Genomic DNA, 144179 nt, shown 5'->3' on the forward strand with positions numbered 1-144179 from the left:
AATGAGATAAGGCAATTCTTGGCAAAATATGCCTCTGAAAAAAAACTTGACTATCATCTTGTCCTAGATTATCAACTGGGTCATCTTCCTTTCATCTCACTGTCCAGTCACACCCAATCCTACCTCAGAGGCCAAACTAGACCCAGCTGTTCTGTCAAAAGTATATTAGGGCCTTCCCTGGTGATCCAGTGATTGAGACTCCACCTGCCAATCAAACCAGGACATGGGTTTGATCCCTGATAGGGGAGGATCCCATGTGCCATGAAGCAACTAAGCCTATGTGCCATAGCTACTGAGCCTGCACCCTAGAACCCACCTGCAACTACTGAGCCCACACACTACAACTACTGAAGTCCAGGTACCTTAGAGCCCGTGCTCCATAAGAAGAGAGGACACCATACTGAGAAGCCCACCCCCCACAACTAGAGAATAGCCAGCCCCACTCACGGCAACTAGAGAAAGGCCATGTGTAGCAAGGAAGACCCAGCACAGCCATAAATAAATAAATTAATTAAACACACTTGTGAACATCAACTATTTCCTTCTTTTTTCCGTTATTTAACCATTTGTTTCTACATTGTGTATATGTTTGAAGATATATCATTGTTTTCACGCTTTATGTCAAATTCTTATGTTTATTTCATATGCATGTGATTTATATATATATATATATATATATATATATATATATATATATATATAGTTTGATCAATCAATTTACTAAGCTGAAACCAGGAAATTTAGCAGTACAATATTTAGAGAAGCACCAAAGTAATAAATGCACAATGAAAACACCCTGTGTTCAATACAATAGGGCTGAGAATATAGTGCTATGGAAACATATAGAAAAAGATCTTTGTGAAAGTTGTTCCTTACTATCTTTTTGAGGGTCGGTGAAAAAAGACTGAAGTGTGAGATAATGATTTTGAAAGAATATATTTTTCCCTTACTACCATATTTATTACATCCACCTCCAATTTTGAAATTCTTATATTTCCAGGTAATGGAGCTTTCTTGAGCCTTTTTTAATGAGCAATGACTCTGTTCTGAGTCATATATATATATATATATGTATGTATGTATATATATATAAGTATTTTAGCTTTATTTCAGCCCCATGAGATAGTTGCTAATAGTATCTTCAATTTAAAGATGATACTGATGCACAAATGTTGAATGACTTGTACATGGCCATATTCTAAAGATATGATGGAGTCCCAATTGGAAACCAGTCAGTCAGACACCAGAGGCTGCCTCATAATGTCTACATATCTTTCCTATTCTTCTTTTACTTTGCTTGCTATGTTTCATTGCTCTGGGTGCGTAGCATAGATTTCTGTTTCCATTTATCAATGGTAAGCTTATCCCATGTTGTACAACTTCACTTCTGGGGGAACTTATTCATGAGTGATTCTACCCTCAGCATTTCCTACCGACTTGCCTTACAATGTTATTACTTTGAATTCCAAATGAGCTGGAGAAGCTAAAGACGGAATGCAGAGAATGGGGTATAAATCACCATTCTGGGTCAGGAAATTCTATCACACTTTTTCCAGTCACTCAGGCTAACATGTTCCCTAAATCTCTAGCTAATAATATTCTGTTAATAACTCACTATCAATTTTCTTTCCTATTTTGTATCCTTTCTTATTGTCAACAGTTTTACTCAGGTCATTCTAAGTTTTTTTGTTACATTAGACTTTTTCCTAAAGGAAAACTGATGCAGCATCACTTTTTACACTGTACTTAAAGTATACTTATCTTTTTAAATTTGTGTATCTTTAAATTGGAAATGTGTACCTTTTGACCACCTTCATCATATTTTCCCTCCCTCCATCCCCTGCCTGCGGTACCCTGAAATCTCTTATCTCTTTTCTATCAGTTTGTTTGTTTTTGAAGTGTAGTTGACCTGCAAAACAATGTTAGTTCCTATGGAGTTGGTGATGGACAGGGAGGCCTGACATGCTGCCTCTTGGGGTTGCAAGAGTCAGACATGACTGAGCAACTGAACTGAACTGAACTGATTACAAAATATTGTGATTTGATATATTTCTATGCACTTCAAAATGGCTACCATAATAAGTCTAGATATCATCTTTAACCAATTACTGGTTTACTTTTCCAAAATAGCAGTCTTGAATAATACAAATATATCAGTCTTTTTATAATATTTCAAGTTTCAAATTTCCTAAAAATCAATCCTGATAGCCTTAGTCTGAAAAGATGCCTCCTTATGTGCTGAATTAGTTCTGCATTATTACTGACCAACACCTTGCTTTGAGGGACATCCTGGGTGGCGCAATGGTAAAGAATCTGCCTGTCAGTGCAGGAGACACAAGTGACACAGAAACAACCCCTGGGTGGGGAAGATCCCCTGGAGTAGGAAATGTCAACGCACTCCAGTATTCTTGCCTGGAAAAATCCGTGGTCAGAGAATCCTGGAGGGTTACAGTCCATGGGATCACAAAGAGTTGGACACGACTGAATGCAACCCAGCACAGAACAGCACACGCCTTTATATCTACGTGTGTTACCCACACACCTGTCCAGAAATTTCAAGTTCACTCTACCATTCACTTTTACTCATACAGTGTCCTCTCTCTGGAAAGCTAGGTTCTATTCTCTCCCCTCACTGACTTACTTTCTAAACAATGCCCTTGGATCATTATAAAACCTAAAATGACGGTACACAGTCATCTTCTTTCTAAAGTCTTGAGTCACTTTGTCCAGTTTTTTATCAGTCATCATGGAATACTGTTTTGCTCCCCCCACCCCCGCCATCTTTGTCCTACCACAAGCAGTACATTTTATTTTTGTAATTTTATAATACATATAAAATTAGGTATTTGTAGCTCCATTGTCTAGCAAAGAGCTTTTAAAATAGTAGTTTCTCAAATAGGAAATCACTGATACAGAGTATTTCAGAAAATCCAGTTGGAAAATATAAGTAACTATAAACATACTCACTAAGAATGCTTGAAATTATTTCTAATTAATGTATTTCAAATAGTATTTCAAACAAATAAATAGCTAGATATATAAATTTCTTGAAGGTGACATTAAAATGCTGATTTTAAGATGTGATTATCTTGCAAGAAAATTTTGCTGTTCCCAAGTTTTTATCCACAACTAATAAACCATAAATATATATTTTAAGTGTGTTAAGTGAATCAACTAAAAGAAGAAAATATAAAAAGAAGATGCCTCACAAAGCATGATCTCAGGGGGGAAAAATGCCAACGATTTTCTTTTCCAAGGTGATTTAAAACGGGGTTGAATAGGGTTTTTCATATTAACATTTATTTTTAAAATTCGTTAGTTTTTCATTTTTTGAAAACTCAAACAGTTTGGTCATTCTGTGGGTGAAACTAGTACTGTTTTATGGACTATACTTTCAGAATATTTAAATAAACATTTTTAACAAAGCAAAATATTTAATAATGAAAATTCCACTTTAATAAAATCTGACTACTAGAAAGGCAATACTTTTCTACAGATTGTCTTGCATGTGTTATAAGATACTAATATTAAATGAACATGGATCTTTCAATTACAGCACCAGAGTTTGAATTCTTGCTCTTTACTCACTTTATCGAACTTTGATCTATCATGTAACCTATCTGAAGCTCAGTTTTGTAAACTACATTGTCAAAATTTGGTTATTGACATTTTGGGGTTATGGGTAGAAATAACAGAGATAATGAATGTAAAAACATAGTTGCTGCCCCTGCTAAGTCGCTTCATTTGTGTCTGACTCTGCGACCCCATAGATGGCAGCCCACCAGGCGTCTCTGTCCACGGGATTCTCTAGGCAAAAACACTGGAGTGGGTTGCCATTTCCTTCTTCAAAAACACAGAATACCTGGCAAAATACTTATCAACAAACACCAATTGAATCTGAATTTTAAAAAGCAAAGGATTTAATTAAGATACTTCACTATACATTTAGTTTATTCTTCTATGTGTTCTAACTCTATCATCCAAAAAATTAGTTATAATTGAAATGAGATATTGATCCTCTGATAGAGTAAATCCATGAAACACAGAAGAGTTAAGATTTTTAATACAAATGATGGCATGGTGGACTTGTCATGGAACATTTTTATTAATGTGTTAATAAATGGTTTGTCAGATAATAAAAAAGATTATTGTTGTAAAAAAAAGATCAATGCTTAAATACAGTATCTACCAAAACTCGCTATGCAAAATTTAAAACATATAAGTTTATTTCCCTACGTCAGATGGCATGACAGGGGACTATTCTTCTTAACTTTACATGATCAATATGGAAAGTACTTTATTGAAATAAATAAAACATGTTAAAACCTAATAAAGCATGTTTTTACAAAGGTTGCATGTGGTCAATGCAACTATCATATATATATATATACGGTATGTTGTTGTTGTTTAGTCCCTAGGTTGTCTCCAACTCTTTTGGAAGCCCGTGGACTGTAGTCTGTCCAGATCCTATGAGATCCTATGTCTATGGGACCTCCCAGAGGAGAATATTGGAGGGGGTTGCCACTTGGCTCAGTGGTAAAGAATCTGCCTGTAATGCAGGAGATGCAGGGGACAGGGGTTCCATCCCTGGGTCTGGAAGATCCCCTGGAGAAGGAAATGGCAACCCACTCCAATATTCTTGCCTGGAGAATCCCATGGACTGAGGAGTCTGATGGGCTAGAGGCCACAGGGTTGCAAAGACTCAGACATGACTGATGCAACTGAGCATACATATTTATATGCATACATTAGAAATAAAAAGATATCGGTATGTATAAAGAAATAATATATATAATAAAGATATCCATATGTATGTCTAACACACAAATTACACCCTAAAACACACTATGTATTTTTTCCAGAAGAATTATAAATTATGAGACATTGAGCACCATATTTCCAAAGCTCAAAATCATTCCTTCAAGTAAGTTTATGCACAAAGTAATCAAAATGTATGTTAAAATTGAAATACATTGGTCCTAAATTTCCTCTATCCACAAATCTATAATGCCATAAATCCCAATAATTAAATTCTAGTCCATATATCTTACAATATCTTCCACTAACTTCTTCAAATTATATTAGATTAATAAATAATGAGAATTCAGGCATACGTTGACATAGAATTTTCTTTTGGTTCCAATCAACTACACATTATATATAGTTACATTAAGCTTGCTTTTACCAACAGTAAAGGAATCTAATTTAACATATGACCTAATCAATAGACATGGGGTTTCCCTGATGGCTCAGTGGTAAAAAATCCACCTGTCAATGTAGGACACACAGGTTTGCTCCCTGGGTTGGGAAGATCCCCTGGAGAAAGATTGGCAACCCCTTCCAGTATTCTTGCCTGGAAAATCCCATGGACAGAGGGACTACAGTCTACGGGGTTACAAAAAGAGTCAAACTGGACTTGACTAAACAAAAACAATATCAATCAATAGACATCAATGGAACAATTACCAATATGGAAAATCTGTCTGGAAAATATCAGGACAATACAGAAACACTTCTATTGGCTTGTATAGGAGTATTAAGCAGCTTTCTTTATTTAAGGCCTAAAATGTCTAAATTCACTCATATATTCCACTGTTGGTCTAAAAGTGTGACTCTCAGATGAGGTTAGACTGATGAGTATGCAGCTAGGATTCTGAAGACTGTTCAACAAACAAAGTTTCCTCAATCTATATGATCCAGGATATGTGTAGCTTCTGAAGCTAGGGGATCAGTTAGGGGATTATTAATATGTCAAGCCATTATGGTATAAATCATGGTATTAATTTATGATTAATATACTGTACTTGATATAATACCTTGCTGCTACCATCTTGAAATCTTAACAGCTTTTTAACAGGGCCTACATTTTTATCCTGAAATGTCCCACTTGAATTATATATGCTTCCCTGCTTCTTAATTTTGTAGCTCAAAAGTAAAATCCTATATTTGGCACAGCTTTAATTTTTAGGGCTGGCTTGAGATAACGATTAATTTATAATCTTCCTTCAAGAAAAATATACTGGTGGAAAGTTGTGAAATATTAATCATTAATTAGTTTTGTACCATAGGTCTTATGGAACAAAAATAATTAGTGACTAATCCATCAGATACTACAATGTATATGGGAAGTAATTTCAAGTGCAGGATCTCAAGAACTTATGCATATTTTGATTTTACTAAAGCTCAAAAACATTCATTTTAGGAAAGAATAAATGAGGCTGTATGTATAGAGATAGCCACTTCACAAAATGCAAGCCTTTTTTCTTTTTCTTTTTTTAACCACAGGGAGAATTTTATAATGGCGCATTGTTCCAAATTTTGTATCTTGTAATACTGAAGGCATTTCCTACTCTGTGTCTTTCTTACACCAAATAGTGCTCACACCATGCACATCTTTTTATGTCCAAATTAAAGCTATACTCTAGAGGAAGAAAATGACTGGAAACTCTTCTTTTACAGAGGCAGAGCCTATAAAGCAAAATGCTTGGATAAAATGGAAATACTGAAAATGCACATAACAATGCTCTGCTAGTCTTAAGCAAATAGATCTTAAAAATTTAGGAAGAATGGCAGTATTTATTTTATCCATATTTTTTTAGTACCAGGAAAAGACAACACCAACTTTAAAAATCCGAAGGCTATGTTTGCATGAATTCTGCCCAGGACTTTCTTCTTTTGTGTTTTTGCCATGTGCATTTCATTTAGAAGCACTGATTGCCATATGTTTTTGATTCATTTACACTCAGCTCATAAAAGTATTGTGTTTTAGGAGGTATTTGATGTCCACAGAATTTCTGAACATCTTTATAAGCCATTTTATTTAAACTAGGAAGTTATATTTTGCTAGCATGCAAAATGAAATATCAAATGGTTCATATTTGAAAAATCTCATAAATCTCTGAATGTATCTCACACACACACACATATATATATAGCAGAAGGACGTTGTAAATATATTTACTTTCTTTTGTCTGTGAATTTGTTTACGTATTCCTAGTGAAGTAGAGAATTGAAGAAGTTGTTTACAAAGTTCAAGTTTAAGGCTTAGTTTTTTGTTTTATTTTTTAACTGAATTATTCATTTATATAACTATAACAGTAAATTAATTTCTTTTTTCTGTGTGTTTATTTTATATTTAACCCAAATTTCATCTAGATTCTATTCAAGTTGTGTGTAAATAGTCTTCTATTTTTATAGCATAATTTATGTTTTTGAAAATAAGAAATGAATGTAAACTTTTAAATTCACATTGATTGGTTTTGTGATAAATGAAAACCCCAGAAAACTAAAGCACGTGCTTATGTGTGCATGTGCTTAATCGGTCAGTCATGTTTGACTCTTTGTGAAACCGTGGACTGTAGCCTACCAGGTTCCTCTGTCCATGGAATTTTCCAGGCAAGTATACTGGAGTGGCTTACCATTTCCTCCTCCAGGGGATCTTCCTGTCCCAGGAATTGAACTTGTATCTCTTGGGTCCTCTGCATAGGTAAGCAGATTCTTTACCACCGTGCCACCTGGAACCTAAAGCATGTGCCTTAGGAAATATTACATGCATTTGAGGATACCTTTTTCCATTCATTATTTCTTCCAAATTGTTTTACCAAGTGACTTGTCTGATTCATCATTGAGTTTTAATTATCTCGTTTAGATAAGCAATTCAGAATGCTTCATAAACAAATGTACACCTGGATATTTACCCTGCAGTTTCAGGTAATCAATTAAGAACCCAAAGTACACTGGTTTCCACTTGCCAGAAAAAAACATAAACACAAAGTAACTGGGATAAATGATATTGGGAACTGTTTGTTTTTTGTCATATTCATTTCTCAAATAGTAAAGGATACACTTATTTTGCTTTTTTTTTTTTTTACTTTTTGCTCCAAGATCAATTCATTCTAATCCCTCAAGTCTTTGATTGTTTTCTTTTATGACTTAACAAAATCAATAGTTCTCTGAATAGTAGGATTCAGTGATGGCATAAAATTAATACAAATTATCAAATATACCTCTTATAGCCTCCTTACCTTTGGGTAGATAGAGTATTTTTCTGAATAGTTATACAGTTATTCAAAAGCAACTAATTGGAGAGAATGTACATTAACGCAAAAGAGAAAAAAGTTTTTCTTAAAGGATTATTTCTGGGTAATATATATTATCTATATTACACTTATAATATTAAGATCCTCACATGCATATCAGAAGTCCATCATCCCATGTATTATGGGATGATAAAATCGCCTTCCAAGTAATTTACCTTATTTTCCCTGATTGTGTCTAGGGTTTTACCTTTATATATATATATATATATATATATATATATATTTTTTTTTTTTTTTCAAGTTTGTCAATAAGGTTTCTAGATTGTTGTTATCTATACAAATTCTGCTTGGGTTTGATCTGCTTGAATTTATTTTACAGTTTATATTTTTTATTAAATTTATGACATCCCATTCATTAGTCATTCATATACATATATGTATTTATTAAAATTACACACACATATCGTTTTCTCTTTTGGGGACTCCAGTTACATAATTGTTACCCCTCTTGATAATTTCCCTACAGTTCATTATCTTTTTTTTCTGCTCTCTTTTCTTCAGTTGGGTTATTCATTTTGCTATCTGTTCAAAGACATTGATTATTTCTTATGCAGTCTCCAGTTTCTGTTAATTTTTACTTTGTGCAATTTTCATATCAGATATTGTATGTTGAGTTCTATAGTTTATACTTGGTTTCTATTTTATACAATGAATTTCCTTAGTTTCAATTTAGACCAACTTTTTGCTTTAAATTAATGAGTAAATTGACAAAAGCTATTATGATGATCTTGTCTGCTATTTCCTAAATTTGGTTCATAGTGAGGTCTTTTCCACTCGAAAAAATAATACATATTTTTCTCCTAGGGATGTCTACTAATTCTTTAATTTATGCTGTGTAATAGAGGTAATAAGCCTCCCATCTGGCTCAGTAGTAAATAATCCACCTGCTAATGCAGGAGACTCAGGTTCTATCCCTGGGTCAGGAAGATCCCCTGCAGTGGAAATGGCAACCCACTTCACTATTCTTGCTGGGATAATCCCAGGGACAGAGAGTCTGGAGGGTTAAAGTTCATGGGGTCACAAAAGAGTGGGACATGACTTAGAGACTAAATAACAACAGGAATGATACATTGTAAAAAAAAAAATCTTAATTATATTGTTCTTTAAAAGTTGCTGAGTTTGACTTCTAGACAGTCAAATTACCAACAGAGCTTGATTTTGATAGCAAGATGATGCTACAGGGTACATTGAAAATATCCTCTAACATAAATTTTTGGTGAATTCACAATCCCAGGTTTTGTCTTTCACTCAAAAACTACAGATGATGTTTATCAGGCTGACTTCACAGTAATGCGGGAAGTTGCTCTTTTGCTACCGTTACTCTTTGTGGTATAGCTTTTATTTCTGCTGCTATTTTTATTCTTTAAATAATGCAAAAATTGATATACATACATTATTTCTTAGAGATATGTGCTTATTTAATTACATAACATTTTCACTGAAGTGGATTTTTATGCATTTCACTAATCTGAGAAACGCTTAAAACATAAAACATGAAAAAATTTGCTTTTTCAAAAACAGTAACATTCCTTTTAGGGTATTATTTTATTAAAAATAAACAAGAATTAAAATAACACATATCAAAAATACAATATTGCTTTTATCATGAGTTTTGCCTCCATAGACCACATACTTAAAAAAAAATAAATTGCACACTGCAATCTTTCAAAACTATAGTCATATTTTATAATATTTTGCTGTTATTAGAGACATGAGCTCATTAACTTTTAAATTAGTTTATGATTCAAAATAAAATGTGTGCTTTTTTTGAAGAAATGGAAGTTCAGTAATTTAATGGAAACAAAGACATGTCATGATGTAACTACATATTAGATATAGAAAAATTTTAGAGACGTGGATCCTTTATGCTTCAAGAAAAAGTTTAATTATTAAAACAGATACTTAAAGGAATTAATTTTAGGATTTTTAAATGTATATTGATTGCAAATAGTTTAATAACTCTAAATTTTTGTTTTTGATTTCCATATTTATGTGAAATGTTGGCCTTAGTTTCTGATCTTATTCTGTATACAGGCTTCTAAGAATTAAAAAAACTGAGAAAAATCCAGTTTACTTGTTCACATACATAAATTTTCAGAGATGCTGACAATTTTTTAAATTAAATATCATTTTCTAGCTAAAATGTCATACATGGAACAAAAAACAAGGACAAACTCTATCCTCAAAAAAAGTATTCTATCCAAGTGCATTGGAAAAAATGTTCATCACAGAAGTTTTGAGTTCTCATAGATCAATCTTTCTCTCCTGGAGTGCAATCAACTGTATATGAAATTCGGGCCCATCTATTTTTCTTTCATCAGACACAGGGGACAAGGGAAACTGATGTGAATATGATATTCATGCTTTTGGCTGGACTATAATAATTCTTCATGTCTACCTCAGGAGTTTCTGTCTTCTGCCAGCATCCATGAAACTGTGGCAAGTTAACTTGTTTGGTTTTAGGAAGGAAAAAAAAAAAAATATATATATATATATATATGTATACACATATATTTCACCTGTCACAGTTCTGGACAATATATAGTAAGCACTTGCTTTTTAATGTGAAATATGTTATATACTGAAAAATATGTTATGAATATGTTACAACTATCACAGTCCAGTAAGTTGAGTAAAGAAAAAAAAAAAAGAGAGAGCCATTAACTAAAGAGCCTCTTGATGAAAGTGAAAGAGGAGAGTGAAAAAGTTGGTTTAAAACTCAACATTCAGAAAACTAAGATCATGGCATCCGGTCCCATTACATCATGGCAAATAGATTGGGAAACAGTGACAGGCTTTACTTTTTTGGGCTCCAAAAATCACTGCAGATGGTGACTGCAGCCATGAAATTAAAAGATGCTTACTCCTTGGAAGGAAAGTTATGACTAACCTAGACAGCATATTCAAAAGTAGAGACATTACTTTGCCAACAAAAGTCTGTTTAGTCGAGGCTATGGTTTTTCCAGTAGACATGTATGGATGTGAGAGTTGGACTATAAAAAAGCTGAGCACCGAAGAATTGATGCTTTTGAACTGTGGTGTTGGAGAAGACTCTTGGGAGTCTCTTGGACTGCAAGGAGATCCAACCAGTCCATCCTAAAGGAGATCAGTCCTGGGTGTTCATTGGAAGGACTGATGTTGAAGCTGAAAGTTCAATACTTTGGCCACCTGATGCGAAGAGCTGACCTATTTGAAAAGACCCTGATGCTGGGAAAGATTGAGGGCAGGAGGAGAAGGGGATGAAAGGAAAAGGTGGTTGGATGGCATCACCGACTCAATGGACAAGAGTTTGGGTAAACTCTGGGAGTTGGTGATGGACAGGGAGGCCTGGTGTGCCAAAGTCCATGGGGTCGCAAAGAGTCGGACACGACTGAGCGACTGAACTGAACTGAAAAATGCATTGTTATTAATGCTATGAATGAAGCAAGAAAAATTCTGAGACAGAAAATCAGGGCATATTTGGGGATGAGAGCTTATGAAATATTGTCAGGGATGACTCTCTAAGAAACAGACTTGGAAGGTCAAAAGATGAATTTTAAAAAGAACCTAGTCATCTGAAGAGTGGATTGAGAGCAACACAAGAGGAATTATCACATGTATTATTTCAAATGGAATCACTGCTGTATGCTATAGAAGCATATAGATAGCAGTCTAGATATAATAGAGGAGGAAAAAAAAGTGGGACACGCATTGACTGGATGGAGGTGTTAAAGAAAAAATAATTCTCTCATTTTGTAAAAATGGTAAGAAAGACTTTTTAAAAGACTTTTGCAATAGAAATATTGCAAAACCTCTAAGAGATTGCATTCAACTCTCAGTATGTTAATGGCAACTGACGGTTTATAGCCAAGGAGCAGAGTGAGGTAGTCAGTGGATGGAAAATCATTAAGAGAACAAATCAGGGGTAGGAGAATTCTTGCTAAGCTCACCTAATGCCTAATGAGAGTATTGATATAAAATACCAAGAAGATGAGGAACTTGATCAGATAAAGGTAAAGGACATTTTCACTAAAGTCGCTTAGCAGAGTTATTGCTCAAGTTAAGCTAGGTGGATGGAAGACAAGATGCATGGAGAGAAGGTATTCAGAGATCAGGCGTAGTACATAAGAGACCTCAGAAGAACAAAACTGAAATTCAGTCAAGGGGAGAATCTGTCAGTGGGGCAGGTTTTGTGGATCATGCAGAAACTTTTAGGCCACAGAGAATAATTTACACTCTACTCAAAATATGAATGGTAGCCATTGATACATCTTTAGCAAAAGAAGTACAAGATCAATGTTTTGTTTTGTTTTTTAAGTGTACTTATTTATTTTTGGTTGTGCTGGGTCTTTGATGCTGCGTATTGGCTTTCTGCAGTTTGTGTGTGTGGGCTTCTCCTTGTGGTGCTTCTCTTGTTTTGGAGTACAGGCCCTAGAGCAAATGGGCTTCAGTAATTGTGTGTGGGGTTCAGTAGTTGCAGCTCGCAGGCTCTAGAGCATGGACTTAGTAGTTGTGGTGAATGAGCTTAGTTGCTCTACAGAACATGGGATCTTCCCAGACCAGGGATCAAACCCATGTCCCCTGAATTGGCAGGTGGATTCTTAACTGGAACACCAGGAAAGTTGCAAGATCATCTTTATTCAAGGGGATGACTTGTGCTCTATGTAAAATGGCAGGACTTAATGTAGGTGATATTTAGACCTAATTATCAAAGTATCAAACTAAACTATCAAAACTTAACTATTTTTATGATTTTTTTATAGAAGTTACACCACTGTATACCTTTCCTATTTCTTTTTTATAAAAGTTAAAATATAAAGTGGAAACTATATTGAATATCTATCATCTAAGTGTTCATGTTTATACCTTTCCATTATGTCACAGAAATATGTCTTTTGATTTTGAATGTTGTAAAATAAGTGACTGACATTACTATATATTTAGTTTAAAATAGGAAAAAAAAAGAAATTACCCAAATATAATTCAGAAAGTCATATTGTTAAACAAATTTGTATGGACATCTATTAAGTGCCCCAGTAAATTTATGTACTGTCATTTTTGGTAGAGCAAAATGAATTCAAGTAAAATAACTATCCTAATTATGTAATCTAATTAGCATGATGATGAAATTGAAAATTCCTCACTGACATATTGTGTATATAAATAATGATCTTGCTTTAGGGTAATAGAAGTAGCCAGACACTAGATATATGACCTGTGTGATGGAATAGACTCTAAGAAGCAATACCATACAATTTCATAATAGTACAATTACTACTACATCAATATAGGCATAAGAAATGATTTTTCTCTTCGTTGAATTTATTCAAAAACCTTGAGATAAATGTATGATTTAATTCAAAAATTTCAAATGTATTTGAAGGCAGGAGAAATCCTATTTCATTATTCAGTTACCTTGAAACACTGAAGGAGTTTGATGAGTAAGGAGAGGAATAAGTAATATTACCATAACATGACATGCCATAGAATTGTTCTTTTAAGCATCAGAATTATTAACAGAATTTATAGTGAAACATCTACACCAGCAGGGATACATTACAAGTAAACAAAAGAGAAGGTATGAAATTCAATTTTCCTGTCTAATTTGTTTTATGTATAAATTGATGTTGATTTTGACTATTTTTTTTTTAATATTCCAGCACTCAGGGGATGGAAAGCATTGGATTGGGAAGAGTGTTTTTTTTTTTTAACCATTCAAAACACATGAAGTTTACTACTTCGTCCTTATTTGGAATCACTCACCTTGAGACTCACAAACTTGGAAACAGTTGTCTCACAATTTCAGCAAACATAATTTCCTCAAGGAACGCTGCTAAGGAAATAGCTTCACCTATGGTTTTGGCTCAGACGGTAATGCGTCTGCCTACAATGCAGGAGACCCGGGTTCAATCTCAGGGTTGGGAAGATCTCCCGGAGAAGGAAATGGCAACCCACTCCAGTATTCTTGCCTGGAAAATCCCATTGATGGAGGAACCTGGTAGGTTATAGCCCATATGGTCGCAAAGAGTTGGACATGACTGAGCGACTTCACTTTCTTTATGGTTGTGTAGAAAAAGAAAGCACATGACAAATTATTAATCTCTTGAACTGTAAAGTTATCTACAAGAAAGGAAATGGAAAAGATACGAAGCCTTTCCTTAAGAAAAAACAAAGAATGCCCATGTTCTATTCTCTCTGTATATACTTAGCTGGCCAGGAAGGGTTATTGGGATCTTTATATACTTGGCTTCTGTCAGACATTTGATAGAATTTTTAAGTTATGTAGAAATCTACAATTCTTAAAGTAAGTCAATTTAATATGAAGCCAATTCAAAGCAAATCCTTTTTTTTTTTTTTTGCAAAGATAATTGACAGGAGAAGCATAAAGAAAGGACTCTGCACTGGAAATGTCAGGAAAATGTTTTGACCATGGCATATTAAAGGGAACCCAAGAAAGAGACATTAGGAAAAAAAGAAGAGACGAGGCACAGCACTATAAAATGAGTAGGAGGAAACTCCCACAAATAGAAGGACATGAAAATTATTATGTGTGAGTACATAGAAGAATTTTCCTTAGTGATTCAAAAATATGTGAACATCCTACCATGATGGTTAGTTCAATGAGAATCCAGAAATGACCTAAAATATTATTCACTTTTACATACATCTTGTTTCAAAGCAGGATTTTCTGCATTTTAACAAATTAAGTACATTTTTACACACATATATTGAGCATCTAGTATTTGAAAGACCTTATTCTAGAAATTGTGAATTTAGAAAAAAAATATACTCTCCTGTTATCAAATAGTGCAAGGGAAAACACTGTATTATTTATACATAATGATTTTTAAATGTATGATTATAAATCATAGGGTAGACTATATTATAATAGTATAAAAGAACTATAAAGTAAAATGACAATGATGTTTATTCAAATAGATTGTAAAAAGACTCAGGCACAGTGTGAAATCAAAGAGTGTATTAGAATAAGAACTACTAATATTCCACACAAACACTGGGGAACTGACTAACCCATATAGAATACAGAACATTTTCAAAGCTCAAGTGTGTATAGGGTAAAAGTAGTGCTTTAGGATCTAGAAATAATTTATCAAGATGAATGTTTAAATTATTATGAAGGACAAGATGAGAGATACATATAGCAAATCCAGATCAGGGAAATCTACAATGTACAGCTGAGTTTTTAACTGCCTTTTTATTGACAGTAAAAATAAATGAGACTTGGTCTTACTTGTAAGGTAGGGAAAAACTTTATTTCATAACTGTAAAGATTATTTAAAGACAGTTGTAATACAAATGAATCAAAATGGGCCAAATTATTTTGATTTACAGTCCAAGAAAACAGAACGTTTAATGTTTTCTACAAGTTTTTAATGAAGATTCATAAACCTGTGGTCCATCAACAGCAAAAATGAAAAACGTCCATTAAATGTTTTTAAAGAGGCCTTTTCAATCACAGACAATACAATTTTTTCCTTCAAAAGCTCAAAAGAAACTTTTCAATTCTTTGATATATATTTTAATAACTTTCCATATAACATGTAAAAGTGAAGGCTAAGATTGATACTTCTGTTTATAGCAATCTACTACAAAAAAGAAATTTTAAAAATGATTGCTTTCTTTAGTACTCATTCATAGGCACAAACACAAATTTATTGCCACCAATGCAAATATGTCCAGATGTTTACAGAATGATGTGGCTTTCAACATGTACCTTAATCATAAAAAAATCTTGGGATATAAAACCATGTTTACTATAGGATTGGGAAGCAGTGGCAGAATTTTATAAAATATAATTTTTTATAAAATATGTGCTTAGTACACAAGTGCTTTCTTTTTTGTTTTGATATTCTTTACCTTCTAAAATACTTGGAAGGACATGCAAATCCCTTCTTTTTTAACAAACTAAAGAAAATTCTATAAATATTTTAATCTGTTTCACATTAGGGTATTTATCAGTGTTTTAATGAGGCAAGAGGCAAAAATAAATTCCATTTAAACCCCACAGCCCTGATTCTTCAGATATGGAAAGTAGATTGAGTCATCAGACCATTTCTTTCTATTCTCCTTTATATATTCCTTTAATGTAAAACAGGAGAGAAAGGAGATGTTTCCTGAATAAAAGCTAAATATCATTCCAGCATATTTTAAAAGATATTTATATCAAAGAGAAGGGAAATAAGAACAGAGGAGAGGGAGTAAGAAAGAGAGGAGAGAAAAGAGGAAGGGAAGGAGGAAAGAAGGAAGGAATGAAGGAAACGTAGAAGAGAGAAGAGAGGGACATAGGGACAGAAAGAACTAGCAGCTATGTTAGATATTATTATGCTCAAATATAATAAATTCCAAGTAGAGTGGTTCTCAGTGTGTGCTATTATTACAAAATGTTCACTAAGGACAACTTTGTGTATATGAAAACTAAAAGTACATAGGAGATAAAGTTAACAAAAAGAGTTTGGAGATAGCAAATGAGGTTTAAAGATCAACTGTTTATTGGAATCAGAGAAGTCTAGAAAACAAAAAAGAACCATAAGTAATGATTGTTTACTTTTATTGTAAGTTGTGGATAGAGAGGAGAGAACAAAAAGGAATGCTCCTCAGCTATTTCTGCTGAAAAACAGGACTTTCTCCTTGCTGACAACATCTGTATATTTTCAGCCTTTAAGTAATGGAAACCTGGCAGCATAGATGAAGTGATGATGATAGAAGAAATAAAAGGAATAAAATTAGAAAGATCAAATAAAGATTTGATTGCTGAAGAATAGGAACATTTACCGGTTGTAGCAATATTGATAAAATAAGTTAAACCTTGTGAGGTGATAGTACAATTAATATTCTTTGAAAATAAAGGGGAAATTAAAAGTATCAGTAACATAACCTAGAATAACTTTTCAACCTGGGTTATTCCAAATTTCACTTTTATTATTATTATCTTATTATTTTTAACATTAGTAATAAGGCAACATGGAGGGAATATATGTAAACCACCTAAAACTAGATCGATGGACACACAAAATTCTATAGATTTTAGTTTTTATCCTTTTTTTTCTTCCCAAAGGTTTGAATAGGTCTCTATTGCTATTTTTTTCTGAACTTCTTTTTTTATTGTCTAATTTTTCAGCTTTACAGAATTGTGTTTGTTTCTGCCAACATCAACATGAATCAGTCATAGGTACACATATGCCCCCATCTACTTGAACCTCCCTTCACCTTCCTCCCCATCCCACCCCACTAGGGTTACAGAGCCCCAGTTTGAAATCCCTGAGGCGTACAGAATATTCCACTGGCTATCTATTTAGTTGTTGTTGTTGGTTAGTCACTCAGTTGTGTCCAACTCATGGACTACAGCATGCCGAACTTCCCTGTCCTTCACCATCTCCTGGAGCTTGCTCAAAGTCATGTCCGTTGAGTCAGTGATGCCATTCAGTCATCTTGTCCTCTGTCGTTCCCCTCTCCTCCTGCATACAAACTTTCCCAGCATCAGGGTCTTTTCTAATGAGTCTTGTCTTCGCATCAGGTGGCCAAAGTATTGGAGCGTCAGCTTCAATATCAGTCCTTCCAATGAATATTCAGCATTGATTTCTTTTAGGATTGACCGGTTTGATCTCCTTGCAGTCCAAGGGACTCAAGAGTCTTCTCCAACACCACAGTTCAAAAGCATCAGTTCTTCAGCGCTCAGCCTTCTTTATGGTACAACTCTCACATCCATGCACGACTACTGTAAAAATCACAACTTTGACTCTGTGGACCTTTGTTGGAAAATTAATGTCTCTGCTTTTTAATCATGCTGTCTAAGTTTGTCATGGCTTGTGTTAATGAAAGTTTCAGGCTTCCCTAGTGTCTCAGTTGATAAAGAACCTGCCTGCAATTTGGGAGACCCAGGTTCAATCCCTGGGTGGGGAAGATTCCCTGAGGGAGAGCATGGTAACCCACTCCAGCATTCTTGCCTGGAGAAGCCCAGGGACAGAGGAACCTGTGGGACTGCGGTCCAAAGGGTCACAAAGAACCAGACATAACAGGTGACTTATCATGCACCCAGGCAAAAGCACTGACAACGGCAACAATAGCAACCACAGCAAGAAGCACTGTACTTGACTCTGGTATGTCTCCTTTAAGAAAAAAAGGTTAAAATGCCTGTCAATTAATTCTTCTCTTCCTGTTATTTTTTAATACATATGAAATAAATTTTTGTGAAGTACTTATTTGAGAAGTATTTTTTTCCTAGTCTAGTTTTTATTTATTTATTTTCCTATTCTAGGTTTTTTTTTTTTTTTTGACCATGCCACATGACTTATGGGGTCTTAATTCCCAGACCAGGAATTGAACTTTGTCTCCCTGCAGTGGAAGTGCAGAGTACTAACCACCAGGGTCGACCAGGGAATTTCCTCCTATTATTCTTAATAAAATTTTGAATTGTTGGTTGATTTAGTTTTTGCTTCTGTCCATGTAGAGATGGACAGTTTCTCATTAAATACAATTTTATTTTGTTTTTCCCCACCAATTAGCTATATTCTTGTTCAAGAATGATAACTTTTTATTGCTTTCTTTGTTGCTATTTTAGAATTTTTCAACATGTAATTATGAAAAAAATCTTGTAGTTTTATGCCATAGTGTAAACTTAAATGTCTTAACCGAACTTCTTCATTCTTTTTGGGCTTAAATTATATGACACTTTTCTTTGGAAATGTTAGTGTCAGATACTACACATCTTACGTTCATTTTAAAACATTTTTCATCCTGAAAATGATTGACATTTAACTTTCTCTAATTGCTTCCCTTCTGCAATTGCAATAGAGGAAGATAATGCTTGAAGTTAGTATAAGGTAAAATATGTTCAAGAATGAAAACAAGAATGCAAAATTATTGAAAAATTTTTACAAATATAGATAGAAGGTAAGTGAAATAACTATATCCTAAGTCCTTACTAAGTTATGAACTAGAAATAGTATCCTAAAGATCTACATTCTTTTAGGAAGAGTGAAAAAGAAATACCTTAAGAAAATGCTTAATTAAGCTACTTGGGATTTACTGATTATTTTCTTTATTTTTTTTCAACCTTTTAAAAATTGAAGTATAGTTAATTTATAAAGTTGTGTTAGAATAGTTTGGAAGTGCCTTTTAAAAAGTATATAGCTTGGGGTTTACTTTTAATATTTCTCTAAATATTTCATTTTAAAAATATGGTTTGTATGCATTCAGCATATCATCAGTAATTAATGGGTTAAAAAATCTTGGAACGCAAATTTGATTCTTTAAGTTTATACTATCTCAAAATGCTTTATAAAATGACAATGTTTAAAATTTTTTAATAAATAAAAACAAAATCACATGAATATTACAGGGTCATTCCTGAGACTGGAAATATGTGATCAGAGAATCCAAAGCTTCAGATAATAGCATGAGTAGCGAAAGTTATACACATGATTTTTGTATATGCACTTTATAATCCATGTTATACTATAGGATGTAATGTATATCTCTTAATAAGGAATGTTTTTCTTAAATCAAGATTGTATAAGGATTTCTGCATAAAAAAATCTAGGTTTATTTATACTTAGCTGTGTGATAACATTTAAATCAAAGAAAAGGATGTGCTGTTACATCACTAAAAGTATTATTACTGCCATTTATTAAAGTGAAAGTCACTCAATTGTGTCCGACTCTTTGCGATCCCATGGACTATACAGTTCATGGAATGCTCCAGGCCAGAATACTGGAGTGGGTAGCCTTTCCCTTCTCCAGGGGATCTTCGCCACCCAGGGATCGAATCCAGGTATCCCACATTAGAGGTGGATTATTTACCAGCTGAGCCACCAGGGAAGCCCACCATTTATTAAAAATCTATGTATATGATCAAGCTGAGTATTACTCAGTATTGAGAGTGGTAAGAAAATGTCCATGTCTTCTGGAAATATGTTCATTTTAGGAAATATCATTGTTACTAAGTAAATGAACAAAGAAAATAACAATATAAATGACAAAACTGTTTTCTAGGATAATTAATTTTTAAAATTTCACATTTTTTATTAAGCCTTATACCTAATAAGGGAAAGGAACAAAAAGTAACTGTACAAAAAGCATTTATACATAATAATGTTTCTGGGGATAATAAAAGTGATTCAAACACAGCCTTGTAGCCATAACTTACAGCTATCAATTTAGAAAATCTACTTCAGTAATTGTTCTGGCTAAGTTCTTTCATTACAGAAACTCATTTCCCATTTTCTTGATTGTTCTATTGAGAAAGCTGAATGCTTGTTTCCTTGCTAGTCTTGGCATTCAGATCATCCGATATCAACTAAGTTCAAACTTTAAATCAAATATTAAACTCCAGGATTTTCTGTATAATATCCACAAATAATCAGAAGAAATATTCTATTGATGGGAATATACTGATTTGTGAATTTTCCTGGATGTTTATAATTTATTCAGGTAAAAGAAAACACCTATCATCATGTTCATTACATCCTTTAAAGAAAATAGGTAGGTGAGTTATAGTGAGGTGTGAAAACTTGTCAAAGTTAAAACTAATAAAGTTTAAGCCAGATATGTTAGTAGTTTGCCCAGTCTGTACTGCCATTCTGTATCCCAAACAGAACACTCTCACAATCTTTTGAAATCTAAACTGAGATGCCATCCAGCTGAAGAGGATGAATGGGGACTGCAGGGGCCTCGGGGGAGGGCCTCCACAAGGGTGAGGCAGGTAAGCAGAGGCCAAGATCAGAAACCCAGTGCTGTTTAGGTAGTGGAGAGAAGCTGTAATGTATCAGGTAAAGTGATTTTACTAAATTCAGAAGGATCAGTGTCCTCAGTCATTCAGTTCTGTTTGAACATTTGACTCCAGCCAACCTGTCCCCACTTTACCTTGTTTTCCTGTAGTCTTAACAATTTTTGGATAAGTGTTTCCTGAACCATTATGTCAGACACTAAAAATAGACTCACAGCCCTAGCATTAAAGCAAAACATCTGTTGCAAAGAATGAAGTTGTTTCTTTTTTGTTTTTTGAAGTTTTTTTTTTTTTTTTTGAAGTTGTTTCTTTTTGCCCCACAAATAGAGTTAAGATCTGTAGTAAGAGGATCTTAGAAGTTGTTGCTGTTTTTTTGTCTTTCTGTTTTTTTCATGAAAGAAAACAGTAATAATATCCTAATTGGGTAAACTGTATATGTACCTATAAATAACAAATCAATGGATTATATAAAATTAGATCTTAAATGGTGCCCATATTTTAAATTAATATATGGATTATTTGAAGATTTTATTAAATAGCACCTAGAAAAATGTCTGGCAATGACTAATAAAGTTTGAATGTATCCACTTAACAGCCCACTTACTCCTAATTTCTCAAGGAAAGGCCTATTCCTGACATAAATTATACCTCTTAGAAAGATATTAAAGAAGTCTGTCTTTCTAGCCTAGAAACTAACATGAATGTAGGTGGGAAAAATCAATTCACATATATGATATATAACATCCGCAAGAATCCATAAACCTCAGATTTTTAAAAGGTACTGCTTTAGAACAATTAGCATTGGGGCTTCCCTGTTGGTCCAGTGGCCAAGACTACACTCCCAGTGCAGAAGGCCTGGGTTCAATCCCTGGTCAGGGAACTAGATCCCACATGCCACAACTAAGACCTGGTTCAGTCAAATAAATAATTTTTTAAATTAGCATTAATTCCTGAGTCTGAACATTTTCCCCAATCTTTCCTACTGGCTATAATAATCTGACTTCTTAAAATGTAAATTCAACCAATTCATTCATTTTCAAAATGATTTCAAAGTTATTTACTCTGGATAAATGAATCAGTCCCAGTACAGTTCAAACATTGTGCCTTAGTCTTTCTTTAGGCTTCTCCACTTTGTAAACTAGAAAATACAATTTCTGTACATCAGTGCACCAGGAGGGAGGTGATAGTCTCTTCATGAATAGCCACATATATATAGTGAGTAGGCACATATTATTAGTGTTAGAAGAAGAGACTGCAACTGGTCCAGTGTCTCCTCTCTGCTTCCCTGTTGGTTCCTGATGTTGACATGGAAGCTCTCCAAACCTTCCAGCACAGGAAAGACTTGCATATGAGGACTGGTTGAGACCTCCATGGTCTCATGAAGCAAACCTTCACGGTATTGCTGACTCCTCTCAGATTTTAAGGGTGCTGCTCATCACCCGAGATCATTAGTCTCTTTCCAAATAATATATTGGCAGGGAGACGTGTATGTCTTCTTATTTAGAAAAATATACACCTATGCATTTAATTTGCAACATAATTATTGAGATAATATGTTATGTCATATTGTTTTAAGACTGGGATATAGTAGGGAACACAAGATAGTCAGGGAACTATAGGTAGTTTTCAATAAACAGAGAGAGAATATAAGCAAAACTATACCAATGTACAAGTAAAAAACTGATGAGTGCTATGCTGAGTAATAAAAGCACTAATTTCATGCAGATAATGTGTTTCAGTTATGGCTGACTCTTTGCAATTCCATGGACTGTATTTCATGAGGCTCCTCTGTCCATGGGATTTCCCAGGCATGAATACTGGAGTGGACTGCCATTTCCTTCTCCAGGGGATATTTCCAACCCAAGGATTGAACTGGCATCTCCTGATTGGCAGGCAGATTCTTTGCTGTTGATCCATTGGGGAAGACCTCATACAGATAAGGTGTATACTTATATTAAGAGGCAAGAGGGTACTTTCTTAAACAGAAATTTCAGTATAAATGAAAATCTACTCATCTGGCAGTCGAGACAAACATTCTAAGCACAAGGACCAGTGATCACAGAGAACAAACTTGTTGAAGTGTTTTAGCACCGCTGAGAAACCAAAATGTCCAGGGAAGCTGAAACATTACAAGTGCATCACACAACTCTTGTATCACTCTCCCATTTGTTCACATGGCCCTCCTTTTTTAAAGAGACAATTTTGTGGCTTTGCACAGCCTTCTCCATTTCTCAGCCTTCTGCCTTGGCTCCACCAACAGCTCTAGCTTTCTTTTCAAGGGTATTTTGATAAAGTTGTATTGGACCCCTGCAGAAAATGTTGGTCTTCATGCACATGCATGTGCACCAGAGAACTGAAATTCCGAGGAAGGAAAGCACTGTACTTTACTTGTTGTCTTTAATCACTGAAAAAAAAAAAAAAAAAAGAAAGAAAGAAAGAAAAAGAAAGGTAAAGAAAAGAAAATTCTCTTCTCATCTCTCTTTCTACTTCTATTCCCCTTTTTCTCTAACCTTTAACTCATCCCAGACACTGGAAAGAAAAACAGATTCTGTGATTTAAAAATATGTCTTAGTCCTTTTTTAAAAAAATACTTGATGCTATGTCATAAAATAATTACTTTAGAACTTGATAAGGTTTCCTCACCATTCAAGTTTAGGATGTCATATGAAAGGAAAAGTCAACATGCCCTTCATATTACAAGTTAGTTGCCGATCTCAGATTCATAATCTACATTTTTTCCTGCCTGAATGGGGTAGATATGGTAGACATACTCTGCCATGAGTATAGACTGTAAAGGTGTTCCTGTCATTGCCATCTCTCATCATCAGGGACTTGGATCCCAGCATAGAAAGTGCATAAGGAGGAGGGGCTGAGGTCCAGGACAGTAGGAGTAAAACTACAAAAGAATTCAGATAGCTGGAAGATCCTATTAGATGATAAGTAGTGATATTTTACTTTTGAGAATTTAGGAAATTCTTGGGATTTCACTTGCTCTGGGAAACACAGGACTCTTCTTAAATTTTGTACCTGATTTGGAATTGTCTAACAGAATGTTTCAACCAATAGGTTAAGCAGTATATATGCATTATATATAAGGAGTTCCCTGAGGGCTCATATGGTAAAGAATGTGCCTGCAATGCAGGAGACCTGTGTTTGATCCCTGGGTTGGGAAGAATCCCAGGAGAAACGAATGCAACACACTCCAGTACTCTTGCCTGGAGAATTCCATGGACAGAGGAGCCTGGCAGGCTACAGTCCATGGGGTCACAGAGTCGGACCTACTCATACCCTTTCATTTCCATGTGTTATATACTTTATCCTACTCTCTACAATTTTAACACTATTATTTTCTGTATTTACACTTGATGAACATGAGAATGAATTGTTCCATATCCTAAATCAATAAAGAGTAAAACATTTGAAGGCAGGGCAGAGTAATGTGACACCTTTGCCTTTAAGTTCAGGAATGTGAGAGAGGGAAGCTTTGGGTGTTCTTTTACATTGTCCTATTCTGTTCATCCTTATAAAGAAAATGGAATGAGGAAGAAGATCTTTCAAGAATAAAGACTATAGTTTGATAAGAAAATCTCTTGCTACCTATATTTCAATAAACTAAATATAATGAAGCAGATACTGGAAGTCTAGCGTCCCCAATACTTGTTACAGTTTAAGACATGAAGAGTAGTTAAGGATGGTTATCACTTTATCATTCTAATTTTATATAGGCTGATGTATTTTTAGCACAAATCAGATAAAGATTTATAAAAAAGATTAGAAGTGGAATACATCAGATATAGAACAGAATATTGCATTAAAGATATATCTTACCTTAGATTATATTATTAGTTGATCAGTGCTCTATTATTAACCTGATGTCACATGGTATTTCTTCCTCATCCTTTTGAAACAACGGATGTGTAGAAGAAAAAAAAAATTTCCTAAAGTCATGGGTTTCATTATAAAGGACAACATAGAAGAGCCAGAAGTTGAGATTAAAGTATTATGGTAGGATATCATATGCATAATTTAAATTCTTCAATCCAATTTTGGGTAGGCTTTTCTAGCATTATGTTTGAACAGTATCTAATGTATAGATGTGTTGTTTAATAGCTCAGTTGCATGTGTCTCTTTGTGACCCCATGTGACCCCAAAGGAGCACATTAGGCTCCTTTGTCTGTGGAATTTATCAGGCAATACTGGAGTGGGTTGCCATTTTCTACTCCAGGGGATCTTTCTGACCCAAGGGTCGAACCCAGGTCTCTTGCATCTCCTGCATTAGCAGGCAGGTTCTTTATTACCGGGCTACCTGGGCAGACTCATTGTAGATAGATCATTACAGAAAAGGGACTGGCATTCACTTGCGGGTGAGTACTATGGGTAGCTTATTACATCGGTTAATTTCAACGAGCCATCATTAGCTTTGCTCTTAAAAGTGAACCTATCAGAAACTTCACTTTCCCCAAACTATCCAACCAAGATATTCTAATCATAATCCTTTATTTCAAGAAATGGCAGTAATATGACAAGCCAGGCATCCATCACCACCCCGGTGGGTCTTTATGTGGATAAAACTTGCCTTTAAGCTGCAGCTAGCTCTTTAATCTATAATGGTTCAGAATTGTACATCTTTACTCTGTTTTTAGACTTTTCACTAGAAGAGGTATCCACCCTGAGTGCCTTATTTTATTAACCTATTTGGCCAGATAGATCAAAGCTTTAGAAATAATAAGACCAGGGTTTCTATTACTTTATATAATGACATGATTCTCCTACAGCTCTTGTGATTTCCTACAGAGATTAGAACACTTGTATTTCACAGTTGGCATTGTGCAAGTTTAAAGCACAGTGTTACCCTATTATGAAATTTGAGAAATAAATTCTTAAAAATAAATAATACTGTATCCATAAATCTAATTTTCTATAAATACTGCAAACAAATAACATCACTGATTATACTTTTTAAATAAAATCTAAGTTTTCAGTAACTACTTATCTTTATTACCATTTTTTTTTTTCCCTGCAATCATCCCAGAGTCTCACAATTGAGTCACATCTCAGGGCCTTTTACTTCATTATTTTTTCTCTCCTTTTTCTGTTTCTTTTATTAAGACAGCAGAGGTCTGTTTGGAGACCCCCTGCCTGGCACTGCTGCAGGGATTTAAACTTTGTAAAGTTCAAAGAAAACAAGTATTATAAGGAGAAGCCTTGGATTTATATAGATTCTTTTGAAGAGCTCAATGTACAAGAAACCTCTCGCATAGTCAGGGTTAAGGTTACAAAGTATAAAACATGCAATCTCTATATTCTTGTCAGCCTCTCATTTTTCTGGACAATTCCAAAAACACCTTATTGAAAATGGTAGGTGCAATTATCAGCCACAGTTCCACCAGAAAGGAAACAGATTTCCACATAGATTTTGTTTTTCAAGAGTCCATAACAAAAAAATATTTACAGAAATAAAAGGTAGTTAAGGGAAATAATAACAAGGGGTATTGAGTTCCTCAGATATTGATATGCCTTTACTGGCCTTACACCAAAACAAAACAAAACAAAACAACAGCAAAAAAAAACCAAAAAAACAAAACTCGCAGGAGTAAATCATGCTACTGAAGCCCACTGAGAGAATCAGAGGCGTCAACCAAGCGATGCTATAAGGTGAATGGACGCTGCCATAACCCAAGAACACTGCCCACAGCAAGGAGGGCAGGTGAGAGCTGCCCCTCCTCCTTCCCTCGCATCTCTCCTAAGGCCTCTTGTTTACCCCAGCTAACTGGAAGATAGCCCATACCTGCATGAGTGACGCAGTCACAGAGGTCGACCTCTTGGGCACAAAGAAAGGTAGAAAACAAATGTGGAAGAGTGCAAAGGACTCAACTGTGACTTTTGCCACTTAGGTTTTTATTGTTTTCCTTTTCTCAAATTAAGAATATTTAGCAGAAGGCAAACATAATTTTAATGTTATTACATCACCATGAGATGATGTAAATTAAGTCATAAGGCCACCTTTAAAATATAAAATGTAAGATTAGCCAGCTCCAGAATGCTTCATACCAAGCAAGAGAGAACTGGTGAGAGAGTACTGAATGAAGCAGTGAAATAATAAATATAAGATATTTATTACATGGTATATGATATGCCTAGCTGTTGCTATATGAGCAGTTATACAACAAATGAAACATAGAAATTCAGGTATAAATGAAGAAACTATAGTCCTTTCATTTCATTTAATTGAATTTACAATTTTTTATGTTCAGTTATTTACTTATTTGAAATTGGAATTCATCTACACCATCCAAAGGAATGTTTGCAGTTTCTGAGAATGCTGCATGTATGGAGTTGGTGAGAACATTCATTCCAGTTTTTTTATAAGATTTTATGGAAAAATTCTGAATGAATGTTTTGGCCAATCCAATAATAAAACCATTTCAATACACTGTTTTCCCAAACCTTCAGACTCCTTCTGTACTGGTATTACCCCTCAACCTCATTGATCATAGGCCAGTGTTCAATCTAGATTTCAATTAACCAATGAAGCCAAGTGGTTAATCCAAAAACTCATGCTTCCATATTAAATTCCAAATACACAACTTAATAGATTCGACTTTCTCCAACCTTATCTTGTCTTTCTTTGTATAATTCTTTTAGAATCCATTTCTACTATTACTTCCTAAGATTACCTGATACAACAAGTTAGAAAGATCTATCAGATCTTTCAGTGTAGACATGTCTTCTTTGGAAGCCAAATTTAAAATTCTCACTCTGGATCACATTGGAGCTTAAATCTTGTTAAACTACCTGGACCCAGTAATGAGAAAGAAAAGTCATTCTTAAAGAGAATAATATTCTTGCAAGTAAATTGATCATGATAAAATCATTTAAAGTCTTTATTGAAAGGAAGAATGGACTTGGGATTCAGATATTAAGCTTCTACAATATCCTCTATGTCAAGGTCCTTTCTCCCCTCCCTACTTTGTGAGACTTGTTCTCCAGGTGGCGCACTGGTAAAGAATCCAATTGCCATTGAAGGAAATGCAAGAGACATGGGTTTGATCCCTGGGTTGGGAAGATACTCTGGAGTAGGAATTGGCAACCCCCTCCAGTATTCTTGCTTGGAGATTTCCATGGATAGAGGAGCCTGACAGGCTACAGTCCATAGGGTTGCAAAGAGTCACACATATATTTGTTGGAAAATTGTAAGCCTGTCTCTAATTTGTTAAAATCCATCCTCCATACTTTCAGGCCTGCTGAAGGGATATTCCAAAGTCTGTTCTTTTAAAATCAGAGACTCTGATATTGAAATTTTTGCTGAAATCATGTTTGCCATTTGAGTACACAAACAAAAATAAATGCCTGAATGAATTCTCTTATTTGTAGGCATAATTCTCCAAGATACTTGTGGCATAAAAGCAATCTTTCTTCTTAATAGTCAGAATTAATTATATCAGCTAACAGAATAAATTCAAAAAGTGACCAGACAGTAGGATAAACCTCCAGCTCAGTGGGACCTTCACTGTGTCCCTTGGAAAGTGATTTGAGTCTCTGGAAATGAAAGTCTCCAAATCAAGAAAAGTATAAGTTTGTGGGGACAGAAAGCACAGATAATACAGGTGAATCATGTAAGTGATAGAATAATTCTATCCTCCTTTTAGATAGTATATTCTAGCTACTAAGTAAATAGTGTCTCTGGACTACCTTGGCATAGTTTGATTCCTATGCCATATCCTAGAAGACAGCACTCAAGTCTCAAAGTATAGACCTCTCTAGTTGCCATCTTAGCTGAGCCTTCAGTGAGCTATTACACCATTCTATCAGGCCATTTGCCACTTTGTTTGGGGGAACAAAGGGAGATCAGTGATTTCTGTGATCAAGAGCTCATTGTCTTACTGACTTTGAAATGCAATCAGTGACTCAGACTGAGCATATCTGTTGAATAAAATATCTACGTATCAGGCATTTTGTGAATAATAATGACGCTTACTAATAGAAACATTTCAAACAAGGAAGAAAAAATTCTATAGAAGGAACATGCATTAATTTCTATAAGAATATACTGTTTTCACTTCCAGTGTGGAAAAGTGGTTAATGTAATAAACCAGACACTAGGAAGCTAGATGGTATCACCAAAAGATTATATGAAATTGAGTACTTGTATTTATCTTAATATTGATGGGGTTGACAGATTTAACACATCAGAATGTAGAGTACCCAGTCAAATTTGAATTGCAGACATGCACCACATATATTTTTAGTATAAATATGTCCAATGTAATATCTGGAATATATTTATACTGAGAAATGTTGTTTATTTAAAACTCAAATTTAAATCACCATCTTATATTTACCTGAGAACTCTAACTGCTATATGATCGTATATTCTAAAGTTCCTAGAAGAAAGATCAGCACTGGTGATAGGGTACTGGCTTCAGAGACCATTAACAGCACCTACCAGTGTCAAAATGGACATTATATTAGTGAGGCCCTTGGGATAAATACCAGAATTACATATGATAGAGAGTAGTTGTCATCTATGGGCAGGTCATCCTGTTTGAGATTGGTGACATAATTCATGGGACCTACTTAAAAAAAAATGAGTACTTAGATACTCTAGATAGTCTCAAAAGAACTTTAAACCAAGTGTAGATCCTTCTGAATGCAGGGCTGATGTGGCTATATGGGTATCACATATAATGAAGCTGGTGCCGTTCCTGCCTACATGGCTTTAAAGATTTTCTGTTAAGAGTGAATGTTCTTGGTCCATCATTAATGTGAGACAAAATAATCTGTACATTTCATTCCCATTTCCATATGTCCATCCACCTAGTCCTTACTCAGAGCTTCTTTGGTCAGATCTCCCAGTATTTTTCTCTACTGTCTTCTAAGCAAGCTGGTCAGGCTACTTGTCACTGCCTGACAGTCAATATACCCCCTAGTCATGGAGATGCCAAGAATTGAACCCATGGCCTCATATATGCAAAGCATGTGCTCTACCACTGAACTACATCCCCAATCTGTCCTATCTCTTACTTCATATTAATTTCATGAGTAAGTATACTACTCCTAGTTCTCTCCATGGAAGGACTTCTCTTTACCACTGCCCTTTAGTGCCAACCATGAAAGAAGCTATAAAATGGCAGTTGTTCTTTTCAGCTAATGCCTACTTATTACACTAACCTGCCGCTTAACCAACACCAAGGACTTTTAGACTACGCCTGTTGGTCATAAGAAATCCTCAATGAGACACAGAATTTGAGCTAAAGAAGAGGAACAGAGGCAAGTGACAGGGGAGTCCATCATGTATATTCATATATAATTTACTAGGACTTCAAAATATTTTTTATCCTGGGTCCTTATGGACACTTACATCATACAATAGGTTGCAGTTGGCTCTGCCAAACGTGAAGAACTGGTAGATGCGCAGCTTGAGTTTCAGTCACTTACTGTCTTTATGACCATATAACAGCATAACAGGTTTATCGAAGAGAAGAGCTCTTGGCTATAAAAGTCATTACCTTGCTCTAGAACTCTAAGATTTCATACTGTGATTCTCCTTTCATGCATTTCCAATGGCTCTACTGCATCTTGTCTGTTATGCATGCTTCCAGTACCATCAAATACACTGGGCCATATAATCCAAGTGACAAATCTGCTTTCCCTACAGCCTTGATACACTACAGAGATTCTGATTCTCACTCAAATCAACTACTTTCAGAGTTATCCATTAAATGAGTCTTGGTTTCAGTCACAAATGGGGTATGCTCCTTCTGCAAACTCCAAAGAGCTTCACCAAGTATTGTGCCTTGTTCTGGGACACTGGAACTGAGAAGTGCAAAAAAAATTGCCATTTATCATAAAAAGCATATTCTAGCACAGCACAACCCCTGGACTCCTAAAGACTTCATCATTGCAAATGGCCATTAAATCTCTGCTAAGTTTATCTGCCAACTTCTGACACACGTTCATCTGATAACTTAGAAGATTTGACACTTCCCACTCCCTGCATTCAATTAACATGATGTGATCAATATGTTAGACTAATGAAAAATCCTGTGAAATGCCAAGATGATCAAACTCCCTGCAAACCAAGCTGTAATAGAGAATAAAGGAATTAACAATCTTGGGGCAAGACAATGAATGTGTACCACAGCCCATTCGAGGTAACCATTAATTGTCTTTGATTCTTCCTCCTGATGCATACCAAGAAGTAGTTATTCACTAATTCACTACTAACATACCAGAGTTTGTTAGTAACAGGAGTTTTACTGCTACACTCCAGTAAAAGTTGCCATACCTCAAACAGCAGCTGCCGTTGCAGCTAATGTTTGATTAGGTTTAGAAAAATCCTTCTGGCTTGTGCAGAGAACATACTGGCAATTGAAGAGGAGGAGTGGCGGGCAGTTATACTAGTAAATGTCAAGTGTTTGTCAGTGTTACTAATCACTGTAAATCTCATGGGTTGGTATTGCTGCTGATTTGCTAGGTTGATGAAGCAAAGAGAAATGTATTAGGCTCTTATGTAGCCCTTTATTACCCTAATACATCTTACTCTACACAATAGGGGTCCAAGAGGGCTCCAGATGGCGCGAGTGGTAAACAATCTACCTGCTAATACAGGAGTCACTAGAGACATGGGTTCAATCCTTGGGTGGGGAAGGTCCCTTAGAGAAGAAGATGGCAACCCAGTCCAGTATTCTTGCTGGGTGAATCCCATGGACAGAGGAGCCTGGGGGTTATAGTCGATAGGGTTGCAAAGAGTTGGACAAGACTGAGCACACACACGCACAGGGTTTTAGAAGTTGCAAAAAGATAAATTTCAAGGAATTAAATTTCAGCCCAGGGGAAATAACAAAAGTTGTATTGGTGGCCCCTTTGGCCCAATTGTAAAAATAAATAAGGCAAAATCTTTATCAAGTGTTCTTCTTGAGCTTCCACTCTAACTGGAGAATTGTGATTGTGTTTCTTGTTCCTTGGTACTAGTGTGAGCAAAAGCTATCAAACACATCATTGAAAGCCTTGGCATTTTTCTTTCTCTATAGTGATATGCTATAAATGCCTGCATGTTCCCTGGTATAAGAAGACTCTTCCTCAAGGGGACCTGGCATCAACTTCAAACAATAGGCTATGAATTTTTGAACAGATTTAGTTTTAAGGACTATTGTTCTTTGGAAGGAAAGCTTTGACAAACCTAGACAGCATATTAAAAAGCACAGACATCAAATTGCCAACAAAGGTCAGCATAGACAAAAGTATGATTTTTCCAGTAGTCATGTGTGAATGTGTGAGTTGGACCATATAGAAGGTTGAGTGCCGAAGAACTGATGCTTTCAAATCATGGTGCTGGAGAAGTCCCTTGAATTGAAAGATCAAACCAATCAATTCTAAAGGAAATAAACCTTGAATATTCATTGGGAGGACTTATGTTGAAGCTGAAGCTCCAATACTTTGGCCACCTGATGTGAAGAGTCAACTCATTGGAAAAGACCCTGATGCTGGGAAAGACTGAAGGCAAAGGAGAAGGAGGTGGGAGAGGATGAGATGTTGAGATAGCATCATTGTCTCAATGGTCATGAATTTCAGCAAATTCTAGGAGGCTGTGTATAGGACAGAGGACTTGTGTTCTGCAGCCTGTGGGGTCACAAAAAGTCAGACACAGCATAGTGAATGAAAGACAACAATAAGATCTGGAGACTGGGGTAACGACCACTATTTTCCAATGCCATAACTGCTCACCAGCTCTTGAGCTGTTTATACAAATCAAGATGCACCATAGTTGGCTTTCTCTCTCTTCTAGGAAAACCATGCTCTATTTAGTCATCAGAATCCAGAAGATCGAGTTATTCTGACAGACACTCAGGTCATGCTACCCAATATACATATTCGCTTTGCTGCCACCCAGTCCCTGTCAGTTCAGAATCTCACCTTACCATGGATTATTAAGTGGTACATTATACCCCTACTGACAACCACAACATGCAGGGAACAGCCACCATCAAGGTTCTCAGAGATGCGGGTATGTCCTTTTTCAACTGATTTCTTACTGCCTTAAATAGTATTTTGTAGACACTTAAAGAGGACATAATTGGAGGGTAGGTTATCTGGTCTTGCATAATATATGTATTCTAGCATTCCCATCTTATCCTGTTTGAGACATTTTTCTCTAAATTGTGTCCATTTTCTTCACTTACTGGAAACATTCATTGGACCCAGTACAGATATCACATATGGCTACTAGCTCTGTCCAAGACTAAAGGAACAAACTTTTTATAGATTTGGGCTCAAGAAAATATCAGTAGTCTAGCATCTTTTTTCCAAAAATTTTATGGCAAACTAAACTTTCAATTTTCAGTCAGAAAACTATCCAGAGAGATCTAGTTTAAAAGGTTGGATATGAAAATTTGTTTGAGTTTTGGGAATATATAGCAAGTGAGGTTATGTTGATGTGGTTCAGGAAATAATTCCAGCAGAGTCTCAGTCAGCTGTCTGTATGAGAAGGGGAAAGGAAAAAAATGGCAAAATAAGTTTCCAAGGAAGAAACTGACTAAATAAATCCTCATGTCAAATATCTAACCACGTGAACATGAGTTTAAGGCAATATTCCAAGCTATACAAAGACACAGATTGTTAATCAGAAAAGCTAATCAAAGCCATGTTATAACAGTGATGCAAAGCAGCAAAGGAACACAGGTTTTTATCATGAGTATCCAACTAACAATGGCTTATAAATTTAATCTAGAACAAAAATCAGAGATGTGGTTATGTCCAGCTTCAATGGATTTCATACTGCCTTAAATAGTGTTTTATAAACATTTAAAGAGAACATAAATGGAGGATAGGTTACCTGATCTTACATAATATATTAATTATTACAAACAAAAATAACATTTTCTGGACACTACATGTTGCTGATAATTAAAAATCTAAAGCCAAGCTATTTCAGCAACTAAGTTGACAATTATAAGGCAAGTCTAACATATTTTTGCATATCTAAGAAAGTTAGAAACTACCAAAATACTTCCTGATTTTTAATTGTACCTTTACATGCATTTCTCTAAAAGAAACTTAAGCAAAAATACTATCAAATTGTCATTTCTTTCCAAAATTATGATATATACATTTTTCTAAGAGTTATATTGATATTTAGTTGGTATATGGATACATGCTAAGCTATTAAAGAAAAAAAAAGTCTCACTAAATTTCAGCTCTACTATTTTCCACTGTCTATGAAGGAAAAGTCTTTCACTGTTTCCATTGTATCCCCACCTATTTGCCATGAAGGGATGGGACCAGATGCCATGATCTTTGTTTTCTGACTGCTGAATTTTAAACCAGCTTTTTCACTCTCTTCTTTCACTTCTATCAAGAGGTTCTTCTTCGCTTTCTGCCATAAGGGTGGTGTCATCTGCATATCTGAGGTTTTTGATATTTCTCCTGGAAATCTTGATTCCAGCTGTGCTTCATCCAGCCTGGCATTTCACATGATGTACTCTGTGTATAAGTTAGATAAACAGGGTGAAAATACACAGCCTTGATGTATGAAACTCAACATTCAAAAAACTAAGATCATGGCATCCAGTCCCATGACTTCATGGCAAATAGATGGGAAACAATGGAAACAGTGAGAGACTATTTTTTGGGCTCCCAAATCACTACAGATGGTGACTGCAACCATGAAATTAAAAGACGCTTGCTCCTTGGGAAAAAAACCTATGACCAACCTAGACAGCATACTAAAAAGCAGACATTACTTTGCCAATAAAGGTCCATCTAGTCAAAGCTATGGTGTTTCTAGTAGTCATGTAGGGATTTGAGAGTTGGAATATAAAGAAAGCTGAGCGCCAAAGAATTTATGCTTTTGAACTGTGGTGTTGGAGAAGACTTGTGAGAGTCCCTTGGACAGCAAGGAGATCCGACTAGTCCATCCTAAATAGAATCAGTCCTGAATACTCACTGGAAGGACTGATGATGAATTTGAAAATACAATATTTTGCCCATCTGATGCGAAAAACTGACTCATTTGAAAAGACCTTGATGCTGTGAAAGATCAAAGGCAGAAGAAGAAGGGGATGACAGAGGATGAGATGGTTGGATGTCATCACCGACTCAGTGGACATGCATTTGAGTAAGCTCTGGGAGTTGGTGATGGACAGGGAAGCCTGGCATGCTGCAGTCCATGGTGTTGCACAGACTGAGTGACTGAACTGAACTGATGAAGGAAAAAAAAAAAAAAATATATATATATATATAATTAACCTAATTGGAGAAGGCAATGGCACCCCACTCCAGTACTCTTGCCTGGAAAATTCCATGGAAGGAGGAGCCTGGTGGGCTGCCATCAATGGGGTCGCACAGAGTCGGACACAACTGAAGCGACTTAGCAGCAATTAACTTAATTCTCAATTTTAATAAATGGTTAAATGTATACTACACTAACAAATACCAATAGCATTACTTAGTTTCTAGAAGATTTAAGGAAAATAGCAAGATAATATGGGAATTTGTTAATCATCATAAATTTTGTAAAGATATTAACAAATAATATTTGTAATTTGAGTTTTCAATATCTCTTTTATTTTGAGATATGTTTTCATGCATAATTAGTTTTAAAAAATGGTTTTCATTTTCATCAACATTAAAAACCTAAAGCCTAGAAATTTAAATTTCTAATTAAAAACTATAAATATTTAAGTTAAATATTTAAGATGATCAATTCTTATGTCTTAATGTAGACAGCATATGTAACTGCTTTTTGGTCTTAGTGAGAGTGTTTTTGTAGACTGGTATGTTTCTGAATATTTTATTATAGTTTTTTTTCTGTTACTTACATATCAAGTGTGGCATTCTGAGCAAAGTTGAGAACTAGGCTATATCAGGTAACTATCACATGCATATTGATTGGTAGACTTAAATAATGTGGGCACTTGAGGAAAATATTTACATATTTCATCACTTAACTTCATTTCACTTCATGCATTCTGGATAATTTTCATTGATCTATCTTTTTAATTAGTTATTCAGCTTTATCTAATTTTCTGTTGAAATGTTCCTCAGCATTATTTAAATTCCAAAGATGATATTTTCATTTCTATGAACTCTCCTGGGATCTTTTACTGGTCTGTTCTTAAGTGTCTGATTCTTTGCTAATTTTTAAAAGTCTGTAAATATATTTCATCACTATATGTGAAGCATACACATACACACACACACACGTACTTAAAAATCTTACCCAATACTCTATTATATAAAGCCCTTCTGATCTGTTCCTTCTTGTCAGTTATGTCTTTTGCCTTATTTCATTTTATGATAGATTGCTCAATGAAAAATAGATTATACACTGATTGCTCATGTACCTGAGTTTTCAGGTAGAATTGACAGGGGTCTGGAAGAGGAAGGTGTCAGGAATAATTCTTATGATTCTAGCTTGACTCATTTTTTACAAGAGACAGTGCCATTTACTATGATAAGGAAGAAGTAGGTATTAGGGTCACTGCGTAATAAGGATATCAAAATTTCAATTTTTGGATAAATTATGAAAAACTTAAAATTATTATTATTATTATTCAGAGTATTTAATTTATTTTAATTGGAGGATGATTACAATATTGTGATGGTTTTTGCCATATATCAACATGAATCAGCCACAGGTATACATGTGCAATCTTGGACCTCCCTCCCACCTCCCTCCCCTGCCTATCCCTCTGGATTGTCCCAGAGCACTTGCTTTGGGCGCCCTGCTTCATGCACTGAATTTGCACTGGTCATCTATTTTATGTATGGTAATGTATATGTTTCAATACCATTGTCTCAAATGATTCCACCCTTGCCTTCTCCCATATAGTCCAAAAGTCTGATCTTTACATCTGTGTCTTCTTTGCTGCCCTGCATGTAGGATCATCAGTACCAGCTTTCTAAATTCTATATATATGCATTAATATACAGTATTTGTCTTTCTTTCTCTGACTTACTTCACATTGTATAATAGGCTCCAGGTTCATCCACCTAAGTGGCTCAAATGTGTTCCTTTTTGTAGTTGAGTAATATTCCATAGTGTATTTGTACCACAACTTCCTATCCATTCATCTGCTGATGAACATCTTAAGCAATTCTGTGTACAGATTTGAGCTCACGTGAATGTTTGTCTTGAGACTAGTTTTTTTGATACTGAATGAATTACCTTTATTTCAAATTCTTACAAGGAACCTGCACTAATTGAAGTGATTTACACATGCTGTGGTCCTTGTGACTTAAAAGAAACTAATGTCTGTACTTGAAGTAGGGAATGAATATAAAATAGATTATTCTTTGTGAGCGTGTGTTTCTAGCAGGAGTATAATAGTCAGATATAAATTTTGATGTATGCTTTGGAGTTAGGTAAGACTAGTGTTTTGACAAGTGTTTTAACAGTCTGAAATGCATTTTAAAGGTCAGGATGAGGGCTACTTATATGAGTAAAAATCTATGAAAAGCATTTAAAAATAAAACAGTAAAATAACTGAGAGATATTGAGGGATGAAGTCTTTTATCTTTTCAACAGCTGGGAAATCTCACTGTACTTAAACTAGCTAGAGTGGATTATGTTCTCTGCAACTGAACCCAAAAGGTCACAACCCTCAAAGTGGAAATTCATGTAATAAAATGCTTATGTTCAGGAAAGTGGTTGTAACTGGAAATCTGTTGTCATTAAGTTATATACAAGAAGGATTTGAAGCCAGGGGACATAAGGAAGGGTACATGGTGCCTGAGAACAACCCTGCATTAGTCAGGGTTCTCCAGAAGATAAGAACCAATAGGCTACAAAGAATTGAATAAAAGGAAATATGGATTTTCCTGGTGGCTCAGATGGTAAGGAATCTGCCTGCAATGCAGGACACCCAGGCTGATCCCTGGATCAGGAACATCCCCTGGAGAAGGGAATAGAAGCCTACTCCAGTATCCTTGCCTCGCGAATCCCATGGACTGAAGAGCCTGGCTGGCTGCAGTCTATGGTGTCGCATGGACTGACCGACTAAAGGACATGCAAGAGGAGATCATGGAAACTCACGCATGTGACTGCGGAGGACAAATCCCACTATTTATCCTCTACAAGATGGGGAATCAGACAAACTGGTGGTATGATTCAGTCCAAGTGCAAAGGGCTGAGAATTTGGGAAGGGGAAAGCTCTAGTGTAAATCCAAAGGACAAAGAAATCCAGAGATCCAAGAACCAGGAGCACAGAAGTCAGTGGGTAGGAGACCATGCCCTGCCCCAGCTCAAGAAGAAAGATAACTGGCCCTTCCTCTACCTTTAAATTCTGCTAGGGACCTCAAAGGATTGGTGAGGGTGGATCTATTTACTCAGTCTACTAATTCAAATACTAGTCTCCCACACAGACACACCCAGAAATAATGTTTTACCAGTTATCTGGGGCACCCCTTAGCCTATATAAAAGCAACCATCATACCACTTGAATACAGAAATTATATAAGAAGAGGTATAAAAAATATAACAAGAATTCATTTTTATAAGCAGAGGAAAATAAAATGTTGCAAATGCTCATGGCAGCAACAGCGACTTAGAGAACAGGAAAATCAAACTGGATGAATGTCAGCCGTGAACATTTTGTGTGCATGAGAGACTTGTTCCTGTGCAGAAGGACAGTGAGCAGGAGCACCACGTTAAGCACAGGGAGATAAACTCTAAGTGAACTTAAGTAAGCTGTTGATATTCCTCCCACCTTAAAGGTTTCAATTGTATGCTAGGATACACTTTGAAAGAACCTGAGGTAAAAGGCAGATGTGAGAGCCAGTAAAAATCAGAAGTATGGTGCAATTCCAGGGAAGAACCATGGGAAAAAAAGAAAAGATAGACAGGTCTTTTAATACAAGCTTAGCTTTCTGTAAAGTTTACAAATTTGTATCTTTAAATTGTGAAGTAAATTCCACACAAATCTTCATCTGCTGTGAGATTTCTTACTATATTGATTACTTATTTATGAAGTAAAAAAAAAATAGAGAACTAGAACTTTCACATTACTTGGGTTAAGAGATAAACCATTTATTAAACAAAGTTTGTACATGATGAACCCTCTTTTGAATACCTTCAGTTAGGAATTGTTCAGAATATACAACTCAGCGAATATGACATGATATTTAAGCTCGAGTTTGCCAAGTCACTCAGCCATAAAGGAGAGTGGCTAATGATTTCTTGCCTAAACATGCAGTAAAATTACTAGGGATGTGAAACTCAAAGACAACAAATAAAAACATTTCCTGACAGCAAAATAAATGACTAATGCACTTGAAAATAAATACATACTTATTTAATTTGCTCTAGATTTAGCTGTGTTGCACTCAGTAGCAAGTTTTCACAGAGCAATGAAGTTGCAGTGCACACAGATGGCCCAACTTCTTGGAGGCACAGACATGTGTATCCATGAGTGGAAACGGATCAGCACTTTCTTCTAATTGCTTTCATGGAATTTCTGAGTTTGTTATTTTCCATCTAGAAAAGTAATATGTATTCATATTTTTCTTAAACTTCTATGATTGTATTATTTGGATTATTATGAATCATAATTATTTTCCCAGGAGACAGTAAAATCACTTTAATATTATATAGCCTATTTAATCTTTTATACTGCAAGGTAGCTATGAAAATTTTATTTTATATATACAGATATATTAGCCAATCAAACCAGAAAAATCAAATAAATTACTTAATATTTAACTCATAAGTTGTTAACCAAAAATTCAAAATCAAAGTTTTGATTAGAAGTTATGCTGTGTTTTTCTACTAAACCTGTCATGAATATATTAGTTACTATTTTTCTTGTTGTTCATCCACATTTTTCCCCTCAAGTATTTTTGTAAACAAAGGACAACCACAAACATATTCCAATGGCCCCATTCTATCATTATTTCACTGCTTTCATATAGCAATGCCACTTCCACAGTCTATGCTCTATCTGAACTACAATAAATATTTTGCAGTTTGCATATTTTCAGGTGTCTCTGCTCATGTTTTGGGAGATAATGAATATCTTTCAAACGTTTTACATCTATTAGAAATTCTTCCCGATAAGAAACTAATGCTTGTACTATCTTCTGGGCTTTCAACATTGTAATTAGTTCTTAAAAAATAATAATAACAATAAAATAACAACAATAACAATAATACAGCATTAATACTATGAAGAGTTATAATAATATGTATTGAATATTTAATGTATTTTGGAACTGGGTTAGACCCTCTTACATAGCCCACTTTATATAATTGTATCATTAAGTCAATGTTATAACACACTTTATAGAGGTGGTAAAACTTAATTTTGTCTGGATTAAGCGTTTTTGTTAGGAGTCACAAAGCATGTAAGTGATGCAGATATTTTCTTTCTTAATTTTAGAACTTAATTTTAATTAGTTTTAATTTAACTTTAAATTTAAATTTTAATTGGAGATTCTAATTTTAGAACAAACTTCTAAGCACCATACTACACAGATTTCCATATTTCTGGACACCTCTTAATCACAAGTATTTTCTGAAACATTTTATTTGCTGCATATTCATTTGTATAGGGCAAATCAGGAGGTAATTGCTTATTTGTATTATTTTCAAACTTTTTTTAAAAAGATCATGTAATCTTCAATAGCTATTTAAAAATCTGAAGTGAACTGAAGAAAGTCCTTCAAGAGCAGAGATTTCTGTCTCATGGAGTGCATCAAAGTCACATCACCACACCACAATGTCATCAACACCAGACCCATCATAGCTATCATCACCACTGCTCCCATCATATTTTTAATCAACTATACTCCCAATATAAAATAACTTTTTTTTAGATGAAGTTCATGGTTACTTTTTATCCATACTCTTGACAATAAACCTTGAATTTCTAAATTGATGATTTACAGAGCTATGTTCTTAATAAAATTTGTTGCCTACATGTTTTGTGAGGAAGGAGAAAGAAAATAATGTTTCAGGGAGAAAAAAAAAAAGTATTTTCAAAAATCAAAAGGTAGTTTGACTTTTGTCTTCATTACCATTTGATTCTGAGAAATATCTTAGAAAAATATATTCATTTCTCTTTTGGAGCCTAGGAGAAGCAAGACATGAAGGAAAAATAATAGAAAAGACAGAAAAATTCTTTATTTTTTTTATTATAATGGCTAAACATAATGGGAAAGCATCATTTTTGGAAAGACAATTTCATTAAGATAATCCCACTTAAATGAATGAATTGATATAGTTAACAATAATTTATTGCCTCAGAGTTAACCTGCACAAGTGTTATTCTCATAATTAAACACTGCATCTTTATTCTATACTTTGAATTCATGATTTCCTTGTGTAGTAAATGTATGTAAATAGATAAACAGTAAAATCCAAAGACCTGTAACTGTATTGCCTCTCCGTTTCTATCCTCCCATGCTCTTTCCAATGTCTCACCTTCTTTGCTGATAGGTTTCATGTACTGGTCATGGAATAAACATCTGCTGCTTAGGTCACAGGTGGCCATGTGTGACAGGGTTCTGCAGAAAACCTTTCTTTACTGACAGAGGAGTGGAGCTTTGGTGATAGCAGTGGACTATAACCACATCTGATGGTGCTCTATTGACACAGAGTCCTGGAAACAGAGGACATGGTGTAGCAAGGAGGTGAAGACAGAGATCAGAATTATTTTTTAATTGTAGTTAATTTACAATGTTGTGTTAATTTCTGCTTTATAGCAAAGTGACTCACTTATACATCTATTTGCATTATTTTTTAAATTATTTTCTATTATGGTTTATCACAGGATAGTGAATATATCTCACTGTGCTATACAGTGGGACATTGTTGTTTACCCATACTATATATAATAGTGTGCATCTACTAATCCCAAACTCCCAATCCACCCCCCACCCCCATCTCCCACTTGGCAACCACAAGTGGTGTTCTCTGTGTCAGAGTAATAGATTCACTTGTGTCATATTTTATAAGCTATACCATACCGCATTTGTCTTTCTGACTTACTTCATTTAGGATGATAATCCCCAGGTCCATGTATTACTGCACATGGCATTATTTCTCTTTTTTTTTTATGTCTAAATAGTAATCCATGTATATATGTAGCATATTTTCTTTATCCAGTCATCTGTCAAGGGACATTTAGTTTGTTTCCATGTCTTGGCTGTTTTGAATAGTGCTGCTATGAACACAGAGGTGCATGTTTCTTCTTTAGTTTTATCTGGATATATGCCCTCAAATATGGAACATTTCATGAATTTTTGTTATCTTTGTTCAGGGACCATGCTAATCTTCTCTGTATCACTCCAATTTTGGCATATATGTGCTGTTGAAGTGAGCATGAGAATTGGAATTAAAGAAGTGCTTTACCATAGACTCCAAAATAACTAAGCTCACTGCGGTTAAATAAAAGATGAGTGGTTCATAATTAATAATTAATATGAGTATGACTATAAATAACAGTGATGGCTGAGTCACTCTTGTTAATACTCTCTAACTAACTAAACAATTACAAGAATTTGGAAAATATTGTAAGCAAGGTGGAAATTGTAGTAGATAATCGACACTCATTAAACACTAGATCTTCCAGCTTCCCATTTTTCAGTGTAAAATAATAGCCTTCAATAGCATCAACAACTACAAAATTACAAAGTATCATGTTTGTCACTAGAAACTTATTCATAGAAGCTTGTGAAGCAGTCAGAGATACAAGGCAGACTCACAGATCTGAAAGTCTTTACATTTGGGAATGCAAAATGACTATATGCCACAAATGTCTATTGAAAAGAATTTGTATTGATATATGGTGCTTCCCAGGTGTTGCTAGTGGTAAACAACCCACCTGCCAATGCAGGAGACTTAAGAGACGCTGGTTTAACCCTGGGTTGAGAAGACCCCCTGGAGAAGGGAATGGCTACCCACTCCAGTATACTTGCCTGGAGAATCCCATGGACAGAGAAGCCTGGTGGGCTGCAGTCCATGGGGTCACAAAAGTCGGACATGACTAAAGCGACTTAGTATGCATGCATGGATACATGATCTTTACCTAGAGATCTTTAGATCCTTAAATTGTCAGCAAAGTAAATGATTAGATTAAAACTTTTATTTTAAGAAATATCTCATCACTTATTTTAAAAGTTTCTATGTACACTATTTATAGGAAGTCATGTTGTTAAGATAATGCTTCATTTCAAAAAATACTGGAGCCCCATGGGCCTTTATATGACATGTTTAAGGAATGTATAATTTTCATCATCCCCACACTATAATGTGCAACATTATTTGCCTTTGAGAAGAATTAATGAAAACATAACTTGACATTATGATTATGGACATCTGTCTTTGTTTATATTCATCTCAGCTTAATGCAGAAAATGTCAAAGAAAGTATGTAGGGTGAATACTGTGTATGTTTCAGTTTTACTTTCATTGCTCAGCACAAAGACATGAAAAAGGCATTGTGCTTCTTGTGTGGTAGGAATTTAGCTAATGGATATATAAAGCAAACAAAGCTGGAAGGAAAAGTTTTATTGCTCCATTCTGGACCATATGGATTTTTGTGGCTTTTGTTTTTACTATAATGGATGTTGTTGTTGTTGTTGTTGTTTAAAGGATGCTTAATTTGAAAGGTCTGGAACCTCACCAAAATTTGGATTCCTACCAACACAAAACTTTTTCTTAAAACTTACTAAAACTTTCCTTATTCTCTTGCCAAGAAAAAGAAGTCACACATGTTTGGATATCTCTGTAGAAATCCAAAGGACTGACAATAAGGAGAAAAATATTTTCTGCTTAAGCTATTGCATTTTTTATCCCCTTCACTTCTGCTGCTGCTGCTAAGTCACTTTAGTCGTGTCCAATTCTGTGCGACTCCATAGACGGCAGCCCAACAGGCTCCTCTGTCCCTGGGATTCTCCAGGCAAGAACACCTGAGTGGGTTGCCATTTCCTTGTCCAATGCATGAAAGTGAAAAGTGAAAGTGAAGTCGCTCAGTCGTGTCTCTTAGCGACCTCATGGACTGCAGCCCACCAGGCTCCTCCATCCACGGGATTTTCCAGGCAAGAGTACTGGAATGGGGTGCCAATTGCCTTCTCCGTTTTTCCCCTTTACAATAGGAAAAAAAAGAAAATATTTGATGATAAACATGACTACATAATATTAACTATTTTTACTAATATTTAAAAGATAATACTGTTTTAATCAAGGCTACTAATGATATTAATATCCCAGGATTCACATTTTGTTTTAATCAGACTTAACTGCCCAGTAGTTGTTTTCATGATATATGGATTTATAGAATCAAATTGCCTTTTTACTGGCTCCTTTTATTCCAGGTAAATCTAAAATGCAGAATGTTATTTATACTAGTTTATATTAGTGGCAGGACTTCCCAGGTGTCACTAGTGGTAAAGAACCACCTAACAATGCAGGACGCAAAAGAGACTCAGGTTCTATCTATGGGATGGGAAGATCCCCTGGAGGAGGGCATGGCAACCCACTCCAGTATTCTTGCCTGGAGAATCCATTGGAAAGAGGAGCCTGGTGGTCTACAGCCCATAGGGTTGCAAAGAGTCAGACATGACTGAAGTGACTTAGCAAGCATGCATGCCCATTATTAGAGACATTTCAATCTAGAATATGCAATCAAAGTGTATTTATATGAACCAGCAATTCTTTCTCTTTTACAGATATTAATGATATAAATTTTCTGTTTAACCAATAATTGTGACAAGAATGTGATGGAGGCAACTTTTTGGACTCCTATATTAAAATTTAAATAAACTCTTTAAGGTGGCTGCATTTCATGTAATATTTATTCTTAATATATACAATATTTATAGTTAGAAAAAGCTTATTAAGATAATAATCAATATTATTATCTGTGCAAAATAAGGTATTAGCTTCCTTGCATCATATCTAAGCATGCACCTTTCTTCTATTTACCCTACCAATATTTTATTTGCCACAGAATTTAGTTGCTTCATGTTTATGTTTCTATCTATGGACATATGGTTAATGGCTGAGATATGTTAATCAATCCTAAAAGCAGAAAGGAAGCATTAGCCTCATCTGGCAGCCTCGCCGTTGAATTATTAGGTCCACGGTTTATCCCTAGAATTTGAATCAGTCAACATTTTAACAAAATTTCCCTGGTGTACTTCTGAAGATTCTGACTCCATAAATCTTTAGTGAGACTACAGACATTTTGCTTCTAAACATATTTCAAATGATATCAGTGCGGCTGGCCCTCCAAAGACCCTTTGTAGCACGATGTCTGGAATCATGGTTAGCAAGCTCTGGGAGCAGGAGTTGGTAGTGGACAGGGAAGCCTTGTGTGCTGAAGTCCATGGGGTCACAGAGTCAGGCACGACTGAGCAACAGAACTGAACTGAACTTCATTCATTGTATATATATTTATTCCTACAGTTAACACTAACTCCTTTTTTAAAAATAAATATCTATCATTTATTCAGTGCTTCACTTTCTGACAGGACTTAGCATTCTCTTTATAGTCAAACACAGCAAATAATAGATGTCCCTTTTTCTTTGTATGTCCTAATAGTTTATTTTTGTTTAGAAAGCAGAAAATATTTCATCGTGATATACATAGTTACATGCTATTATTTTTGGTCTCAAATAGAACAAAAAAAAGTAACAAAATCATATGTCATATATAAAACATATATGTATAGATAAATATTTCAAACAAGCTCAGTTTGTGATACACAACATAACGGCTATATATATGTATATATATATATATATTTACTTTGGGAAATATAATTTGGTTACTTCTCCATTTATCAAATCTCAGATGCTATCAATCGCACATGCTAGATGATTTACATTCAGTTAAGTTCAGTCACTCAGTCGTGTCCAACTCTTTGCGACCCCATGAACTGCAGCATGCCAGGATTCCCTATCCATCACCAATACCTGGAGCTTGCTCAAATTCATGTCCATTGAGTCTGTGATGCCATCCAACTACCTCATCCTCTGTTGTCCCCTTCACTTCCTGCCTTCAATCTTTCCCAGCATCAGGGGTTTTTTCCAATGAGTCCATTCTTTGCATTAGGTGCCCAAAGTATTGGAGCTTCAGGTTCAGCATCAGTCTTTCCAATGAATATTCACAACTGATTTCCTTTAGGATGGACTAGTTGGATCTCCTTGCAGTCCAAGGGACTCTCAAGAGTCTTCTCCAACACCACAGTTCGAAAGTATCAATTTTTCAGCACTCAGCTTTCTTTAGAGTACAAATCTCACATCCATATATGACTACTGGAAAAATCGTAGCTTTGACTAGACTGATCTTTGTCAGTAAAGTAATATCTCTGCTTTTCAATATGCTGTCTAGGTTTGTCATAGCTTTCCTTTCAAGGAGCAAGCATCTTTTATTTCATGGCTGCAGTCACCATCTGCAATGATTTTGGAGCCCAGGGAAATAAAGTCTCTCACTGTTTCCATTGTTTTCCTATATAGTTGTCATGTAGTGATCGGCCTGGATGCCATGATCTTAGTTTTCTGAATACTGAGTTTTAAGCTAACTTTTTCATCCTCTCTTTCACTTTCATCAAGAGGCTCTTTAGTTCTTCTTCACTTTCTGCCATAAGAGTGGTGTCATCTGCGTATCTGAGGTTATTGATATTTCTGGCAATATCTTGATTGTGCTTCATCCAGCCTGGCAGTTTGCATGATGTACCCTACATATAAGTTAAATAAACAGGGTGACAATATACAACCTTGAGGGACTCCTATCCCAGTTTGGAACCAGTCTATTGTTTCATATTCAGTTCTAACTGTTGCTTCTTTATCTGCATACAGATATCTTAGGAAGCAAGTCAGGTGGTCTGGTATTTCCATCTCTTGAAGAATTTTTCACAGTTTGTTGGAATCCACACAGTTAAAGACTTTGTAGTAATCAATAAAGCAGAAGTAGATGTTTTTCTGGGATTCTCTTGCTTTCTCAATGTTCCAACGGATGTTGGCAATTTGAAAATCTGGTTCCTTTGCCTTTTCTAAATCCAGGTTGAACATCTGGTAGTTCATGGTTTATACTGTTGAAGCCTAGCTTGGAGAATTTTGAGCATTATTTTGCTAGCATGTGAGATGAGTGCAATTGTGTGGTAGTTTGAACATTCTTTGGCATTGCTCTTCTTTTGGATTAGAATGAAAACTGATTGTTTCCTGTCCTGTGGCCACTGCTGAGTTTGCCAAATTTGCTGGTATAGTGAGTGTAGCACTTTTACAACATCATCATTTAGGACTTGAAATAGCTCAGCTGGAATTTCATCACCTCCACTAGCTTTGTTCGTAGTGATGCTTCCTAAGGCCCTCTGGACTTCTCATTCCAGGATGTCTGACTCTAGTGAGTGATTACACCAATGTGGTTATCTAGGTCATGAAGATCTTTTTGTACAGTTCTTCTGTGTATTCTTGCCACCTCTTCTTAGTATCTCCTGCTTTGGTTAGGTCCATACCATTTCTGTCCTTTATTGTGATCTTTGCATGAAATGTTCCCTTGCTATCTCTAAGTTTCTTGAAGAGATCTCTAGTCTTTCCCATTCCTTTGTTTTCCTCTATTTCTTTGCATTGATCACTGAGGAAGGCTTTCTTATCTCTCCTTGTTTTTCTTTGGAACTCTACATTCAAATGGGTATATTTTTCTTTTTCTCCTTTACCTTTAACTTCTCTTCTTTCCTCAGTTATTTGTAAGGCCTCCTTAGACAACCATTTTGCCTTTTTGCATTTCTTTTTCTTGGAGATGGTTTTGATCACTGCCTCTTATACAAAGTCATTCAGGCACTCTGTCTATCAGATCTAATCCCTTGAATCTATTTGTCACTTCCACTGTATAATCATAAGGGATTTTATTTAGGTCATACCTGAATGGTCTAGTGGTTTTCCCTACTTTCTTCAATTTAAGTCGGAATTTTACAATAAGGAGTTCATGATTTGAGCCACAGTCAGCTCTCCATCTTGTTTTGCTGATTATATAGAGCTTCTCCATCTTTGGCTGCAAAGAATATAATCAATCTGATTTCAGTATTGACCATCTGGTGATGTCCATGTGTAGAGTTTTCTCTTGTGTTCTTGGATGAGTGTGTTTTCTATGACCAGTGTGTTTTCTTGGTAAAACTTTGTTGGCCTTTGCCCTGCTTCATTGTGCTCCAAGACCAAATTTTCCTGTTACTCCAGGTATCTCTTGACTTCTAACTTTTGCATTCCAGTCCTGTATGATGAAAAGGACATCTTTTATGGGTGTTTGGTCTAGAAGGTCTTATAGGTCTTCATAGAACCATTCAACTTCAGCTTCTTCAACATTCCTGGTTAGGGCATAGACTTGAATTAGTGTGATATTGAATGATTTCCCTTGGAAACGAGCAGAGATCATTCTGTCGTTTTTGAGATTGCACCTAAGTACTTCATTTCGGACTCTTGTTGACTATTAGAGCTATTCCATTTCTTGTAAGGAATTCTTGCCTACAGTAGTAGGTACAATGGTCATTTGAATTAAATTCACCCATTCCAATCCATTTTAGTTCACTGATTTCTAAAATGTATATGTTCACTCTTGTTATCTCCTGTTCGACCACTTCTAATTTTCCTTGATTCATGGACCTAACATCCCAGGTTCCTATGAAATGTTGCTCTTTATAGAATTGGACTCTATTTTCCATCACTAGTCACATCCACAACTGGGTGTTTTCTCTTCATTCTTTCTAGAGTTATTTCTCCATTAATCTCCAGTAATTTATTGGGCACCTACGAACCTGGGGAGTTCATCTTTCAGTGTCATATCTTTGCCTTTTCATACTGTTCTTGGGCTTCTCAGGCAAGAATACTGAAGTGGTTTTCCATTTCTTTTTCCAGTGAACGAAGTTTTGTCAGAACTCTCCACCATGACCTGTCTGTCTTGGGTGGCCTGTAGCACATGGCTCATAGTTTCATTGAATTAGACAAGGCTGTGGTTCATGTGATCAGTTTTATTAGTTTTCTGTGATTATGGTTTTCATTCTATCTGAAGAATAAGGATAAGAGGGTTATGGAAGCTTCCTGATGGGAGAGACTGACTGTGGGGAAACTTGGTCTTGTTCTGATGGGTGGGACCATGCTCAGTAAATCTTTAATCCAATTTTCTTTTGATGGGTGGGGCTGTGTTCCCTCCCTGTCCTTTGACCTGAGGCCAAACTATGATGGAGGTAATGAAGATAATTACCTACTTCAAAGGTCCCATGCGCCAACTGCCTCACTCAGTGCCCCTGACCTGGCAGCAGGCCACCACCAATCCACGCCTCTGCTGATTAGTTACATTAGTGAACTTTGTAATCTTAATGATAATTCAATTTTCTTAATTTAAAATGAGAATAATAATATTTTGTTTTTTGTTGTGTGGTGTTGGAGAAGACTCTTCAGAGTCCCTTGGACAGCAAGGAGATCCAACCAGTCCATCTTAAAGGAAATCAGTCCTGAATATTCATTGGAAGGACTGATGCTGAAGCTGAAACTTCTATACTTTGGCCACTTGATGGGAAGAACTGACTCATTGGAAAAGACCCCAATTTGGGAAAAGATTGAAGGTGGGAGGAGAAGGTGATGACAGAGGATGAGATGGTTGGGTGGCATCACCAACTCAATGGACATGAGTTTGAGTAAATTCCGGGAGTTGGTGATGGACAGGGAAGCCTGGCATGCTGCAGTCTATGGGATCACAAAGAGTCGGACAGAACTGAGAGACTGAACTGAACTGATTATATATTATTAAGGCAATAAAAAAATCCATACTTAAAAGGAGTGCTTGACAGATTAATAACACTTGGACGGTCTAAAGAATATTAAGAAGTTGCAAAGTATAGACTCTCCTTAATATTTTTCAGAAGAATGGGATTTTTGGTATGTTTTATTTAATTTTTAAATTTTTTAATGGAATATAGTTGATTTATAGTATATTGTGTTAGTTTCTGCTATACAGCAAAGTGAATCTGTTATGCATACACATATACCACAGATTTTAAAGATTTTTTTCCCCTTATAGGTTATTACAGAGCATTGAATAAAGTTTACTGTGCTATACATTGTGTGTGCATGTGTGTGTGTGTGTGTGTGTGTGTGTGTGTGTTCAGTCATGTCCAACTCTTTGCAAACACATAGACTATAGTGCACCAGGCTCCTCTGTCCATGGGATTCTCCAGGAAAGAATACTGGACTGGGTAGCTATTCCCTTTTCCAGGGGTCCTCCAGACCCAAGAAATGAACCCGTCTCCTTCACCACGGGCAAATTCTTTACCATCTGAGCCGTAAGGAAGCACATGCTATACAGTTGTAGGTCCTTTTTAGTTAACTATTTTTATACATGAAAGTGAAAGTGAAGGCGCTCAGTCATGTCCGACTCTTTGCGATCCCATGGACTGTAGCCCACCAGGCTCCTCCATCCATGGCATTTTCTAGGCAAGAGTACTGGCATGGGTTGCCATTTCCTTCTCCAGGGGATCTTCCCAACCTAGGGATCGAACCTGGGTCTCCCGCATTGTAGGCAGATACTTTACAGTCTGAGCCACCAGGGAATGCCTATGTCAATCCCAATCACCTAATTTGTCTCTCTCCCTTTCCCCCCCTTGGTATCCATAAGTTTGTTCTCTACATCTTTTACTCTATTCTTGTTTTATATTTCCACTTGTACCTTTTTTCCCCCCTAGATTCCACATACTATCAATATCATATGGTTTTGTCTTTCTCTGTCAGACTTTACTCAATATAATATCTCTATGTTCATCCATGTCACTGCAAATGGCATTGTTTCATTCTTTTTTATGGCTCAGCAATAATCCATTGTATATATGCACCACATCTTCTTTATCCATTCCTCTGTCAATGGACATTTAGGCTTCTTCCACATCTTGGCTATTGTAGACAGTGCTATAATGAACACTGGGGTGCAAGTATCTTTTTGGATTATTGAATTCTTCATATATATGCCTAGGAGTGGTATTGTTGGATTATATGGTAGTTCTATATTTATTTTTTTAAGGAACTTTTATGTTGTTCTGCATAACAGCTGCACCAATTTATTACCCGCCTACAGTGTAGGAAGGTTCCATTTTCTCCACACACTCTGCACAATTTATTGTGTGTAGACTTTTTGATGATGGGCATTTTACCTCGCAGCAGCTTGATTTACATTTCTCTGGTATTTACTGATGCTGAGCATCTTTTCATGTGCTTTTTAGCCATCTGTATATTTTATGTGGAGAAATGTCTATTTAGATCTCCTGTCCATTAAAAAAAAAACTTTTACCATTGAGTTGTTCTGGAGATTAATTTCTTGTCAGTCTCTTCATCTGCAAATATTGCCTCCCATTCTGTGGGTTGTCTTTTAATTTTATGATTTCTTTTGCTGTGCAGAAACTTTTAAGTTTAATTAGGACCCATTTGTTTATCTTTGTTTTTATTTTCATTACTCAAGGGGGTGGACCAAAAACATATTGCTGTGATTAATGTCAATGAGTTCTACCTATGTTTTCCTCTAAGATTTTTATACTGTACATTGTTACATTTAGGGATTTGACCCATTTAGAGATTATTTTTATATATGGTGTTAGAGTGCTGTAGTTTCATTTTTTTACATGCAGCAGTTCAGTTCTCCCAGCAGCATTTATTTAAGAGACTCTCTTTTCTTCGTTGTATTTTCTTGACTCCCCTGTTGTAGATTAGTTGATCATGGAAGTATGAATTTATTTCTGGGCTTTCTATCCTATCTCATTGATCTATATTTCTGTTTTTTGGCCAATACCATACTGTTTTAATCACTGTAATCTTGTAGAAGTGAAGTCAGGAAGTCTGATTCCTCAGTTTCATTTTTCTTTCTCAGGATTGCTTGGCTATTTGGAGCCTTTTCTGTTTCCATATACATTTAAATTTTTTTTGTTCTAGCTCTGTGAAAAATGCTATTGGTATTTTGATAGCAATAATATTAATAGGAGCAAATACACTATAATAAGACCAGTCTGAGTAGGGAATAGTAAAAAGGAAATATGTAATGTGTCTTGATTCTTATTTTTTGGTAATATTTTCTTTTTAACTCATGAAGTTACATTGGTAATGTGGCCAGAGTATCAAGAGTGACAAGCAGTAGGTTAAATGTGTCTTAGTCCTTTTACTGACAATATGAGTTTATCTGAAAGCTGTATTAATAATCAGCTATTTTTTATTCATGGCAGTGGTAACTGAAATGGCATTTAATGTATGCTGACTCTATTAAGTAGATTAATTCCACTTAATATTAACCCATATTAACCATTTTTCAAACTCATATCCTAGTTTTCTACTTTGGGATCATTTTTAATACCTAAAAAAGTAATACTGTAAATATTATTATGTGTAATTAAATTTTCAGTTTTAGCCTGAAATCATTTTCATCCTTTATATAAATATCCAGCACCATCTATTAAATTATTGTCTCTCAGCTCTAAATCTGATATTGTATATTCATCTTTGTGATGCAGAAACTAAAATTCTGCAAAATGTTTTTCTCTTTTGCCAGCTACCACCTTACAAGGCATTGACAACAGTGAGCACTTGAAAGAATCTGCAAGGTTGGAGAAGGAAGGAAGGGCTTTTACTTTTTACTTTTACTTTTTCATATGCTTACTGTTATTTTATATTATATTTTAGTTGCTTACTGTTACTTCTGCTCCAATTTCTACTGCCGTATAACAACCTTCAAAATGTAACATACTGTAGGTATAGAACTCCCATTTTTAAAAATATAACAGACTAGTAGTTCAAGGACTCAGTATGGGCTTGACTTGTGGTGTCTTATGCCATTGAAGTTAGCTATTGACTAAAATTGAAATCATGCAATCATCACATGGCATAATTGGTCCTTCATACAGGATGATTCATTTCATTGCTAGCAATTGATGCTGGCTGTCAGCTGGTAACTCAGTTAGGCTACTTACTATTAATACAACACATACAAATGGGTTCTATACCACGGTAGTGTCAGGGCTGATACAGTGAGTGATTGCCCCACAAGTGTTCCAGGAGAAACAAAGGAAGATTTTCAGACAAAGGCTCAAATTACACAGCATTACTTGTGATGCATTTTCTTCGCTAGCAGTATGATAGTGATTCAAAGGAAGGGGACATAACCCTCACCTCTCTGTTGGAGAACCATCTGAAAAGTCTGGAACCAGGGCCATGGAACCCCTTCTCAAAGCTCAGATACAACTCCTGACAGATCTGAGCTTCAGTTCTTTAAGGCTTCCCTTTCAAACTTCAAACTTTTAAGAATCCCAACTTCTTCCCTTTGGTCTCTGTTTTCTAAGGAACACTTTAGTATTTTTAATTTGCTTTTACAGTTACTTAAATAAAACCTTGTATCAAATTAAAAATTGTTAATACTAAATTTTCTAAGTTAAAGTAACTGCTGTGGTTTTTGCCTGCACTTTGACACACAAATTCACACAGAAAATAAATATTTTGAGACAAATGAAAACTGACCAGACTGATAGTTAGAAGATAAAAAAAAAAAAAACTAATGAAATATTTCAAACTATTTTTGAAGCATTTAATCATATCTGGATAATTGACACTTCAAAGGAAAATTATTTTATATGAATTACAGCATTTTGTCAAGGACTAACTATTCACTTGCTTTTGCTGTACTCAGTACCTTGATCCTCAAAGGAATTCTATATTAAAATTTGATGTAGAATACTAGGAGGTAAAATATAGAAGTTTTAGGACGTTCCATAGCAATCCATTTACTTAGTTAACTGAAAGTTTTTTTGATAAAAATTTAACCAAATGACTACATTCATTGTGATCACATAAAATTTTTATTATATTGTTGAAAAAAGAATATTTGCTATATTTATGATACATATCTGTGCATACATAAGTATATATAATTTATATACTCAAGTATAGTGCTAACTATTTCAATAAAATATGTACACTAGTGCATACATAAGTCTATTATTTTCATTATAGAAGGAATGAAATCACTAGGATGAAATCACTTCATCACTATCAGTACATTTTTTTTCATATTTTGGCACTTTCATGATTTTAAATCCTTTTTCCCTCCAGAATTTAAAATTCTTGGTAAGCATTTGTCCTTGAGTAGATAGATCTTTAGTCTTAACCTCATAATCTAAATGTCTCAATTCCTTCATTAGTAGCAGAGAAATATCATTTTCCTTATTTAATATTAAGGATATCTGGTAAGTTTCTTTGCTTTTCTATATCCTAAGGAGATAATGGATTTAAATGTAATGAGACAGAAAGAGTAAAAATATTAAAAGAGCTACCAACTGAGAGCAAGCTGTAAGAAAGAGTCAAAATACTTGGGTTAGAATCCTGGTTTTTCTCCTTACTAACCCTGTAACACACACTGAGTGAGTTACTTCACCACTTTGCACTTCGTTCTTTTTCAACTTCAAAATGGTCACTAACTCATATAGTCATTAAGAAGATTAAGTGTGTTAATATACTCAAAGTACTTAGAAATATTTGGCACATGGTAAGAGCTATAAAAGTGTTAGCTATTATTGTGTCAACTACAAAGGAAGATTTACTTCTGAGGAATAGCACATCTTACTTAAATTGTTTATGATGCAATCACTAAAGTTACTTAAGGCTGTAATACATTTTCTTAAAGAAATTCTAAATGGGTTTTAAGAACAAGGGAAAAGGTACCTTGAAAAATCTTCATTTTGAAACATTTCTTAGAGTTAAGCACAATTTACATATCTAACCCAAGTAAGTGTACATCACAAAAATATGTATGTTTTTATTATTACTCATCAAGTGTATTAAAAATAAATATTTACCTTAAACACATGTTGTTAATAAAGTTACTATTAGTTATAAACTGGACATAATGTAACCTGTGGAAAAGTTTAACTAAATCAATAACAGCTAAATACTGTATATAGAAATGTTTTGAAAAGTACTATGCTTCTTAACTAAAAATATTGAGAAATACATCTATAAATAAGAAATGTATTACTTTCTCAGAGATGAATCATTTGGTAACACCAACCCATCAAAATAGCCAATGGCTTATTAATAAGAAAAAAGCATGAAAAATACTTTCTCACTTAGAGAGAAAATAGAAATTAAATTATTGCAAATCCATCCTAGGATTATGTTGCTGTTTTTCATAGCATTTGCAACAGGTGGAAAATAACTTAGTTTGAATAATCAAAAAATAAATCAATTGAGCAAAAATTACAGTACTTATATTGAAATGTGAATTTTCACAATTTATTCAAATTAACAGTTCCTCTTTTGATATTGTGTGATTCTAAAATCATTAGAATTCTAGTTGATAAGCTAAATAGGCTAATTCTGGCCCTCAAAACAATAAATCAGATAGTTATATGATTTCCGTAAATATGAAAGATAATCATTCCTGAAGCAAATGTTGCTTTATATGAAAAAAAGCAAAAGAAAGTTCAACAACAAATGATAATGCATAAGACAAAATACTTTCAAATTTATGATGCTTTCAAATTGTGGTGCTGGAGAAGATCTTGAGAGTCCTTTGGACAGCATGGAGATCAAACCTGCCAATCATAACAGAAATCAACTCTGAATATTCATTGGAAGGACTGATGCTGACGCTGAAACCACAATACTTCGGTCACCTGATGCAACGAGCCACTTATTGGAAAAGACTCTGATGCTGGGAAAGACTGAAGGCAAAGGGGAAGAGGGTGGCAGAGGACGAGATGGTTAGATAAAATCACTGACTCAATGAACATGAATTCGAGTAAACTCTGGGAGACAGTGCAGGGCAGGGAAGCCTGGAGTGCTGCAGTCCACGGGGTTGCCAAGAGGTGGACACGACTTAGCGACTGAACAGTAACAACAATGAGATAAAGTCAAGTATAAGTTAAATACATGATACAAATATTTATAAAATGAAAAAGTATATATATTTTGCTTAATTTGAATGCAATTCATAAATTTCAGTTGGTTAAAAAACAACTTTTAAAAAGAGTTAGCTAGTCCCCGTGTTTTATTTAATACATGAGTGAATTTTTAAAAATTAGAGACCAATTTTACATAAAGCATCTTCCTATGTTTGCATTACTTTGGCAGTCAAAACATGAAACTACTTCAGTTATATAAGATAGAACTTATTAAAAGCCTTAATATTTACATATCTTCTGGTAATATATGATTTTACATATAATCCCAGAGAGGTCAAATTTCTTTCACAGAATTACAAAGAAGGAAAATATATGCCTAAACATTTGTATCTTAGGGTTTCCCCAATGGGTCAGCAGGTAAAGAATCCATCTGCAGTGCAGGAGAACTGGGTTTGATCCCTATGTTGGGAAGATCCCCTGGAGAAGGAAAAGGCAACCCACTCCAGAATTCATGCCTGAAAAATTCCATGAACAGAGGAGCCTGGTGGGCTATACTCCATGGGGTCACAAAGAGTCGAACACAACTGAATGACCAAGCACCCCTAGCACCAGTTGTATCTTAAGTCTAACTTCCCATTCAGTTCTATTTCTTAGTGCCTCAAGTAGCCAGAACAGCAGTAAAAGAAGATAGACGTCACATAAATATATACATATATATATTAAATATTTACATATATCAAAGTTTGTGGTAAATCATAGTAGAATTCCATTTTAATGAATATTTTCATAAGGTCCATTTTGAAGCTACGCATTTGTAACAATTTTGTGAAGTTTCACTCTCTAAAATTTCAAAAATGTAAAAGTAAAATCAACTATAAATTAGAATGATTCATAATTTGAGCTATTCAACAGAAAAATTATGATTTAAAAGTTTGAGTTAATATCTTAATTGTGGCTGAAATAGCACTGAATTTCAAATATGCTTAATAAAATTTCATAGCTTTTCACTGCGATTGGTAGAGTTTATTCATTTAAAATCTGTCATCTTTTATCATTTATCTTTTATTTTATTAACCATGATCATGTTTAAATATTCATGTATAAATATATGCAAAATACCATGAAATACTTTGCAAGAGAAAGTTATGTAACCATAGCCATTGTTTAGTCTGTAATTGTTAATTTTTTAGTCATTTATTTATTCAATCAACAAAATCTTTACTAATGCTTATGTATACATGCTATATTTAGCAATGGCTATAAAAAAGATTATTGATTCTAATTCTAGCTGATTACAGAAAAAACTATCAGCAATCTCCAAATAAGGCCCAGAATTTCTGTCATATAGTTAAGAAATAATTTTGTTACCTCTTTAGCTAACATAAAGCAAAAAGCACTTATGATGGAATTCACAATGGACCCAAATATCTTCCCCATAAAAGTGGTAAAACACTTAGTGGACCTCTTCTCTTTCAGAACACCAGACATGAATTATCTATGGAGACCGCTTTGTGGGAGCCAACAGACTTTCTTGTCATATACCAAATTATGAAATGTCAGCACCACTTCTGTGCTGTAATATCAAAGTGACACATAATCTCACCTATGGACAGATGACTGGAAACAGCATTAATAATATTTTAATAAAACTAATCGAACACTTTGTTTCTCTTTAGTTTCTAGCATTCTATTTCATTGTTACTAAAATGAATAAGAAAATCTATTCTAGGAAGCCCTTACCGTTCTCTCAAAATGCTTTTAAATGTGAAGAAAGGTCACATAAACCAACATTATAAAACAAAAATCACATAAAATAAAAATCATATAAACAGACATAAAATTATCAGTTCAGCTCTATGATAAGAACATATAAATTATGTTCAATCACAAGTTCAAGAGAATGAAATAGAGGAGTGGTAGAGTTTGTTCTTAAATAACCCCACTGTTAACTAGTAAAGAAAGGAGAATGTGGAAGAAGTAAAACTGCAATTTCATTCCTGTGTTCCCATCAGACAGATTGCAAGAATGAATATGTCCTGCATAGCTTTGCCTTCTTTATATTAAAGACCAGGCCCTCAAAAGATGCAAGTCACGCATTCAAACTTCTTATAATCCCAGGAAGAATTTAGGGGAAATAGATTAACTTAATTTTAAAAATTAGCTTTAATATGTTGCAGGGACTAAGGGGAGAGAATGAGAACATTAAGAACCTCAAGAAAGAAAAATTAATCTTGACATATGTGAAATGGTATGGGAGTTCAGAGGAGGTATTACCTGTTCACTGGATAACAACATAAATTAAAGTGAATGAAAATGAGAGCAGGTGCTTGGCAATTTATTTTCTTACTTTCATCCCTTTAAATCTATTATTCAGAATCAAATTATTTGCAAACTAAGTGCCTTCACACTTTCATGTCTGCTCTTTTTCTTTTCTCAATCCTTCTACTTCACCAAAGCCCTTCTCTTTACTTACATAATTACAAATCACTCTTACAAAAATGCCTTAGAACCTTTCCCAACATTTCCATCATCCAGTGATTTAGAAGATAAAGAAGATTTAACAATAGGTTATCTTAAACAAGGAGCCAGTAAAGTAGAAGGAAAAGCAAGAAAATAGTGGAAGCATAGTAAAATGCATTCTTAACATAGGCTACCAGGGTCCTCGGTCCATGGGACTGTCCAGGCAAGAGGACTGGAGTTGGGTGCCATTTCCTTCTCCAGGTGATCTTCCCAACCCAGGGATTGAACCTGGGTCTCTCACATTATAGGCAGAAGCTTTACTGTCTGAGCTACCAGGGAAGTCAAATAGTCAGCTAACCACAATGAAAGTGAGTGTCCACTAAATTGAGAACTGAAACATTAAAATGAATGCTAGGATATCATTACCATCTCAGCATTCATTTTAATATTTCAGTTCTCAATTTAGTGGACACCCACTTTCATTGATAACCCTATATGCAAAACAGAAAAAGAGACACGGATGTACAGAACAGACTTTTGGACTCTGTGGGAGAAGGCGAGGGTGGGATGTTTCAAAAGAACAGCATGTATATTATCTATAGTGAAACAGATCACCAGCCCAGGTTGGATACATGAGACAAGTGCTCGGACCTGGTGCACTGGGAAGACCCAGAGGAATCGGGTGGAGAGGGAGGTGGGAGGGGGGATCGGGATGGGGAATACATGTAACTCCATGGCTGATTCATGTCAATGTATGACAAAACCCACTGAAATGTTGTGAAGTAATTAGCCTCCAACTAATAAAAATAAATGAAAAGAAAAAAAAAATGAATGCTGGGAATAATAATCTAGTTTAACTAACTGGATTACTAACAACACTGAAGTGAATCAGTGGGAATACTATTTTGGTGACACTGGCAAAAATGGGTAACAAAGAAATGGCCCTTAGAGGTTGATATGAAATGAAAGTAGACTATTTTTTTTTTTTTTTTTTGCCTGCTAAATTGCCTCAGTCCTGCCTGACTCTTTGCAGCCCTATGGACTGTGTAACCCACCAGGCTCCTCTGTCTATGGGATTCTCTAGGCAAGAATACTGGAGTGGGTAGCCACTCCCTTCTTCAGGGGATCTTCCTGACCCAAGAACCCACATCTAACTGTGGCTCCTGCTTTGCAAACAGATTCTTTACCACTAGCACCAGCTGAGAAGCCAGATGTCTTCTTTTTACATGGATGCTTCTACAAAAGTTTAATTTTCTTCCATAAAGAGATTATTCTTTAACCAGGGGAACATGCAGTAACTCGAGACATTTGAGCAACTTGCCTACCTAAGGAAGCAAGACGTGATGGAATCTACACAAAGGTGTATTGGCTGATGTTAGGTTGGAGAGAGTGCTATTATAGTAGAAGGGGACAGAGGTGGAGGCAGATTTGTTGTAGTAGGATTAGAAAATTCTATACTGATTTTTTTTTTAATTTTTATTGAAATCAGGATTAAGCTCATAAGCTAAAAGTGAGGAGGTGGTGCACTTTTTTTGAAGAATGTTTGAAAAATTTGTTTAAGAGGAAAAGAAATAAATAATTAGAAATATGTAGTAGATTTCCAGGAAGGGCCAAGGACCCACTTGAATTTTGTGGTCAAACATTTTCAGGTGGCCCAATGCTAAAGAATCCTCCTGCCAATGCAAGAGCTGAGGAGATGCAGGTTCAATCCCTGGTTCAGGAAGATCCGCTGGAGAAGGGAATGACTACTTACTCCAGTATTCTTGCCTGGAGAATCCCCACGGACAGAGGAGCCTGGCGGGCTATAGTCCATAGGGTTGCAAAGAGTTGGACATGACTGAGTAACTAAGCAAACAGCACACACAGGGTAAAATCAGAAAATAATAAATTATTTGTGAAAATTAAAGTACAATTACTGCCATAAAAATTTGTAATGAGAAGACTGAAAATAAACAACACAAAATAAGTTTTAAGCCTTTTTCACATTCTTTATGAAGTAAATGAAATCTTTTAACATGAAAGGAAATCATAAAGATAGAAATGGGACATAACTATTTAAAACAAAAAGCACTGGAGAATAAATAGCAAAAGGAAAATTGCCCTCATATTAGAGTGCCAAAATAAGAAAACTCAATAGATAGGGGGGTGAGAGAGAAATGATGGAATAAATAATAGACAAAATGTCCTTGAATAAAATATGGACAGATGTTGTCATATTATAAGAGCCCATGGAGATATACTGACTTGAAAAAAGGAAGCATAATAACAAATTTTGTGAAATTTCAGAGGGTATGAGTAAAACAGTTTTTAATATGGGATTGAAAAAATGACCCCCAGAAAGGATAACCAGAGGCCAATAAACCTCTTAGCAAAATAGAGTAGTAAGGAAGAACATTACAAATGACAGCAAAGAAAACATTAAGCTTTTTATTTCTATTGTTATGATATTGTCATTGTATTTTATTATTTTTATTAATAATAACCTAATGTTTTGAACAGTTTTTGAGTTACAGAAAAATTGATCAGAGTTCCTGTATATCTCAACCCTTTTTTCTATTACTAACATCTTACATTAGTAAGATACATTTGTGCAATTTTTGAACCTTTATTGATATTGATACATTGTTATTAACTAAATCCCTCGCTTTATTCAGTGCTTCTTAGTTTTTCTTTAGTGTTCTTTTTCTGTTCCAGGATCCTACCTAGGATACCACATTACATTTAGTTGTCAAGTCCCTGTCATCTCTTACCTGTATTACAGCATCAGCTTCAGAACAGGTTACTTTGGTTTCATCACTTGTTACCTCTGTTCTCATAGTCTAATATCATTGCTTTTATTATCCACTATCTTTACCCTTTGCTAAAAAAGTAGTATGGAAACAGGTCTGTTTTGTTCATCAGTGTAACTCCAGCATTTTGAATAGCGTGTGGCACAGAGGCATTCAGTAACCATTTGTAGCTCCTTTCAATAAGAATTATCCTTATTCTGAATTTTCTTCAAATTCATGGATATCTGTAATGCAATTTGACAATATTGGCTCTAAACTTTCATAGCCATCACTCTCTGTTCAACATATTCATCCAATGCAATTTTGTTATCTTTAATCTACAAACTTCTGTTATCTTTAAAACTCGTCTGCACACAATTTTATTCTGTTTGGTGTAGCCATCATTAACTCTAATCTGCAGATTTATATTCAGCCAAGTTTTCTCTGCTGCTTCAAATTAATTCTATCTTCTCTTCTATTTTTAGTCAACTCAGCCTGGTTCAAAATATTGCTTTGATCTGGGGCCTAAATGTTTTAAAAAGTTAAGTTAGATATGGATATCTTAATAAAGCTTTTCATAATTTTTATTATTTACATGTAAAATGTAAGCATTTTAAAGTACTAGGGCCTTATGATCTTACATGTGTGTTTTTGACACATTGCAGTTTGAAAACTAGTGGAAGAATTTAACACAACAGTAAAATTCTTAGATTATAGGGACTAATTGAGATGGTCCCACTTGATAAAATAAATGCCACTCAGTAAAGCACAAACTTAGTGTATTAATCTTTATACATTATTTTCTTGAAATGCAATGTGCCATCCATTGTATACTGCTATGATTAATGTCAGAAATTTTTGGTATGCTCACACTTTGCAAGGCTGATAGACATTTCAGAAGTGTGAAAGAACTATATGTTTCTCATTGTCAATGAAATTTTTGAAAATAAAATGTTTTTGACAGAGTACAATAAAAGAGAAATGAGCAGATGCCACAGATTGTATAATCAGTACAAAAAAGGTTCTTGCTAGAATCTGAAATACATTATACAAACTCTAATGTAATGACAATCTCGAGTCATTTGTCTTGAAAGCCATAATACAAAAGGTCTACCTCAATACACATGCATTAGAAAAGAGACATTTGGATGATAAAGTAATAAATAGATTTTTCTTCAAAGTAAGAACTAATTACTGATAAACTACATAAATTTATTTTTAATATGAAAAGATAACAGTTAAATATAAGACATGGCAGCAGACAGCAAGTTACAAAGTATTTGGTTCAATGATTTATGTGATAGCTTTGATTGACTACAGTAGAAGCTATTTTCTTGTGTGCTTAAAAAATAGTACAGTCTTTCCTTTGTAAACTTATATTATCAGATTAAGCCCTCTATTTTTCAATAATAGTATATTTAAATATCTTACAAAGTAACATAAATGACATTAATTTTAAAAACAGTGAAGCCAAAAGGTTGCTACTATGCTGTTTATTGGTTGCCTGTGTTTTTGTATTTTAACATGTATTAATCATAATTATCCAAAATATTTACTGTAACATTCTTTTATCAACCTCAATCAAAGCTATATGTCTCATAAGTAGACAGTGTTACTATATGACTTTCTCAAGAAAACATTGATTTTTAAGTTGCCATAACAAAACAACACACACTAGATGAATGATAAGTAAAACTTATTGTCTGAAAAGTGTCAGCAGGACCACCCTATCTCTAAAGGAATCAGGAAAGAAATTTTTCCATTTCTGGTGGCTTCAGTCATTCGTGGTTTTGTATATATATCACTCCAGTCTTTCAGTTCTCCTTGTGTCTTCACATCATCTTCCCTCTGGATGTGACTGTGTCCAAGTATCTCCATTTTATAAGTACACTATTTATATTGGATTTAGCGCTCACTCTAATGACCTCATCTTAACCTGGTTAAATGCACAAAGAAATAATCTAATTCCAAATAAGTTCACATTTTGAGTAATTGTAATTAAAACTTCAATACATGTTTTTGAAGGGACATAATTCACCCATAATATTGTCCAAGTTGGATTTCACTCTTACACATAACATTTGTGTGAATGAAAGCAAAGTTATACAATCTCTCTGTGCTTCTATCTCCTTATATGCATAGCAGAGTTGTTACAGATATACAGAAAGTATATATCTTTCTAATATATAGAACGTACTTAGAGCAAACACATACTAAAATATTGAGTGTTATTATTCTTGTCCAATAAAATGTCTGTTCTTATTCCAAGGGTTTTTCACCTTTTTTGTCCATCACCATAGAAATACATGACTTTAATATTGTCTATGTTCCTCACTTTGTACATTTTATACCCTTGACTCATTTATTTTTTAACTGGAAGTCACATTTCTTAATCTCCTCCATCAATTTTTCTCATTTCCCATGCCTCTCTCCTCTGGCAACCACCAGTTTGTACTCTTTATTAATGATTCTGGTCTGTTATGTTTGCTCATTCATTTTGCTTTTTAGGTTTCATATATAAATGGGGTCATAAAGCATCTGTCTTTATCTCTCTGACTTATTTCACTTCACATATTACCCTCTAAGTCCATCCATGTTGTTGCAAATGTCAAGATTTCACTGTTTTTTTTATGACTAATATTCCATTGCATGTATATACCACATCCTTATCCATTTATCTATTCGTGGGTACTTAGGTAGCTTCCACATCTTAGCTATGATAAATAGTGTTCCAATGAACATAGAAGTGTATATATTCATTAGTTTATTTGTTTTCTTTGAATATATATTCAGGAGTAAAATTTCTGGATTGTATCATAGTTCTGTTTTTAATTTTTTGAGGAAATTCCATACAGTTTTCCATAAAGGATGAACCAATTTACATTCCTACCAACAGGGCACCATGATTCCTTTTTCTCCCCACCCTTATCAACACTTATTAATTGTTTTCTTTTGAATAACAGCCATTTTGACAGGTGCAAGGTGATAACTCATCATGGTTTTGACTTGCATTTCCCTGATGATTAAAGATTTTGAGTGTCTTTTCAGGTGCCTGTTGGCCATTTGCATGTCTTTTTGAAAAAAAAAAAAGTCTATTCAGGTTCTCTGCTCATTTTTCTTACCCGGGTTTTTGTTGCTGTTTGTTTGTTTTTGATGTTGAGTTGTATAAATTATTTTTATATCTTCAACATTAACTCCTTATCTCATATAACTGTAGCAAATATCTTCACCCATTTGGTAGGCAGCCTTTTTGTTTGGTTGACAATTTTAACTGTGCAAAACCTTTTAGTTTGATGTAGTCTCATTTGTTTCTTTTTTCTTTTATTTTCCTTTCCTGAGGGAAGATATCCAAAAAGTATTGCTAAGACCAATATCAAAGAGCTCACTGTCTATGTTTTCTTCTATGGCTTTTATGTTTTTAAGAACTACAAAGAAGTCTTTAATAAATTTCGAGTTTATTTTTGTATATGGCATGAGAAAATGGTCCAATTTGATTCTTCTCCATGTAACTGTCCCAGTTTCCAAAACAAATTGAAAAGACTGTCATTTCTCCATTGTATATTCTTGCCTCCTTTGTTGTAGAATGATTGCCCACGTAAGTGGGGGTTCATTTCTGGGCTCTCCATTCTGTTCTCTGGTCTATGTGTCTATTTTGTGCTAGCAGCATATTGTTTTGATTACTGCTCTTTTGTAGTATAATTTGAAATCAGACAGCATGATACCTCCAGCTTTATTCTTCTTTCTCAAGATTATATTAGCTTGTTCAGGAGCTTTTGCATTTCCACACAAATTTTAGAATTATTTGTTCTAGTTATTATTCTCTTTGTTGATATAACAATGCAAAGATTAGGTAATTTTATCAAATAAGTGTTTTATCTAAACAGGAAAGTAGGGTCTGAAATACAAATCTATTCACAGAAACTAGTTCATTAAAATTCCATATATTTCCTTTAATTAATATGGACTCTAGATAACATGAGTTTGTGCTCTAAATATGGACATGCCTAACACCAATTATGGCAATTTACATATAAAGACAGTCTAATGCAAACAGACAAGTTTATAATTAAAGTTATAAATCAGTAAATAATAAAGAAAATCTTTCTAATTTGTAATCATGATAAAACTGTCTTTAGTTTTATTTTAATAAAAATAAAATAAAATTATGAATTCCTAATCTAGTCCTATGTGTTGACATGATCTTCACTGGTGAGGCTTAATTTATTTCTGCTTCAGGCCAGACAGCAGGGGTGGGGATTATTAATAATTATGATGATAAAGATTATTTTAAATATTTCTAAATAGAATTCCTCAGTTGAATACATATAGTTAAACCATATTTTTGAAGGAAAACAAACCACACATTGAGTGTACATTGCTGGTATGCTGTTGCTACACATGAATCCTGTTATTCTCTGTACACTCTGGTTAAGTGCAGTTACTTCCTTTTTGTTTCTTACAATAATACAGAAATAGATAGGCTGATTAGGTCATGCCAAGAGAGAAGTAAACAAAGGTAATAATGAGTCAAGATTACTTATGTATAAACACATCTTTTAAAATTCAACTTGATCTCTCTCTGAAACAAAATATTGCATATGCATTTAAGCACTATTTTTTATGCTCTGTCCTATTTGTTGACAATGTTGTCCATAAGCTTAGCTCATATATAAGATATACTTTCTTCAAAAAATAAAGTTAACAGTTAAATATAAATGACATATTTAGGACATGATTTAAATAAATATGTCTTCTTGCTTTGGGTAAATATTGAGAATCATAGAAGATATATACTGTAGATTTGTGAGCACAGAAACCAGTAAAGCAGTATAAATAGTAAAGATATTAAATCAAAACAAAATAAAAGCAGAATTTTAGATAATTTAGGCTACACAAAAATTTAACTTTCCTCTGAATTAAATGATTTTTAGGATATAACAGGCTAACCAAATGGGAAGGCTTCCTAGGTGGCTCAATGGTAAAGAATCTGCCTGCCAATGAAGGAGACACAGGAGGCATGGATTCAACTCCTGGTTTGGGAAGATACCCTGTAGGAGAAAGTGGCAACCCACTCCAGTATTCTTGCCTGGAGAATCCCACGGACAGAGGAGCCTGGTGGGCTACAGCCTGTAGGGTTGCAAAGAGTTGGACATGACTGAGCAACTGAGCATACATGCATGCAACCAAATGGGAAAGGTTAATTTAAAAGGCATTTACTGTGTGTTTTAATTTGGAAAATGACTAGTATATATCTCACGACTGATATGTACCTAAACTGATATATTCAATTCTATTTTGAAAAACAGAAAAACAAAAAATAGATTGGTTTAAGGTTTAAAGACATTGGATATAAAGATATAATCATATAAAGCTAATACATAAATAGATATTTATTATTACTGTAGTGTTTTCATTTCAGAAGTTACTAATGGCATAGCACTGATTTAATTTGTTATTCTTATTTTAGCAACATGTGTTGTGACATTTCCTTTAAAATTACCAAAGAGATATAACATGTAAATTTAAAAATATTTAGTATAACAAAATGTGCAAATGTTTACATGTTTTGATGCTTATTTTTATGATAAGCAATAAGTTAATCAGACTTGATTATTCACTGCAACAAATATACATCAGAATAGATTATTTTAATCTTTTTATTAATGACATCCATATGTCAAATGAGTATTAGGAAAAGATAATTAGCCTATTTTTCATTTCATATCATTTTTGGAGTGTATTGTTTGTTAGTCAATGAGTAAATTCATGTATTTTAGATTTAACAATCATGAGACTATATTCTGCTCACATTTAAAGAAAAAGGGATATAGATTTATCAATATTTTCCAAATTGGAGAAAGTAGTAGTAGATTCCATTTCTTCCTCTGTATGAAATGTATTCTTATTAGAGTTTTAAATGGGTCATGCACTTTGCATTAAAGTGTAATTCATGGACCGTGACTACCAGCGTCACATACTCATTTCCGTGATAGGCAAAATGCCATGCCTCATCTCAGACCAATTGATTCAGAATCTACATTTTAACAAGGTGTGCAGTGACTCCAATGCACATTAAAATTTGAGAAGCACCAGGATATGCATTAACTGAAACTGTTGCTCTTACAACAGCAGCTATGTCATTTTCTGCACTCTTCATTTTCGATTATTCCTTCTCGTGGTGAAAATGATAAATGGGATTTGCAATTTTTTTGTGATCCTTGGAATATTTTTAACATTAATATATTAATTTAAAAAAAAGTTTGGCTTTCTTTAGCTTCACACTTTTCTCAATATGTAAAACTGCCTACATTATAAGAATAAACTAGTGTATGACCAAAATAGAGTGAAAATAACTAACAAAAATATCGAAATTGAGAAGTGATTGGAAAAATTGTCCTAAGGTTTTTATATTGTATGCTGCTGCTGCTGCTGCCACTTCAGTCATGTCCGACTCTGTGCGACCCCACAGACCGCAGCTCACAAGTCCCCGCCGTCCCTGGGATTCTCCAGGCAAGAACACTGGAGTGGGTTGCCATTTCCTTCTCCAATGCATGAAAGTGAAAAGTGAAAATGAAAGTGAAGTCGGTCCGACTCTTCGCGACCCCATGGACTGCAGCCCACCAGGCTCTTCCATCCATGGGATTTTCCAGGCAAGAGTACTGGAGTGGGGTGCCATTGCCTTCTCCTTGTATTGTATGAGAAGAGGGTAAAGTTAGTAATTGCATTACATACTTTTATCATTTCAGTACGCATACTGAAATTTCTGGGTTAACCAATTAAGTAACATAAATAAATTTTCATGTAGTTAAAAGAAATCACACAGAATATATTTGAAAGAAAATCAACCAACTCAAAAGAAGATAAGGAAGGAGGGGAATAAACAAATGGAAAATAAGTACCAAATCAGAAGCAAAAGATAAAATAATTGTTAACCATAAATATCAGTAATTTAAATAAATGGACATTAATATAGGTTGAAAATAATTTAGAATTTTTAAAAAAAGAACTTCATAAAATCTAGCTGTTTTAAAGAGATGCCAAAAAATAAATAAGTAAAAATCAAATAGCTTGGAAGATTTGTAGCACTAAGCATATAAAATGAACAAACTATTACAGTATTAAAATTTTTGAGGAAACATGGTCATTACAAAGTAAAAAAAACTGTATATTTCAGCAGGTATATGCTACAAATATAAAATTTAGCCTCCTAATATATGCATAATTTTAGCATAACTTCAAATACACATAATTTAGTGCATATGTGAGTATATAAGTATATAAGATATATTGTCACACACACATACATATATAACCAAAAAAATAATATAAATGGATTTTATATTATTATATTATGCCTTCCGTGGAGAAAGGTATGGCAGCGCCCTCCAGTATTATTGCCTAGGAAATCCCATGAACAGAGGAGCCCAGAGGACTACAGTCCATGGGATCGTGAAGAGTCAGACACGACTGAACAACTAACACACGCACACACTAACATCAAATAAGAACAGGAAAAATGTGTGAAAATGATAATCACAAATAGTGAATGCTGTATGTCTTGGATCATGTGAAGTGAAAGTCACTCAGTCATATGCCTGCCAGGTTCCTCTGTCCATGGGATTCTCCAGGCAAGAATACTGGAGTGGGTTGCCATTTCCTTCTCCAGGAGATCTTCCTGACCCAGGAATGGAACCTGAGTCTCCTGCATTGCAGGCAGATTCTTTACCAACTGAGCTATGAGGGAAGGCCTCATATTGAATACCTTTGTTTTATTATTTAATAGGTGAAATATAAAATAACAGTAAAGACACATTCAGTTAGTCATATTTGGCATATTCAGTAAGTTTGATCTAATAGAAGCATACAGAATGATATGCTACAGGAGTAAGACTACATAAAACTTTAAAATATGCCCAGAACATTTATGAACATTGAATACACATGATTTGTTATAAAACAAGAAAATCAATCAGCTCAAAAGAAGAAAAGATAAGGAAGGAGGGGGAGAAACAGAAAATAAGTACCAAAGAAAAAGCAAAAGATAAAAGGATCGTTAACTGTAAACGTCAGTAAACAATGGTTATAATACAATCACAATCAAATTTTAAGGAATACCACTATATAAAACCCATTTTCTGATCACAATGCAGTTAAGTCACACATTAAATTAGAGAAATTTCATTCACTAAACAATAAGCACTTCTAAATAGTTCATAGTAAAAGGAAAAATCAAACGATGGTAGAATTATGGAAATAAAGTTTAACGTACAAAATGTAAGATATATCATTAAATGTTTGCTTTAGGTAAGCAAATATATCATCTATCACTTCCTGCAAATGTGCATCTTTCTTAGACATGGCTGCTTTGCTATCCTGTGACTTCAGCTGGTTGATTCCAAGACAATTTCTGAATTTCTACATTTTCTGCCTTTTTAAAGTAAAGGATGGAAAAATTCACTCTTTTTAGATGTCTGTATCCTCAGTGAATAATGAACAATGGTTTGTGTGTTTTTGGAGCTTCCCTGATGGTGAGCACATTCAGATCCAACGCTCTGTACAGACAGAGCTACACTGGGTCATACCACCAGTTGGAAACTTTCCCTTGGCACAGCAACAGGGATATGCCAACCATGAGTAAGTATGGAGGATTTCTCCTCCAGCCGGAGGAATCCAGGAGCTGAGTCCTCCAGAGGTTTGGGAAGTTACCCGGGACAGGATCCAGTGAGGCCTCAGAAATGTCTGTTCCAGGCCTATAGGCATGAGGAGCAGAATAAAAGTCTGTCAGCCGCCAAATCTCCAAACAAATAAAGAGTGTGAAAGTGCATTTTTATTCAAATAAGATATCATGATAATAAGGCAGTAAGAAGTACAGATAGTAAGTCTGCTACTAGCAAATGACACCGTTACTATACCTCTCAGGCAAAGCACTCAGTATGTGTTTACTCTCCTGAATATACCAGAGATACCCGCCTGTGGGTTGAAAGTGCTGCAACTTAATGTGAACTGGTAGATAATGTGAAATATTGTATTTACAATAATCATAGTTTGCTAAGAGTTTGCACTGAAAAAAAAAAAAACTTGCCTGTGCTGCATATTACTTTGTTACTTACACAATGTAACTAGAATGAGGATATAATCAATGTCTTTTCCTCTACAGGCCTATCTTGAGGTCAGTGCATCTTGCAACATACAGAAATATTTCACAGCCTATTAAGAACAAATGTTGATCTGCATTTAAAACTACAATAAAGAACCCTCAATACTGATTGGCTTTCATAGACATTGAATATTTTACGTCTGAAGATTTTACACTGGTCACTGTCCCAAGTCATTAGACAAATAGCCAAAATTGAATGGGAACACTTATAGAAGGAAAGCATAAAAACAGTGAAGGTAGCAATAAAACAAGCCTTGATATGAACAATTCTATGCTCTCAGGACCCCATGGAATTAAAAGTAACTGTGACCAATTTCACATCTAAATTAAATCTTTGGTGAGAAGATCCTATTGGGATTGGAAGCTCTACCTGATACCCAGAGGCACGCTGAGCTCTGGCATTAAATAACTTCTTGCCAACTGTCATATAACATAAATATGTAACCCATTTGTGGGGCCAAATGGAAACAGATTATTTTACCTTTATTCTAAGGGACAAAGGTATGCCCCTTCAACCTTACATATTTATTTTGCAAGTGGGTTTGTTTGAATCAAATTCAAGGTGAGACAATCTCTCAGGAGTTCTACTATGATAGAGAAATTACACTGAAAATTATGAAAAATATATTATCTAATAAAATTAGCCATTTTTTATGGTCAAGTGGTTGCCCACATATTACATACAGTGATTTACCTACTATTTTCTCCTAACTACTGGTAAAGCATTGCCTTTATCTACAAGACTTGGTCCCATTAAAAGAAAGTCTGGGAAATTCAAATCAATAACAAGCTATATGACATAATGTTGGTAAACTACTGCTAGCCTATAGCACTGAAAGCTCTAAGCACTGGACTTGAACTTAGGTGTAGTTCCAAGCCATAATGGACACTACCCTGAGTCTGACAAAAATATACTTTATTCAGACTCATAGACCATAACTAATTGTGTACTACATGATTAGGTCATGAGTTATGTAATACTGGACTATAAACATGCATCATATAAATAACTGTCTTATGAAAACAGATTTAGAAATTTGAAAAAATAAACCTCTTCTTTATGTATTCATACATTCATAGGAAGTCATTCCATAAAGTAAGAAATAAATCCACCAAACATGTCTTCTTCTCCAATGGAAAGCACAAAAGTGTAAGCTCAATTTACCGTAAGTATTTAGAAATGGCATATGCCATATTTCCCTTAGACTTGTCTAAACTTACAGCTCCAAGAATCAGGGTGTAGGGAAGAAGGAGAATTTGAAGAGGAGAGTCCAAAACTTTCCCTTAATCAAACAGCACACATTTTTAGGAGACTGCTTCACTGCTCGCCGTTTTTACTGACATTTCGCTTTGACTTCAGCATATGAATGAACTGGCTCATATAGCTTCTCTTAAGATTACCAGGATATGAGACCACAGAGACTGAGTTTGACTTGGATGGTACTGAGGTCTTGTATTAATTTGTAGAGTCAGCTCTATTGAACAATTAATTTACCAACTCCTCAAATTAAAAATAGCCAATTCTTTCATTATAAAGATAAACATGATTAAATATTTTAGTTGAAATCAATCAACACTAAAACATAGGAAAAATTTCTTCTTTCACTATTAACAACTATTAATCCCTTAGAAAAGCTACCTTTAAAATCACTTACACACATATGTAGATAACTGTTCAAGAATTTGAGAGATAACTAGATAGTCACTTTTTCAGCCATCAATTATTTAAAAGTTTTACTGTGTGTCTGCTACTATATAGATGCTAATAATAAAAAATGCTAGTGAAAATAGAAAGAACATTTCCTAAATGAACTTATTTTCCAGTTGTAATTCAAGGTTTAGGTAATGTAAATAAGTAAAACAATAAATTAGCTGGTGAGGCAAAGAAAGACAAATCAGGGAAAAAGAATAGACTCTGTCCTAATAACCGCGTATTTTGTAATTCAAATTGTAATCTTGAATTACAACTGGCAAATAAGTTCCTTTAGGAAATGTTCTTTTATTTTTTCACTAGCATTCTTTATTATTAGCATCTATATAGTAGCAGACACACAGTAGGGACTTTTAACTGTTCCCTATTCTTTAATTATTTATGTTTTTCTTGTGAATTTCTTTTCATTTTCCTTAAGGTAATAGAGAATTTGATTCCATTTTTGTTGTTTGACTGTTGATAGCTCCCAAGTATCACCACTGTACCTTTCTCTTCTGCATCATATTTGAGCAAGATTATAAGCCTCGATGTTCCCTCCTTTGGTTCCTGCAGAATGTTCAAATCATGAAAGTTCTGCCTATTTGCATGGACATTTTTTGCCCCAGCTAACTTCTATAAAACTCCAAACTAGTCATATGTTCTCAGAGAAAGCTATTTTTGAACCTGTTTGAGTTCCTACTTGTCCTACCCTGAAAGCGTCATTATATAAGTAATACATTTCTTCCTACATGCCTATCCCCTTGGTATGTCAACAGACTCAACATTTGAACAAAATTCTGATATGGGTTAGAGGGCTTTTCCCACCGTCCACAACATATGATCTCAATTGCAAAAGAATTCTGTTATGTGATTTAAATATAAGCTCAACATTTTGATTCCTCTGTAATATTCATAGGTGTACACTGTATTTCCAACTGTATCTTATTACCATTTAAAGGATATTCTGGTTTTACCTTTCATACAAGTGGTACAGTGGATGAAACATCTTCATCATTGTTTAAAAATCTTTGATGTGTCTTACCTCTGCATGTCCACTCTGTTCTGTGCTCTGATGGACTGATCTTATAGACTATGTCAACAGGCTTTCTCCACTAGGGCTTCCAACTGACTTTGACCAATGGGAGGTGCTTGTGTGAGAAATCAGGATGGAGAAAAGGAAGTTTAGGATGCTAATTAGTATTATCATGCTTGCTTATTGAAAGGCACCTGTGAGTGACTGCATACTTTACCAAAGGTCATAGCCTTCAGGGGACCTTCTTGATACAAATACTTCTCTGAGTTAACTCCCTCTCCTTCACATTTGGACAATTTCCAGCTGCACTTAAACCTTCTGGATTTCCTAAGTTCTTCCCACATTTTAAAATTAGTCTCTTTATTAAACTTTCATCAAAATCCAGTATGAATGCACAATCTCTTTACTGCTGAGCCCTTACAGATATGTTCCAATTATTTTTTCACAGTCAGCCATCAGAAGAGAAATCCTTCTCCTGGCTGTGAGCTCTAAGATGCAAAAGTAGCACTAATGTATGTCACTTGTCTTTAAAAAAAATAGAACATATTTAAAATCATTTAAAATATTTTAAGCTAGCTACATTCCAACATTAGTTTTAAGAACATATTTCCAAGTTGATGTAATTATATCACTTAGTCATTATATTTCAGCCATACCTTAACTATTTGTGTTCCCTAGTATTCTTTTTACTATGTTATTTCATCTCATACTGTATATTTGCCCAATATTTAATGATGTAGATTTCCTAGCACTGGGATCAAATTTCTGTAGTAGTGATTTATTTGGTTATTAAAAAAAATTTTTTATGACTATATAACCTAAGATTTAAAAGTATGCCCAAATTAGCAGTATTATAGGACTCAGAATTCTAAACGTGCATTTATTATTACTATTGTTCAGTCCCTTTCTATTAAAAATATGAACTGAATTGTTTAAAATGTTTTATTTGGCAATGCAGTCTTCATGTAAATCCAATCCAAGATTCTCTCATGATATTTAGGAATAAAATTGGACATTCCACTAATACAGCAACATTGATAGGATTGAGTATTATTTTTTCTGGTTGTACATTACTTCAGCTTTAGGAGATGTCCATGTTTTTTCATTTTATTTAAATAGAATGTTATAGTAATCATATGAGAAAAAATGACAAATTAAACTTACACAAAATTTCTCATCTTATATATATATTTAATTCTAGCATATTGTGAGAATGAGTCTTAGACTTACTTTTCCTAGGAAACATTAAATAGTTAAGAACATTGGGGAAGAAAAAACCCCAGATTCAATACAAAATGGTAATTTTCAAATGACATTTAAAATAGCTCATACAGAAATTATGATTTCTAATATGTAATATAATATGTAGCACTATTTTAGTTAGATGAAAAAAAATTCACATATAAAGCTTTACTAAATATACTCAAACAACTGATGTAAAACAAAAGGCATAGTAGCATGTGTTTGTTACAGACACTAACATGTAAAAGGAAGAGGGATTTGATACTACAATTTTGTATGGCTAAAAATATGGAAGGCCAGATGGGGTACATCCCAGGGATTACAAGGAAATTGGCTGTAGAAATATTATACCTGAAGCATTAATGATATTTGACCAAGTCTACAAAGTAAGTGATGTGCCTGATATCTGTTAACACAATGATGTGATTCTGGTTGTAGGAAGAAAAATGAGAACATGGTCAACAATTATAAGATTGTCAATCATGAATGCTATCCCAGATGAATGTTAAAATCAAAAGAAATGATCTATGATCTCTAATGCTGATGGTTTAGCAATGCCTAACCAGATGACGAGAATATAGTGTTTGACAACTGTTTTGAATCTTTTTTTTTTTTTTTAAGTCATTAACAAATCCTCCAAGGTTTTATTAATTCTCATTTTACAAATGAAGAAAGACGCTCAGGGGAATTAAGACCTCATCCAAGGTAAAACAGACAGTAAGTGATCTCTAATAACGTGCTCAAAAATCTGTTTCCAAAGTCATTGCCTTGCCCACAAAATCTGGAGAAATGTGACCATTGAAGGCAAGGGATTGTCCTGTTGATTTCTGCTTCCCCTGTGCCTAGGGGAACATTAACATTCAGTTGGTTACACATACATGTTATCTCTCAGTACAGAAAGATAAACAAGGTTAATTGGTCTTCATGAGGTAATATACTAGAGATTAATTTTATAGATAAACAACTTTGGGAAGAGTGTTGTTTCTTATATTTTCAAGAGTAATTATAGGAGTTATAACTGTTTCTGAAGTCAAATGCCAAAAGTAGTAATGTTTTCAGATGATTCACTATTACAGATACTCCGGGCATCTAACATCTAACTGTGAACTATTGAACTCTGGTCTATCTCAACTAAACAATATTTTTCAGTTAGACACAAATAATAAAAAATAAAACTTTCATATTCAAGGCAATAACGTATTTCAAAATAGTATTCCTTTAATGTTTATATAACAGTCTTTGTAAGAGCTTTAAACTTCCATAAACAAAACATAATATCCACTTTTTATGGACTCTTCTGTCAAGAAATATATATTCAAACATTGCTTCACAGGGCATTTTTCCTTCAGGCACTATCTCTCCACACTTTTTATTGATTTGGAGTATGTTCTACAAAGACCTGGAACAGAAAAGCAAACACACTCTTACATGAGTGGGTTGGTAGTGTTATACAAATTGCTTGGATGATATCCATCAGCAAGAATATTTCAGGGGAAGAAATCTTCATGTTCACAGCTCTAAATCTTTAGATAGTATAAATTGCAAGGGCAAAAAAAAAAAAAAATGAAAAGGATAGGCAATAGAGATTTCAAGGAGATTTTATTAAATGGACACTTTAGAGATAAGGCAGCTGGGGAAAAAATGGAAGAAAATGTTAAATTACTATTAGTGAGAATTTCCAAAAGGTATGTGTATGTCATATGTCCACAGTTGTTTTAGAATCACTATGAGGCAGTTCAGTACCTCCCTTTAGTTATCATAAAACTTCTTTCAGATAATAATAATAATAACAGTAACAGATGAAGGAAGTCTAGTGAAGTCAGTTCCTCAGACTTTGGGTTACTCATTGTATCACCCATCATCCTGTTCATAACACCAGTTGTCTAGCTGTTCACACTGTCCACACTGTTCGCTGACCCCAGGGTAGGCAAGGCATGAGCTAAGAGGCGGAAGGAGACTCGAGAAGCCACGAGAACCACAAACAAGTTTATTCTCTCCTGGCTGGCTCAGCAGCCATAACATAGCCTCTCTTCTGGCTGAGGCAGCAGCCACCACATAACCATAACAGAGCCATGACATAGTCATGACATAGCCTCATGTCACATAACCATGATGCCACACTAATATAGCCCCAGCGCCATCGCAGCCAGGGCTTTCATGGTGAAGCCGTTACAGGCATACTGCACAAAGCAGCTCCTGACCCATCGAGTACCTCATGACAAGGTGAGTAGCTTGTGACCAAGTACGTACCTCCTTACACACATGTGCAGTGCACTAAGTGATCTCAGCTATTAAATAAATATCATTTACAAAACGTGAGGCGACAGCAAGAGGCTGTGGGGCAAGAGAACCTGACCATGCCATCTTGGCTAATTTGCTCTCCCCCACATTCATTATATCTCATTAACATAACGCTTTTATATAAGCTCCGTTTAGCAACACAGAAGCTTAATCTGGAATCAAACCTCAAATAAATTGCGAATAAACTGCTATATGACATCCATCTACATGCATAACTTATAGTATACATTTGGTATACTTGTACATTATTTTTCAAGATAAAATCTATCAAATGATGGTTTGGGGGTAGAAGTCTCAAACTTATACAAGATTCTATTAAGATAGATTTCCAACTCAAAAAATATTATATTTAGATAAAATGTAAATATATACATCAATCAATAAATGTAATGAAGAAAGACAAAGCAGAAAAAACTAAAATAAAACATTATATGAAGTGACAAATTATATTAACTTTTTATACAGTCTTATTCTCATACACAATTTATTATTCTATTCTTAATTGCTTTGGCTTTTGTAAAATTAGCTACAGCAGGCCATATATGAAGTTGAAAGTATGACATCATTTTTTATGACATTGTATACCTTATATGATAAAAATCTAATAAATTAACTATAAACCGCTTTCATTATAAGAATAAATATTAGTTGCATATAGAATTATCACAGAGCTTTCCTGGTGGCTCAGTGGTAAAGAATCCACGTGCCAATGCAGGAGTTCTGGGTTGGATCCCTAAGTCAGGGAGATCCTCTGGAGAAGGAAATGACAACCCATTTCAGTATTCTTCCTGGTAAATCCCTTGGACAGAGGAGGCTAATGGGCTATAGTCCATGGGGTTACAAAGAGTATGACACAACCTAGTGACTAAACAACAAACAGAATTATCACAACATTTAATAAATTTGGGAGGTTATAGAATTTCAGCCTAAACACATTTTTTTCTCATAAGAAACCTATAAAATTCTGGTTTAAAACATCATCTGATTATAGACTCACAAATTTCCACTGAAGTACCAATATAGAAAATGAAACCTAGCAGTTGGTTTAGAACCTAATGCTGGCATCTAGGTCAAAGAACTCCTACTACACAGCCAATTAAGTCATATTTAGAATAATGTTCAGTATCTTCACACCCTCTCAATCAGAGGAAAATGTCTGTAAATAAAAAGGGAAGGAACTTTGATCTTCCTTAAGTGTCTACTTCTAGGAACAGAGATGCATAGTATTTGTCAGATATAAAACTATCCACAAAATAGCAGGGATCTATGAAGTAGTCAGGAATCTCTCTATTCTTCCTTCATGTCATTTTTTTCTGAATTATATCCATAAATTGGCTGCATGGAAATTAGCCAAGTAGATGAAAGAACCGCAAGTAGATGAATGAATGTCTAACAGACAAAACACTAGAAGTGTGGCTGCTCGGTTTTTTTCAAGAGATTATTTTTCTTGTATACAAATCTGTCAAAATTTCAGAGAGCTAAATAGTATGAAGCAGAGATGATGCAATTTCAGTCTATTAGTAGTTATCCTAAAGATGGAGGCTAAGACATTGGACAATGTACTGTGCTAAAGTGAAAATTTAAGAAACACTATTGGTGTGTGATATTTTAACATACATTTTCATGTCTTAATAAAATGATGTAAGAATAAACACTAAGACAAAAAATAGAAAAACATTGAATTGAGAGTTACGTTCTTGTACCACTGAAATCAAGTATACAATTCCTTCCTTTAGCTATTAGTTTCTGTTAAGTCTGGATCTGAAAATTCCCTTTGAAAAATTACCTATGTAACTTTAGTCTCTTATTCATTATTCTTGATCTCAAGAATTCAACTCTTTTCCTGATTCATTTTGGCCATATATGTGTGGAAGTCTAAACTATGCTTACATACATCACACAACAGTCCTGCAGATCTGCCTGTCATCTTAGCCAGTGAATGGGCACTTCATGCCTGCAACTCCTCTGTGTATTTCACAAGGATCACAGAATTGGCAATTTATAAGCTGCTTTATCTCTCCCGAAAACTTTTCATAGCATTCATAGGCATACATTAACTCTCCAAGGAACATGTCCCCTGTCTTGTTCTAACTGTTGCTTTTTGACCTGCATAAAGATTTTTCAGGAGGCAGGTAAGGTGGTCTGGTATTCCCATCTCTTGAAGAATTTTCCAGTTTGTTGTGATCCACACAGTCAAAGGCGTTGGCATAGTCAATGAAGCAGAAGTTTCTCTGGAACTCTCTTGCTTTTTACATGATCCAACAGATACTGGCAACTTGAGCTCAGGCTCCTCTGCCTTTTCTAAATCCAGCTTGAACATCTGAAAGTTCTTGGTTTACGTACTATTGAAGCTAGGCTTGGAGTATTTTGAGCATTACTTTGCTAGCATGTGAGATGAGTGCAGTTGTGTGGTGGTTTGAGCATTCCTTGGCATTGTCTTTCTTTGGGATTTGAATGAAAACTGACCTTTTCCAGTCCTTGGCCACTGCTGAGTTTTCCAAATATGATGAGATATTGAGTGCAGCATTTTAACAGCACATCTTTTAGGATTTGAAATAGCTCTGCTGGAATCATTTTGTTCCATACCCCTCAAAAGCAGAATATTTCCTTAAAGATGAGTTTAACCTTTATATTCCAGCAACCAGAAATATAAAGGTTAAGTTTACATATTTGCAATCAGAAATTTGGCTACTAGATTTATAATAATAAATGTATTTGTCCACTTATCAAAGTACTAATATTTCAGAAATATGAGTCAAATTTCTTATATTTCCTACATTCAGGCAGAATGTTCAGTTTAGGTCTTCCTTTAAAAGAAGTTTTCTAATCTCAGCTGCTACATAAACATTACTTACAAAATGTGAGGCAACAGCAAGAGGCTATGGGATGAGAGAACCTGACAGCCCATCTTGGCTAATTTGCTCTTCCCCCAAATTCATTATATCTCATTAACAGAACACTTTTATCTAAGCTCTATTTAGCAACACAGAAGCTTAATCTGGAATTAAAAACTCAAATAAACATAAGTAAACTGCCATTTGACATGAAAAATTTATACCTACTTAACAGACATCATAGAAATGCCTAGGCATAAGCAAATATTACATGAAAAATCCCTAAAGAAACAGGATTTTTTTAGGTTTGATGAAGTGAGGAAAACACCAAAATGTCTCAAAAGCAAGAAAGAAGGATATTATGATATATATATATATATATACATACACATACACATATATATTTTGGAGAGAAAGGAAAGTTATACTATGCTTTGCATTTTATTATAAAATCTTTGGATTTAATTCAGGTAGAAACAAAATTTATCCACGTTTTAATAAAGGATATGATTCTATTTACATTTTAGAAAACATCACTCCATATTCCATGGAGAAGGAATGAAAGCAGGGTGTGTGCTATCAAAACAACTGCATTGTTATACACAAATACAGTAGGATATTAGGCCAGGATAACGGCAGGGAATATAGAGAACACATTTGAAGATAAGACTTACATGCCTTATGGAAGGTCTGTATGTTTTTATTAAAAAAATGATAAAAGGAATCAAGTATGGGGCTTGGAGAAAGTACTGACCTGCCTCTTGAGAAACCTGTATGCAGGTCAGGACAACAGTTAGAACTGGACATGGAACAACAAACTGGTTCCATTATAGGAAAAGGAGTACATCAAGGCTGTATATTGTCACTCAGTTTATTTAACTTATATGCAGAGTACATCATGAGAAACGCTGGGCTGGAAGAAGCACAAGCTGGAATCAAGATTGCTGGGAGAAATATCAATAACCTCAGATATGCAGATGACAGCACCCTTATGGCAGAAAGTGAAGAAGAACTAAAGAGCTTCTTGATGAAAGTGAAAGAGGAGAGTGAAAAAGTTGGCTTAAAGCTTAACATTCAGAAAACTAAGATCATAGCATCTAGTCCCATCACTTCATGGCAAATAGATGGGGAAACAGTGGAAACAGTGGCTGACTTTATTTTTCTGGACTCCAAAATCACTGCAGATGGTGACTTCAGCCATGAAATTAAAAGATGCTTACTCCTTGGAAGAAAAGTTATGACCAACCTAGATAGCATATTAAAAAGCAGAGACATTATTTTGCTAACAAAGGTCCGTCTGATCAAGGCTATGGTTTTTCCAGTGGTCATGTATGGATGTGAGAGTTGGACTATAAAGAAAGCTGAGTGCCGAAGAATTGATGCTTTTGAACTGTGGTGTTGGAGAAGACTCTTGAGAGTCTCTTGCACTTCAAGGAGATACAATCAGTCCATCCTAATGGAAATCATTTCTGGGTGTTCATTGGAAGGACTGATGTTGAAGCTGAAACTGCAATACTTTGACCACCTGATGCAAAGAGCTGACTCATTGGAAAAGACCCTGATGCTGGGAAATATTGAGGGCAGGAGCAGAAGGGGACAACAGAAGATGAGATGGTTTGATGGCATCACTGACTCAATGGACATGGGTTTGGGTAAACTGCTGGACTCCCTGATGGACAGGGAGGCCTGGCATGCTGCGGTTCATGGGGTCGCAAAGAGTTGGACACGACTGAGCAACTGAACTGAACTGAAAGTACTGAGCTAGATATATAAATTAGGAAATTGGAAACATAGTGGTGTTTATTGTCATGGAAATTGTTGAGACTATCTATATAGAAAGTGCTAATAAATCTTTAATAAAAACCTGATTTTTTCTTAGTTTATGAATTTCCAAATCTAATGAAAAGCCCAAAAACACATGCGAGCATATAAACAATATTTTGGTATGCATTTTATCCACTAGTTTAAATGTACAGACTGAATTTTTTCCAATGTTATATCGACACAAACCTAATTATACTAAGCGTTTCTTTTCTGGCAATCTAAAACAATTTTGTAGCTTTAGAATAAAGCATTAACTGTTAAGATACTCTTGACTTCTCCCTCTCCCATTGTACTTTGGGCCATCTGACTTATCAACAGAATGTATCGTTTATCTTGAAAATGTTTTCATATGTGGAGTAATTCTCACGACTTCCATTACTATTGTTTTGGGCAAAGCTGCAGTGAATTTTCACCTGCATTATTATAATAGTCATCTAAGAGGTCTTCTCCTGCTTTCACTCTTGCTATTTTTCAATCTATTTAAAAGAAAGAAACCTAATTGATCCTATTATGTAAATTTGCTTATAATTTTTCACTGAGATTAAAATGAGCTAATATGCTTCTGCTTTTGTAAACTTTTTAAAATTTTAAAATCTTTCTCCAAATTCAGTCAATGAATTATAAAACTGGAACATTCTCTGTTTCCAGTTTCAGAACCTGAGCAAGTAACAACCACTGTAACTAAGAAGTGGTTTTTAAGTCAAGTTCAAAATAAAAGTCAACAGTGACACTGCTTAAAAATCTTGTTTGTCTTGACCTATTTTCAAAATACAAAATCAATACCTCAGGGGTGATAAACAGGAGACTTTTTAAACAAAAAGAAAAAAAAAATGTTTCCATGTGAAACTGGTATGTAGCCAGAGTTAAGAACCATGAAAACAGAACATCAAAATATAATTCAGGCAGACAATAAGCCTTTAGAAAAAATGGTATATTCATTTTAAAGTGTAGACGTTAAATAGGAAACAAAAGAAAATATTTTTCCATCTCATAGATGTATAACCTTACAAAAATCATTTCACTAGTTTCTGAAAAAGCAAACAAATTTCTAACTAAAAATTAAGCAGACAGAAAGATAGGAAATCAGCAACTTGTAAACAAATTACTTAGAAACAGAAACAATACTCCAAGGAATTATTTTTAAACATGACTAACACATACTTTGTATAAATTCACCAAAAATGTTTACACAATAAAATGTGCAATGTCATTGCAAGTGTTGTGAATTCAAATAACCTTTTTTCTAAACAGTTCAAGTTACCATTAAACAACAAAAATAATTGCATGAAAAATGTGATCACTGCAGTAAAAAGTATTCATTTTCTCAACACAATTTAATTAGGTGCTTATATTTCATAGGCTCAGGAAATATGAAATATGTATTAAACATTAACCCTATGCTCAAAAATTAAATACCAGAGGGGAGAAAACAGGCCCATAGAAAATTAACATTAAATAATATGTAATAAAGGATACAAAAGAACGTTTGAATCTGATGTGATATGAGTGCAAAGCAGTTAGTGGAGTCAGTATGGCAAAGAGGTTAAATGAGTAACACTTGGGATTTCACACATCTGAATTTTTATCTCGTTTCCATTTTGGTAAGTCAGTTGCACGAAAGTAAATGAGCTCCCCCTAACGCTGCTGTTTTTGGCTAGTCACATGCACTAACCATGTGATGTTACACTTTCCAGATCATTTGATCCTTGGTGTCACTAAGCAATGGCCAGTGAGACACAAGAACCAGTAACATAAGCGTTTTTTTTTTTTTAACTGAAGTGTAATTTTAATTGAAGTTTTATTTATAATGTATTAGTTTCAGGTATACAGCAAAGTAATTCAGTTTATATACATATGTATACATACATATATAAATACACATATACATATGTCAGATTCTTTTCCATTATAAGTTATTATAAGATATTGAATATAGTTCCCTGTGCTATACAGTCAATCTTTGTTGTTGGTGGACCATGCATACTTTTATTTATTTATTTTTTTCCTTCCATTTATTTTTATTTGTTGGAGGCTAATTACTTTACAACATTGCAGTGGTTTTTGTCATACATTGAAATGAATTAGCCATGGATTTACATGTATTCCCCATCCCGGTCCCCCCTCCCACCTCCCTCTCCACCCCATCCCTCAGGGTCTTCCCAGTGCACCAGGCCTGAGCACTTGTCTCATGCACCCAACCTGGGCTGGTGATCTGTTTCACCCTAGATATACATGTTTCGATGCTGTTCTCTTGAAACATCCCGCCCTCGCCTTCTCCCACAGAGTCCACAAGTCTGTTCTATACATCTGAGTCTCTTTTTCTTTTTTTGCATATAAGGTTATCGTTACCATCTTTCTAAATTTCATATATATGTGTTAGTATACTGTAATGGTCTTTATCTTTCTGGCTTACTTCGCTCTGTATAATGGGTTCCAGTTTCTTGCACAGCCCGAAACTGGAACGTGTGAGCACTGTGCCTCTCCCTCTTCACAGTGGCAAGGAAGAGAAATAGCCCGTTGGTCTCAGAGATCATGGCTTCCCTTGCAGTTCAGCTGGTAAAGAATCCACCTGCAATGTGGGAGACATGGGTTCAACCCCTGGATTGGGAAGATCCCCTGGAGAAGGGAAAGGCTACCCACTCCAGTATTCTGGCCTGGAGAATTCCTTGGACTGTATAGTCCATGGGGTCACAGAGTTGGACAGGACTGACGACTTTCACTCAGACATGGAATCCATATGTAATGACAGCAGATAAGCTCTACCTGGGCTTCCCTGGTATCTCAGTCAGTAAATAATTGGTCTGCAATGCTGAAGACCTAGGTTAGATCCCTGGGCTGGGAAGATCCCCTGGAGGAGGGCATGGAAACCCCTCCAGTATTCTTGCCTGGAGAAATCTCATGGACAGAGGAGCCTGGCGGCTGCAGTTCATAGGAATCACAAAGAGTCAGACACGGCTGAGCAACTAAGCAACTGGCAACCAATTACTCTTGAATTGTTCAGTGAGGAAAAGCTACATATTTACTTTTCTTCAGTTACTGCATTTCTGGCTGTTTTGTGTAGAATAACAGATCTCTAAGTCATCTACTTATGTTGTGTGAAACTACTCAAATTATGTATATATTTAATTACCTTAGATTAATCATTATAAACGTCATCACAATATTATAGGATTTATAAGATGAAATGCAACAATATATGTAAACTACATAGTAACCCATAATATTAAATATGGAAAATGTAAAGGAAAATCTGTTTTTTTATGCCCAATTTTTAGTCATTGTAATTTTCAGAGGTAATCTCAGTTTATAGTAGAAAAAAACCTCAAATACATAATTTTTTAAAAAATATGTATAGAACAGACTTGTGGACTCTGTGGGAGAAGGCGAGGGTGGGATGTTTCAAGAGAACAGCATCGAAACATGTATATCTAGAGTGAAACAGATCACCAACCCAGGTTGGATGCATGAGACAAGTGCTCAGGCCTGGTGCACTGGGAAGACCCTGAGGGATGGGGTGGAGAAGGAGGTGGGAGGGGGGACCGGGATGGGGAATACATGTAAATCCATGGCTAATTCATTTCAATGTATGACAAAAACCACTGCAATGTTGTAAAGTAATTAGCCTCCAACTAATAAAAATAAATGGAAAAAAAAATATGTGCTTTTAGAGCCAGTGAATTAAGGCCTAGGTACTGTTTCTACTTCCTCAGATTATATTTTGATCAGTATATATTAAAAATCTATACATTACTTCAAACCAAATTGCACAAAATCAATCTCTGTATTAAGCCCAAATATTTGGATATAGACTTCAATTTTTCTTTTATTTTTAATTCATCAACACTTAAGGGATACAGTAAATTTTGTTGTGTTTCAGTTCTTAATTTATCCTGTACAGACTGTCTATAACGTCACAGAAAGTAAACATCTTTAAAATCTAAGTTAATGTTTATTTCTCCCTTTTATTTGAAATCTGAATTGAAAATTTAAATTCTCAAGTGAAAGTATTTTAACGTTGAAAGCAACTACAAAGTTCATCTCTACCACATTTTAACTGGACAAATATATTCTCTAGAAAACCTATATCATCTTATTACATAGAAATACCGGTATGTACTCTTTGGTGTCCAGCTCTCTAACTTAATATCCTTCTTTAATGTATTATCATTATTATGAGGGGTATGTTGTATATGCTACCAAGAACTGATTCATCCTTCTAAGTTAATGGTAATTCAGTTTTTAAATTCTAAATATGTTTTCCTTCATTTACTGTAGAAATGTATAGAGATGATCACATCACTAGGCCAGACTCCATTTATAGGGAGATGCAACAAATTGTATAACTTTTCTTTAGTCCACTAAAAACACATTTGTATTTACTCAACTGTTTATTAAAATGGTGAAAGTATTAGTGAGGCTAATATGGAGTACTTGGCCCATTGGGGTAGGAGGTAGGGTGTGAGACTGAGTAGTGATGATAATACAGAAGCCACTAAATACTATGATATCTGAAGGTATATCTAAGAATGCAGTTCTTCAAAGACGAACTTTGCCTAATTTGAAATACTCCATAACTAACTACAAGTTAAAGTCCAGGAATACTGGACAAACCACTTGTTTTACTGTGTAAATAAGGACTGAAATACTGGCAGTTGAACAAAAATATTTTAATGCACATTTTCAAGTAAAAAAGAGACCTTCTATTATCCACCTTTCAGAGTCAACTAATTCTAAATATGAATCTTTATTTTTAACAGTTATTATCAGCCATCTCAATCCAAACTGACTTGAAAAGCTTTTCAGTAGAGAAAAACATACAAACAGGTCACTTAGTTTAAAATAGTCATCCAGACATTATATTGCATACCTAAAATATAAATAGATTCAAAATGCATAATTTTATTAGCATACAACTCAATGTCAATTTTTCACTAAACTTGAAAAACAATTTTAGGAAACTTATCATCCAGAAAAAGTTTAAATGTGTTAAGAAGCCAGATTTATTCACAAATGGATAGTTTGAAGTTAGGTACAATAATTTTTCCAATAATATTCACCACCAATGAAGATAAGTAATCTGGGAAACAAACCTTCTCATCAACTCATCTGAAAAAATTATGTGTGATTGGTATGATAAAAACTTCAGTGTATTTTTATCATTTTGCATTTAAATGTGGCCACAGAGTAGGCTGTACTTATGTTGGTTTTGGTTTTAAGGTAGCTATTATATCCTTTTCCCAAGAACTTTAGACTGCAAAACATGGCTTGCTTGGAAAATATAAACAACCAATTTAGTTCATACAAAAGCTTGCTAGTCATAGTAATACAGACGCACAGAGAAAATAAACAAGTCAGTTGGTATACAAAGTTTAGAGTCTTCGTCCTTCTCTTCTGCCTCTTTATAAGGTAGGAATTCATAATGCCAAAGTGACTCTAACGGTCATCCAAAAATCAGTTTTGTGCAAGGCTTTGGTATGTCAGTGAAACTGGAGTAAAATATTCATGGTATTGTATCATCTGAACTATTTCCACAATTTGTTACAGCTTTAAAAAAACCATCTCCAGCCCCCATAACCATCATCTACATGTAGTAATCTAGAGAAACTAACTTTATTAGCTGACAGGTCATAATTGCAAACATTATAAATACTATGCATAACATATTCTCCAGTTATTATATATATTCTGTAGTACTCATATATATAATATATATAATCTCCACTTGTTTTTCTCTATTATGCATTGTGACGTCTCCTCTTAACAGATGTTAGTTTGCGATAGGTGTTAACATACTGTATAGTATACAAAGTTGAATAATTCATATAGCATTTGGGAAAAATAAATTTATATACCATCATGATTTTCCAACCTAGTAAATATTTGGCAAAAAATGTTGATGTAATGTTAGTGTTAAGAAAATAATTTCTGAAGTCAGACTTCCTGCTGTCAAATCCTAAATTTTATCCGAGTCAAGTTATTTAAGCTGTGTTTTCAATTTCTATATTTTTCACTTTATTTTCTTCTTTAAATTCATTAATAGCACCAAGAAATAAAAATTTCTTAAATCTTTCAGTTCTGATTTCTGACATCTTCAGAGAAGATTGTTTGGATCCATATTACTGTCATTTAGAAAGCATATGGAAGAAATAAAAGTAATTTACTTCCAAATTTAAGTTCTCAGCAGTATATTATTGGCCAATTTATTCCAGGAATCTTGAAATAACTAAATAATTTTGAATAAAATTGGGTATACTATTAATAAAATTAAGATTAAACTCAATTTATGATTTGTTCTATCATTGTTCTATCTATCTATTTGTTCTATCAAGGCAAAATATGAACTGAAGAAAATTCAAAGTTGAAGAGTCACAAAGAAATGTGTGTACGAGCTTGCAGCATAAAGTCTTCAGTTTATAAGCAAGATTTTCAGTACAATGACCATAGGTCAGGGAATTACAGCAGTCAAATATGCATACACTATGTTCCCATGTGAGATTGTGGCAACAGAAAGCCTGAAAAGAATGAACAAGACCCAACCAATTATCAACAGATAGGTACATATTTTAAATAAGTAAAGTGTCATGCATAGTCAGACAGGATTTTTAAAGAAATAAAAAATGGCATGGCTGAAATAATTTATTAAATAGAAACAAAAATATTCATGAGGATTATTAGGCACTAGGTTAAATGCAGGCTTCCCTGGTGGCTCAGTGGTAAAGAATCCACATGCCAATGCAGGAGACCCAGGTTCCATCACTAGGCTGGGAAAATCCCACGGAAAGGGAAATGGCAACCGTCTCCAGTATTCTTACCTGGAAAATTCCATGGACGGAGGAGTCTGGTGGCTATAGTCTGTCAGATCCCAAAGAGTCAGACACAATTGAGTGACTGAGCACACATATACACACATGTTAAATCTAATGTAATGCAACGCTTAATGATGTGTGTTACAATTCACATGGGCTATGAGGAAATGGAAAAAAGATACACATTTCTCTCTGAATTGGTCATAGAAGGCTGATCATGTAATGTGACATTGAATTTGATACAGAATAGAGACACAAGATATTAAAAGAGGGAACAACAAATTCAAATGTATTTCATATTTGGTATTGGCCAACAATACTTGCTACGAAGTAAGAAATATTTGAGTATGCATCATTTGTTGTTATCATTTATGCTATATTATGTGAGAGAGATGAGAACACATTATACACAACAGAAACCCATAAAATGTATTTCAGTAGTAGTTATATAGTTTTAAACTGTCTCTTTTAGTGAACTAAATAAAGCACAAACATTTTTCATAGATGACATTTAAATTCCATATCAATTCTGAGTAAGATTTCCTATTTAATAAGCAAATTTGAAATGTTGATGATGGTAGATTAAATAAAACTTTTTTTTAACCTTTGCTAAATTACATGAAAGAAAGTAAACCGATGAATAAAACTGACCATAAATTTTCTAGAGATTTTAGAACATGAATAAGGAACTGGCACTTGACTTAAATTTAATCTTGTAAATAAGCTCATTTTGCACTGTACTAGATAGACCTGCAATCCCAAAGAATGCTTAAACTACCGCACAATTGCACTCATCTCACACGCTAGTAAAGTGATGCTCAAAATTCTCCAAGCCAGGTTTCAGCAATACGTGATCCATGAACTTCCAGATATTCAAGTTAGTTTTAGAAAAGTCAGAGGAAACAGAGATCAAATTGCCAACACCCGCTGGATCATTGAAAAAGCAAGAGAGTTCCAGAAAAACATCTATTTCTGCTTTATTGACTATGCCAAAGCCTTTGACTGTGTGGATCACAATAAACTTGGGAAAACTCTGAAAGAGATGGGAATACCAGACCACCTGACCTTCCTCTTGAGAAACCTATATGCAGGTCAAGAAGCAACAGTTAGAACTGGACATGGAAAAACAGACTGGTTCTAAATAGGAAAAGGAGTATGTCAGGGCTGTATATTGTCACCCTGCTTATTTAACTTATATGCAGAGTACATCATGAAAAACGCTGGGCTGGATGAAGCACAAGCTGGAATCAAGATTGCCAGGAGAAATATCAATAACCTCAAATATGCCAATGACACCACTCTTATGGCAGATAGTGAAGAAGAACTAAAGAGCCTCTTGATGAAAGTGAAAGAGGAGAGTCAAAAAGTTGGCTTAAAGCTCAACATTCAGAAAACTAAGATCATGGCATCTGGTCCCATCACTTCATGGCATCTGGTCCCATCACTTCATGGCAAATAGATGGGGAAAGAGTGGAAATAGTGTCGGACTTTATTTTTGGGGGGCTCCAAAATCACTGCAGATGGTGATTGCAGCCATGAAATTAAAAGACGCTTACTCCTTGCAAGGAAAGTTATGACCAACCTAGATAGCATATTAAAAAGCAGAGACATTACTTTGCTAACAAAGGTCCGTCTAGTGAAGGTTATGGTTTTTCCAGTGGTCATGTATGGATATAAGAGTTGGACTATGAAGAAAGCTGAGTGCTGAAAAATTGATGTTTTTGAACTTTGGTGTTGGAGAAGAATCTGGATCTCCTTGCAGTCCAAGGGACTCTCAAATCAGTCCATCCTAAAGGAGATCAGTCCTGAGTGTTCATTTGAAGTACTGATGCTGAAGCTGAAACTCCAATACTTTGGCCACCTGATGTGAAGAGTTGACTTATTGGAAAAGACCCTGATGCTGGGAGGAATTGAGGGCAGGAGGAGAAGGGGACGACAGAGGATGAGTTGGCTGGATGGCATCACCGACTCGATGGGCATGAGTTTGAGTAAACTCCGGGAGTTGGTGATGGACAGGGAGGCCTGAAATGCTGTGATTCATGGGGTCGCAAAGAGTTGGACACGACTGAGCGACTGAAATGAACTGAACTGAGATAGACCTGCTGCTGCTGCTAAGTCGCTTTAGTCGTGTCCTACTTTATGCGACCCCATAGATGGCAACCCACCAGGATCCCCCGTCCCTGGGATTCTCCAGGAAGAACACTGCAGTGGGTTGCCATTGCCTTCTCCAATTCATGCAAGTAAAAAGTCAAAGTGAAGTCTCTCAGTTGTGTCTGACTCTTAGTGACCCCATGGACTGCAGCCTACCAGGTTCCTCCATCCATGGGATTTTCCAGGCAAGAGTACCAGAGTGGGTGGCCATTGCCTTCTCCGACTATATAGACCATCCATGATTTTATCTAAATGAAAGGACCTTTGGCTTGTTACTGGTCTCCGACACCACCTCCCCATTGCCATTTCATTTACTATTTGAATACTTCACATTGAACATTTACATGTTTTTTAATAAATCTTTTACTTTAGAAGAAATGTAGAAATTTTGGTGTAAACTTAAAGACAATGTTGATCAATTGTTGGGAATTGTGATAGATTTCTGTAATAGAAAAATATGTAGAATATACACGTGAATATATTATACACATAAATATATTTCTTCTATATATTAACAACAGAATAAAGAAAGATACCAGCAGTAGAAAAATATATTTTAACATGAAGGTATATAAAAACCAAGAGTTAGATAGCACCCAAGTTTCGACAGAGAGCTTGAGTGTGTTTTAAATAAAATCTCAGTGAAAAGCGTAAACAGTCCCACTATTGAACTCCAGGACTCTGAAAGCAGAATATATTCTAAAATCTATACTGTTTGACAGGTTCCTCTACATATATCTTAACTTAGGAGTAATTCTTGATTCATTTAATTTATGTACTTTCTGACAGTTCTCTTATCTATAATCTTATATGATTTGTACTGGCAAAAGAGTCACTCATTATTTTACAAAACATATTGTTGTTTATGGAAAGAATAAAATCCAAAGAAAATATCATTTAAAACATTGATTACCTGAACTGTTGTGGAAAAAAAACATATTTGTGAATAGCAATGCAGAAAGAAACCTGTAGTTGCAGTTTTAAAATAGCCATTCTTTAAACTACTAAAATAATACTTGCTTTTTATATGATCTTCATGCACTGTCTGAGATAAAACCAGGTTTATAGTCCACATTTCCCTCATTGTCACAATTCAAGGAGTTTCTTTTTTCCAAGTCTTTTTTATATATTTTATACACACACACACACACACACACACACACATAAAATCTCAATCCTTTTTTGATAATTGTATTGGAATAATTCCAGGTGGCACTAGTAGTAAAGAATTGGCCTGCCAGTGCAGGAGACATACAACATGTAGGTTTGATATCTGGGTTGGGAAGATCTCTTGGAGGAGGGCATGGCAACCCATTCCAGTATTCTTGCCTGGAGAATCCCATGGAGAGTGAAGCCTGGTGGGCTACAGTCCACTGCGTCACCAAGAGTCAGACGCAACTGAAGTGATGTAGCGCACATACAGTATGACGGTACGAGAACAGTATTTGATTCTGTGCACATTATGCTGTTTTATATTTTTTGTATGACCTAAACTTTCTATAAAAATGTTCGAAAATAGACCAGTAGGAGTTATGCTTTCAGCCCCAACAGGAAAATGTTTGGAAGTAATCATTCCCATTCTTAAAACAAGAAAAAAACTGAAAACGGATGAGTTTTCTTGGTTGCAGCAGAAAACTGAGGTGGCTGGACAAATTCCCACCATGAATTATGGAGAGACAGGTCTGCTACTGAGAACAGAAACAGCTGGGGATATAAACTGGTATTTTAAAGGGTAATGTTATTGAATTGCTGGATGCTGATTGTGGACAAACCTGAGAGTGATAAACTATACTGGGCCTTAGTCTTAGGGGGAGCTCAACATTTTGGGGGATTTTACTTCCAGGAACCCCACTATTTTTTTAGGGTGAAGATATAAGGAAGAAAAAATTCAAGTGAAAGCACAGCTTGAAGAGACAAAGCCAGCATCAGAACCAGAGTCTGATATGACCCAGATGTTGGAATCATTAGAAAGAGAATTGAAAATAATATGTTGAGCCCAAATGTAAAAAGTGGACATGCAAGAACAAATAGGCAGTGTAAGCACAAAGATGAAAACCCAAAGAAAGAATCAAGATGAAAGACTGAACATCAAAAACACAAAGAGAAATTAAGAACGCTTTTTATGAGCTTGTTAGCAGAGTGGACATAAAATGAAATCATAAAAAATGCTACAATACATGTAAATCCATGGCTAATTCATTTCAATGTATGACAAAAACTACTGTAATGATGTAAAGTAATTAGACTCCAACTAATAAAAATAAATGGAAAAAAAATGCTACATTAAAACAAGACAAGGCTGAAAGAAAATTTTAAAAAAAGAAACAAAAAAATAAATGCAATGAATGTAAAACAGTTCATGATAGACATGAACTCACAACTATAAAAATAAATATTTAAATGTGAATCATCCAAATGTATCAGTTAAAAAACAAAGATTTTCAAAGTGGATAAAAAATAAGAACAAATTCTATGTTGTCTATAAGGAAGCCACTTTATAAATAAAGATACAGATTAAAATTAAGGGACACAAAGAGTTGTATCATGAAATGAGGCATTTTGTTGTTTGTTGTTGTTTAGTCGCTCAGGTGAGTCTGACTCTCTTGTAACCCCATGCATTGTCGACACATGGATTGTACTCAGGCTCCTCCATTCATGGGATTTGCCAAGCAAGAATACTGGAGTGGATTGCCATTTCCTTCTCTAGGGGGATCTTCTTGACCTAGGGATCAAACCTGAGCCTGATGCTTCCAGGTGGATTCTTTACCACTAAGCCACCTGGGAAGCCCTGAAATAGTGCATTGCATATTGATAAAGGATTCAACCCTCCAAGAAGACCTAACAATTGCATATAAACAATAGTGCACCAAAATGAATGAAGAAAAATCGGTTAAAGTTGCAAGGAGAAATAGATAAATTCACTATTATATGTGAAGGATATACTGTATTTAGATATTTAGTTAAACATTAGTTCATATTGATACCTCTGTTTGTTATCACGTGGATCATTCTAGACTTCTCTTTCTGCCTGTCTGTAATCTATTTCAACAAATATAAACTTGGTTCCCATCATGGCTTAAATGTTGAATTCCAATACACATTCCAATACACATGGAAAATATTATCAGAATTGTTGACTCCTTACCCTGTAGGAAATAACTTTACCAAATAGAGCACAGTGCTTTTCTACAGTTTCTTTTGCATTTAATCCCATAAATGTACTCATTTCAAGATTCACTCATATATTTTCCCACAAACTTTTCAATGAGGTTATTTGCTACATTTATAATATGCCTTTATTATTTTGTCTCATTGTACATTACATTCTGGGTTTTTTTTTTTAATTTACATGCATTGAAGTCATTCTGTGTGCTGTAAATTTCTATAGGTTTTGTCCAATGAATAGTATTAGGTATGCACCATTACAGTATCACACAGAATAGTTCCACTGTCTTTAAAACAAGCCTATGCATCACATACTCAACTTTACCTTACACACTCCTAACTCCTAGAAACCTCTGATCTTTTTTGTTGCTGTTATTAAAATAACTTTTTTTCTTAGTTGATCTTTTAAATTATTCTTTTAATTTTAATTTTCAATTAGAGGTAATTAATTTACAATATTGTGATAATTTCTGCCATGCATCAACATGAACTGGCCATAGGTATACATATGTTTCCTCCTTCTTACACCTCCCTCCCATCTCCCTCCCCATCCCACCTGTCTAGGTTGTCACAAAACACCAGGTTTGGGTTCCCTACATTGTATAGCAAATTCCCACAGGCCATTCATTTTACATATGGCAGTGTATATGTATCAATGTTACTCTCCCAAATCATTCCACCTTCTCCTTCCCTACTGTGCCCAAAAGTCTGTTCTTTGTGTCTGTGTGCGTCTTCTTTGTTGCCCTCAAGTAAGATCATCAGTACGATCTTTCTAGATTCCATACATATGCAATAATATATAATATTTGTCTCTCTCTTTCTGACTTATTTCACTCTGTATAATAGGCTCTATATTCATCCACCTCATTAGAACTGACTCAAATGCATTTCTTTTTATAGGTAAGTAATATTCTATTGTGTATATGTACCACAACTTCTTTATTGATTCATCTGTTGATAGGTATCTAGGTGGCTTCATTTATGTAATATTTGTTTATGTAACATTTATATTTATTTAACATTCATCCATATCTTTAGCTCTTTCTTTTCATTGATGAGTAATGTTCCATTGCATGAATATACCTCATCTAGTTTATACATCCACTTTGTTGATTCCAAATTTAGCAATTATGAACATTCACAACTGAACAGAAGAACATAGAAGTTCTATAAACACTCATGTGCAGATTTTGGGCTTTTTTTTTTTTTTTTGGTGCAAACAAAAGTTTTCATATCAGTTGGGTAAACACCTAGGGAAATGATTGCTGGTTCATGAGGAAAAGTAATGATTAGATTTATAAAAATTAACACATAGTCTTCCAAATTGCCCATACTATTGTGCATTCCCACCAGTAAAGAATGTGAGTTCCTGTTAACCTGAATTCTTACCAACAATTGGTATAGTCAGTTAGTTTTATTTTTGTATTTGATCCATTCTAACAGGTGTGTAATGGTTTCTCATGTTAGTTTTTAATTCTCCAAACACATACACACACATATACACATGCACAAACTCAAGGGGAAGGAATGATCAAACTGCCTGGATATTAGTGGTGGAGAAAATCACTAGGGGCCATCTCAGAAGATATGTTACCACAAGAGCATGTTTAGTAAGAATAAGTTCGTGATAATACCACACAGAATTATAAGCACTTTTTGGTTAAACACTGTCCTGTGTGGCAGAGTGAGAAAGTAAAGTAGTAAAACTTTCAGAACGGCAATATAAGTATGATGTATAAAACAATGTTTTTCTATAATCTACCTAAAATTTTGCTAATTTAAAGAAATAATAACGTATGTGCACAAATATCTAATCATAATAGTGACCATTACATGCTCTAAAGATTAACAAAAAGGAAACATCCTGAATTTTCACACAAATTTAATGATTAAATCATAACTATGCAGCATAACTTACTGTTGCCATTTAAAATTATATTTGCAATAATATTTAATGATAAAAGAATAAAAACAAATGACAAAGCAGTTACATGATGTATGGCCCTGTTTTCATTATCATCTGCCTATGTATCTATGCTGGAGAAGGACATGACAACCCACTGCAGTATTCTTGCCTGGAGAATCCCATGGACAGAGGAGCCTGACGGGCTACAGTCCATGGGGTTGCAAAGAGTCGGACATGACTGAGCAGCTGAACTGACCTAATGTATCTATGCAACCATCTACTTTTCTATTTGCATACATATAAAATGTTCATTTATGGGTGTCAGGATTACAGCTGAATTTTTCTACTTCTGCTTTATTTAATTAAAATTTATATATGACAACAAATCCCTTTAATGAGAAACAGAATAATGCTTATTTTATTTTACGGAAGTTACAACATTTTTAAAAGTAACAAATGGGAGCAAATGCATTTTGGGGAATATATCTTCCTTCTTAAAAAAAGAAAGAGAGAGAAAGGAAGGTTAGATTTAACTCTCTTCATACTTCTAAGCCTGGTAAAGTTCATACCACATAATATTATTTGGATTTACTTTTGTGTGTGCTGTTTATGTGTTCCAAAAAAGGTCAGTGATTATTGTTTTCACAACAATATTTTCATTTTTCTATCACTGGGGTGACACTCATATATGTTTAATAATAGATTGAATATTTTATTATTATTTTACTAAAATACTTTTGCTGAGTTCATAAAACATAAATTATTCTAAACTTAACTGCATGGAAGCAGATTTTTGCATATTTATACTTTCTCTAACAAAACATCTGTCCTTAAGCCATGAAGGGGTTCCAATAATTGAAGATGTTGAGATCTACTGAATTAGTGGACAGTGTAAAAATTATGTACATTTGTCCTTACTCTTTGTTTCTTGTAAAAATATTTTGTTGTCTAAGTGCAAATTCTTTACAGACCTTGAAAATGTGACTCAATAGGTATAACTGTGTAAGGAAAGTGAAGACTATGAAATCAGATTGAAGGTCTCCATTTATTTTACCAGCTCTATTCCTGACTCAGGACCTAATTTGACTAGGTGAGTCTCATTTACTGCTTGGAAACAGTTAATCTTACAGACCCCACCTCAACAGAGTTGTTGTTAGTATTTATTTAATGAAACAATGTGTAGAAAAAGAGCTAAACTGAGAGCAAATTACTCTGATTTCTTCCAGGTATTGCTATGGTTTATGTACAATCAGTAAGCACTCTTTGCTAGAATTATAGAAATTATCTGTAAACTTATAAGCATAGCTATTTATAAAATGTCAAATTCAATTAGGACTATTTAATGTTTTTCAGATGTTCAAAAAGTTACCAAACATAAATACAAGAGTAAGAATACATAATTTTAGTTAATTAAATTGACTACTAAATGGACAGGAATGTCCTATTTTTTTTACTATACTTATAATAATCACTGCTTTTGAAAATATTTTCATGACTTTAATTTTATTTACATTTCACACTGTTTCAACATATACATTTCCCAAATTTGACAGTTTAAAACCCTTATAAAATTACGAGCTGCCAAGATAGTCCCACCATCTGTGGCTCTCTTTCCGATGAATTTCTGATATTTGCTCTACAAAAACTATATATATATTCTCAGTGATTTTTCTCTTCTCCCTACCCCCCTGCTTTTTTTAAGTAAGTTTCAACTATCTTTTCAATTTTTATGGTCTCTCAGTTTATTTTATTGTGTGTGTGTGTGTTTTCCTGGAAGACTGTGAGTTATCACAAAAATCTAGGTATGTATTGCCCCAAATAGTGGGCTCTAGAGTATTTTCATCTAGATGATAAAACTTATACCAGATAGAAAGTTCATACTTTGATTATCAATATCTCTACTTATTTATGCTATTAACATATCAAAGCTGAGTTCTTATTTCATGAGAATTCAACATATTTCGTACAAAGTTATTTCCCTTATTTCTATTTATAAAAGCATGCATTTTATTAAATTTAGGACTACAACAATGAAGCTAGTTCAAGTCCTTTATTTTTTTTTTATCTTAACCTCTAAGATCAAGATTAACTATGCTAAAGATTGGTTTTTCCAAAAATGTGTCTCATTATCTGGTTGCAGGAAAGTCTTCCAGGTTACAAATGGAGGAGATACTTTCCAGCTTTAACATGCATTTAAATAAGAAAAATCTTCCCAGAGTTAACTTGAAAACAGAAATCACTAAAAGTCCTTCACTATTGAGATTCAATTATACTGAAGTACTCTAGGTTGGCAGTTATATGATAATGATATTTGAGGAAAATGTTTGTGTAGCATGTAGATGGTGAATCAAAACCAGCTGAGAAAGGAATATGTTTAAGGGACTATTTTATTATCATGAGAAATAAACAGTCTTCCAACCACACACTATGTTTACCCTAACTAAAGTAATTGTAAAAAGCACTTTGCACATTTTAAAAAGTCTATACACTCATTTCCTTTAGGTATAATATATATATATATATATATATATATATATATATATATATATGGAAACAGTTTGCAGGGACTTAGAGGTTCCATTGTCAAATTAGTAACATCTACCATAAAGTGTAGTTAAATGACAGAATATGGAGATAATTAATATACATTTTAAAGAATATCTGGGAAAACACAGAATAGATACAACTATGCTTTTGTCCTGAAGTAGTTAATCATATTGAATTTTATTTCAGGAATCACAGCTACCTTCTGTTCTTTTTTTTTGAACTAAGATATCACAATGCTTGTAAGTATCAATTTAGATTCTTTTTCTAATAAATGAATTTCTTCCTATAGCATGGTAACACCGAGTGTGATGTGTCTTATGCTATTGATCCTTTTATGCGTTTATACATAAAAAACTATATTAGACAAAACTTCTACTACACTTAAAGCAAGTTTTATCAAGGAGGGCATCTCTACTCAGCTATGTTCAGGGTACTCAGTCAAAGATTAACAGTACAGCAAGTAAATGAGAAACATTGCAAGATGTGGTTCAGGGATAAACAATAGAATGCATGCTTATCTCAGTGTTTCCAGATACAATTTTCCAGGAGAAACTAAAATGCAAAACTTTGCAATAAATGATTTGATTTTAAAAAGAATTTACAGGCTCTATAAAGCCTATTTGCAGTCCATGTGTTATTTATCAGAACTAATTTTATTCAGAAAAATCTAAGATATTCTATCAGTTAAGATTGTATTATATGGTGTGTCATGGATAAAAGAAATTATTAGTAAACTAACTTGTAATATTTTAATTCTTTCATGAAAAAGAGAATCTTCACATATGCAATTAAGGGATGATATTGGGTTCATATAAATTGTCTCCTTTTAACTTTTTACTTTAACACCCCTCAAAACTAGCTCCTACTCATGGCCCAGGATGAGAGTAAAGCTCCAGTCATTGCACAGTTTCAGATAGTGAGTCAGAGAAAGGTATGTAGATTTTAACGCTTCTCTAGGGAAATGTGAAAGGACCACATGCTATATTTGCTTTCCTTTAAGGTGACTCAGTGGGTAAAGAATCCACCTGGAAAGCAGGAGACACAGAAAGACGTGAATTTGATCGCGAGCTTGGGAAGATCCCCTGGAGGAGGACTTGGCAACCCACTTCAGTATTCTTGCCTAGAGAATCCCATGGACAGAGGAGCCTGATGAGCGACAGTCCATAAAGTCACAAAGAGTCGGACACAATTGAAGTGACTGAGCACCAGCACACACCCTGGAAGAGGAGTCAGGTGGTCTTACAATGCACAAGGTGGAAGGGAGAGGGTTATCTTACTTTATGGGCTTGTTACTGAAATTTTAAAAATCAAGGGTTTTATTATTAAAGAGGAAGTGTGTACTGTGGTAAACAACTAAACGCTGCCACAGGATATTCTTAACACAGATGTAAAACAATAGGTTGAGAAGCATGATTAGCTTGGACAAAATTCTGCTACTTCCAGTTTGTAGCTATGTGACTTCAGACAAATAACATATTAGCATTAGTTTTCTCTTCTGTAATATGGGCATAATAGTGATATTTATTCATATGGTAATTCTAAGGGTCAAATAAATCCTTAGAATAGTACATATATCACATACTAAGTGTAAGCAAATAATAGCTATTGTTTTAACAATATGGTGAAAAAGGACAGCTATCATGGCTACAGAAAAATAATCTGATAAGACTAAGTAAAATGGCCTAATCCATAAATGTATAAAGAGCTATAGATAAGTGTCAGTTGCTCAGTCTTGTCTGACTCTGTGTGACCCTGTGGAGCCAGCAGGCTCCTCTCTCTATGTAATTCCTCAGGCAAGAATACCGGAGTGGGTACTCATTCCCTTCTCCAGGGGATCTTTCTGATCCAGGGACTGAACCCAGGGCTCATGTACTAAAGGCAAATTCTTTACTGTCTGAGCCACGAGGGAAGTCCAGTCTTAAGTAAGTCACCTCTATTTCATTGGCCTAAAAAATGGCTAATAAATAAAATAAAGCTGAGCACCAAACAATCGATGCTTTTGAACTGTGGTGTTGGAGAAGACTCTTGAGAGTCCCTTGGACTGCAAGAAGATTCAGCCTGTCAATCCTAAAGGAAATTAGTCCTGAATATTCATTGAAAAGCCTGATGCTGAAGCTGAAACTCCAATACTTTGACCACCTGATGCGAACAACTGACCCATTGGAAAAGACTCTGATGCGGGGTAAGATTCATCAAGGGAGAAGAGGACAACAGAGAATGAGATGGTTGGATAGCATCACTGACTAGATGGACAATGAGTTTGAGCAAGCTCTGGGAGTTGATAATGGACAGGGAAGCCTGGTGTGCTACAGTCCATGGGGGTCACAAAGAGTCGGACAGGACTGAGCGACTGAACTGAACTGAATAAGTAACTTACATTTTGCCAAATTTCTTAGAAATTAGGATTGCTCTAAAAAAATATATTTTAGTATTTATAAAAATAAATATATTTTATTCTTTACCCTAAAGAAACTTAGAACAATCTTAAGGCAAGAAGGACATGACCCTTGGAAAAACTGAATAGAATTTATAAATTCTTCCATTTTATAGGTTATAACATTGAGGCAGAGAGTTTTAAATAATTTCCTCCCTGGCTCATGACTAGGAGATGTTGAAGGAAGAATACCAATTAGTCTGAATTTCTGAAAGTATAATTTCAGGATAAATTTTTCAAGGGGAAAGAATATTCTGTAGACATGGGAGGTGAATTGGACATCACACAGCAGTAATCTTTGCTTTGAGTTTTTCTTTTTGTTTTTCACTTTGGATTTTATAGCTTCAGGTTTTATGCTGTTGCTCCGTGAGGCATTTGGAGTGGTAGAAATATCACAAAGCTTAGAATGACAACTTTGTTCAGATCCTGACCTTGCTCTATAATCTTTATCTATTTATCTGTCTACTGTTACAGCCTAGCTTGAAAGATTTATTCAGCAGTATGTGAACCAAGAAATTCCAGATGATCAAGGTGGATTTAGAAAAAGCAGAGGAACCAGAGATCAAATTGCCAACATACACTGGATCATCGAAAAAGCAAGAGAGTTCCAGAAAAGCATCTACTTCTGCTTTATAGACTATGCCAAAGTCTTTGGCTGTGTGAATCACAACAAACTCTGGAAAATTCTATAAGAGATGGGGATACCAGACCACCTGACCTGCCTCCTGAGAAATCTGTATGCAGGTCAAGAAGCCACAGTTAGAACTGGACATGGGATAACAGACTGGTTCCAAATAGGGAAAGGAGTATGTCAAGGCTGTATATTATTACCCTGTTTATTTAACTTATATGCAGAGTACATCATGTGAAATGCTAGGCTGGATGAAGCACAGGCTGGAATCAAGATTGCCGGGAGAAATATCAATAACCTCAGATATGCAGATGACACCATTATTATGGCAGCAAGTGAAGAAGAACGAAAGACTCTCTTGATGAAAGTGAAAGAGGAGAGTGAAAAAGTTGGCTTAAAACTCAACATTCAGAAAACCAAGATCATGGCATCTGGTCCCATCACTTCATGGCAAATAGATGGGGAAATGATGGAAACAGTGACAGGCTTTATTCTCTTGGGCTCCAAAATCACTGGAGATGGTGACTGCAGCCATGAAATTAAAAGACATTTGTTCCTTGGAAGAAAAGCTATGGCCAAACTTTACAGCACATTAAAAAAGCAGAGACATTACTTTACCAAGAAAGGTCCATCTAGTCAAAGCTGTGGTTTTTCCAGTGGTCATGTACAGATGTGAGAGTTGGACTATAAAAAAAAGTTGAGCGCAGAAGAATTGATGCTTTTGAACTGTGGTGTTGGAGAAGACTCTTGAGAGTCCCTTGGATTGCAAGGAGATTCAACCCTCAATCCTAAAGGAAATCAGTCCTGAATATTCATTGAAAGGACTGATGCTGAAGCTGAAACTCCAATACTTTGGCCACCTGATGTGAAGAACTGACTCATTTGATAAGACCCTGATGCTGGGAAAATTGAAGGTGGGAGTAGAAGGGACAACAGAGGATGAGATGGTTGGATGGCATCACCAACTCGATGGACATGAGTTTGAGTCAACTCTGGGAGTTGGTGATGGACAGGGAAGCCTGGTGTGCTGCAGTCCATGGGACTGCAAGAATTCAGACAGGACTGAGTGACTGAACTGACTGATTTATCTATCTGAAGGCTATAGTTCAAACTCTGAGATAGACCGTATGTAGTCCCATCCAGGGTTCTAGATCTGGTTCTGATACATGTAAGCTGGGTAGCTTTGGACACTCTCTTAGCCTTTCTGAGTTTTCAGCGATAGTTGAGTTGGATGATTTCTGAGTTTCTTTCTAACACTTACCTTTCAGTGTGAAGAATTTTAATATTTCTGGGTAGAGTATTTTTTTCCTGACCAGCAAGCTGACAGCGTCTACTCGAAAGGAATACTATAAATCTCAGCAACTTGGCTTATTTATTTCTATTTTTCTATAATTTTTCCTGGATAACTCTGAAAGCAGTTGAGTAGTTGCTGGCTTCAATACCACTCTATTATACTAAATAGAGGAAAAGGAATGTACATGAGGCATCAGAACAGTCTATGGGTCTGGTGACAGTGGGTGAGAGAAATCCACAAGTATGTTTTCCTTCAATCATATAACCTTAAGCTTAGAGGTTAAGTTTTGTTATTTCTTTTTCTGAGGCAAAAATAAATAAAATGTACTATGAATGCTTAAACATTTTCAGAAATGCCAGTCAATTAATTTTCCATGAAAGATTTAAAGAGTTTCTTATCCTTAAGAGGCAAATGAAAAGACAACTCAGAGTAACTTAGATGAACATAATCTGGAAATGATTATTCTTGGTGGTGAACATTATTCAAATATGGCTGCATCAAAGACATTAATAACTAATTTATTTGTCTTGTAAATAAATAAGTTCACTCATAACATTTAGAAAGTTGCTTCTTTTGTTTTCTATTGTGGCAAACTCTAAAGCTATGTGCATGTATAACTAAAGATGTAGATAAAATTAAAACTAATTTAGCTTTTTTCTCTCCATAGGTGTCTTATAAAGAGAATCCATCAGTCAAAACATTACATTCTTTCCTCTGCTTTGTTCAAGCCATGATGCTTATAATAAACCTATCCTCAAGCTAGTTTCCATTCTCTTACTGTACCCACTGTTACTGATTATATAAAATGGCATGCTTAGGCCTATATTTAACCCTCCTCCTGTTCATTGTTAAAATTAGTCATTATGGTACCTGATTGCATCTCATATCTTTGCATGCTTAAAGCTTGCTGAACAAACACAGCAGGCAAGTTCTGGATGCTATAAGACAAGAAAAGTATGTTTTAAAGCAACAAAATCCCAATGATGATTTATCTAAGTAGAAAAAAATAAATATTCAAGAACAAGATGCAATAGATTGCTTTCAAAATTGTCAGATTATTGTCATTTTTCATAGACTCACAAAAGGATTACTGTTGCTTAGTTCCTTTAACTTATTTGTCTTGTAAATAAATAAGTTCATTCATAACATTTAGAAAGTTGCTTCTTTTCTCTTCTGTTGTGGCAACTCTAAAGCTATGTACATGTGTAACTAAACATGCAGACAATAATGAAAATAATTTAGCTTTTTTCTCTACATAGACTAATATACTCATCTAATTAACTAATGTCGGTAAGCAAGCTCTGATTTGTTAAATAATGTTATTAAAATAGAAAAAAAAAGAAGAAATGGCATTTAAATGTCCAAAAAAATATAGCATGAAATTGAAAAGTATAATAATTAATACAAGTATGCTACCATATTTCTTTAACGATTAGGAAGAGTGTGGTGGAGACTACCATGCTAGAAGAAGCAGATAAATTTAAGCGCCTGTTTTATTTCCTTCGTACAAAGAACAATGGACGAGGTGGTTACTTGAAAAAATTTTTTTAATGTGTCAATTTAGGAGGGAAGCTATATTGTTGTTTAGTAGCTATGTCATATCCAACTCTTTTGCAACCCCATGGACTGCAGCCTGCCAGGCTCCTCTGTCCATGGGATTTCCCATTGAAGAATATTGGAGTAGGTTGCCATTTCCTTCTCCAGGGCATCTTCCTGCCCGATGGATTGAACCAACATCTCCTACATTGGCAGGCAGATCCATTACCACTGAGCCACCAGGTGAAGCTGTAGTACCCATTTATTCAAACACTAAATCAGATGTTGCTATGAGATATTTTTAGATATGTTTAACATCTACAATCAGTTGACTTTAAGTGCAGAAAATCACCTGGATAGTGTGATAGCCAATCAGTTTTAAAAACAAAACTGAGGTTTCCCTGAAGAAGAAATTCTGTAACAATAACAGCTGACTTAGAGTATCCAGCCTGCCAGATTTTGTTCTACAGGTTCAATTTTCCAGGCTTTATAATATGAACTTTCTCGCAATCTCTCTCTCTCTCTCTCTCTCTCTCATCACAGACACACATACACACACACACATACACACACACACAGAGAAATATTCATTTTTATATATATATATATATATATATATATATATATACACACTAATACATATTATAAATTTCAAAGATTTTGAAATTTTGGAAGAGCAAAAATATCAAACTCAATATAGATGACAAAGGAACAGTGATAGCTTCTTTGCTGCATAGTTCCTTAAGACCCACTGCTTCGTGCTATGCCAGCAGGGACCTAGAATAGGGAGAAGGTACAGGAAGTAAATTTGGGGCTACAGTGAGTTTTGGTAAGTCAGAGTTTTCAAGACAATATTCTTCTTTCTCTTCAGGGTGGTCACTATGCTTTCAATAAAATCTCCTAAATTTCATCCAGGAAGGTTATTTTGTCTCATTATATGTCTGGTGGGTAGAAAAAATGACTTCTCAAAGATATCCATGTTGTTGACCTAAGTAAAGATTTAAACTAAGGCAAACTTAAAGATATGAATTTATTCAAGGATGACAAAGAAATCAGAATTTGGAACATGCAAACTGGAGCAAGATACAGATGAATACAGTGAGGGTTTGAGGTAGGCTGTACTTATTGTCAAGGAATGTGAAGGGGAGAAAGATTCTGTTGAAATGAAAACAAATGGAGATCAACTTTGAAAATTCTCAAGAAGACAAAGAAACTTTAATTCAGCTCACTTTGCAAGAACACTCTGACATGGGTCATTTCTTTCTCAAGTCTCTGGAGACTGTAAGCAAAATTTCCAAGGTTGATATGAGGGCAGCTCCTAACAAACTCACCATTATTTAAGAAAATTCCAACATTGTCAGTTTTCTGTAGATCAGCCATTCATGGGAAATCAGTCTCTCATCCTTAAGTTTTGTTTTTCTAAGGACAGATGTGTAAGAGTTTTCATTTTATATCTTCCAAGTCCATTTTAGACTGAAGTTCTTTCACAACGTCAAATGCTTAGAACCTGTGAATGTTATGTGCTAAAAAATGAGATTAGGTTAGGAATCCTGAGAGAAAGAGTTTATCCTGGATTATGCAGTGAGTCCCAAATGGCATGACAAGTGTGCTTTTAAGAGGGATGCAAATGCGGATTTCACACAGACACATACAGAAGAAAACCCACTGTGAATATGGAGGTTGAGGTCAGAGAGATGAGTTTACAAACCCAAGAATTCCAGGACAGTGACTAAATGAGATCCCTGAGAAAGCATGAGGATGGACATACTGGATTTTGTTGGACATCTGGCCTCCAGAACTATAAGAAAATGAATGTCTTTTGCTTTAAAATGCCATATTTGTGGTCACTTGTTATAGCACCTTTAGGAATCTAATACAATATCTCATGATTTTAGGGTCTAAGGATGTTTACTAAGAAAGAAAGGAGCCATATTCTGCTAGGATCTTTAATAGAGGGAAATTACCTGCCCAAGTCTGAGCATTAAAGATTATAGTCTAATTAGAGTATTCCACCTACCCCCAAAACATCATGGTAGATTATAAAATGTATTCTGAACACTATGAGGTTTTATTAATGAAGTGAAGCTCAGGTGAAGGTGGGGCCCTTTTCTTGGTATAACAGTGTTTCAACAGAATCCTCTAACCCATCAAAAATGGCCACAATAAAACAAACTCAATTTAAGGTCACTTTTCCTCCTAATAGAGGTAAAAAAATGAGTCTGAGCATTGTTCTGAATAGAAAACAGCTCTAAGCCATCCACCATCACAGAATCAAGAGTAGGCCTGTGTACTGAGATAAGGCTTTTAATAGGTCCTCTGTCTCTATCATCAAATGAGAAGAAAGATTTCCAAGAAACAACCTTCTCTGCTTCCCAACACACAAAAAACCTCGTCACTATTAAAGTGAAAGTTGCTGGCGCTCACTGATGGTTTCTGTTGTAGTTTATATCAGATGCCAGAGAAACCCCAACTCCCACATCCACTGCAGTGCTATCTTCATAATTCTCTGTGCATCCCAGATTCTCCACTCCCACACCACCCACTATTTCTCAGCTTCTCAATTGAAACTACTTCACTAAACAGATCACTTATGCTTCATGTTTGTTATTTATGTCTCTCACATTAGAATATAAACTTTACAAGGCTGCTATCTTCAATATTTTTTTTTATTAACATTTTTCCCAAATGACCAGGAATATGTCTGGTTTATGCTAGGGGCTCAATAAATATTTGTTATATGAATGAATGAGAGAGTGAGTAATCAAAATGTCTGGCTACTATTTTTCCCTTGCAAAAGAAAATAAACTAGTTTTTAAGAATGCTTATCTGGATTCAGAACAAAATTTTTGCTTAATTAATTGCAGATCTTAGAATAATAATTAGATTATTGTGGAATTTAGTTAGAATTGAAATATTTTTGAAATTGTATATTTTCAAATATGATATGTTGAATCTTCAGTTGGAGTGAGAACAAAAGAGCAAAATGAAGCATAAACAACTTATTCACTAAACATTAGTCATGCTGGCATGTCAATCAAGAAAACACAACTTTCAAATTTCACTTCTTTTCTTTCCAATAATTTATCATCTTCTTATCTCCTACAATAATGATTTTATTTTTCTCTTCAAGACATACATTCCACATACTTTTGCAAGCTTTGCTCTATTTAGATTTTCCCCTACTTTGCTATTTAGCAATGGTTTCCCATGTTTATAGTACAGATTATAGTTATAAAGAAATTCTGGGGAAGAGAAGCATTCTTACTTTTTTTAAAGTCAACTGTTTATTTCCTTTTGCAATAGAACATTCCAATAGCCCTTCTTAATAATTCCATAAAAATATAACCATTAGGTTCTTATGGCAAAAGTCCACCTCTCTATGAACTACAGCAAATAAAATCCTAGATGAAGGATTTCCATTTGAAAATTCTAGTCAGTGTTTAGTCTTGTCTTTCTCTTTTCACATTTGATGATTTATCTCAACACATGTGTAGCCCCTCCAAGCTACTTGGTGCTCAGATGAATCATGACAAAATCTAGGACTAGAATAACTAGGCAAATTGATTCTGGGACACACATTCAGGGCAAGTCACAGTGGCCACAACCCTCACCGTCAGAGGCACAGCAGTGAAGCATGACTGGTTTCTACTGGAGGTCCCCCTCCCCTTGCTTACTGCTATCTCTTTGCTAATAATTTCCCTAGAATCGATCATAGACAATATGACTAGTCTTTCTAATGGATAACTGAATCCTTTTCTCAGGGAAGTCTTGTTAGCACAATAAAAAACAAATTGCATCAGATGGAAGCCAAAAAAACAGACAAACCCAGGGGTCTTGGAATCTTACATACATTTTTTTTTAATGGGAAAAGAGAAAGAAAATATCTCTTTATCATTAAACAGCAGTATTTTCCTTATTATTAAACAGATTTAGACTTCCCTCTTACAGGGTTAAATGGAGGCTGACATAAGAAAGAATAAGCAGTAATCATGACCTCCCTAATTCAGCAGCTTACTAGGTGACTTCCAGTTGACTCATTAGGCTTAACACAACTAACTACAGGTTACTGTCAGAATTATTATGTGTACTAAGGTCCTCTAAATATAACTTATTAATTCTTTGAACAAAAGGCAATCTATTTTTGTGGTCAGTCCTTGTTTATAACCTAGGGGATATCAAGAATTCTAAAGAAAAATGTGATAATATTTTCTTGTCTCATTCATTCTTGACATTTTTATTTGTGACATCAGAAACATTTTAGAATCAAATAAATTTTAAACATCCTCCCCTATCATAAACATGCCTGATTGTTTTTCACTGATGTGTTATTCCCGAGTATCTTTGAAATGTACTTTCCTGAACATTGTAAACATTCAGAACTTTTAGTGACAAAATGATTGAAATTTCTACCTACCTACATCGAGCATCATTAGTGTTTGTACCCCTATAGGAGCTAGGACAAATTCTGGCAACAGTTTTGATGCTACAGTACAGAGAATTTCTCATGACTTTTTTTTTTTTTTAATTCTGCATTGGGGTATAACTGTTTAACAAACAACGTTGTGAAGTTTCAGGTGAATAGTGAAGGGACTCAGCAATACATATACATGTATCCATTCTCTCCCAAACTCCCCTCCCATCTAGCCTGCCACATAATATTGAGCAGAGCTTCATGTGCTATACAGTAGGTGTATGGAACATTTCATGACTCAATTTTATGATTCAAGTATAGGCAGACACTGTGTCAAAGGTTAAGAGCTCAAGATTCTTTTTACACCAGAAAGATAACAACAGAGTAGTGCTTCTTGTACTGGATATACAGAGTGGTCCAAACAATAAATCTAGAAATAATATGAAAAGAGGATTTCAAGTTCAGTGATGCATTCAAACCTATTGCTACCATGAGGAATTCTGACGATTCGAATTCTTACTCAATTCTTGGCAACAGTCCCTTCTATCACCTGCCACAGAATCAGAGATTTGGATCTCAACTCAAGCTGTTTCACAGAGCTGTGCCTCTTCTGTCATTAAGAAAAAACTTTCTAAAAAAAAATAAAGAAAGAAAAAAAGAAAAAACTTTTTACAGACATTCTATCCATCTTTCCTGCTTCCTCTATCTTCTTAACTTTTTCTGTCAGACTTTTCTTCAATTCAAGTTTATGCTTTTGATTCTGACATACAATTTTGTTACATCTTGTTGCCTAGGAATCCTATGCCTTTAGGTGGAATTGTAAAGGTAGAAAAAAAGATCAACAATCATTGTCAGTTTTTGGTGAACTATCTAATATACAAGTAGGTCTTACTGTCAAGATCAGCCTCTGCTAACAAGGATAATATACATAGTTGTACCATTGTAAGCAGAATTTCTAAAAATTTCATTATTCAGTGAAAAGTCATGGAAAATTGTTTTTCTAATATATAAGACAAAATATATAAGATTTCAAAGGAACTAAATATATTGCAATGTAGTTATGAAATATTAAACATTTGTGATATGACAATGTATGTATTTCTTTTTTATAGACAAAGAATGATCTAATGGCACATCTAATAAATACTGTAATTTCAAAGGGTAGAAGTATTAGAAGAGATTAAATAATATTTGGGCAAAGTTGTGATAACTGAAATACAATATAAATATATATGCAATTTCTATGGCTGACAAATTCACAGGTACAGTTAAAACTAAGGTGGTGAGTTTCCCAAGTATATAATGAATGAAATGCTGAATTTCAGTGAAAATAAAGATTTTGTATTTAATATACAAAATTTTGGTATTCTTAATTTTATTCATGGATTTCATGACAGTTCATGGGTTCTAGTTTTAAAATCTATGTTTAAATGATCTGTGTCCCCCATATTCAATTGTATATTCTAGCAAATCCCTTATTCTATTATCCAAGATTTGGTCTATGTCAGAATCTCATGACAAATGAAGAGAAAATTATATGCCCTGACTCAAAAGTGGTCTCAAACAAGTTTTTCTCCATTTTTACTGCCACGGTTCTTGATTTTTGGTTTAATTACTATGTAAATGTCTCAACAAAACATTACATTGATTGGCAATCTTCTCCAGTCTAACTTCTGAAGCCATAATAATAGTTTAAATATACAAATCTGATCATGTAAACTAGGCAGTGTCCTTTCCTTTCCTTCCTCAATTACGTAGTTAGTTACTTTCGCTATCAATGATGTCTAAACACTCAAATGTGGAGCAGCATAAATTTATTAATCTCTCACTAAATTTATATTTATGATCTTATTTATTCCCACTATTAAGAACTGGGTGTATAGTGAGTGTTTATATCTGTGTATATGGTATGTATAAGAGAGAAAGAAATTAGGATTTAATGAATACCATAACTGTTCTCTCTGGATTTTTTTTTTTTCATTTGTTTCCCTGAAAATGTTTTCTTTAAGCTTGGCATAAGGGAATGAGTTAATCTGCGTGCTTCTCAACATTTTCAGGTTATAATAGTAGCACTTTAAATATTACTGCTGGAAGGTATTAAGGTGTGTCCTTATAATGACAAAACACATCATGAAGCAATTTACATCATAAGTGACTGCAGCTGAATGAAAGCAGAGATTAAAAGAAAAAAGTAATTCAGATCCATGGGGTTTATGTTTTGTTTGTTTTTGTTTTAGCAGGGTAAACACCTAGTGAGTTATTTAGTACTATTAAAAAATAGATATTTTCCATGCCAAACAAATCTGGCAGGGTGAAAATCCACCCTGCTTGAAAGATAAATTCAAGTAATAGCTGCACAGAGAGTGATGATCTCTGCACATTTTAGCACTCCTTGTAACAGCATTCCCTGTGCCCAGATCACTCCTCTGTCTTCACTCAGGCAATTTGCACCATTTCGTGCTAGAGTGCATGTTAACATTCTACATTAAAGCTGATTATTAACAAAAGCACTGCGATACATAAAATAGAGTGCTATTTTAACTTGCTTCAAAAATTTTGTACCTTAAAGTAAATGACAGAATTAAATATAACACAGAAGCAGCTACTTGACTGTCTTTGTCCATTTGGGTTACTATGACAAAATACCACAGACTGGGTAGCTTATACACATAAGATGTGTATTTCACACAGTGTTGGAGGCTGGAAGTTTCAAGAGGGTACCAGCATGATTAAGTTCTGCTGATGATCATTTTCTAGGTTATCTTTACTGCTGACTTCTTGCTGTGTCTCCACAAGATGGAAGGGCTACAGAGCAATGTGGAGACTCTATTTTAAGGACACCATTTCCTATCATGTGGCCTCTACCTTCATGACCTAATCATTTCCAAAAGGCTCAGTCTCCTGACATCATCATTTTGGATTTTAAAATTCAACAAGAATATTGGAGAGATTCAAATATTCAGACCAAAGCACTTAAAGATAGGTACATTAATTCATTTGGAAGAGAACAAGGAATTGCTAACACTAATGTGTGGTGTTTTTATTTCATATAAACCTAGGGGAAGGAAATACATATCTCAAGGCACTATTACAAAATCTATCAGGATTTCATATTTTTATTAAAATGTTTCACTGGTATGTTTACAAAGCCACTTATAAACATCAATAAAGGTAAACAATACCATATTGGAATTATCTCAAAGTATTATGGCATAGATTTTTAGAACATTAATTTTACTTAAAGATTTTGGGGGAGAAACATTGGATATTAAAATAAAGAAAGAATTCAGACTTAAATTGAAGAAAGTAGGGAAAAACACTATACCATTCAGTTATGACCGAAATAAAATTCCTTGTGATTGTACAGTGAAGTGACAGATAGATTCAAGGGGTTAGACTGGATAGACAGAGTTCCTGAAGAACTATGGACAGAGGTTTCTGATGTTGTACAGGAGGCAGTGATCAAGAACATTACCAAGAAAAACAAATGCAAAAAGTTTAAATGGTTGTCTGAGGAGGCCTTACAAATAGCTGAGAAAAGAAGAGAAGCTAAAAACAAAGGAAAAAGGAAAAATATACCCACACAGTTCCAAAGAATAACAAGGAGAGATAAGAAAGCCTTCCTCAGTGATCAATGCAAAAAAGAGAAGAAAACAATAGAATGGGAAAGATTAGAGATCTCTTCAAGAAAATTAGAGCTACCAAGGGAACATTTCATGCAAACATGGGCACAATAAATGAAATAAGTGGTATGGACCTAACAGAAGCAGAAGATACTAAGAAGAGATGGCAAGAATACACAGAAGAACTATACAGAAAAGAGACTCATGACCCAGTAATCATGATGGTTACTCACCTAGAGCCAGATATCCTGGAATGCGAGGTCAAGTGGGCCTTAGAAGCATCACTATGACCAAAGCTACTGGAGGTAATGAAATTCTAGCTGAGCTATTTCAAATCCTAAAAGATGTTGCTGTGAATGTGCTGCACTCAATATGCCAGCAAATTTGGAAAACTCAGCAGTAGCCGCAGGGCTGGAAAAGTTCAGTTTTCATTCCAATCCCAAAGAAAAGCAATGTCAAAGAATGTCCAAACTATGGCACAATTGCCCTCATCTCACACTCTATCAAAGTAAAGCTCGAAATTCTCTAGGCCAGACCTCACAGTACATGAACCATGAAATTCCAGATGTTCAAGCTGGATTTAGAAAAGCCAGAGGAGCCAGAAATCAAATTGCCAACTCTGTTGGATCATCAAAAAAGCAAGAGAGTTCCAGAAAAACATCTATTTCTGCTTTATTGACTATGCCAAAGCCTTTGACTGTGTGGATCACAATAAACTGTGGAAAATTTTTCAAGAGATGGGAAACCAGACCACGCGACCTGCCTCCTGAGAAATCTGTATGCAGGTCAAGAAGCAACAGTTAGAACTGGACATGGAACAACAGACTGGTTCCAAATAGGAAAAGGAGTACGTCAAGGCAGTGTATTGTCACCCTGCTTATTTAACTTATATGCAGAGTTCATCATGCAAAATGCCAGGCTGGATGAAGCACAAGCTGGATTCAAGATTGCTGGGAGAAATACAAATAACCTCAGATTTGCAGATGACACCACCCTAAAAAGAACTAAAGAGCCACTTGATGAAAGTGAAAGAGGAGGGTGAAAAAGTTGGCTTAAAACTCAACATTCAGGAAACTAAGAAAAGTGCATCTGGTCCCATCACTTCATGGCAAATAGATGAGGAAACAATGGAAACAGTGACAGACTTTATTTTGGGGCTCTAAAATCACTGCAGATGGTGACTGCAGCCATGAAATTAAAAGATGCTTGCTCCCTGGAAGAAAAGCTATGACTCACCTAGACAGCATATTTAAAAGCAGAGACATTACTTTGTCCACAAAGGTCCATCTAGTCAAAGCTATGGTCTTTCCAGTAGTCATGTATAGATGTGAGAATTTGACTATAAAGAAAACTGAGCACCAAAGAACTGATGCTTTGAACTGTGGTGTTGAAGAAGACTGTTGAGAGTCCCTTGGACTCCAAGGAGATCATGCCAGTTCATCATAAAGGAAATCTTTCCTGAATATTCATTGGAAGAACTGATGCCAAAGCTGAAGCTCTAATACTTTGGCCACCTGATGTGAACAATTGACTCACTGGAAAAGCCATGATGCTCTGGGAAATAATTGAGGGCAGGAGGAGACAGGTATGACAGAGGATGAGTTGGTCAGATGGCAACACCGATTCGATGGATATGAGTTTGAGCAAGCCCTGGGAGTTGGTGATGGACAAGGAAGCCTGCTGTGCTGCAGTCCATGGAGTTGCAAAGAGTTGGACAAGATTGAGTGACTGAACTGAACTGATGATCTAGAGTTTGCAACTGGCATAAATTTTAAGAATAACATGAATGTTTTAGTGCGTGTAAGTCCCTTCTGTCACGGCCAACTCTTTCCAATTCGACAGACCATAGCCTGCGGGTTCCTCGGTCCATGTGATTCTCCAGGCAATAATACTGGAGTGGCTTGTCATGTCCTTCTCCGGGGGATCTTCCTGACCTTGGGATCAAACCCGAGTCTCTAACATCTCCTGCCTTTGCAGGTGGGTTCTCTACTACTAAGGCCACCTGGGAACCCCCAAATGTTTGAGTGTTTTGACTTTGCATTGGCAGCAGATGAAGTGGACCGTATTCAATTGCCCCTAACTTTTCTTCTCTGTTACTATTTGGGATACTTCCATGGAAAATGTTTCAGAAACTTCTTAAAGGAATTCTAAATTTAAGAAAATACCTTGTAAGCAATGTAGTGAGCAAAATTAATCACTTTGTAAATACAGGTCTATCTAGAGTGTTCGGTTAAAACAAAAGAATTGAATTGAAGTACCTCAGACCATTGCCCTAAGTCATTGTGGCTTGTCGTTTGATTGCAGCATGAATCTAACCACAGTATTTTTCTTCACTCAGACACACTCATTCTCTCTCTCTCTCTCTCTCTGCAAATAGATGCAGAATTTAAATTGACTTGATAGTCTCATTAGGGATTCCATGCAGATAAGTACTACAAATAAATAAAAAAATAGCTCCTTTCCTTATTAAGAAGGAAAACTTTTTTCTTTTAAATTATTCTATATTTGGACCCTTTTTTCAATATAGTCAGTAAAAATCATGGTAAGAAAACATTTGTGGAGGAAACATATAGTTCATAAATCTATAATACACTCAAGATACTGATATGCCCTCTTCTTTCTAGAATAGAGGGTAAAAGGGAAAACCTCTATTTTTCATTCCCTTTGTTATAAATACTCATTTAATTCCATCTGAATGAATATCTCAATCAAATCTTCCCTAAAAATTGCCAGATTTAGTGCTATTTTATGTTTACAAATACAATCAGTTGTGTGTGCACATGTTTTGCATGTATACCGTATATGTATATTACACATGTATATATATATATATATATATATATTTATATATAATCACTCTGAAGGCTTTAGTAGAAGATTGTTACTCCCATTAACTAGAAAATGTGAAAAGATATGATGCTGCAACTAGATATGGAATTTAATGCTATAATAGCATAAAATTAATTATGTTTTCTTAAAAATAGCAAGTGAGGAACTAATGAAAAAAGGTAAATTTTATGCAACAAACCATTATAGTAGACTACTAAATTTACTTAAATTTTATAATAACAATGAGAGTATCACTTAAGATAAATTAATTTTTAGAGTTCCACAATTTAAAAAAAATTACAAATACTCAATGTATTAAAAAAACCTTAATAAACAAAATAAATTGTTTCAAGTAGACCATAAGTAGACTATATTATAGGAATTTGTAAAAACAAGTATTTCTGAAATATTTCATTAGTTAGGAAACTGCTAAATTGTCCTGTTGATATTAACTAATATGGTCATTTAGCAAATATTTATTATTTAACATATATTTTATGAAACTTCAATTATCTGCCAGGAATATGCGAAAGAGATTCAATAGTACACAAGATAAATGTTTTCTAAACTAATGGGAATAAAAATATTTAAAGAAACCAAACATAAATAGTGCAAATAATATGATTCTATAATGCATATTTGCTGGAATGCTCTGTATGACCATAGATACTTAAGGTGATCAGGGGATGCATCTCTGAGAAAATGATACTCAAATTAAAATTGAGGAATATGACATTTCCAGCCATGAAATGAGTGAAGAGAAGCACATATAGAAGGGAGAGCTAGTGCAAAAGATCAGTAAGTGTGGAAATGCTAAAGGTACATAAGTATATTAGAAGGATAAAACTAAAGTTTGGTCTGTTCATTGGGGACTTGTGAGCATATTAACCTATTAGGATAATTGTGATAATAATTAGAATAATTGTGGTATATAAACATACACATATATACTTATTACACATATATACATATTTCTTTATATATGTTATTTATATATTTGTACATTACATATATATGTACTATATATGTACATATATATCTTGAGGGATAGGAAGTTAAATTATATAAACTCATATGATTCAAGGAGATTAAAAAGAAGAGAGATATATTTTTAGTTTTATGAGGAAACGTCTTACTATTTTCCATAATGGCTATACTAATTCACATTCTCATCAACAGTGCAAAAGGGTTCCCTTTTCTCCATATCCTCACCAACTTTTGTCACCATTTGTCTTTTTGATAATAACCATCATAAAGGTGATATATCATTGTGGCTTTGATTTGTGTTTTCCTGATGATTAGTGGTCTTGAGCACCTTTTCATATACCTGTTGGCCATTAGTATGTCACATTTGGGAAAAAAAATGTTTATTAATGTATTTTGTCCAGTGAAGAAGTAAAATTAGTATCTTGAACAGATATCTGTGCTCCCATGTAATTTTAGAATTATTCACAATAACTAAAATATGGAAACAAGTTTATGTCAAAAGATAAATGGATAAAGAAATTGTGGTGTATGAGTACAACTGAATAATATTGAGCATTAAGAAAAGGCTCATCACTTGCAATAACATGATGAAACTAGATAAAATCATGCCAAATGAAATAAGCCAGAAAGAAAGAAAATACTGTGTGATTTCACTTTTATGTGAAATCTAAAAATACTGAAACAGAGAGTAGACAAGTGGTTACTAGCAGTGGGGAGGTGAGAAAAATGGGGAGATGTTGGTTAGAAGGTACAAAATAACAGTTGTAAGGGATAAAAAAAATCCAGAGATATAATGCACAGCAAGATGACTATAATTAATAATGCCAGGAATTTGCTAAGGGAGTAGATTTCAGGTGCTCTCAGTTCAGTTCAGTTGCTCAGTTGTGTCTGTCTCTTTGCGACCCCATGGACTGCAGCACGTCAGGCCTCCCTGTCTATCACCAACTCCCAGAGTTTACTCAAACTCATATCCATTGAGTCGGTGATGCCATCCAACCATCTCATCCTCTGTGGTCCCCTTCTCCTCCTGCCTTCAAACTTTCCCAGCATCAGGGTCTTTCCAAATGAGTCTGTTCTTCATATCAGGTGGCCAAAGTATTAGAGTTTCAGCTTCAGCATCAGTCTTTCCAGTGAATATTCAGGACTGATTTCCTTTAGGATGGACTGGTTTGATCTCCTTGAAATCCAAGTGACTCTCAAGAGTCTTTTCTAACCCCACAGGTCAAAAGCATCACTATCTCTGTGAGATAGCTATGTTAATTGAGTTGAATACAGAAATCATTTCACTACATTCACACACACACACACACACACACACACACGATCATTCATGTTGTACATCTAAATATATGCAATTTTATTAAATAATTAATGTAGAGAATAAATAATTAGACAGATAAAAAAATAAGAAAAATCAAAGAAGAAAATAGTTCAAGCTCAGATGGTAAAGAGTCTGCCTGCAAGCCAGGAGACCCAGGTTTAGTCCCTGGGTCCAGAAGATCCCCTGGAGAAGGTAATGGCAACCCACTCCAGTAATCTTGCCTGGAGAACCCTATGGACAGAGGAGCCTGGTGGGCTATAGTCCATGGGATCACATAGAGTCAGACTGAGAGGCTAACACACACACACACACACACACACACACACACACACACAAGAGCTCAATTATGATGTATATTGATACACATGCCTATGCCATATATTTCAAATTTTTAAAAAAACTGAAAAAATAAAGATTTTGATATTGTCAGCACAGGAGTTAATCCTGATGCAAGCAGAATACTAAATGTTGAATATTGACACAGGCGTTTCTCCAATGATGTCCACAGCTTTTTAAGGTGCTGAGAAGATCAGGGATTTTTTTTTTATCTTGAGGCTTTTCTTTCTTTGTTGCCATTTTATCTATGAAATCATTATTTTCACTACATAGCTTTGCAATCATGATGTATTTTTCATAAATGCATTATATTTACTCTTTTTATTTGGATAAATACAGTCTTCTGATAATTTTAAATACATTTCCAGATCAGTGAAAGAAATTAAGTTTGGTATTTCAAGTCGTGCTCTGTCCACTTACTACAGTTTAACATTTATCTGAAAGCCCAGAAACAGGTCTCAAAGCCCAACAATAGGTTTGAGAGCACCTCTTCTTGAGGATATTGGTTGTTAAGTTGCTCTGCAGATGTAGTATAATTAATATGTATCAGACAATAAGGCACAAACATATCAACAACATTTATACTTTATAGGTGGGATTGGTTAATGACATGAAAGAGTTAATGCATCTTTTTCCTCACTATTAATTATCAGACAATAGGAGCAATAGAGAATAAAGACTATGATACTATATTTATTGTAAATAAGGAAATTACTCTTGATAGTATATGCACTATTTTATTTTAGCATAAAAATTAGAAAATGGACAGTATATGCCCGAAGCTATTTTTCCAGAATTTTCTTCTCTTTCTCTTTCCTTCTTTCTTGGCTATATTTCCTAAATTTAGATGTCATAATGAATTCTTCTGCATGTTTAAATAACAAAGAATGTTATTTTCCATCTTAGTGAAGCAGGCTCATTGGTGCTCTAATTTTTCCCAGGTTCCACTTTGTACATTAAGTTGGCACTTTAAGTAAAATGTACAACATGCACCCAGGCTCTGACGTCTACTGCTACATGTGGTTCTTCAAAGACAGCACCTCACATGTTGATCCTTTTGCCATTCTGAGTCTGTCCCAGAATTCTCTCTATTGGTCCCTTTGAACCTTCTTTGAAGTGCCACATGTAACTAAAGAAAGTCCTGGGATGCATCAGCACATTATGAATTCCAGCTGCAAGCCAGTTTCCTGCTGAAGCTTAGAGTTGGAAAGAGATCACCATATGCCATCCATCTCGTTAAAATAAGCTCAAGAAGGAAATTGTGAAAGGGAAAAATGCAAGAGAGGTGAGTGTCAAAATAGCTTGTTTACAGCTAATAAATGAGATTATTTTTGTAATCAGTTGAATATAGTATTAGCTACTATGATATTTTTATGGCAAATTTCAAATAAACAGGAATGACTATTTATCTTTAGCCCTCACCAATACACTTTCTCTCTTTTAAAAAATCATAGTTGCCATAATTTTGCTATATATTTGGAAACAGGCCTAAAATATGCATTTGTTTTCTAAAAGTTTCATAATGTTATGTTGCTTCCTGCCATACAACAACACAAGTCAGCCATAATTATACATATATCCCCTCCCTCTTGAGGCTATTTTCCTCCCATTCCACCCCTCTAGGTCATCACAGACTGTGCTCCTTGCATTATACAACAACTTCTCCCCAACTATCCATCTCACCAACTATCTATTTTACACATGATAGTGCGTTCATATTGATGTGACTTTCTCCATTTATCCCACTCACTCCCTCAGCCACTATGTACACAAGTCAATTTCCTACATTTGTGTCTCTGTTTCTTCTCTGTAAATAGGTTCATAAATACAGTTTTTCTAGAGTCCATATACATGTATTAATATATTTGTTATTTTTTTTTCTTTCTGGTTTACTTCACTCTGTAAAACAGGCTCTAGGTTCATCCATTTCACTAGAACTGACTCAAATTCATTCTTTTTATGGCTGAGTAATATTCCATTGCTGATATTTTCCACATCTTCTATATACATTCATCATCAGTTGATGGACTCCTAGGTTGCTTCCATGTTCTGGTTATTGTAAATAGTGCTGCGGTGAACATTGGGGTATATGTGTCTTTTACAATTCTGGTTTTCTCAGGGTTTACATGCAGTAGTTGGGTTGCTGGGTCATATGGTGGTTTTATTCCTAGTTTCTTAAAGAATCTCCATACTGTTCTACATAATGGCTGCATCAGTTTACATTCCCACCAACAGCACAGGAGGGTTCCCTTTTCTCCACATCCTCTCCAGAATTTATTGTTTGTAGATTTTTTGAGGATGGCCATTCTGACACAAAGAATGGGACACGACTGAGTGACTGAACTGAATTCTGACTGGTGTGAGGTGATACCTCATTATAGTTTTGATTTGCATTTCTCTAATAACTAGTGACATTGAGCATTTTTTCAAGTGCTTATTGACCATCATGCATTTTTTTTTAAAGAACTGTCTAGTGGTAAAGAACCTACCTGCCAAGGCAGGTGACATATGAGACATGGGTTTGATCCTTGGGTCAGGAAGATTCCTTGGAGGAGGGCATGGCAACCCACTCCAGTATTCTTGCCTGGAGAATCCCATGGACAGAGGAGCCTGGTGGGCTTCAGTCCACAGGGTCGCAAAGAGGTGGACATGACTGAAGCGGCTTAGCACAGCGCACAGGCTGACAATAGCAAATACAACAAACATCTGTAGATTGTGTATTTAAAGGGAAATACCCAGACATCACAGCTTTGATATCTCCTGATGTTTGTGAAGTCAGCAAATAGACTTGTCCTGAACGTGATGAAAAGAACAATTTTCAGCACTGAGCTCATAAAGGACTCACATATTGTGTCCTATTTGTCCAAGGCTCAGAAAATTATGGTTAGTGGCTCAGAAAATTATGGTTAGTTAAACAATTATACATTGTTTAATTCAAGGTGTCTTTTTCAGTTATTGTGTATTCTAGCCATACAAAAATGTTACTGAAAAATATATTTTCTTTCACTGAATAAATATTTATTTAGATCACATGAATTTACATTTAAATTCCCTCTATTACTTTTAAAAGCATTTTATTGAGGGGAAAATGGATGCACACTTAATATCTTTCTTATAATTCAGTGTTATCTTTCTTGTAATTTAGTGTTGGTATTCACAACTACTTCCATTTGCTCTTCTTTCCTGTTTGTTCAGCACATAGCCCTTCAAAATAAATTCACTTACATTTTATTCATTACTATTTCTTTGTTGTTTCAGATGTTCACACAAGTCTGGACCATCTCAAATCTCCATTTAATATATCTTGTATATCTTATTGTTGGAGGAAATATTAGTAGAAGCAACATCCTGTGAATTGAGCATTGATTTTGAGAACAAAGTTTCAGCCTCTTTAATCTTTGTGGTTAGCCTTAAAAAGGCTTATCTCTTATCTCTTCTCTATCATATTGAGAATTCCTATGATCTAAATCCTGTTTTTGAGGGTGCATTCCCCGGGTCTTGTGTATTCTGCATTCATGACATACTTCATTCCCCAGTTTTGGAAAATAGTGTTCCAGAAGCTATTTGAGGTGCTTTGATTGTGATCATGCATGTCTGAAAAATGTCTTTATTCCATACACCTACCTGACTCGTAGTATAGGTGGGTTTACAATTTTAAATTGTAAAATATGTTTCCTTCATATTTTTGTGATTAAAAAATAAATAATACAAAATTGACTATGTTATCCATTTTAAGCGTACACGTCAGTGTACAATTCTTAACAATTGTACAGTTCTTAACAATTAAGAATTTTCTTGTGTTAATTCAAGACTATTGTGAAACCAATCTCCAGAACTCTTTCATCTTGCAAATTGGAACCTATTAAAGAATAGCTCCTCTTTTCTCCTTTCTCCTAGTTATTGGCAATGACATTCTACTTTCTGTTTATCATAATTTAACTACTTTAGCTAATTATGAGATAACTCATATAAATGCAGTTATAAAGCATTTGTCTGTCTGTGAATGGCTTATTTAACTTAGTAAAATGTCCTTAAGATTCATCCATGTTGTTGCTTGTGACAGGATTTCCTTTCTTGTTAAGGCTGAATTATATTTCATCATATATATTACATTTTGTTTGTTCATTCTTCAACCAAAAGACACTTGAATTGCTTCCACCTCTTGCTTACTGTGAATAGTGCTGTTATGAAAAGGGGTATACAAATATCTCTTCAAGACCTTGGTTTTAAATCTGTTGGATATATACACAGAAGTGGAATTACTGAATCACTGGAAGTTCCATTTTTAATTTGGGGGGAAAACTCCATGTTGTTTTGCTTTCTTTTACAATCCCATCACAGTGAACAAGGGTTCTAGTTTCTCCCTATCCTTGAGAATGCCTGTTGTTTTCTCTCTGTGCCTCACCCACCCCACAGGAGCCATCCAAAAGTGTGTAAGGTGCTGTTTTGGTGTGCACTTAATTTGCATTTCTCTGATGATTAGTGATGCTGATCATCTTCTCAAGCACTTGTTGGCAATTTGCATACTATCTTTGTAAATATATCTATCTAAGTCTTCCGCCTATTTTTAAAAATCAGGTCATTTGATATTTTGTTGTTGAGATGTAGGATATATATATATATATATATACGCACACACACACACATATATATGTATATATATATATAATATATATAAAAAGATGCATATCCTATATATATGCACCTTTTATTAGATATATGAGTTAAATATTTTCTCCACTTCCTACATTACACTTCACTCTGTTGACTGTGTCCTTTGAAGTATAAAGTTTTAAAATTCAATGTAGTCCCATTAATTTATGGGGCTCTGCTTTTGGCATCATATCCAAGAAATCATTGCAAAATCCAGTATCATGAAGCTTTTCCCTATGCTTACTTATAGATTTATAATTTTAGGTCTTATATTTAGGTCCATAATCTATTTAAATTTTGTGTATATAGTGTAAGATTAAGGATCCAATTTCAGCCTTCTGTTTGTGTATATCCAGTTTTTCTAACAGTATTTGTTGAAGAGACTTTCACTTTTCCCTTAAGTGATCTTGGCATTCTTGTCAGAGATCATTTGACCATATATGAAAGGACATATTTCTGGAATCTCTATTCTATCCTGTTGGACTATTTGTCTCTCTTTAAGCCAGTAATACATTGGTTTGATGACTGTAGCTTTGTTATATGTTTTGAATTTACAAAGTTTTATTATGCCAACTTGGTTCTTTTAAAAAAATTACTCTGCTTTTTAGAGTTTCTTGAGATTCTTCACAAGTTTTACTATTGGTTTTTGTATTCTTACAAAAATGGTATTGAGTTTCATAGGGCTTGTGTTGAATCTGTAGATTGTTTTAGGTATATGGATTTTTTAAGAATAAGTCCTTCTATTCCTGCACAAAGCTTGTCTTTCCATATATTTCTGTCTTCTTGTATTTCTTTAGTGATATTTTGCAGCTTTCAGGGTACAAATCCTTCACCTACTTAGGTTTTTCCCAAAATATTTTATTCCTTTTGATGTTAAATGGAACTATCTTAAATTCCTTTTCAGACTGTTACTTGTTAGTGTATTTGGTATCTTTGCTCAATTTGCTTATTGCTCTAACAGTTTTTCTCTGTGTCTGGAATTTTCAGAATTTTCAACATACAACCTATGAGCAGAGAAAATTTTACTTCTTTCTTTCCAATTTGAATGCGTTTTATTTATTTGTCTTACTTAATTACTCTGGCGAGGCCTTCCAATATTATGTTGAATAGAAGTGAAGAGAGTGGGAATCTTGCCTTGTTCCTAACTTAGGAAAAATCCTTTTTTTCACCATTAAGTATGATGTTAGCTGTGGGCTCTTTAGAAAAGTCTGTATTATCCTGAGGTAGTGCCCCTCTATTCTTAATTTTTGTTTGGTTTTGCTTTTTTTTTTTTTTAGTATTCTAATCATAAAAAATTGTTGAATCTTTTCAATTTTTTTGCATCATTTGAGATGACCATATGCTTTTGGCATTCACTTTGTTAATGCAGTATACAACACTGATTGATTTGCTTATGTAGAACTATATTTGTATCCTTGTATACTTAGGAATGGTATACAATCCTTTTTATGTGCTATTGTAGTCTGCTTGCTGGTATTCCATTAAATATTTTTGCATCAATATTAATCAGGTACATTTGTCTATAGTTTCCACTTTCAGTGTCTTTGGCTGTGGTATGAGGTTAATGTTGACCTCAGAGAATCTGTGTGAAAGTATTATGTCTTCAAATTTTGGAAGAGTTTCAGGAGGATTGGTATTAATTCTTCTTTAACCAGTATAATTCTCCAGTGAAGCCATTCAGTCCTGAGATTTTGTTAGATGTTTTTGATGACTGATTCAATCCCCTTACTCATTATTGATCTGCTCAGATTTTCTAACTTTTCCTGATTTAATCTGCATAGGTTGTGTCTTCTTAGGAACTTACCTATTTCTTCTAGGGTATTCAATTTATTGGTGTATAATTGTAGTGTCTGTTGTAATCCTTTTCACTTCTGTGACATTGGTTGTAATGTCCCCTTTTTATTATCTGATCTTTGGTATTTTAATCTATTCTATTTTTTTCTTAATCTAGCTAAGGGTTTACCAACTTTTCAAAAACATACTTAATTTTATTGGTTTTTCTATCAGTTTTTTAAATTTCAATTTTATTTATCTCTGCACTAATCTTTATTATTTCCCTTTATATTTTCTAGAATGCAAAATGAGGTTGTTGATTTGAAATCTTGCATCTATTTTTAGTGTTTGAATATATAGCTACAAATTTTCCTTTAGCATTGTTTTGCTGAATCTCATGAATCTCGGCATGCTCTGCTTTTCTTTTCATTTGTCTCAAAGTATTTTCTAATTATGGCCTTTTCTTTGATGCCTTGATGGTTTGGTATTTTCTAATTGTGACTTCTTTGATGCTTTGATGTATTTTATTTTATTTTATTTTTATTTTTTTAATTTTATTTTCATTTTTTGCTTTGGTGTATTTTAAGTGAAAGTGCAGTCACTCAGTTGTGTCTGACTCTTTGCGACCCCATGGACTGTAGCCTACCAAGTTCCTCTGTCCATGGGATTTTTCCAGGCAAGAATACTGGAGTGGGTTGCCATTTCCTTTTAACTTCCATTTGTTTACGGATTTTCCACTTTTTCTCATGTTACTGATATCTAGATTAATTCCATTGTCATCAAAGAAGGTATTTTTTATGATTTCAGTCTTGTGGAATTTATTAAGAATGTTTCTGTGGCTAAACATGTAATCTATCATGAAGAATATTCTATGTTCACTTGAGAAGAATGTATAGATTAATGTTTTGAGGTTGTGTGTTCTGTATGTGTCTGGCCAGGTCCAATATCTTATTAATATAATGCTTTTTATTCAAGTTCCCTATTTTCATAATTTTGTCATTTTTTTCATTCAGTATTGAATTATCCTTCTATTATTTTATTTCTTTTTTTTTTCCCCTCCAATTTTGTAAATTTTCCTTTATGTAATATTTAGGAACCCTGAGAATTGGTACCTAAAAATGCATAATTCTTATATAGTCTTGGTTAATCGGCACCTTTCTTACTGCATAATGTAGATCTAATGTCTCAAAAATTATCACAAAAGTATCTTTCTTCAAAAAAAAAATGAGTCTCTTGTAGATAGAAAACAGGTTCTATTTTTTGTTGTTGTTTTGTTATTTTGTTTTGCTTTATCCATTCAGTCTAATTCTTTTGTTTGGAAGATCTATTCTATTAATATTTAAAATTACAACTCTTTAGGAAGGACTTATTATTGCTATTGCATTGTTTTTTGTACGCCTTGTAGCTGTGTTTTTTCCCCCCTCTAACTATCTTCTGTTTTTTTCTCTTGATATTTTTTAATGATATGCTTTGATTTCATTCTCATTTCCTTTTACGTATAGTTTATAAATATTTTCTCTGTGGTTACTATTGCAATTACATTAAAAAATTTTAAATTATAGCATTCCACCTTAAACTAACAACATCTCTAATTATGTATAAAAATCAGTTTCTGGAGTTTTATTTTGCTCCTTTGATTAAGACATATTTTCTGTTTCTTTGCATATTTTGTAGTTTTTTTTTTTTTTTTTTTTGCTAGAATTTGAGCACTAAAAAAAAAAAAAAAGAAAGCTACCTTTCCCGGGATTTGCATTCTAGTAGCTCAGATTCTTTACCATCTGGGCCACTAGGGAAGCCAGCTGGTAAAGCAAGACCTTCACAAACTGGGCTGAAGGCTTAAGGGTTTCTCAAACCTTTTCTAATCTCTTTCTCCCCTCAGTGTCTGCCTGCAGAACTGCAGCTTTAATGTGCCGCTCATTTCTGTTTTTAGTCGCTTTCTTGCTAGGACTTTGATCCTATTAACGCCGAGTCGGGTGAGACAGAAACCAGTCCCCCACCAGCTCCAGACAAACCAGGATATTGGAGTCATGATGCACCTTTCTCTTCCCAATGGAGGAGCTCTAGGAGGGAAGATTTTGTTCCCTGTTGCTTTGCACTATGCCATGAAGAGGTGTGACAAATGCCGTGAATTTTTTCACTAGAATCTTTTCTTGGTTTCATACCAGCCTGAGTATTGAACCCTTTCAACTAGTCTCTAGAGTTCTCACAGAGTATTCTGGTCCATATATTGTTAACTCAATGTCTCCGTAGAGAAAGGAGGGCCTATAGATTCCTAGTCAGCCATCTTGTGGGTGTCACTCTGCCCTTTGGTTTTAAAGGTGTTGCTCCAGTGTTTTCTTGCTCTCGGTACTCTTGTGGAATGCTCTGAAATCATCTTGATTCATGTTATGTTTTTTCAAATGTTACTTCTTTTTTCTCTTTGTAGGTTTTTGGCTTTTCTTAAGTAAGATGTTTTTCTCTTAGTCACTTTTCATCCATTGTGCTTAAATGATTTAGGCCTTAAAAAAAAAACTATCATTTTTATTATATTTAAAAGAATTTCAAAAACAAAAGAATTTCACATTCATAGGTACTATCTTGCCTCTTATTTTCTCTCCTTCCTCTTTTGTATTTCCTGTATTCTCTTTATCTGGAATTACTATATTCCTTTAAAATTATATCTATTACATTGCTCCTCTCATTTTTATATTTTCTCTTTATTTTTCATTCATTTCATTTTTCTTTGCTCTATTTTCTAGAAGATATTTTAAGTGTGTCTTCCATTATCTTTCAGTACTTCTAATTATCTTTTCTTTTTTCACTTTTACTACAATGTTTTAATCTCAGAGATCATCCCTAGAATAATCATTCTTATATCATCTCCCTCTTGCATTCTTGTTATAGATACAAAATCTTTTATTAGAACTAGGTGTATTAATAGTAAATTGTATATTAAAAGTGTGTGGTTTTTTAAAATTTTTTCTTTCTTTATATAGTTTCTTTCCTCCAGGCTGGTTTTTCTGCATGTTATCATTTTTTTTCCCTCTCTCACTCTTTCTTTGTTTTTATAGTCCTCCTTCCATTTTTTTTCACATTATCTGTTAATAACCATTCAGATATGTGTTGTAATTAGTAGGGGGAGATATTTTGACTGAAAATTCTGAAAGCATGGGTTTGGAAAAGGGGGTCTCTGATATTGTGCTTAATTATAAATGAAATGAAAAGGTCAGTATGAAAATATCAGTAGCTTTAGCTTTTTCCCTTGAACTTATCTAGTTAACTTTGTGAGGTTGAGGATATGCTTGCCTTCCCTCTGAGAACTGGGAAGGGGAAAGATAAAGGTTACAATCTTTTTATGCACTTTTTCACAACATAACTTGTTTTCTATGGAGTAACTCCTCTCAGTTGTCCAAGGTCTTAACCATTCCCAAGAATCCTTCTACTAACCTTTCCGAAAGTAAACTTCCAGAATATTGTGGTGGGATATAGCCATCCAGTGTCATAGACTGTGAAGGCAATATATGAATGTAACTGCTTTTTAATCTTTAGCTCAAGTCTCCATCCTTAATTGCTTCCCCTTAAGCTCCAGTAAAATAGATAGCTGATTATATAAATTCTGGAACTTTCTGAGAATTCTTTATTGTGATTTGGGTTTACAGCTTTGTCCACTACTATCATAATACTCAGTTATCTGTGTATCTGGGCTTAGCTGGTGGCTCAGTCTGTAAAGAATCCACCTGCAATGCAGGAGACACTGGCTTAATACCTGGATTGGGGAGATGCCCTGGAGAAGGAAATGGCAACCCACTCTAGTATTCTTGCCTGGGAAATCCCATAGACAGAGGAGCCTGGCAGGCTAACCCCCATGGAGGGCACAAGAGTCACACACAACTTTGAGGCTAAACCACCATCACCATCTCTGTATCCATTGTCTTTACTCAGATTTTCTTGCTATTATCTGCTCTCTTGTTCTCTCTTTTCCTATAGTTTTAACGTACTTGCCATACCATAATTTGTGTTTTATAAAGAAGATTAAAAGTAGCTACATGATGGATCATCTTAAGTGTATCAATCAATAGATCAGGTATTCCATTCCCAGTCACAACCAAGAAAGCATTTGGGTAAATCATTCTGATTACCACTTTACCTTTCTGCTTATTAAGGTGCCCAGGCCACCTTGCCTTTCATATTTAAGTGCTGCCATTTGGCTTCTGCCACAATGTGGTTTCATTAGTTTGTCTGAGATGTGATTAAGACAATAGAAATGGAGCTATGGGGAAGGGTTTAGAATCCCTCTTATAAGACAATTCTCTCAGATAAACACATTATCAGGACTTCGTTATTGTTGTACAGTCACTAAGTCATGTCCAACTCCTTGTGATCCCATGGATTGACTGCAGCAGATCAGGCTTCGCTGTCCTTCACTATCTCCCGGAGTTTGCTCAAAAACAAGACAACTGGTGCATCAGACCAGGAAATAAATCTGATTCTGGGGCAAAAAAAAAAAAAAAATAAAGCTCAGAGAGACATATTCAGTCTTTCTCATTTAACCTGACAACTCTATTCTAATTCTCAATACAATATAATCTACCAATTAATACTATAATGTCCACATAACTGTTATGGTGAAGCTTCAAAATCAATCTAGACTTTAAATCAGCAATCTGAAGGAGCAGCTTCTGTATCTGATTTTTTTACTATGTGAGCCTTATGGCTAAACCATCAAAGTAAGTCAGAAAGACTTTATGATTAAGTGACCATTCTTGAACTGAAAATTTAAAATCATGAGTTTGTAATTTTCTTCCTTAAAGCTCCTGTGTGTGTTATAAATCACAGTCCACAACCACAGACTTCATATTCCAACTTTTCTTGAAGAAATGTTTTATTGCAGAAGCCACACAATTTATCAAAGTGTTGGCTTTATTATACCTTTTATATAAGGTGACCACAGGTGAAGCTCTTAAGTCCCTAACACATCAGCACATAGTAACATCTAGCAGTAGCCTTATACCCAAGTTAAGAAAATTCTTGCTGTTTTCAAAATCACCCAAATCTGAGAAACAATTTCAGATTATTTCCTTGAGTGTCTGTTTCTTGCAGTAGCTCTGTACAATTACACTATCAGGTGTGGTTCAGTGTAATCCACTGAATTAAAGAATACACTTTATTTGAAGGAGCAGATGATTTTTATTATGTGTGTAATAGTTAACCTAAAAATCAGAGATCTGAATAGTGGAGCAGATCCAGAATTGAACATTCAGAGTCATTGCATTGCCATTGAACATTGCATTGCCAACTGAAAAGAGCCAAGAGTCAGAGGAATCTGCCTTGAGTAAGATGACAAAAATAAAACCTACAGTTGAGATAAGAAGATGCCAGTATAGCTGCTACACTCAGAATCATATTCTCTGTTACCTGATTCACATCAGTAAAACTGATACCTTTGGCTTCCCTCACTCCCTCCATGAATCAGTTACAAATCAACTTCACACCCCAGTGAACCTCCTCCATAGAAAAGAAATTATATCCAGAATCCTAGCATGCTGGATGGGAATTGAAAGGAATCTTGAGCAAATGGTATAAGTGATCTGCTTCATCTAATCACTAAAGGAAAATGAATCTAGAAAAAAAAGGTTAAAAGAAAACAGAAGAGTGAGTCTGGTTTACAAATGTTTCAGTTTGATTTGTCAGTACCACATCAAAGGGAGCTGCTCTGTTAAGTGAGGAATGTGGCAGAAAGATACAATAGGTGGCAGGAAGAGTTCTATATTTTATTTTTTATGATTGAAAGGATAAACACCCTCTTCCTGTATTGAATACAATGGTTAGGCCTTATGACAGAAATTTGGAAAACTGGAAGCAAGAGGTGATACCTTTCTGAATGAGACACAAGTCTGAACATATGCATGATCCATGCTAATGCTTTTAAAAGGGTATTAGGACACTGCATGAAAGGTGCATTCTTAGCGCTGCTACTGCAGTCACCACCATATATCTTGATATTCTCTCAGGAGTGATTCTCTGTGTCTAAGTTCAAGAAATAATTTTTAAAATGCTTATTGTGCATACTAAGTCACTTCAGTTGTGTCTGACTCTTTGCAACCCTATGGACTGTAGTCTGCCAGGCTCTCTTTTCGTAAGAGTCTCCAGGCAGTAAAGGAGTGGGTTCCCATGCCCTTCTCCAGGGTATCTTCCTGACCCAGGGATCGAATCTTAAGTCTCCTTCATTGCTTATACTTTTGGCTAAAAACTATATTCTCCTTAGCATAATATTTCAGATGTTAGCACACTGCGAGAAAAAGTGGTACACAGCATTTATAATAGCTAACAGGGTGAATATTCACTATGGGCCACACACTGTCCTAAATGCTTCACGTATTTTAGCTCGACTAATATGCATCCCATTCTGTAATTATCCTGATGTAACCATCCTGTAGGGCAGGGTGGACCTCCCACACAACCAAAATATGGTTCAGATGTTGACACTGTTGACACTACACACATATTATAAGAATATGAAAAACTTCATTAAAACTGTAACTGAAGTCTCTGGGGAGGGCAGGGTAGGTTTCTCATGCAAATCCAAAGTGGCCTCAGAAAGCAGGGAGAGGAGACAGTTTCAGCGTTTTCATTACGGCTAGGATGTTGGGCTGAGGATGAGAGTTCCCCTACATGGGCAGAGGGATGTGTAGTTTGCGCCTTCCACTAGTGCCAGAGGATGGAAAATATTGCCTTTCTTATCAGCTTGTATCCACAAGGGGCAAGAGACAGAGCTAAAAGGAGTTCATATAGGACTTCCCTGGTGGTCTAGTGGTTAAGAATCCACCTTGCAATGCAGGGGATACTTGTTCAATCTGGTCAGGAAGATCCCACAGGCTGCGGGGCAATTAAGACTAAGTCCATGAGCCTCAAATACTGATCCTGCATTCTGGAGCCCACAAGCTACAACTTCTGAAGCTTGTTTGCTCTAGAGCCCATGCTCCACAAGAGAAACCACTGCAATGAGAAGCTCACACGCTACAAATAGAGAGTAGCCCCTGCTCTCCACAAGTAGAGAAAGCCAGCACACAGAGATGATGACCTAGCACAGTCAAAAATATACATTTTTTTATAAGTGCCAATAAGGTCAACTGTTGGCCAAGGAATCTAGTGCTAAGTTTGGCCACTTGTTTCCCTTGGGTCCTATCTTTTATTATATATACTTGGTAAAACAGAATCACTCCCCTGGACTTCATCACATGTCTGGTGTCACTGCTGTTGGTTAAGTGTATGAACATTGATGTTCACTCAGGTGAGATAGTCAAGAGGTCTGGGAGAGGGTTAACCCTTCTCACTATGAAATCTGGAAAAGAAAAAAGATGAGGGAAGGCCATTCTCTTCCTATAGGATGAATATGCCAGAGGGCACAGGGTCCATTCAGCAGTATCAGATCTGTACATCACTACTTCCATGACCCATGGCATAATGAGTAGTGCGCAGCCTATGAGAACCTCTATTTCCAAGAGAGTCCATATATGACCTATACCCATATGTGATATATACCTCTCTCAGACTCAACAGGGCCTGTGTGTCTGAAAAAGAGAGGGGAGACAGGGAGAGTTATTTGAGAATGAATGAGAGAGAGAAAATATTAATGAGAAAGTGATAAAGAGAGAGACCAGCAGATAATTAAATGGAACTAGTACTCATTAGATTCTGTAACATCACCTAAGGAGAATATACAAAGCAAAAAGTTAAAGAAGGGGTTACAGGGAGAGATAAAAAGCCTTTTCAGGGAGAAAACTGGAAGATACCACAAGAGAAACAAAGATGGGGGAAGATGATTCAATAAAAACAAAATTGGGAAGGAAAGAGCAGTGAAGTGGTAAGAACTGAATGATGTAAAAGTAAGAAAACAAATGATAGTTTATAAAATATTATTTACTACTGGGAGGCTTAGGAAGATAAAGTTCAACATTAGTAAGAATAAATTTATTAGGAGTAGTGGATGGGGAAAGACTTCAATTTGAGAAGCAAATGATTAAAAATCAGTTTGAAAAGGAAAAAAAGTCAAATTATATTTGAGGAGGACATGAGTTTGAATGAGAAATTGCTTGGATTTCTTCATTATCCTTTAGCATATTTTAGTATTTATAAAAATTGAACAAATAATTCATAGTCACTTTAGATATTTAGAACAAAGGAATTAAACTTCTTACTTACTTAATTCCATATTAATAATTTGTGTATGTATGCCTTTCCTGATATACATTCATGGGAACCTAGTATACATTCTGCTATGAGATCAGATATTTCTATTAATTACAAGGTTTTGGGGATATTATTATTTTAACAGGAGTCATTTTATCACATTGTAAAAATGGATCATTAATGTGTTAATGTGGATCCATTAACATTTGTCAGATTGTCTATAATTTTTGATTTTTAAAATATGGCTCTATTATTTTCTTCCTTTTAATTTTTTTCAGTTATAACCAAAAGAAATCTGTTTGAAGAACAGATTTGGTGTACATACTAGCTAATTTGCCTCATTATTTAACAGAATTAAAGTTATGAGATACTATATATGTATAGTATATTCACATACATAAATAGCAAATATGTCTTGATGCAAAATTTGTTTTCCTATGAGAAATTTATAAATGGTTTTAAGCTAAAAATAAAAATCCAGAAATTAAAGTTACTCTTGGAGAAGAAATTAAATAGACATAGCCAGGTCTCTGAAGGAGTAAGAATTTTGATTCAATAAAGATATAAAAAGATTAGGCTTAATCAGAAAAAAGGATTTTCTTTCATGAAGGTGAGGAAAAGAAACAAATATGTAAGTAGATTCAGATTAGATTATTTATGTGAAGACTCTACCTTGAGAGAGTACACCAGAAACCTACATTCTCTGTAAATCTCAGGTATACAATTAGCATAGGGGCTTGAGGAAAATGAGAGAAAATGAAAAATTTTACCTCAGGTACACAGGGCAGAAAGGTCAGAAGAAGACAGAAGACTGGCAGTTAAAATGAAGTAAGGCAAGATGGGAAAATTGACACTTGAAACCTCCCAAATTTATACAATGGAATGGTTTTTGTTTCTTTGAATCATTTTGAGGACCTAGATTTAAAAGCATTATTTCAGTTTGTGGGTCATGAAGTAGGACAGCTTTTTAGTTTTTTAGTGTAGGGTAAGGTCTAGAAAGTAGGCAAAATGAAATAGGATATAATCTAAGACAAAATGCAGAGAAAATGGAGGAACTAAGAGGTTGTTAGATTGGGAAAAGCCAGGAAAAGAGATGTTTTCATCTAGAAACACAGAAAAATAAGTATGCAGAGGGGGAAAAAAAATCATGCCCTTCCAGATGCAGGATCAATTAATATGTTACAGAACTCAAAAGAATATAAAAGAAATCACTGCAGGTCAAAATAAAGGATTTAAGTGTTAAGCAACACTTCTGTTTCTGCAACTGAAAAAATGGATTAATTTCTTCCCTAGGAGCTTTAGTCATTCTAGGCATGAGTTGATCTTGTGACCCAGGCAAATGGACTCCACTTAGAAGAAAAACTGAAGAGCTTTTTGGCAGTCATTCAGAACAGTCATTTCCAAATGGAAACCATGCGGTCAAACTCATAATCAGATTTCCCTTTGCCAAAAACCTGGGCTCTGTTTAGCCTGCAGGTGGAGAATCTGGTTAGAAGCTATGAGATGTTGTGGTATTTCCCACAGTCTTACAGTGCTTTGAATCTTCCACAAGCACATTACCAGTCTTCCTGTCAAGGCATTTGCCATAGTTTGAAGCTGCCTGAGGCAAGAATTTAAGAGCTGAACTCAAAACCTCCGAAGATAAAAAAAAAAAAAAAAAAAAGCTTGCTTTCAGTCTTTCATGAATAAAGGTTTCATGAATAAACCTCTAGCTGCTGAATATAAAACCCTGGAGGACTTCACTCAAGGGACAGAAATAAACCATCTCTCTCCAAATTAATACTGGTTTTCATTAAGGGAATCAGTAAAACAAGAGCTATTCAGTACACTTAATCTCATTGGGTTATGCATTCCTGACTTGTGCAATGCAGATAATAAAACCAACTTTATAGCTTTTTGTAAAAATTAAATGAGAAAAAAAAATGTGTGTACATTTTAAAGATCTTAGCACCCATAGTAAGAACTTAAGGAATTTTTATTACCGTACACGTGCATAGACACACACACACACACACACACACACACACAGCCCAACAACTAAATTCTGAGTTACAGGGAGAAAAAACTGTGTGTTTTTATTGACACTTACATCACCAGAACAGTGACTTGCCTGGAAACTGATTCGGATGCAGTATTTGTTTATGGAATAGTTTGGTTTCTTATAATGGTAATGCTTGTAGAAATGATGAAAAGAAAAACAGCTTCCAAATAAATCAGGATTTCAGCCTTTGTGAATGGAGGTACTTAGGCCTCTTAGTAAGATTTATTATAAATTTTCTATAAAAAAGTTCATAACATTTGTAATTAAAGTCAAATTTGCTTGCTAAATCACTTCAGTCATGTCCGACTCTTTGCGATCCTATGGACTATAGTCTGCCAGGCTTCTCTGTCCAAGGGATTCTCCAGGCAGAATACTGGAGTGGGTTGCCATGCCCTCTTCCAGGTTATCTTCCCAACCCAGGGATCAAAGTCACATCTTCTGTGGCTCCTGCATTGCAGGCAGATTCTTTACTGCTGAGCCACTGGGGCCAAATTTGAGCAAATGCAAATATGAAAAATAATTTTTTTTTCAAGTAAGGATTCAGACGCAAGAAAATGACATTGGAGACAGACCTAAGATAAGCAGACAGCAGTTTCCAGAGATGAGAATGGAAGAACTTATATCATTCATAATCAATTACAAATAATGACCATTTCCATAAATCACATTCAACTCAATTCTTCCATGAACAGAGGAGTCTGGCAGGCTACAGTCCATAGGGTCTCAAAGAGTTGGACACGACTGAGTGACTTAGCACACAACAGGAGGTCTTTTTCCAACTTCTTAGTAAAAGAACCATGAATATTTATATTTTGTTTCAGACTTATAAAAAATGCACAGTGTTTCCAACTCAGTATGTTCTGTCACCTACAACGTTTTACTAATATACATAGTAAAGGACATAGATAAAGGTTCTTTCCTGTTATTATTCTTTGTCAACTGAAGAAATCCTGTTGGACTATGACTGTCACAATTGTGGTTTATAGGGTGAGAAAATTCAAGAAGCTCTCTCTAAAGTATTTCAATATTTTACAATTTATAGCAATACTATTAAGTCAGTATCAAAAGCAGATACTCTTTGAAGTTGTAAACAAGCTTTAAGATCTATCATTTCCTGGAATGGCAAGTTTTACTGAGCATCAGTTGGAAGACTTAGAATAGTAGTCAGTCAAATATGAGGAAAATGGTGGAGGAAGAAATCATACAAGGTAGTTTGTTTAAGGGTATCAGAAACAGAAGACCTATAATGCTGGAGCAGCATGGCTAAATGGTTTCAGTCAAGTCAATGCTTTGAGACTTAACTGTTGTTTAGTTGCTAAGTCTTGTCTGACTCTTTTTATGACCTTATGGACTGTAGCCCACCAGGCTCCTCTGTCCATGAAATTTCACAGGCAAGAATGCTGAAATGGGTTGCCATTTCCTTCTTCAAGGGGTCTTCCCCAGCCAGGAATCAAACCTGCATCTCCTGCATTGCAGGCAGATTCTTTACTACTGAGCCACTTTAGAAACTAATATTAGAAAATGATAAGCCTTACTATTATCATCCTAGAACTGTTTTCAGCTCCAGGAAATGATCTTTCCATCTGCTTTCAAATGAACACCTCAGTTAAAAAAGAACTTGCATAAAATGAATAAAAATAATTTAAAAACCTCCATTGGATCATATATATATATATATACACACACACATATATGTGTATATATGTGTATTATAGCTTGTGTCCTAATTTTGCTGACTTAAGATAAATTATCATTTCCTTTCTACTCTTGTATACATAAATATTACTATTTTACTATATAATATAGCTACCTTGTGACCTTATAGTTTGTGTCCTAATTTTGTTGACTTAATATAAATTATCATTTCCTTTCTGCTCTTGTATACATAAATATTACTATATAATATAGCTACCCTGTGACCAGACTTACATGAAGGGCATTTCACATACTGTATATAATATCTGCATGTTAATTAATTCTGAGAGATAGCACTTTAGACACTAGCTTAGCTTCATTTCATAAAGATGCTAACTCCATAAGGAACGTGAATTTTCTCATCAATTTAAATCTATCATGCTTAAAATTGAGTCTAGAATACTTGAATATGGAAATAACTATGTTGATTTATGAAGGTACTTAACAGAGACCAGAATATATCTATCTCTCTATCTTTATTTATCTATATTCTTCCTAATGCAAAAGGAATTAAAGCTATCTACAATTGAAACCAAAGCAATAAAATTTTTTTATAAATCAGTTTTATTTGGACAGTTAAAAAAACTAGTTTGAAGGGATACGAAACTATGTAGTGAAGATGATACTTACTTTATTTACCATATCCTGTAACATTTGATATAAATGAATAACCAAAAATATTATTAAAAATGTTTCCACTCCTGTATAATTTAGTTAATATGATGTGATCTGAAGTGAAGCGAAGTGAAAGTCACTCAATCATGTCCGACTCTTCACAACCCCAAGGACTATACAGTCGGTGGGATTCTTCAAGCCAGAGTACTGGAGTGGGTAGCTGCTCCCTTCTCCATGGAATCTTCCCAACCTAGGAATCGAACCCAGGTATCTGGCATTGCAGGTGGATTCTTTACCACTTGAGTCACTAGTCTATTTCAATTCTAGAATGTTATGATGCGCTGAGATGCAGGAGGTCAAAGAGTATCAAGATATTGTGGCAGGAGTCTAGCAATGACATAAACTGCCAGAGGCTAAGGAAAAGACTTTGGAGATCAGAGGACAGGGTGCTCCTGAACGTTGCAGAATCAAGAACTGAAAACTGGCTTGTTTTGCACTCAGATATGGTGTTTCACAGAGTTGATCTAAAACATGTTTTTTAATATAAAATATTTTATTTTTATTATTTAGATGATTGCATGTGTGCTCGCTCAATCAATCAGTCATGTTCGACTCTTTGCAACCCCATGGACTGTAGACCACCAGGCTCCTCTCTCCATAGAATTTTCCAGGCAAGAAAACTGGAGTAGGTTGCCATTTCCTGCCCCAGGGGATCAGCTCAACTCAGGGACTGAAGCCATGTCTCCTATGTCTCCTGCACTGGCAGGCATATTCTTTATCACTGGAACACCTGGAGAGTCCTTCCATGATTACATATTTCAAATATATAAGTAGACATGTTAAACAATGAAACAGACATTTGCATACCAACAATTTATCTTAATAAAATATTATCGCTGTCATAAGTATTTAAGATTTAATGTTTTAACTAAATGAAATTTTATAGACATATTTGAAGTTCCCTATGTGCCTATACGCTTTCTGATATATCTCCCTTTTATTCTAGAAGTCACCACTATCACAATTTCAGATGTATCATTTCACTATATGTTCTTTTATAATTTAGTATCATTGGTTCCATAAAACTTTTTTCAACTCATATATTTAAAGGTAAAATATGGCTATGCATATATTGTTCTGAAGAATTTTTTTCATTCAAATTTATGTGCTGAATTTACCTCTACTAAATTAAATGTGCTCTGGTTAATGTCCATTAGAATATTGTATGAAAGTACTATAACATGCATTTTCCTGCAAATAAGCATTTATATTTCCTACTTTGCACTATTAAAAATTGTGCAAAAGCTATATTTTCTCTCTTATTGTACATATGTGTGAGAGTTTCCCCAGAGCATATAGTCTAATCAATCTAACCCTTAAAATCTACTGATAGAAAAATTCTTAGGCCTTTATGAAGTTTATCTTCATCCTCTGCTATGCCAGTGTCTTATCTCTAACATTCTATACAAATATTGTTCATCTGTTATTTTGTTTGTTCTTGGGCTGTGCCATGCAGTTGCAAGATCCCCAAGTGAGGATCACACATACTCCCCGTACCCCCTGCAGTGGAAGCACAGGGTCATAGCCACAGGGCTACCAGGAATTCCCTGTTCATCTGTTCTGATTAGCAGGATGACAGTCATGTGCTAGACCAGTGCTCTGTTCTTTAGGATGTGCACAGGTTCCAGGTCTTTATTATATTATGACAGAGAGGGAAAGCCTTAATAATAACCTAGGTCAAAAGTACACCTTTAAATTGCTGCTCATTCTAATAGAATGAGAATTGTTTTTCAATTTCTTTTGCAATATGGACAGACACAAATTTTTCACTCAGTCAGTAGGCACATACCATGTACCGCAGACTTTATCAGCTATGGAAAATAACCCACTTTGGACACAGGGTCTGCAATTAGCTTATTATCTGTTTGAGCACACAGCAGTGCACTTCATCCTTCAGGATCATTCTAGTTTTTGCAGGGATCAGGACCAGTGACAGAAATGAAGACATCATGGATTCAAGCACTCTTGCATCCTTTATCATTTAAGGGTAGGATCTATTTTCTGCCATTCCTTCAGGCAAGTATTGTTGTTTTTATTTAATATCTTGATCGGGAGAGGTAATCCATTGTAAAACTTCACTTAGCCATTTCACAGCATTAGCTCTTAATCAACAGGACAAAGATCCAAACCACAATGTGTGAATTATCTGGTGTGTTTATTCTAAATATGACTCTGGGGACTGTGTTCTGTAGATTCAATATACCTATTCTGCTCTAGATGAGCACAATACTTCATTTATTAACTGTCTGCCATATAACCACACTCTATAATGATAAATATGCTTCCTAGGTCAGAAATCAATATGGGATATGACACAAGCAAAATATATCAAGATATATTATGTAATCTGAAGCTAGATAATTAACCACAAGGACAATTTGCAGTCCCACTATATCCATTGCTAGTCAGATTCAAGCCAGAACTTCATCTATCATCTCACCTTCACAAATCTCCCATCTGATTAAGAGCCCACTTATTGCTAAAGATTAACATCATTTTAGAGTCAGCATCTCATAGTCCCTAAGGGTTTAGGGATTTCTTTCTTTCTCTGATGTTTAGTCACCTATGTACATGGTAGCAGGACAAATGTAAGATGTGCAGCAGCAGTTGTGTTATAGAACACTTCCTTAAAGATACTAATTATTATTTTTATTATTTGCCAATTTGTATGTGAAGCAACAACTTGGTAAGCTTTTCTATATCTTATATTATCTCTTGATCCTGTGACCAGTTAGCCATACTCACAGATGCCTGATAGGTTAGATAAGCTCATGTGTTCATAACCATGGCTTATTTTGATAATTGCAATTATCTTTGCCTTTGATGGTTCACAGCTATAACCTGGCCTCAACTACTCTGGTATCCCTTTATTTCCACTGATTATAGGAAACTTAATCCATTGCATCATCATCCAACATTGTCTATTGTCAACAAAAGTCAGTGACCACAGAAGTAACTGTGCATCTTTTCAACAAGGCTTGAAAGCTTTTATAAATATTCACTTTACTAAACTGTCACGATTCTTTATTTTGAATGAGCCACTTATTTCCTCCTGAGACACTTACTTCTACTTATATCAATTGATGAAAGCAAACACCCATATTGGGGGATATGTTTTCACTTATAGGTCATCTTCAATATTATTTGTTTATATTTCTGTAACTGTGATAGTTTGATATCCGTATCACTATAGAATGGAAGTAATGAAGGGTCATGGATTTGGATCTTGAAGAACATTGAATGGTGAGCCACGCCATGGGCAGTCCTCGGAAATTGTTACTCGGGGAAAACTAGTTCCTTCAAAGAGTGAGGAAAAATAGTTTGTCTGGCAAGGGAATTTCAGGCTTGAGGCACCTTAAGGCGCCTTAAGTCTCACAGAACAGACTTATCTGATTCTTTCTAATAGTTCTCATTTCATGTCTCCAAGCAGCCCTCCTTCCTTGCCGCTGCCTTATATGAACTTAAGAGTCCTGGTAGAATTGGACGTATTATTGATGTTATGACTCAGAAATCCTCAAAGACCCTGAGATTGGTTCTTACTTTATCTGTCCTTTAAATACAGGAGATAGAGCAACCAACAAGGCTTTTAAACTTTTACTTGTAGTATAAATTAGATACTTTTAGCCATCAATTTTTTATTTGCTCATGAACTATTTTCTATGGTTACAAGATAGTAGTGCCTAATCTCCCACATCAAAAGGTTTACTCATTCATGCCACAAATATATAAGCAACTGAACTCAGAAGCTCTCTTTAAAAAAAAAAGGACTATTACTGAAACCATTTCAATACAGTTCTTCAATTGTTAACTTTCCCAGTGTGAAACACATGTCAAAATCAAACTGAAAGAGTAGGTAAAAGTTAAGAAAATATTTACAAAGGTCCATATAGGAATTTTGCAGTACCCTATGCATAGAAAGAGCAGGGCATCTTTGCTTCTGCTAGGGCAAAGAAGGGGAACATTTACTGGGACCTAGGTCAGGTAGCTGTATGGGCCTGTCCAACTGAAACTAAAACATTGTTTGCTAGTCTTGGACAGTAAACATAGTAAATTCATAGAACATCCCGGAAACAGGGAACAGGGGCATTAAATACCCTGAAACTTTTAATTAATAATTTCTATTTTGTTTTTATTTTTTTTTCTCACATGTTTCTCCGTTTTTTTTTTCCTTTGAACATCCTTGGTATTTGTAATTTAGATTATTTTTGAAAATTGATATTTTAAAGTGAATTTCTATTCCAATCCTTTCTTTTCTCAATAGTTTTCATAGAATTATGTTCTCCCAAGTGGTCTAAAATTTTGGCTTTCAGGATTATTTGAAGAGAACTTTTTATTTTCATTTTATTCTCTGTCTTTGTCTCTCTCTCTCCACTGTGTTTGTCTCTCTGTGTTTGTCTCTTCCTGTGTAAAGTTTTATTTTTCTGTTGAAGTTGTTATTACCTCCATTTAGTACTCTAGGCCTCAAATTGAGAAATAGGTCTTATAATTAATTGTGATTTAGGTTCATTACTCCAACATGAGACTGGTGAAATGCAGATATATCCTCAGTGCAAGTGAAGTATTTGGATTTGAAAATCTTGTGTCTGTGTCTTTCTTCATTAGGCATAGAGTTCACCAAGGCACATGGTGATATTTGAAAAGAGGGGAGTGTGGCAGGAGCTTTTCAGCCTCCTATCACAATATAGCCTTTTTGGGAGTCCCCAGCAGATTCAAGCTTCAAGCAGTGAGTCTGGTTTCGAAATCCCTTTTCTGTTATGGGAGGCAAATATCGCACAATCTTAGATCACTGATCTGTTCGCTTAAACATCACTTCTGCCTTTGGGCAGTGAGGGAAGAGAGTGGATTGTTCTCTCATCTCCAGATATTTTCCTTTTTCTATAGCTCAATTGCGGGGAAAGGCAATGGCACCCCAGTCCAGTACTCTTGCCTGGAAAATCCCATGGATGGAGGAGCTTGGTAGACTGCAGTCCATGGGGTCGCGAAGAGTCAGACACAACTGAGCGACTTCACTTTCACTTTCCACTTTCATGCATTGGAGAAGGAAATGGCAACCCACTCCTGTGCTCTTGCCTGGAGAATCCCAGGGACGGGGGAGCCTGGTGGGCTGCCATCTGTGGGGTCGCACAGAGTCGGACACGACTGAAGTGACTTAGCAGCAGCAGCAGCAGCATAGCTCAACTGTCTTAGGGATTTTACTCCATTGTATTTGTTTAGTTAATGTCATATTTTGAACCAGAGATTATTACCAGAGCATAAATTCACCATATCCTCTTGACTGTATCAGCACACAATTCATTGATGTTAATTCACAGTTTTCTCTTCAAAATATTGAAATAAAATTCAAAGGTGTCAGTATGCTCATATTAAAATTTAACATTTATTAAAATTCTTTGGGCTTCCCTGGTGGCTCAGATGGTAAAGAATCTGCCTGCGAAGCAGGAGATCGTACTATTTGTAAAGTATTTTAATATTTAATAACCTATGTATTAGCTTCTTATTTCTACTACACCAAATTACCACAGACATAATGCTTAAAATAACACAAATTTATTTTTTTACAAATCTCAGGTCGAAATCAGCAATGGGTCTCACTGATACCAAATCATCTCCAAGGTCTGTATGACTGTATTTCTTTCAGTAGGATCTAGGGAAGACCTTGACTTGTCTTTTTCAGCATCTACAGGTCGCCTGCATTCCTTGACTGTCACCCCATTCCTTCATCTTTAATACCAGCAAGATCAGGCTGAATCATTTTCTCTGAGTTATTTTTCCTGCCTTCTCTCTGATTCTGACTATTTTACCTCTTTCCAAATTTATGAACCCTTGTGATTATACTGAGTCCACTGGGATAATCCAAGATAATCCTATTTACAAAAATCAGTAGAGTAGCAAATTTAATGCCATCTGCAACCTTAATCCCCCTCTGCCATGTAATACAACATTGCCACATATTCTGGAGGTAAGACATGAATATATTTGAGATGTCATTACTTTGCCTACCACACAAGCTTTGTGTAGTAAGAAATAACTAGTTTAAAATATTTTTATAGGAAAAGCTAAGGGGCATCGACATGAAATCTGATTTGGTGTAACAATTTTTAACTAGGAAATTCTCATATAGAAATGTAAACAAAAATAATTTTAAGCAACTTAATCACAAATTACTCATAGCCTTCATATCAGGTGAACCTTTTTAATATTTTTTCATGTTTATAGAGAGAGTAGAAAAGCTCTCTGCAAACAAACCATGGTTTCTTGCCCTAGAATAGCATTTTCAGCAGCAGTTTCTCAGAAATTTACTACTTGTAAATCTAAATCACAGAGGAGCACAATGATCTCCTTGACTTTAGCAATAATTTGTAGAAGCACAAAACTGCTGCAACAGATCAAAATTTTTCACAGAGAACCTCCCTATTATGTAGACTGGGCTTCCCTGGTGACTCAGACTGTAAAGAATCCGCCTGCAATGCAAGAGACCTGGGTTCGATCCCCGGGTTGGGAAAATCCCCCGGGGGAGGGCATGGCAACCCACTTCAGTATTCTTGCCTGGAGAATCCCCACGGACAGAGGAGCCTGGCAGGTTAAGTCCATGGGGTCGCAAAGAGTCAGACATGACTAAGCAACTAAGTACGTACTAGATGTAATTTAAAGACAAAGCAAGGAACAAGAATCTGTTCACTTATTCATTCATTCATTCAACAAAATTTTTTAGCACTTATTGCTCACCTAAATTACACTACTGTTTACTTGTAGATTCAGTGATGGACAACAAAGACTTTCTGACTATGATATTGTTTTCACCTATAGATAATAAGTAACCACATCACGGAGAAGGAAATGGCAACCCACTCTAGTACTCTTGCCTGGAAAATTCCACGGACAGAGGAGCCAGGTAGGCTACAGTCCATGGGGTTACCTAGTCAGACACAACTGAGCAACTTAACATTAACCACATGCTGAAATCTATCAATGGTGTTTGCATTTTTGTTTGTTTGTCTGTCTGTGGGGTTTTTGGTGGTGGTATTGGTTTTAGTTTGCCCAAACTTGCCTATATTCATTGCCAGTAAATGTTGTTGGATCAATCTTATGATTCTATTATTGTTTGTTTAACCATTTTTTTGTCTCAGTTCTTTCTGGAAACATTGACCCTATTTTTTAAAACTATCTTATTATGTGATTGAGCTTTTATTCTATTTAGTTGAATGAACATACCTGAATATGTTTAGAATGGAAAACGTGGTGCTACCAGTTGGGATATTTTAACTGATTTCTCAGTCCACAAGCTACAATAAACAGCCCTAGGCATCATAACAAAATAGATGTTACAAAGGATCATATATGCCCTCAATTCACCTATGTTTGGATGACCATCACATGAGCTTCTGCATGGCACTTGGGAAAATTTGAAATTAGGCCTAAGTAAAGAGGCCACAAAAAGATGAAGACAATTTCTTAGGAAAAAACAATTTTAAGTATTAAGATAAATATTTCAGTTTGCTAGCATTAAGTGGAAATGGGAATACTCATCTTGATACACTTGATATAAATAGCATTTTTCTCCTGAGTTGCATCAGTTCTATATATGTACATACACCTTTGCAGAATATGTTACTTTTAAAATGTTTATATATATTTTCTATATCAGTTATGATTATTTAAACTATAATTCTCAGTTTATCTCCCCAAAAGTCTGCAATCTATGACTAACTTAGATATCCAGAGTTGTAGACTAAAATATAGAATTTCAAAACGTACAATTCTATAAGATTCTGTTTCCCTTAGTTCTGAGTTATATTAAATTTCCTTTTAATTATTTAACTATTTTAGTTACTTTAAATTTCCTTTTTCCCACCCCCTCTCATTTGTAGTTTTCAAAATTATTTTGACTATTCCAGATATTGCTTATTTTGGCAGAAGCTGGAAAAGCAAGGCAGCTTCACTCTTAACAAAGAGACCTTGATTAGCCACAAGGAATACAGAAAGTTCCTCAAAACTACAGCAATGGAGACAATTTGGGAACTGAAGGAAAAATCAACTTATGTGAAGGTAAGATGCTGCTGGGAGAATGCTGGGACTGAGACTAAAAATGTGACTCCGTGTTTTTTTTGAAGATATTCATGAATGACAAATACTTAATATTTTCCTGTATAATTGTTACACTCTTAATTTTATTCAAATAGAATGCTATCAAATATTATGCTTTCA

General features: G+C 34.8%; 1 non-coding gene across 1 annotated transcript; it reads right to left on the reverse strand.

Moving 5' to 3' along the window:
• Nucleotides 1–42037: 42037 nt before the first annotated feature.
• LOC139036415 (U6 spliceosomal RNA) lies at nt 42038–42144 on the reverse strand. Its single transcript, XR_011489206.1, has one exon. It is a non-coding gene; the product is annotated as a U6 spliceosomal RNA (small nuclear RNA).
• Nucleotides 42145–144179: the final 102035 nt, after the last annotated feature.

Source organism: Odocoileus virginianus, chromosome 8 (assembly GCF_023699985.2).
Source record: "Odocoileus virginianus isolate 20LAN1187 ecotype Illinois chromosome 8, Ovbor_1.2, whole genome shotgun sequence".
In the NCBI taxonomy this organism is placed as follows: Eukaryota; Metazoa; Chordata; class Mammalia; order Artiodactyla; family Cervidae; genus Odocoileus; species Odocoileus virginianus.